This window comes from Ochotona curzoniae, unplaced genomic scaffold (genome assembly GCF_017591425.1).
Source record: "Ochotona curzoniae isolate NIBS_2020 unplaced genomic scaffold, NIBS_Ocur_1.0 contig_523, whole genome shotgun sequence".
Taxonomy (NCBI): domain Eukaryota; kingdom Metazoa; phylum Chordata; class Mammalia; order Lagomorpha; family Ochotonidae; genus Ochotona; species Ochotona curzoniae.
Genome location: NW_024466459.1, coordinates 11,827,472 through 11,951,400, shown reverse-complemented (window position 1 = coordinate 11,951,400; position 123,929 = coordinate 11,827,472). Strand labels below are relative to the sequence as shown.

Genomic DNA, 123,929 nt, shown 5'->3' with positions numbered 1-123,929 from the left:
GTGCCCACGTCAGCCCCGCCTGCTGCCCTTCTGCCCTCCCCATCCTCCAGGGGACTTCCCGGCCTGTGGTGACATTCCACGGACCGCCTGCACTGGCCTGACCACGGTTTCTGATGATGCACTTGAACCGGCTGCTACTACCAGCCGTCAGAGGCTTTCCATCTGCTGGTTTATTCGTTATCTATTTGCTTATTTAGAGCCGTGCTTCTGGGGCTTGGGTGTCTTTGCCAGAGCAGAAAGCAGATGCTTCACTAGCCAGTCCCCTACCCCACCCCGCCTGCTGACTCCAACACCTCCTTCTCTCTCAGGCTCCCCAGGGGTCAGCTCTGTGTTTTGTTTCCTGATATCTGATCCCTGAACCCACAACCAAGACTGCAACAAAAACCCGCCCTCCCTCCAGGCCGAGTCCCCTGCCCCTAGACCCCCGTTCCCAGCCCCCTGCCGCCGGCCACCAACGCCTCTTTCCCCACATTGGTTCAGTCTTGAGCCCAAGGTGCCCATGGGTCGGACACAAGCTGCCCAGGACAAGACAGCTACTGGGCAAGCAGGCAGCTGGAGTCCTGGGTAAACAGAGACACTTTCTCCCCCAGTGCCAGGATACACCGGGTGTCCGATACGGAGTGCATTTGCAGCTGGACTGCGTGCCACCCCTATGTCTCATGTTTGCTTTCTGGCTCGTGTGTTTATATCTATCTGTAAGGCAGACAAGGCAGACGCAGAGATCTTTGTCCATGGCAGCCAGGGCCATGATAGGCAAAGCCAGGAGGAGCTCACTCCAGATCTTCCATGCTGAGTGGTGGGACTCAAGCTTGAGCCACCAGCACTACCTCGCAGGCTGCATGCTAGCAGAAAGCTGTGACAGAAGCAGAACCGGGACTCAGACCCAGGCCCCCACGTTCAGGACACAGTATGCTCACGGCTCTGCCCTTACTTGCACCCCAACCCTGCACTGTGCAGGGGGGCCGGGAACTGGAGCATGAGTGCCGGAAGCAGCCAACACGCCACCTCCTGGGTTTTGGGCAACACACGTGACCCAGCTTGAAGACGCAGTTTATCTCACATTTGCCAGCCAGGTTTTAGTCCATGAGTTTTTGTTAATTAAAATTTTGAAATCTTTGTTAATAAAGAAAAAAAAGTTGTGTCCTAGCAGAGGGCCTGTGGAGGTAAAAGGCAGTCACAGGCACCTCTGGCGGTTAGAGTTAGGAATCCGTAACCTGTCCTAAACTTACAGTCAGAGACCAAAGAGCCGCCTCCTCCTGGAAGCCTCCACCTGCCCTGTACCTCAGGTGATGGGCCTGGCTCCACATGGCACAGATCAGAAGGCAGGGCCTCCCCGCTCCTGCCTCCCCTCTCTGTCAGCCCTCAGACCCCTATTGAGCTCCTCTTTCAGCACGCCTGACTCACAGACACCAGAGCCAGCCAGAGCAGTGTCCCACAGCACTGCCAGCTCACCCAGCACTGCACAGTGGGGTTTCCTGACTGCCCGTGCCCCTGGGCCCTCCATGCTGTCCGCCTGGCCCACCCAGTCCTGCCTGTCCCGAAGGCTCAGTGCTTGGCGTTCTCTTGGTGCTGGCAGCGCCCCCAGCCTCTCGATGGCCTGTGGACTGTCTTGGAAAGGTGACTATCCCTCCCCATCTGGTCACTTCCTCCAGCCTCCTCAGGATCACGGGTTTCCAGGGTCTCAGGACCTTGGCCCAGCCCCAGCCACTCTGCACCTACCATGAATGACCTGTGGCCTGTGCACTCCTGGGGCTAACCCAACAGGCCCCCCTCAGACCCACGTCCATGTCGCTGTCTCCTGGCCACCATGGCCAGAGGCCTTCCTAGGTCATTGCAGCCGGAATAAAGAACATGTGCGAATACCATCCTTGGCGACTTTCCCCAAGACAGCACTACTCCGGCCACAAGTTCAAGGCCCACTTTCAAAAAGCTGGCGCTTCACTAAACAGAAGCGGGGAGGAGGCAGCATGGCAGACTGGCACAAAGGGAATGCTCGCTCCGTATGGCCCCTAAGGAAGCACAGAAATGAAAAGTCACCAATAATCCCCCCAACACTGCAGCGGGTGGCACCGTGGGCGGCTTCCTCCAGTCCGTGAGCGCAGCTGGGGCCACATGCTCCACACGCTTGGTGTCTTCCCTTTTTTCACAACACGCTTTGCTTTTCTCACTTCCCCTCCAGCGTTTGTAAACATCAGCATGTGTCTTGGCCTACACGGTCATTTCACAGGAGGCTGTCTCGACTGCGGACTCAGGTCTGTGGAAGCTCCAGTGCACTGAAGGTGTAGGCTTTCCTTCCTTGCCTTCCTGCCAAACACGCACGCACACACAGAAACACAGACGCACACACATGCACACACGCTGCCACACATATGCACACATACACTTGCATACATGCACATACACACAGAGAGAGCGGCATCTGGCATCCATGATCACTCATCAATACCTATAACCGCTGGAAACAGGCCGGAGGAATCCAAGACTTAATCTAGTCTCCCACATGGGTGACAGGGACCCAGGAGCCATCGCCTATTGCTCACCAGGAGGGGCCTCGGCAGGAAGCTGGGATCCGAAGCAGAGCCAGGACTTGAACTGCGGGATGTGGGCACCTCAGCAGCATTGCAACTGCTGTGCCCAGAATGCCTGCCCCTAAGATGTACTTCTTTTAAAAATGGGTCAGGGGGTTGGTATGGCGACACAGATGGTTGAACCACTGCATGCACATTGGCATTCCTGATGAGCCAGCTCCCTACTGAGGGCCTGGGAGAGCAGCAGGGGTGGCCCCAGTGCTCCTAGTCACCTGTGGGAGACCCAGGCAGAGTGGCCACCTGTGGGAGACCCAGGCAGAGTTCTGGCCTCCTGGCTCTTGGCTTAGCTCAGCTAGGCAAAGCAGCCACTTAGGAAGTGAACCAGCAAATGAAAGATCCTTCTTGGGGCCAGCACCGTGGTGTAGCTTCTATCTGCAGCTCCAGCATCCCCACGTCCCGGCTGCTCCACTCTGCACTCTAGCTCCCTGCTTGTGGCCTGGGAAAGCAGTGGAGATTGGCTCAAGTCCTTGGGACCTGCACCCACATCCTGGCGTCTGATTAGCTAAGCTCCAGCTGCTATGGCCATTGGGATAGTGAACCAATGGATGGAGGATCTCTCCTCTCTCTGTAACTGCCTTTCAAACAAAAGTAAGTCCTTAACAATTTTTTTTCTGTAATATAATTTTTTTTTAAATCTTAACTTCTTTTTTTTTTAAAGATTTATTTTTATTATTTTTTCATTGGAAAGGCGGATATACAGAGAGGAGAGACAGAGAGGAAGATCTTCCGTCCGATGATTCACTCCCCAAGTGAGCGCAACAATTTTTTTTTAAAGATCTCTCTCTCCCTGTAGCTCTGCCTTTCAAGTAAGTATTTCTTTAAATAATAAGTAAGTAAATAGCAATGGGTTCTGGCTGGAGACCAGACAGCTGCCATGCTGACACAGGCCTCCTCAGGCTCCCTCCTGTCACCCTCCCCAGGAAGCACGGGGCCTGGTGGGTATTTTCACCATGTCCGACTTCACCTGAGGTTCGGTCTCCCTGGAGACAGCCTCACTGCAGGAGTATGCTAGCCTCCTGAGATGCTCTTTAGGGAACAAGGCCCTGCTGTCTCCTGCGGGGCCTGACGGACAGCTGTCACCCGTGGGCTGTGATGACAGCTCCTTCTCTGAGCTACAGCCCAGGACAATCAATGGCGTTCTGATGGGGCGAGGTCATCACTGCATTCTCCCCTTCACTTTCTCAACCTCCCTCGGTGCTGGCCACAGGCCTCCACGGGTACGGAGCGTATGTCTGTAAAACCCTCAAAATTCCCACAGGGCCCCCTGCTGGGCTCAGAGGAATGTGGACATGTCTGGGAGGGCAAGGGCCAACAGGTGCATGCCAGAGAGCCGGGTGAGTCCAGGGGTGACCCCCGAAGGGTTGCAAGTCAATAGGTTCTGTTCACTCCTGGTGGACAGGGGTAAGAAGACTGGAGACTGTCCGGAATGCAAAGGCCCCTGAGGCACTGCACACTGCGTCACTGACAGACCTTCTCCATCATTCTGCGTTTTCCTGAACCCGCTGGTCTACCTGTGCCAGGCTCCAGAATCAGCCCCTGTCCTCCACAAGAATCTTCAACCTGAGACAGCGCCATGGCTCAACTAAGCCAATCCTCCACCTCCAAGCATCACCTTCCCCTATGGGCACCAGTTCATGTCCTGGCAGCTCCACTTCCCATCCAGCTCCCTGCCCGTGGGCCTGGGAAAGCAGCCGAGGACGGCCCAAAGCCTCGGGACCCTGCACCCACACGGGAAACCTAGAGGAAGTTCCTGGCTCCTGGCTTCAAAGTGGCTCAGCTCTGGCTTTGCGGCCACTTGGCAAATAAACCAGTGGATGCAACATCTTTCCATCTCTTCTTCTCTCTATAAATCTGCCTTTCCAATATAAACAAATAAACAAATTATAAATAAATAAAAAGAATGAAATGTAGGAACGTAAACAAGCTGGGATCGCAGTTATGGAAGAGTGGGGGTGGGGACCCAGGTGGAAGGGAGCCAGGAACGCCTGGAACGGAAGGCCGTTCGAACACCTGGCATGTTTTCACTTAGTACCCGCTACATGCCACACGCTGGGCACACAGCCATGAGCCAGCTCCAACGCAACGCACTGTACAGGTCCCACAGTGGCCACAAGCCACCCCCACCTGGGACCCAGCAAGCAAGTGGGTGCAGTGCTCCATGCCCCACAACATGGGGTCAGGAAGGCAGGCAATATCCAGACTGGAAGTGGCTTGAGGCTCCCTTGTGTGGTTTTTGATAACAAACAAAACAAAAGAAAAATAAATAAATAAAAGTGACACGGGGCCCAGAAAGCATGCAAATTCCAGCAAGGCCTGACTGTGGACTTGGTCTCTCACGTCTCGGAACCTGCCCGAGCGCCACTTTGAGCCCGGCGACTCCACACATTAGGCGCCGAGTTGGCAGCAGACGTGTTTAAGGTCAGACTGGGGCTGTGTCAGGTGCACCAAGGGGGCCTCAAGTGCAGAATACAGCGAGCTCTTGTCCAGGGTCTGGTGCTCCCGCGTGCTGTGACGTCTCTACTCACCAGCATGGCAATCAACTGTAAAAACCAGAAATAACCAACAACATCGCGCTGGAGGCAGCTGCATGCGCAGTCTGACTCTTGTTTTTCCTTTTTTAAAGACTTGTTTATGTGAAAGGCCGGGCTGCAGAAAAGGGGAGAGAGAATGAGCCATCCACTGGTTCACTCCCCAGATGGTTAAGCCAGGTGGAAGCCAGCAGCTAGGAGGTTCTTCGGGGTCTCCCACGTGGGTGCCCAGGTGCATTGCAGGCCGCTGGATCAGAAGTGGAGAAGGTGGGGCTCTAACCAGGATCCATATGTGATGCTGGTGCTGAAGGCAGTGGCTTAGCCAGCTGTGCCATAGCACCGGCCCCAGATGCACTAACAGAGGGAAGACCCAGCTGGATTCAAGGTCATGTAAAAACAAACAGAACTCTCGTTTGAGGCGACCACACACTCAGCAAGGCCACCCGTGGCTCGTTCAGAGATGTACCACATGCAGGAAAACAGCAGATCAGTTCCAGACACAGACCTGCGACTAGCGTGATGTGGTTCTGGGCAGTAAAAAACGGAGGGGACAAACGGAGGGGCCAGTGTGGTGCCACAGGCAGCGGCTGCCAGGAGGAGCAGCAGAGGAGGGACGGACCAGACACGGTGCTGTCTTACATTCAAGACGCACTCCCACAGGCACACATGGACTCCGTGCGAGCTTGGCAGGCGGGGCATCAGAGAGGGACAAGACTCTAAGGATTGCTCACGGTGGCAACTCCACCACAGAGCTGGCACTGGGACCCAGACAGGGGTGATTCCAGGGTTTGCAGTTACAAATTCAACATCAAGCACGGACACCAAAGAACCATGGCTCGTTTTGCAAACAAACAAAGCCATCAAAATAAGCCAGGGTCTGTGTGCTCAGGAGCGCCCACCCCGTGCCTCTGAGGGTCGCAGGCAGTGTGCGCCCTTGGGGCCTGCTGAGCAGGGAGGGGACGCGCGCAGCTCCCGGGAGCCCGGGAGGGGGACACGCGTGACTCCGTCACCCGCAGCCGTTTGTCTCAAAAGCTCACTTGCGGTGAAGCGTGGCATCATCGCCCCAGCCTGGGGGGCCTCGTAGACTGCAGCTCCACCAAGGGCCGTGCAGACCGGGGAAGCCGTGGTTTCCTAACCACCCATAGCGCCAAGGGTGACTCCTGGAGCCGCACTTGCCCGATCCCCGCACCCCCTTCCCCGAACGGCAATGAGAAGAGCGGGACGCGGGGAGGGAGAGCCCGGTCCGCAGGACGGGGATGAGGAAGGGGGCTGTACTCCGGGGAGATGCCTCCTCGGCGTGGGTGGGGGACGCATCGCAGTGAGCCCCGTAGGCTGCCGGTGAGCGGGATGCTCCGGGCTGGGGTCAGGGTGGGCATGAGTGTGCACAGCCCGGGCCGGATACAGCGCGCCAAGCCCAGGCTCCGACGTCCGAGCGCTGGCGCGGCCGCGCTGAGCAACAGCCTGCACGCACAACGCCCGCAGACGGTGTCCCCGTCCGGCAGAGGAGCCCGCACCCTGCGGCGCTCCCCAAGCCGACTGCAGAGCTACCCGCACGGGAGGGCATTAAAGGGGAGCGGGGGCGTGGTCAGACCGGGGCGAGCCAATGAGAGCCTGAGGAGGCCCGCGGCGGGGGGCGGCGCTCTGCAGCCGAGCGCCCATTGGCCCGGCGCGGCGTGCGTCACGCGCCAGGGGCAGGCCGACTTCCTGTTGGCGGCCTCCGCGGGGCGGGGCCGGGGCCGCGAGCGCCGCGTCTGGCTGGCGCGGGGGGAGGGGGCTTCTTGTCAGTTAGAGCCACAAGATGGCCGCGGGGGCAGCTCCGCGCCTCAGCGCGCCGGGCCCGGGAGCCGCCGCCGGCCGCTCGGCCGCGCAGCCCTGAGCGCCGCCCGGGCCGCCGCGCCGCGTCGTGCCGGGGCCGTCCGCGCGCCCGCCGGGCCCCCGCCGCCGCCGCGGGCCCCGCCGAGCCGGGGCAGCCGGAGGGAGCCGAGCGGCCCCGCGAGCCGCCGGAGCCGGAGCAGCCGCGTCCCGCGGGCGCGAGCAGCAGCAGCAGCCGGAGGAGGAGCAGGAGCAGCGGGAGGAGGGCCGCGGCCGGGCCGCGCCGGGAGCTGAGCGGGCGCCCGCGAGGCCGCCGCCGGGGACGGAGCCCAGGTGAGCGCGGCCCTTTGTTCGGCGGCGCCGAGGGGCTGCGGGTGTGCGCCTCGGACCCGCGTCGGCGGGGCGCGGGGCGCGCGGGGTGACCCGAGCCGGCCGGGCGAGCCCCCCGCGGGCGCCCGTCCGCGCCTCTGCCCGGTGGGGTGACGGCGGGCCCCGGGCGCCCGTTATGTGCGTGCGGGCTGGGACTCGGGGACCCGCTCTAATTGGGTTTGCCGCACACCCTGGGCCCTCCGCCAGGTGAAGCCTCCATTTGGCGGGGTTCTGCTGGGTGATTTCTAAAGCGTCAACCGCAAGATTCGGGGACTCAAAATGGTGCTCGGTTGCGTGGACGTGCCGCTCGAGCCCCGCGTCTCGGCGCAGCGCGCGCCCCGCATCCGCCGCAGGGCCGGCCCCGGCTTTTGTGCGGTGCCGAGGGCCGCGGGGGGCGGCTTGCAGTGCGGGGTGCGCGGCGGGAGGAGGGGGACGCTGGCAGTCGCGCGCACCGCCGCCAGGCTCCCGCCCGGTCCTGCGGGAAGAGAATGAATGACAACACGGAGCTGGGCTGGTGGAGGGCACCTTGCGGGGCAGCGGGCACGGCCCCTTGGCTGGGGAAAGCGAGGCTTTTAAATGGCTCCCTGTCTGAATGATGCTTGCAAGAAAGTGGTCTTGTTGATGCTTAGAGAACGAGCCGGACGCTGAAAGGCGTCTTACCACGTTTGTGTTATTGTGAGAATAAAGATTCCTAAAGTCGGGGCTCAGAAACCGGCCATGCATACAATGCAGCACGTTCGTATACACACACAGGCTGCATTTAATCGTAAAGATCTGACGCTTAGAATCGCGGTGTCTGCTCTCCGTGTCCGACAGCTGTGCTGTCGAGGTGTAGAGTTGGGGCGCAGTGAGGACGGGGCGCAGTGAGGACGGGGCGGGCGGCTTCCTCAGCCAAGTCCGTTTTGTGTTGTGGCATTTGCATACTGGGAAGTGTCGACTTAGCTTTTCCTTTTTACAATGTTTATTTTCTCAAGTGCCATACAGAGTAACACTTTAACAAAGATTATTTTGTAGCAGGTTTATACTTAGTCTGCTCGGGAATTCTGGAGTAAACAGTGTGGGTTATAAGCGGAAAATGGGATGAACTGTTTCATTTTCTGCTTGGTGACTTACAGAAAGCTTCAGTTGAGTGGAGAGTGCGTGAAACTGAGCCACACTGTCGCCCGCCACCAGCACCTTTTTGTTAAACAGCCTCTTTACAGAGATAAGCGTGTTTGCCAAGTGCTGTCATCTGGCCCACTTCCACCGGGCAGGCTGGCAGAGGGCAGGGCGGATGGCAGCCCTCCTCCTTGGGAGAGAACTTTGCACACGGGAAAGCGAGGGAAGGTGCAGTTGCTGCAGCGCTTTCTGAGGAGAGGCTTGCTGGTTGTGCCCTGCCAACCCTGTGCTGGGGCAGGGGTCCCCTTGCTAGGCCCTCCCAAGGGACAAGGGCAAGGGTCGTTTATGTTATCATCCATTATTGGATCTGAGTGTCTGTGGTGACACAGGAACCCCCTACTAGCCCAACATCTGGAGGTTGAAGAGTTGTTGGAAAGACATGGTGGGTCCTGTGTGTCCTTCCGCGCAGGGAGCAGTGCAGGCTTGCAGGCTTGGGTTTTAGACAGCTCTTGGGGGTTATCGCCCAGAAGTTCTACCTGGGAATTACTTGTGAATTCTAACTGATCCACAAATCAGAAATAGCGTGTGAGGCACAGAAGGTCTGGTGGTAGAGCAAATGGAAATGACCTGCCAGGCAACTGAAGCCGGTGGGAAACACCTGCAGTGCAGCAAGGAGACGGGGCAGATCTGTGGGCATCCTGGGGGGGCTGCGGGGGCAGCAGGCCGAGCGTCGAGGGGACGGGGCAGATCTGTGGGCATCCCATGTGGTGGGCTGTGGGGGCAGCAGGCCGAGCATCGAGGGGACGGGCAGATCTGTGGGCATCTTGGGGGGGCTGCGGGGGCAGCAGGCCGAGCGTTGAGGGGACGGGCAGATCTGTGGGCATCCCAGGCAGCAGAGGGTGGGCTGCAGGGGCAGCAGGCTGAGCGTGGCCGGGCTAAGGAAGTAGAGAAAAGCTGGCTAACTCTGTGTTTTCTTTGCCTGTTTGCAGGTGGTGTTGGCTCTATGTGAGTCTGGGGTCCTAGGGATCCCCTCCAGCTAGATGGCGGGCACTTGCCCCCTGGGAGCAGAGCAGGACAGGGCTTTGCAAGGAACATGGTGCGGGGCCCTGGATTCTAGGGCAAGTGGCAGGATTCCAGCTGCTCAAGGCCACTGATGGCTGGGTTTTATTTATTTAAAGTGTCATTTTCTGAGAAGAGAGAGCCGCATGTCAAATGAGAACTGGCTAGTGTTGTTTTTTTCCTGGTAAATTTTCTAACTGTGTGCTCAGCTGGCCTGACTATCTACCTGTGCAATTGTGAGCCTACTGTCCTGTATGCAGTAACAGATGAGCGTTCTTTAAACAGGTCTTAGTAAAGAGAACCCCTTTTAGGACTTTTAGCTGCTACCCCACTTTTCAGGAATGTAGTTGTCAGAAGTAACTGTGAGGCTTCAGTATAGTGCTGCGTGTGTGTGCGTGTGCGTGCGCGCACTGGCTTACCCTGCTAACCGAGCAATGTGTAAGTCTCCTCAGGAGAACACGCTTGTGTGTGTAGACCCTGCATTTGAATTGCAAGCTTGTTTATACGTAGAGTGTGGTTTTTTTTTTCTTTAATTCTGCAACTGCAGTTTTGCAGAGTTTACACGTTAAAATCCCAATAAAAATCTGTAGCCCCTTGTGCATTTAGGGGTCTTCCTGGAAATGACTCATTGACCTTGGATGTTCTCCAAATGAAGAAGCTGGTGCAGCGATGCCAAGCCGTTTGTAGGGCCGCAGTCGGCCTCTGAGTCAGGGTGGAGCCAGTAGGGCTGGGCCGCCTGGGCAGCCAGCCCCGAGACGTCACTGCTGTGGCCCGGGGAGTTGTTCCTGCTCCGCAGAGCCCACCCCGCACAGCCACCAGTGGCCAGGGCTTTTCGAAGAGAGTGTGGGGCCGGGATTTCCCAAAAGGTGGTCATGATTAAGGGTGGGCAAGAAGGTAGCCGCCTAACTGTGTGCCTCTTGTAGGCCAGGAGACCTGACGTCGTGTCCACCTCCCACACCCTCCTTATTGGCCTCTTTGTGGCCACACTTCCCCCCCACCCCGGGAAGCAGTTTGCCTGCCCCCGGCCCCTCGTGGCCATGGCCAGGGAGTTCACTGCAGCAGAAACACGGCACGGCTCACTGTGAACACTTGTTCCACAAGAATGTGAAAGTGAAACCCGGTGTGCGAGGATGCCGGCCCGCTGCGGTGGCGAGCAGCAGGCACTTTCGGTGGCCAGTGGCGGTGTGTAGCTGGCCAGGCACTCCCTGGGGACCCTTCGCAGAACAGGTTCCTGGGGTGTCTGTTCTCTTGATGGGAGCACCCTGTGGATTGCTCTAGGGCCTGTCCTCTAGTCCCCCCAGCCAGGCTGCCCTGTGACATGACCCGCTCTGCCAAGTGCACAGGCGGCGGGGCCTGCTGGGAGGGTGTGCTTGCTGCGTGTGCCTGCCTAGCTTACTTAGAGTAACGCGTCTCACAGCTAAGACCACAGACTGGATTTGAGCTTGGCAAAGGTATTGTTTACTTTTTATTCCCAAAGATGATTTCTTTCTAATTACTCTTTGATAAGCAGGGAAGACTTGCTTATCAGGTAAGTTAAAATAGCAGCTGGGAATTAAAGGAAGATCTGAAATTGGGAAAGGGCCGCGGCACAGCGTGTTGCCTTCCCTGTGTCCCTGCCGTGAGAGGCTGTGGGAGCGTGCCAGCCGTGTCTGCTCACAGCGCAGATGCTGAGTGATGCTGAGGGGCGCAGGTGTGGAGGTCGCAGGCTTAGCAGGCTCGGCTCTTCGGGAGGCTGTGGGCCAGAGCGCTGAAAGGCACAGAGGAAAGACGTCTTCCACCCATGGGCTCACTCCCTTGGGCCAGTCCAAAGCCAGGAACCAGAATCTTCTGGCTCTCCCATGTGGGTTCAGGGGCCCAAGCATTTGCTACTGTTGCTGCTCTTCCAGGCACATGAGCAGGGGGCTGGGAAGGAAGGAGGGCCACTGGGGTTCGGATTGGTGCCAGCGTTGCAAGTGCTTGCTTCATTTGCTGTGGCCCAGCACCAGCTCCAGGACTGGTAATGGGGGCGGTGCGGCTGGTATTTTAATTAATTTATTTGTTTATTATAAAGGTTTATTGATTCTTATTTTTATTGTAAATTTAGATTTACAGAAGGAAGGAGAGACAGGAAGATCTTCTATTCGCTGGTTCACTTCCCAAGTGGCTGCAAAAAATTCCTGGCTGGATCTGAGCCTGTCCGGAGCCAGGAGCCTCTTCCAGGTCTCCCACACAGGTGCAGGGTCCCAAGGCTTTGAGCCGTCCTCTACTGCTTTCCCAGGCCACAGGCAGGGAGCTGGATGGGAAGTGGAGCTGTCGGGATTAGAACCAGCGCCCATATGGTATCCCGGCGAGTTCAAGGCGAGGACTTTAGCTGCTAGGCCACGCCGCTAGGCCCAAAAGATTTGTTTTTTTTTTTTTATTTGAAAGTCGGAGAGACAGAGATAGAGGGAGATCTTCCACCTGCTGGCTTACTCCCCAAATGGCTGGAACAGCCAGAGCTGAGCGAATCTAAAGCCAGCAGTTTCTTCTGGGTCACCCATGTGGGTGCAAGTCCCAAGGACTTGAGCCATTCTCTGCTGCTCACCCCAGTCCACAAGCAGGGAGCTGGATCAGAAGTGAAGCAGCTGGGACACAGACCAGCAGCCGTATGACATGCTGGTGCTGCAGAGGCTTAGCGTGCTCCAACACGGTTCTGGATCCCCCTTTCCCCTTCTGAGGTCTCATGTAAGAATGCTGAATGCTCAGACAAGTCTAGCACAAGAAACATGTTTATCTTTATTTGTGCGGTATCTCCCAAATGTACGTGACCGGCAGGTATTCTTATTCCCTGTTCGTTGAGTAGAACAGGATTAGGGGGAGGGTCCATGAGCTTGCGATGGCTCCTGCAAGCTGAGAGCATCTGCTTGGGTGGGAGGAACCTCCATACTCTAAGGAGATGGATGGGCAAGCCATGTTGGGGGAACATTCCGGAAAGTGCCTAACCCTGTGGCTGGGCTCAACGTGCTGATCAAGTAAATGAACGGAGGCCTCGCTGTGGATAGAGGCCTAGTTTTTTGTGTTGACAGTAAGGCTTCAGGATAGGCTGTCTCAGGCAGATCCTCAGTTCTTTTGGCTGTTAGGAGCTGTCGATTGTGGGTAGAAATTGGTCATTGTTGAGAGGTGTGACGGGAATGTGGCCGTGTACGTAATACCTAAGCTGACACAAGCTTGAACAAGCACAGTGGCAGAGTGGGAGAACTGGACAGATGTTAGGAAGAGCAAATACTGAATGGTCAGTGTGGGCTGCTGGAAGGCCTGGCCCGAAGATTAGGCGGAGGGAATGTCGTGTTCCTCCCAGAAAGTGCCTTAAATGCAGCTGTGGGTACATTCTACCAGCATCGCACAATTGGAGCGCCAATCTAAGGGCCAGCTGCTCTGCTGCCAGCTCACCTTCCTGCTGACGCGCCCAGGAAGGCCACAGGAGATGCCCAAGCACTTGGCTCCCTGCTACTCATGGGAGACCTGGGTGGAGTTCTGGGCTCCTGGCTTCAGCCATGTGGGAAGTAGACCCGTAGATGGAAATCTTCTTTCTTCTCACTCTCCCTTTCAAATAAATAAATGTTTTTGAATCTGCATAAAAACTAAAGTCAGAATCTCCGATAATGGCCCTGCATGATGGCCAGCTAGCTAAATCCTCCCCTTGCATGCTTTGGGATCCTGTATGGACACCTGTGTGTGTACTCCCCATCCAGCTCTCTGCTTGTGGCCTGGGAAGCAGTAGAGGGCGACCTAAGTCCTTGGGACCCTGCACCCATGTGGGAGACCTGGAAGAAGCTCCTGGCTGCAGATCAGCTGAGCACCAACCATTGCAGCCATTTGGGAAGTGAACCAGCAGGTAGAAGGCTTTTCTCTCATTCTCCTTCTCTCTGTAGATCTGATCTGCCTTTTCCAATAAAAATAAATAGTTCTTTTAAAAAATCATCCAATTAAATACATACAGCTTGGCATGCAAAGGTGGCACGTGAGGCAGGTGTTCTGGGACAGCAGTGTGACAGCCTGAAGCCAGGTGTGTAATGAACCGTGTAATAATAGAGTCTGACTGCTAATTACGGTGAATACTCTCAGTGAAATCATTGTCTTAATACAGCTGACTGCCCATACAGAACACACTTTGTAGAACACCCTGAACCTGTTGCTCAGTCTGTGGGTGTGGGTATTGACTAAATAGTAAAGCTGCATTGGTTGTGTTGATGTTACCAGGACTTTTTCAAGGGTAAATGAACTTAATAGCTATCTTAAACTGAACAGTAGATTCTTTTTTAGAGAAAAGGATTAAAGTCGCGGTTCTTCTCCCTACCATGGAACGAGTGTTTTCCAGTCTCTGCCTGCCGCCTGTGTGCTGGCGCCCACTTGTTGAGCGTCGCTGTGCATTGAATCTCACCTGTTCATCCTAGTCCCTGACAGATGAGTTCTTTGCAGAAAACCTGCGTTATAGGGGGAAGAGTGGGGTGTGGTGGGTTAGCCCTCTGCTTGGGGTGCCTGCCTTGGACATCAGAGGACTGGCTACAGCCCCACGCTGTCTGCTTCTGATCCAGTTTCCTGCTGGTGTGCCTGGGAAGGAAGGGAGACATGCTGGTTCCGTTCCTGAGCACTTGGTGCCACACGGCAGACCCCGGTGAGGCGCTGCCTTCACCCTGACTTGCCCTTGGCTGTTGCAGACCTGAGGGAAGTGAACCAGCAATGTGTCTCCCTGTGCCCCTGCCCATGTCCATCACTCTGCCTTCCAGATAGATGTTTTTTTGAAAAACTATGATTGCTTATTAGATTTGAATTACTTGTTAGTAGGGCTATTAACATGTTCATCTTTGTAATCCCTATGATAGGTTTAGTATGTACAGGTACTAAGGTGAATGTTCAGTTCTGCTCTGACTCGCGTGTTTCAGAGAGCTTGCTTCCCCGAATGGCCCTGGAAGGCTGAGCAAGGCTGAGCGCTGCAGTGACTGCCCGGCGTGCAGGCCGCACCTGCAGATGCACTGGGAGGGGAGAGGGAGTCCCTGCTTGCGTGGCTGTGGGCTGCTTGCCCTGAGTGTCTCTGTGGGAATGTCCAGCTGTGTCCTGGGGGAACCTGGGTTACCATGTGAATCATGAAAAATTAATGGCTGGTATTTCTTATGATTGTTTTTAAGTCTGATAGATAAATTATAAAATAATTCCTGGTGCCTGGCACAGTAGCCTAGTGGCTAAAGTCCTCATCTTGCACACGCTAGGATCCCATATGGGCTCCACTTCTAATCCTCACATCCTGCTTCCCATCCAGCTCCCTGCTTTTGGCCTGGGAAAGCAGCAGAGGATGGCCCAGGGACTTGGGCCCCTGCACCCGTGCTCGAATGCCCAAAGGAAGCTCCTGGCTCTCGGCGTTGAACTCATCCAGCTCGAGCCATTGGGGCCGTATGGGGAGCAAAGTAGCAGATGGAAGATCTCTGTCTCTCACTAACTCTGCCTTTCAAATAAAATAAAAATAAATATACCTTGAGAAAGAGACAGGCAGTGAAAGATCTGTCTGCTGGTTCAGTCCCCAAATACTGGCTTGAGAAAAGCTGAAGCTCAGCCAGGCCATAGGCAGGACAGGCCCTCAGTGCGGGGACCTGTGTGTGGCCGGCAGGAGCCGCTGCCCGTACCGCGGGGCGCCACGGGGAGCCAGCACCCCACGCCGGGGCTGAGCCACTGCACGAGTGCCCAGCCTCGCTTGTATTTGAGAAACCTAGCCAACATTGTGGCTTCTTTCCTTTTTAGCTGGTTCAGGAGTACAGCTTAGAATTGTGTTTGTAAGAGCATCTGATTTCATAGATTGCTTTTTTTTTCTGCTAGAATAGGGTTTTTTGAGCATTATTTGAAATTAATGTTACCAAAAACTAAGCCCATTTAAAGGGATTGTAGTTTTAATCCAACTTATAAAAAATGAGAAGTTATTCCGTCTGACAAGTCACTCCCCAAGTGAGCGCAACGGCCGATGCTATGCCAATCTGAAGCCAGGAGCCTCTTCCGGGTCTCCCACACGGGTGCAGGGTCCCAAGGCTTTGGGCCGTCCTCTGCTGCTTTCCCAGGCCACAGGCAGGGAGCTGGAAGGGAAGTGGGGCTGCTGGGATAGAACCGGCGCCCATATGGGATCCCGGGCGTGCAAGGCGAGGACTTTAACCACTTGCGCCACCGCGCCGGGCCCTGGGAAGTTATTCTTATGAGAGTCTGTGTCACCCTGACTAGATTGCTTTGTCAATGGGCCGAGCTGGAATAAGCGGCTTTTGATGCATAATAGCAGTGTGAGTAGGTGACAGCTCCTACCTGCTCAGCTGCTTCTTCATTCTCAGACCTCACTTGGCAGCAGTTCCCCTCGCTTGACCCGTTTTCTTCTGCACTGTGTCATTCCCGAAGTGGGTGGAAACAGAGTGAGCCCTTGAACACTTGATTTGCAAAAAGCATGTGTGGGAAATTGACTTATTAAAAGATGTTTGTTTTGATGGAGAAAACATTTTTAAGTACCCTTGTATATATTTTGTTTCATTATCTAGTTAGAGAAGTAATAAATTTGATTCTTTACCTGATTTTTTTTTAATGTAAGATCAATTCATTTACTTACAAGAGAAAGCAAGATCTTTCTACTGACTCGCTCCCCAAATGCGCACACAGCAGGGTCGGGCCATCCTGAAGCCAGGAGCTCTGCCGAGGTGACAAAATGCCAAGTCCTCAGGCCGTCATCCGCTGTCCCGTAGGCCTGTTTGCTGGAAGCTGGGTTGGAGACGTTCAGTAGCCGGGACTTGAACTAGACCTTGTGACAAGGTGCATGGGCCCTCGTAGGTTCCCATGTCCTCAAGGTACAGAATGTGTGGAAGCAGCAAGGCTCTCCCACCCTGCCCCGCTTCTCTGCTTCAGGGTTAAGGGTATGGAAAGGTTAGATAGCTGAGATTGGTATAGAAGCATATGGATATAGGAAAGGCAGAACCGGGGGGGGGGGCGAGACTAGAATTCTTGTTTAAATAACATGAGCAGGTTAATGAATAATGTTACAGATAATTGTGCTAGTGCTGTGCCATAGTGGGTTAAGTTGCTACCCACAAGGCCAGCATCCCGTATCGGTGTCTGTGTCCCGACTGTTCCGTTTCCAATTCAGCTCTCTGATGTGTCTAGGGAAGCAGCAGGGTGATGCACGCGCTCAGGAGGTCCGGGTGTGGCTGCTGACCTGGCCGAGCGCTGGCCACTGCAGCCTGCTGGGGATGGACAACTGCCCTGTCTCTCAGATAAACCTCACCCCAAAACACTGTGATAATTTCAGTAAGCATACATTGCCTGACTTCTGTAACCTGTCCTTCAGTGGTCTCATTCAGTTACGACTTGAGATGCCGTCAGAGGATCCGGCGTCTTGACACGGGGTACAGCTGCTACTTCGGGGGCCAGCGCCCCATATCCAATTTCTGTTCCTGACCTAGCTTTCTGATAAGGTGCACCCTGGAGGCAGAAAGTGAAGGTCAAGTATTGAGGTCCCTTCTCTCCATATTGGGGATACCCACACGTAGTTCCTGGCTCCTGGCTGCAGCCTGACCCAGACCCAACTATTTGGGAACTCAGTTTTTCCTCTTTCCTCCCCTCCTTCCCTCCCACCTTAAGGTCACACACAGTGTTGTTTCAAACAAATAAAAGTGATTCAAGATGTTGTTTACATACACTGAAGATGCCTACGTTTGCTGCAGGCCGTCTGGACCCCGCTGCCTGCTGCGGGCCTTCAAGGGGCTGTATGCACTCGTGGAAAGACACGTCCTGGGCTGGGCAGTAGCGTGGCCATCTGCCATGAGTGATTCCGGTCAGGGCCAGCATCTCCCTAGGTGCATGTCCCCCAAATCAGAGAAGGATTTGCAAGTGACCTGCAGAGCAGGGCGGAGCTCCCGAGGGCAACTGGACAATAATCTGAGCTGCATTAGGAAGCAGAGCTTATGAGCATTCATGCAGTGTAGCTGAGTTGGACTAGAGAGATGTACCACAGTCACTCAGCTGAGCGGCCACCTCATGAATCCAGAACTGAAGGACTAAGCCTGTGTGGGACAAGGGAAGGTGCAGGCAGAAGATGAGTGAGACAAAAGGAAGTCACAGCTGACCAAAACCGGGACCAGAAGATCTGCCCACTGATCTTAAGTCAGTGCCATCGGCATCATGCCAGCAAATTTTAGATGAATTATACTTCTTAAAAATAGATTACCAAAACTTATCCCAGAAGAATAGAAAATTTGTATAGACATATTGTTATTTATTATTTTTATTTGAAAGGCAAATTTGCAGAGAAGAGACAGAGAATAAGAGATCTGTCTGCTGGTTCACTCCCCAAATGACCAGGAGCCAGGATTTCTTGTGGGTCTCCCATGTGTTTGGGGTCCCGAGGACTTGAGCCATCTTCCACTGCTTTCCCAGTTCATATGTGAGGAGCTGGATTGGAAGTGGAGCAGCTGGGACACTGTCACTGCGGGCAGAGGATTAACCTGTTGCGACACTGCACGGGCCAAAAGGGAAGGTTAGTTTTCGTTGGTGAATCCTGTCAGAGCAAGCCCTCGCACAGTGATGTCAGAGGTGGGAACACTGCGCAGCTGCTGTGTGAGGCCGGCGTCATCAAGCCAAGGTGACACGAGACCGAAACCTGTGGTCCAGTGTCCCTTAGGAATAGACACATGTCTTCCAAGGGACGTGTGGGAGGGGATTTGTAGCAGAGCAGGCAGAATTCATCCTGGAACATTCTAGAATCAGACAGTGTGGCACAGAGGTTAAGCTGCCGTTTCCCACATCAGAGTTCTGGCTGAGTCCAAACTGTTGTACTGACCCAGCGCTGGCCGAGGTGCCTGGGCAAGCGGTGAGTGGCGACCCGCGTGAGCAGAGCCATGCCGTCCATAGGGCGGACCGGCGCAGGCCACCTGACTCCTGAATCTAGCCTGGCCCACACCCAGCTGCTTTGACAATATGGAAAGTGAACCAGCATCTGGAAGATTCTGTCTCTCTGTCTTTCAGATAAATAAATATTTTTTAAAAAATAAAATCAGTTAAGTTTAAGTATACTACAGTAATAGAATGAAGAACAAAGCCACATTGTTGAGGACAGTACTGTGGCTTAGCACACTAAGCCTCTGCCTGCAGTGCCAGTGTCCCAGGTGGGGGCTGCCGCACTTCCCATCCAGCTCCCTGCTTGTGGCCTGGGCAGACAGCAGAGGACAGTCCAGAGCCTTGGCATCCTGCAGCCACATGTGTGTCTCAGAAGAGGCTCCTGGCTTTAAATTGGCCCAGCTCTGGCTGTTCTGGTCATTTGGGGAGTGAACCAATGGATGGAAGATCTTTCTTGCTGTCTCTCTTTCTCTCTGTAAATCTATTTCAAGTAAAAATAAATACATCTTTAAAAAATATGCTCATCTCAGGCCCGGCGCGGTGGCGCAAGTGGTTAAGGTCCTTGCCTTGCATGCCCGGGATCCCATGTGGGCGCCGGTTCTAATCCCGGCAGCCCCGCTTCCCTTCCAGCTCCCTGCCTGTGGCCTGGGAAAGCAGATGAGGACAGCCCAAAGCTTTGGGACCCTGCACCCGCGTGGGAGACCCGGAAGAGGCTCCTGGCTTCGGATCGGCATAGCATCGGCCGTTGCGCTCACTTGGGGAGTGACTTGTCGGACGGAAGATCTTCCTCTGTCTCTCCTCTCTGTATATCCGCCTTTCCAATAAAAACATAATAAAAATAAATCTTTAAAAAAAATATGCTCATCTCAGTAAAGGCAAGGGAAGCAAAGTCAGCGCATTCAAGTTGTGTTCAGTGTTGTACCGAAGATGCTGGTCAGTGCGGTCAGCAGAGAACGTCCTTCAGGTTTCTGGATTGGGAAGGATGAATGACACGATCCTCTAGAAGAAAACCACAAGAAATCTTCACCAAAAAAGTTACCAGAGCTAGTGGGCAAGTTCAGTGATGTCGCAAGATACAAGACCAGTGTTCAAACTCTGTCTGGTGGGGTGATGCTGGGATGCAGCAGGGTCAGCCACTGCTCAGCAAGCCCACGCTGCTGCCACGCTTCAGCCAGCTTCCTGCTGAGACCCCCAGGAGGTGGTGGGCACGGCCCCAGTGCGTGGACTGCCACCCACGGGATGCCTGGCTGTTGCAGCACTGGAGAGAGTGAACCAGCAGGTGGAAGATTTTCCCCTCTCTCTTCCTCTCTCTCTAATTCTGCCTTTCAAAAAAATAAATATTGGGGAAAAAAAAAAGGGTAGTTGGAAGGATGCCAGGCTCAGAAGCTGCTGGGGGTCGTAGGTGTGCTGCTGTGCACATGCTCTGAGGGACAGTGGGCGCTCTGCGTGGTAACACTGCCGAGCGTATTACAATGTAGATACTTACTGAACATTTCCGTCTTTTATTAATATTATTTGTAGTTTTAAAAAAGCAGATTTACTTGTTTTTATTGGAAAGACAGATTTACAGAGAGTGAGAGGTCTTGCATCTGCTGGTTCACTCCCCAACTGGCTGCCATGGCCGGAGCTGAGCTGATCTGAAGCCAGGAGCCAGGAGTCTCTTCCAGGTCACCCACATGAGTACAGGATCCCAAGACCTCGGGCCATGCTCCGCTGCTTTCCCGGTCCACAAGCAGGGACCTGGGTAGGAAGCGGAGCAGCTGGCTCATGAACCAGTGCTCAGAGGGAATGCTGACACCACAAGGCAGGGGATTAGCCTGTTGAACCACAGCAGCCCCTTATTTTGGGTTTCTAATGCAGTGTGGAGTCAAAATGGCTGGCCTAGCAACAGGAGTGCTAGCTACCCAGCACCCACTTTCATCCTGCGTCTCTGCTGTATTCTGCAGAATCAGTCTTCAGGGATTTTAACTATTTACAATTCACTGTTCTATGGAATCCACAGAAGAGAAACCGGAGCCCAGAGCACCCTGGCTTCAAGCTTGGGTCCCAAACCCACACAAATGGGCAAGTGTGTAAAACAGATTAGTCAGACCTGTCAAAGAAAGGCAAGCTAAAGAAACCAGGATTGAAAAAAACAGCGAGGGCCCGGCGGCATGGCCTAGCAGCTAAAATCCTCAGCTTGAACACGCCGGGATCCCACATGGACACCGATTCTAATCCCAGCAACTTCACTTCCCATCCAGCTCCCTGTTTGTGGCCTGGGAAAGCAGTCAAGGATGGCCCAAGGCCTTGGGACCCTGCACCCATGTGGGAGACCCGGAAGAGGTTCCTGGCTCCCGACTTCGGATCGGCATAGCATCGGCCATTGCGCTCACATGGAGAGTGAATCATCTGACAGAAGATCTTCCTCTCTGTCTCTCCTCCTGTCTGTGTATCTGACTTTGTAATAAAAATAAGTAAAATCTTAAAAAAAAAAAAAAAAACCAACAACAACAGCGAGTTGCCAAAACTGGAATCTGCTAAGCAGGCCAAGAAAATAAATCTCCCTCTGAAGGAAGTGCGGACACTTGAGGGGTGACAGCAGTGAGGACTTGAACATGCACAGCCCGGTGAGAGGTGTCCTTGCGTCTGCGTGAAGGGACATCTGTCTAGGTGCTCGGTGAGTGACCCCGGAGCAGCTCTGCAGCATCAGGGTGGTGAGCGGCTCCCTGGGGCTGGGCTGGGAGCGTGCCCAGTGGGAGGCTGGGCAGGGCAGCAGAAGGGGAAAAGAAGAAACACTTAAAGCAGGTAATGGGAAATCCTCCCTTACTGTCTTCCCGTAGGACAGACCTGGCAGGAATTTGGCGCAGTGGTTAAGGCGCTGGTTGGGGTCCCTGCAGCCATAGCCCCGTGCCTGGGTGCAGGTCCCCACTGCACTCCGGGGCGCCCTGGCATGCAGCAGGCGGTGGCTGCAGTGACTCGGAGATCACTGCGTACCAGATCTCTCTCTGCCTCAGCATCTTTCAGATAACATTCACTTTTACCCAGCATTTGCAACTGACAGGGTGTGTAGGCTGATGGAGGCAGCAGACTGGACTGGACTGTGTACACTCACGCACTCACGGAGTCATGTCTGGGATCACCTTAGATGAAGTTTCTTTTTTTGTTTAGTTTTCAATCTTTTGTTCATGTCTGGGGAAATGGGGAGAGGGACGACCCCAGCAGCCTACCCACATCCCAGCCCTTGGAGGGGGTCAGGCACCGCTATCCCAAGGTCTCTTATGTGGAGCATATTCTGTGGGCGCTGTAAAGTGGTTTTCCCAGTTCTGAAATGCTGTTGACTTTGTTGCTCCAAGGATGAGGAGATCCTGCTGAGGTCCATGGGCTCACAGTACCCTTAGAGTCAAGTCGCCCGGATAGTCAAAGCTTGGCTGGACAAGCTGTCCAGTTTGTCCAGCACCCCTTGGTACTAGGTGTCCTCCGCAGGCCTCAGTGAACTGGATGTCATGTCCCCCAAGCTCATCCGGCAATGCAGTCCACTGCGCAGGCTTAAAAAACCAAGGCAACCCAGTCCTGACTTACGCACTCCACATCGGACCACAGATCCTGTGACTTCCCTCATAGATGGAGTTTTGAGGCCAGTGGTCCAGACCCTGTTTGTTGGCATGCCCACATCTGTACTTCATATGCCTTAAAAAAAATAGCAACTATATTGGCACACTGGTATACTTAACACAGATTTGGCGTTAACCAGGCCCAGAATGCCCACCAGCTATTAGTTGCTCTTCTCCCGGCGGTTTAACACTGGTCTAGGTACAGTCAGCCTACAGAGTTGCCTACAGCTGGGGTACAGATGAAGCTTCTTTGGGGATCCCCCTCCCCCACTGAATCGCTGGACTCAGAACTCCAAGCATGGAGAGAATTGCAGTTCCATGGTCTGACTGTGGAGTGCCTGTGTCAGAGCTCGCCTCCTCAGTGGCTCAGACGGAGCAGTGGACAGCATATCCAGATGCACATGGAGGATGTGGCAGTCCGGTGGAGCCTGCAGAGGACACCTGGTAATGACAGAGGACGGAGGACAGAACAAATCAATCAACTCCCCCAGCCAAGAGTTGGCAGTGAATACCTGGGCAGACAGAGACCCTAAGGTGGACTATGTCAACCAGTGGGACCTGGAGAGAGTTCATCGTGATGGGAGTGACAAGATTGCATCGATTCAGAATTGCTGAGCTATCAAAACCACTTGAGTGAGACCGTCAGAGCATGCCCCACGGGACGCTGGGCTGGCTGGGAGGCTGCCTGTGGCTTCTCCCTTTTTCTCTCCCCTCCTCCCAGATACAGGAAGGAAGAAAAAGAACGTGAAAACAATGCTTTCATCCACTTTCCTCTAGCCTTGACCCTTCACACACTAATCAGATGTGTAAAAATATCAGAAATGAAATTTATACAATTAAAAATACAATGGAAAAATGAAAAAAATTAAGTACTTTTAAGTTTTATGTGAAAGATATAGTGAGAGAGGGGGTAGAGGAAGATGTGAAGCTAGTTCACTCCCCAAATGCCTTTGGTGGCCAGGGCCGCGCCAAGCCGAAGCCTGGAGCCCGGAAATGCATCTGAGTCTGCCATGGTAAGACAGAGACCTGGGCCAGTGCAGTGGCTCAAGTGGCTAATCCTCCACCTCCAAGTCAACATCCCGTATGGGTTCCGGTTTGTGTCCTGTCTTCTCCACTTACCATGCAGTTCCCTGCCTGTGCCCTGGGAAAAGCAGAGGAAGATGGCCCAAGTTCTCGGGGCCCTGCGCACATGTGACACCGGGAGAAAGCTGGTTTCTGGTTTAGTATTGAATCAGATCGGCCCAGCTCCAGCAGTCGCAGCCATTGGGGAGTAAAATCAGTGGCTAGAGGGTCTTTCTCCATCTCTCCTCTCTGTAAATCTGCCTTTCCAATAAAAATAAATTAACGGAAAAAAAAGGGCGCGGACCCGGGTGCTTGAACTGCCCACTACTACTTCCCTGGTGTGCGTGGTGCGAGGCAGAGGTGGGCTGAGCCCGAGCTCTGTCAGAAGGGCTGTCCCTGGGCCCGGCGCGGTGGCGCAAGTGGTTAAAGGTCCTCGCCTTGCACGCCCGGGATCCCATATGGGCGCCGGTTCTAATCCCGGCAGCCCCGCTTCCCTTCCAGCTGCCTGCCTGTGGCCCGGGAAAGCAGTCGAGGACGGCCCAAGGCTTTGGGAACGTGCACCCGCGTGGGAGACCCGGAAGAGGCTCCTGGCTTCGGATCGGCATAGTATCGGCCCGTTGCGCTCACTTGGGGAGTGAATCATCGGACGGAAGATCTTCCTCTCTGTCTCTCCTCTCTGTATATCCGCCTTTCCAATGAAAAAATAATAAAAATAAATCTTTAAAAAAAAAAAAAGAAGGGCTGTCCCGACAGGATGTTGCCCACCGTGCAGCAGCACTTGGGGGCTTTTACATTTAAAATTAATGTCACTTAAGCCTTTCCTTTCTTGGAGCAAAATTGGTTGATTTGAAAAATGCAGGTAAGCATTGGAGTTACAAGAGCTGGGGACTTGATGGGCACATTTCCACAGCAAAGGTGGGAGAAGGCGTGACACTGTCTTGTTTTTATTAAAAATAAATAAATAAAAAGGAGATTATTTGTTTGAAAGGCAGAGTAACAGGAGGGAGAAAAAGAGACTGACAGACAGACCTGTCATAAGGTCTTCCGCTGCTGGTTTACTCCCCACGTGACCGGGAAACCAGCGCCGAGGACGCCGTCTCGGCCTGACAGACAGACCTGTCATAAGGTCTTCCAGCTGCTGGTTTACTCCCCACGTGACCACAGCAGCCAGGGCTGCACCGGGAAACCAGCGCTGAGGACGCCGTCTCGGCCTGGCCCCTGGTCGGGCGCCTGGTCGGGAGCTGGAGTCACAGCTGTGCAGTTGGTTCTTACACCGCTGCTGGATGCTGGAGGAGCAGGTGGGCCTGAGCCCACTGCGTAATCATTCCGCCCTGAGTATCATCCTTAAACCTAGATGTTTTTTCTTAAAGATTTATTTATTTTTATTGCAAAGTCAGATATACAGAGAGGAGGAGAGAGAGAGAGAGAGGAAGAATCCTTCATCTGATAATTCGCTACCCAAGTGAGTGCCATGGCCAGTGCTGCACTGATTGAAAAAATGGAGCCAGAAACTTCCTCCAGGTCTCCCACACGGGTGCAGGGTCCCAAGGCTTTGGGCCGTCCTTGACTGCTTTCCCAGACCACACACAGGAAGCTGGATGGGAAGCGTGGCCGCCGGGATAGAACCGGCACCCATATGGGATCCCAGTGAGTTCAACGCCACTAGGCTACCATGCCAGGCCCAACAATTTGACAATTAAATAAGAACCACCACTGTTCACTTGTAGCAGTTATTTATAAAATAAAGGATATTCTCCCACAAAGAAGTAATGAGGATACCTTTGAAGACAGGCCTGTGGGATGAGGAAATGTGTTACTGAGAAATGCACCTCCATCCTTCCTTTCCATCACATCGACAAGCGGCAGTGTGAGGGGCCCCGGGGCCTGCGTGGCTCAGCCTTAGCCTGCTCCTGCTGGCCGGTGACCCGGCCGTTTCCCTCTGAGCTGCTGCTCGGTTGGCAGAAGTAAATGATAATGCTGGCCTCGCAGGCTCGCAGCGAGGATGACACCAGCAAGGGGGTGCGCCGCTCGCATCAGTGTCCCCTCATTCAGCAGATGTGCAGCTGATTGCTTGGTGATTAATTGCATTATCGTTTGTTCATTGTGGTAATTTCTAAGCAGTGATTCAAGTGTAGAGAGCGTTTTAACCTGTTGTAGAGTATTTGTAGCAATTGCTTTGATATGGTTTGTGGTGGGTCACAGGGTCACAGGACTGCTTTACCCTGAAGACGGCCGTAAATGCTGCTACATTACATTTTGATAGCATTTGAATTTGTTTTTTTGGGTTTCTTTTGACATTTCAATTATTAGTTTATATATAACTGGTTTCTGTACACCTTAAAATGGTTATAGATTACTATTCAGCTGTCTCATGTCTATGTTAATTTTAGTATTTAGCAGTTTATAGCGTTGAAGCGTGATTTTGCTGAACCTGGCTATTTTACGGGTAGTCTAACTCTATAACTCTAACAAGACATGTGTCAACAGTTTAGGTGAACAGTTTTAGGAGGGGTGTGCAGAGAAATCTTCAACAGCCCAGTGAGGAGTAGCTAATCTTTGTGTCCCACCCAGTGAGTTACCAGTGCATCCCCGCTGACCGTTTCCTGTCTGTTTCTAAGCTTTCCTTGTTGTTCTCTGTTTATTCTAGTTTTTTTTTTTTTTTGGTTTATTTGTTTATTTGTTAGTTTATTTTGAGGGGTTTCCGGAGCGATCCTGATGGTCATTGCCAGAGAGGGTGGGGACCCAAAGTCGGAACCAGGCAAGGACCAGAGAAAGCTCCCCTCCCTAGTCCCGAAGGAAGTTTACTGTTCTTCTGTTTCTGCGGACCGCTCGGTGCTCGTGGTTTTCGTTCCGATGACCTTGGATCCTGCAAGGCCGGGCTTCTTCCATCCCATGTGGGAGATCCAAATGGGGGTGGGTGACCTCAGAGCTTCTGGCCTCCAAAGGCGCTCCAGTTCCCCGTGGTCTCCTTGGCAGTTGGGATGTAGTCCTCGGTGCTAGTACTGATAGTCCTTGGTGAGGATCCGGGAGTCTTCAGGGTTGGGATACAAGCCTCCGCCTGTCCACCTGCTCCACTCTGGGTCCGCCTGCTCCACTCTGGGTCCCGCCCCCCCGCAATAGCAGTTGAGTTTGTGTTCTGGGACGTGTGCTGACGTGGTCCGGCCGAGCAGCGCAGGGAGCACGCTTCGCATGCCTGTGACTCTGTCCTGGGGGTTCCGTGCACTCTGCATCGCGGCGGGCAGTTTGGACTCCGCGGGGCTGTGTATTCAGAAAGACCAGGTGCCTGAGAAATGGAGCTGTTTAGTCACTTTCTGTGTAAAGTTTTTTCTCCCTTTCATTTTAAACCTATATTAAAGAGAGAAAAAATAGTAGCTTCCATGTTTCTACTTGGCATACAAATTGTAGGAGTGTTCCAGAGCAGGTGTTTCCAACAGGACCCAACGTGCTTAGGTTGCTGTGTGCTTTCCTGGCATGGAGCACGGACTCCTGGAGGACAGTCATGTGATGGGTCTTTGCCTCTTTCCTAATTGACTTCAATGTGGAGAACTCAGCGGGAGTGCTTGGCTGACCGACTTCCACTGAGAGCAGCTCGCCAGAGCTTGGTGGGGTTGGAGTCATGCAGAAAATACCAGTGGGACAACATCCCCTGCAGTCCCGCCAGCAGGTTTGCTGCATCTCCAGAGGAGGTGGGAGAGGATTTCACCCCTCCTCTCCCACCTCTCACAGCCAGAAAAACCAGGAACTCCCGAGGGGGCGGCAGGGGCCAGAGCACTTGGGCCAGCGTCTGCTTTTCCAGGCGCATCAGCAGGATCGGAAATGGAGCAGCGGGGACTCAGGCTGGCGCCCATGTGGGGTGCTGATGTCAGAAGTGGCTTACCCATCAGGCTGGGCTGGGATCCTGTTACAGAGTCACGGGTTCCTCTGAGAGAAAACCTAGCAGAACAAGAAAGACATTTTAGTTAGAAAAATGCATCTCCAAAAAGCTGCTCCTTTTCAAACTTTTGTTCCTTTTATATTATATAAAAGAGGGATAATGATGCAGTGCATGAAGGTAGCACAAACCAAAGCAATGATAGTCTGGGGCCCAGCGCGGTGACCTAGCAGTTAAGTCCTTGCCTTAAGACGCTGGGATCCCATATGGGCATTGGTTCTAATCCTAGCAGCCCCACTTCCCGTCCAGCTCCCTGCTTGTGGCCTGGGAAAGCAGTCGAGGATGGCCCAAAGCCTTGGGACCCTGCACCCGCATGGGAGACCCAGAAGAAGCTCCTGGCTCCTGGCTCCGGATTGGCACAGCATTGGCTGCTGGCAGACACTTGGGGAGTGACTCATCGGACGGAAGATATTTCTGTTTCTCCTCCTCTCTGTATATATCTGACTTTGCAGTAAAAATAAATAAAATCTTTTTTAAAAAAGTGATAGTCTGTTGAAACTAGCTGAGTGAGGGTTGTGCTTGAAGCTCTGTTCACTGCCAGCACTGTGCTAGATCAAGGACAGTAAGGCGCAGGGTACTGCCATTGCTACCGAAAGGCACTCCAGCCCTGCTGCAGAGAAGGAATGTGCAGGTGCCTGAGACATCAGACCCTGCCAGGCCTGAGCAAGGCAGCAAGAGTGCCACAGGAGCCCGCGGGGGGCACTGCCCGCACCTGCACTGTGGCCACGGCGCTGCAGGAAGAGCTGTGTCAAACTGAGGCTGTGGTCACCAAAGTGAGCTCAGGGCTGATCCCCGGAAAATGGCCCCAACATCTCCTTCCCCTGGGAGCTCCTCCCTCCCTCCCCCTCCCTCCTCCTCCCTCCTTCCCCCTCCCTCCTTCCCCCTCCCTCCTCCTCCCTCCTTCCCCCTCCCTCCTTCCCCCTCCCTCCTCCTCCCTCCTTCCCCCTCCCTCCTCCTCCCTCCCTCCCTCCCCGCTCCCTCCTCCTCCCCCTCCCTCCCCCTCCCTCCCTCCTTCCCCCTCCCTCCTCCTCCCTCCCCCTCCCTCCTTCCTTCCCCCTCCCTCCCCCTCCCTCCTCCTCCCTCCCCCTCCCTCCCTCCTTCCCCCTCCCCTTCCCTCCCTCCCCCTCCCTCCTTCCCCCTCCCTCCTCCCTCCCTCCTTCCCCCTCCCTCCTCCCCCTCCCTCCCTCCTTCCCCCTCCCTCCTCCCCCTCCCTCCTCCTCCCTCCCTCCTCCTCCCTTCCCCTCCCTCCTCCTCCCTCTCTCTTTTCCTCTCTCTCCCTCTCTCCCTCCCTCCCTCCCTCTCTCCCTCCCTCCCTTCCCCTCTCCCTCACTCTCCCCTCCCCCTCCTTCCCTCCCTCCCTCTCTTTCCCTCCCTCCTCCTCCCTCTCCCTCCCTCTTTCTTCCTCTCTCTCTTCCTCTCTCTCCCTCCCCCTCGTTCTCCCTCCCTCTCTCCCTCCCTCCCTCTCTTTCCCTCCCTCTCCCACTCCCTTCCCTCTCCCTCTCTCCCCCTCCCTCCCTCTCTCTCTCCCCCTCCCTCCCTCCCCCTCCCTCCTCCCTCTCCCTCCCTCTTTCTCCCTCTCTCTCTTCCTCTCTCTCCCTCCCCCTCGTTCTCCCTCCCTCCCTCTCCCTTCCCCCTCCTTTTCCCTCTCCTTTCCCTCCTTTGGCTGCTTTCCCAGGCCACAAGCAGGGAGTTGGGTGGGAAATGGAGCAGTCAGACATGAACCTGTATCCGTATGGGATCCCAGCGCTTGCAAGGTGAGGATTTAGCCATTGAGCCCTAACCCAAAGCCTTGGGACCCTGCACTGGCTCTTGGCTTTGGGTCAGTACAGCACCGGCCGTTGTGGTCACTTGGGAAGTGAATCGTGGGATGGAAGATCTTCCTCCCTGTCTCTCCTCTCTGAATATCTGACTTTGCAATAAAAATAAATAAATCTTTTTAAAAAATGGGGGTGGGCAGGAGAAAACTGAACTTCATAAGAATAATTATTTCAACCTAGTTTCCAAAAACAGTCTTTGAAAATGCTCTAAGCTAAGTATTTGAAAAGCTGGATGGAGCTGGCGGTGGACTGGGCAGCCCTGTGCTTAGACACTCGTTCTCTGGTTGAGTCTTTTTTTTTTTAAGATGTATTTATGTTTATTGCAGAGTCAGATCTCTGCCTCCCTCGGCCTGTGCAGCGCCCCCCGTGCCTGGCTGAGCTCCCGTGTCCTTCCAAGGGCTGTTGCTCTCTCAGTGGTGGCCAGCATTCATTGGGGCTGAGTGTTTCAGTTCTATTTTGTGGCACTTGACCCTGAAAATAAATGACAGTTTGTGAGTTTTCAAGAAAGTTTCTGATTCCTTGGCCTCAGAGATGCTCAGGTGCATAGGTCTGGATACAGGTGCCACCTGCTCAGGCAGCTGGGTTGGCTCTGGATTCTCAGAGCAGCCTCGAGCTCTGTGTGCAGGGTGCACACCCAGGAGTGGGTGCCGGCGGCCAGAGTGCTGCCCACTGCCCGCTGGCCTGAATCCTGCCGTTTCATGCAGTTACTTGTTGCCTTGAAGTATCCCTGCAGTGAGCCTGTGGTGGGTAGAGATGGATCCAGCCCTGTGGAGGCGGAGCTGGGCATCCCACCGCGCCCCGGCCTGCGTCCTGTGTGACCTGGGAGCGTGGTGAGGTAATTCCAGCTCTCACTGCACAGGAACGTGGCATTGGGACTGTTGCAGACACGGGAGCAGCTCCCAGCTGAGGCATCAGGGGCTGCTCTGGAGCGTCCTGGCCTTTTGGGGATCCCCCTCATCTCTGTGTGACTCCAGGCCAGTTTCACTTTCCGCGTGGCTCTTCACAAACTGAAATTGCATGTACTCTCCCCTGAACTGTGAACTCTTCATGACCTTGGCCCCGGTGTCTGTATACCTAACGCCAGTCTGGCCTACTGTGGACAGTTATTAATAAGTCATTGATGAGTAAATAACAAACGGGCTCTCCCAGGAAGGAGCCCTGCTCCCGAGCCCGGGGTTCGGAGCCTCCGCCTCGGCCACCCTCTCTTCTCTTCCTGCCCTTGCTGGTCTCTGACCCAGCCCTCTGTGTTGCTGTCTGAGGTTCCTGGTTCCAAGCCTTCACCTGAACTCCCAGACGGGGCACCTTCCGCCAGCTCCTGGCCGTTTCCGCTCGCAGGCTGCTCATACTCACCGTGCCTGGCTCCGGCGTTCGTCCCTGCGCCCCAGGACTTGCTAGTGAGGCCTCCCTCTTCCTCGGCCTGCACCCCACTTGCCACTTGATTGCTTTAGCTCCTTCTGCATGCTGCAGCCCTGCTTTCCCTCCCCCAGTCATCGTCACTCCCCTAGCCCCGCCTGTCTGTTGGGAGGCAGAGAGCCTCCTGGTCGGATCCACCCTCGTCCTCTTCTCCCCCGCTCCCCACATGGGCTCCACAGCGATTTTGTAGAAACACAAATATGGCTTTTAGGGTTTTTAGCCAAAGTCCTGTAGCTACTTCTTGCTGCCTCACGGTAAGGATGTGCCAGGTCTGTCGTCCCGACTTGATGTAGCCCTGTCGTCAACTTGTCACCTGCTGGTCCCGCCTTTCCTCTGTGGGGTGTCTGTGCCAGGCCCTGGTTGCCTCGGCCCGTCCTTTGGAGCTCGGCTTGCTTCCTCAGGGCCTTCACCTGTAATTAATGGGTTGTGTGGGGAGTGCTGTGTCTTTCCTATAGAATTATTATCCTTTTAATTTATGAAGGGTTAGCCATGGCTTCAGTATTTATGAGGGTACTTCAAGACATTTATGGGAAAGTGAAATTAAAGATGAGCATTTTTTGTGAAGAGAAAGTTTTGAAATCCAAGCATAGTTTTTTTGGTAACATGCACAAATTTTTGAATACCATTCAGATTGCATGGATTTCAAAAAATTTTGCACCAAAATAGCATTTCTTGTAATTCCATTTCCTGTGAACTTGAAACATTCATATGTTTGTATTATCATCATAAAATGGTCTTACAGGGCCCGGCATGGTAGCCTACCAGCTAAAGTCTCTGCCTTGCACATGCTGGGATCCGACATGGACACTGGTTCTAATCCCGGCAGCTCCACTTCCCATCTAGCTCCCTACTTGTGGCCTGGGAGAGCAGTGGAGGACGGCCCAGAGCCTTAGGACCCTCCACCTGCCTGGGAGACCTGAAAGAGGCTCCTGGCTTTGGATTAGCACAGCTGTGGCCATTATGGCCACTTGGGGAGTAAATTAACGGACGGAAGTTCTTCCTCTCTGTATATTTGACTTTCAATAAAAATAAAATCTTTTTTTTAATGGCCTAATAGCATCTATTAAAATTCAGTTGGGGTGGGGGTATGTGCAGGCACTGTGGCACGGTGAGCTGAGCTACCACTGGCATGCCGCTTCCTGTACGAGAGGGCCTGCTTCAAGGCTTAGCTGCTCCGCTTCCGGCCCGGCTTCCTGCTCCTGCACTAGGGAAGCAGCAGGTGGTAGCCCAGTGCCTGGAATTCTGTCACCTACACGGAAGACCTGTCCCCCGGGCCCAGCCTCCGCCGCTGTGGGTGTCTGGGGAGGGAAGCAGCAGGTGAAAGGCGAGTCTGCACCCTGCTCTCCTTCCCCTGCCTGTGCCTTCCGCCCTCCGTGCTGCCCTCTGCCCGCGGCATCCTGCCATCTCAGACTTGTTGCTTAAGGAGCTCTCTGTGTTTCCTTCATCCTAACAAGGACTTTCCCATTTTTAATGTCTCCAAAATTGACATTCGTTGTGCAGTCAGTGGAGCTTTTGTGTCAGAGTTGAATTGCAGCATTTCTTTTCCCGGTGCTGCACAAGGTGCCGGTGTGTTTGGTACCTGAAGTCCAGCAGGAGGCTCACTGTGCTGGCCTGCCTTGTGTGGGTGTACTGAGGGGTCGCCCTGGCTAAGAGAGGACCAGGCTCTCTGGCCTGTCGTGCTCAGATGTGAGGGTGTGGGTGCGCCTGATTGTTTTAGAAAAGTCACACCGTGTTTTTATCTTCGCGTGGAAGTTGTCGGGGTGGGCACGGGGCCACAGATTGCTCTTCACCCTCTCCTCCTGCTGGGAGTTCTCTGTGAGTGGACCTGGACGTTTTCCTCAGCCGTCCTGTGTCTGGCTGTGGGTACAGACTGATTAGTTGGCTGTGAGCAGAGGTAATATTTAAAGCTTCAGGTCATGAACCGAAAAGGAAATGAAGACAAATTTCTGGCCTGGTGACTAAGCCCGTGGTTCAGAATGTTCGTTCTGCAGCTGTGTGTCTGTGTTCGGGCTCTCCTTCCTGCAGGTGCCTGGGAGGCAGGCAGCGGGCACTGGCCAAGCTGTGGGTGCCTGCTGCTCGTGTGGGAGGCCTGGAGTCCTGGACTCCGCCTGCAGCCTTCAGCCTCCAGCTCGCCGCTGCAGGCGGCTGGGGAGAGAGCCACGTGATGGGGCACTCTCCTCAAGCTGGTTCTCCTTCCTCCTCCTCTGTCACTCCCTTTCAAGTAAGCACAATTCTCAACATAGAACTTCATAAGTTTTTTTTTTTTAAACTAATTTTCATTTTCATTCCTCAATGAGTAAAAAGAACTTGGGTCCTTAAGTGAACCCTGGGGACAAGGCACCGCCAAGGACCGCCCCGGGAGAGGCGCGCTGAGGACGCTGTACCCTGGGTGCCCCGTTTTCTAATCAGCAATTCAGTTTCAAGAATAAGATCGTCTGCTGCCTTCCCAGGCCACAGGCAGGGAGCTAGCTGGATGGGAAGTAGGGCGGCCGGGACACGAACTGGTGCCCCTGTGGGATCCTGGCATGTGCAAGGCAAAGATTTAGCTGCCGAGCCATCACACCAGGCCTCAGCAAGGGCGTTTTGAAGAGACCTTGGTCATCACATTCAGAGACTGCCTTTACTTGCTGTCTAGTACCTTGTTCGTCTTCCCAAAACCTGCAACCTCAAGCTGGCTGCTGGCCTGGCATTTTTTCTGTTGGAACTTCATTTTTCTTTGGTTTAAACAAAATCATCAACAACCTCCATGCTTAAGATGGAGTCCCCTTGGCTCTCCAAAGCGTTCTGTCAGGAGGCTGCAAGAACAGGTCTAGTGAAGCCCGTCGTTGCCGAGACTTGTGGGCCTGGACGCAGCCCACCCAGGGCACGCTCCTGGCACGGGGTACACCCCAACCCTGACTCTGGAAAAGGACGTCAGATTGTAGCTTGGCTCTCGGTATGCAGTATTCCATTCCTGCACTGGTTCTGTTGAGTCTTTGGAAGAGATACTCCAGACTTAGTGTTTTTAGAAGGAGTCTGGGGTAGGTGATGCGGCCCTGCGGTTAAGTTCCTGCTTAGATTGCCCACGTTCAGTGAGAGTCCCTGGGTCAGATACTGGCTCCTCTGCCTGCTGCCCGGCTTCCTGCACACCCGGGACGCCTTGTCACCGTGTGAGATGCAGCGGGTGGCTCCTTGGTTCAGCTGGCCCAGCCCTGGCTCTGACGACCACGCGGGAGTGAGCCTGAGCATAGATCATTCTCTCTCTGCCTTTAAAACAAAATGAGAAAATGAAACTTTGGAGAAGACGCCAGGTCGTTAACTCTGAGAGTCACAGGAAATGCTCTTTGCGATTGGTGCCTGGACACGGTGTCAGGCCCACAGTCCGTGTGGCCTACACGCTGGACAGCAGGGAAGTTCCTGTAGGACGGAGATCCCAGGCAGGGGCTTGAGGGGTGCAGCTGGGGAGAGCGGGGTGCTGAGAGCTATGACGTCACAGCGCACGCCGGCGCTCCTCTAGAGTCTGTCTGAATTTGGCATGGGCTTGAAAATAAAATAGAAAATTAAGTTTTGTTCCTTAATTTATATTTTCTTCCTCATTTCTGAAGTACTTTCATATTTTAGATTTTATAGGACAGGTCAACAAACCTCAGTTTCTACATTTTCCCTGTAAAAAATATAATTGGTAAAATATTTTTATTTTCTATTATTTATTATCTTCTATTATGGAAACGTTTTAGATAAATACTTGACTCCTTTATCAGCTTCATTGCTCTAATACATACTTTTTAAAAAGATTTATTTAAAAGATAGAGTGATAGGAGTGAGTGAATCATGTGCTGGGTCTCTCCCCAGATACAACAGCCAGGGCTCGGCAGCCCGAGCGGGAGCCAGGAGCTCCAGCCGGCTCCCCCGTGTGGGCAGCAAGGCCCAGCTCCTGGGGACCGTGGCCTGCTGCGGCCTCCCCTGTGCCTTAGCACAAGGAAGCCGGGTGGCAGGTGGAGGGACGTGATGGTGTGGGTTGCAGGCCTCCCACTGCGCAGTGTTGCCCCGCCCAGCCCTGGGCTCGAGGAGCGAGCGGATGGTGGTGTCCTCTTTTTGTGTTTGCCTTGCCTTTGTGCAGATTGTCACCAAGCTGTTTCTGCCCGGCTCTTGTACGCTCCCCTGTTCTCCCAAATCAGAATGCAGCTTTGAGCACAAGTTGGCTTGTGGCTGCTGGCGCCGAGTCCGTGCACTTGTAGCACCGTTAGCCCCCAGAATTGCTGCGTCTTCGGCAACAAGTCCCCAGGGAGCTGTGCAGTGGGTCCTCCCCTGAGAGCCGCCCTGGCCCCACTCCCTCATCGTGCTGGCAAGGTGACTGGCACTGGCACCCCGTCCTTTCAAGATCATGAAGGAAAGCAGTTTCAGGTTGCACTAATCTTCTGTGAGTTGCGGGCACAGCGCTCTTGTGAGGTGGGTGGCTTGCAGAGGCTCCGTCGTGTTTGGTATCTGGGGGCTGTCAGAATCGGCTCGTGAATTTGTACTTGGTGGTGTTCACTCATTGAAGGGTGTGGAGCCATTTGGGTATTTATATCATCATTTGAGGGCCATACAAAATGATCAGCTTAAAAATTGGGCTCCTGCAGATTTATTGGATTTTGAATCCCAGCCTATAGTTGCCTAGGCAGGGTCAGACCAAATGTGCCGCTGATTCATTGGCATAGTATAACCCTCAGGCAGACAACTCCCCTCCTGGCAGCTCAACTATGAATTGTATTTGTTTTTGGTAACAGTATTAAAAAGTTTTCATTGATTTTTTTGAAGGATTTATTTATTTTTATTGCAAAGGCAGATATACAGAGAGAACAGACAGAGAGGAAGATCTTCCATCCGATGATTCACTCCCAAAGTGACTGCAACAGCCGTTGCTGTGCTGATCCAAAGCCAGGAGCCAGGAACTTCCTCCCATGCGTGTGCAGGGTCCCAAGGCTTTGGGCTGTCCTCAACTGCTTCCCCAGACCAAAAGCAGGAGCTGGATGGGAAGTGAAGCTGCCCGGATTCGAACTGGTGCCCATATGGCATCCTGGTGCGTTCAAGGCAAGGCCCTTTAGCCACTAGGCCACGCCGCTGGGGACCAAAAGTTTTCATTTTGCTGGCAGGTTTGAAATAGGCTCTATTTTACACAGGAGAGAGACCATGCAGTTATGTGAACAGTGAGAGCTTGGTGGGCATGTGGCACTGCCAGTAGGATGCCACTTGAAATGCCTGCATCCCCTGGCAGGCAGCAGATGATGGGTCCAGCACCCAGCTGCAGCTGGCCCAGCCCTGGCTAGCAGTAGATCTCAGCACCATGAACAAAATGTTAAGTGCATAAACAAGTTTTAAAGATTGTTGACTGCCACAAGGACTCAGAATAATAAGGAATTGGCTAGAGAGAGGGAAAGAGAACTTGAGAGATGATAGCCAGAGCGAATATGAGGAGCACTGCTGTCCAGGGCGCAGAGGCCAGTGGGAGGCCACCAAGGGAAAGGCCCTGGCCTCGCTGCAGGGCTCACAGCTGGGGACGTAGAGAGGTTGATTGATGCTGTGTAGAGAGAATTTGGTGGAAACCTCTTCCCTGTGGCAAAGGCAGTTACCCCAGGGCCACGTGCTCAGGCCCACCTGGAGCATCCAGAGCCAGGAAGCAAGACACTTGGACAAGCTGGACAAGCTGTGGGCTGTCGAGGAGAACTTGTTAGAGGCCACAGATGGGTTTTCACAGAGTGGGGCGCCAAGAGGCGCTAGGTGCCTCAGCAGCACGGCTCCCCGCCTGCAGAGGTGTGAGGAGTTGGAAGGAGACACTCCTTGCAGCCAGCACGCTGGCCTCGGGCCGTGCTGAAGGACATCTTGATGGTGGCTCAGCACCCCGCAGTGTGTGTGCTAGAGTGTGTCGGCAAGGACAACCGTGCCAGACGCTAGCTGGAAACGCTGTCTTTGGAGGCATGTTTACCTTGTGCTGATACGTTGGCCGGGAGAAGGCGGGTGCAGCAGCAAGCTCACAGCCACAGCAGAGTGCTTGTTCAGGTCCTCCACCACTTCCTGACCGCGCACATCAGGAGCAGTGGCCCTGCCGTCCACGGGGGAAGGGAGGCTCAGAGGCAGTGATTGGCTCTTGCCTTTGGCTGGTCCAGCCCAAACTGTGTGTGTGTGTATGTGTGTGTCTGCCCTTCAAATTAAAATGAGCTCAAATAATTTTAGATGAAAGAGTTATACTCGGGGTAGAACATAGCAGGCTAAACATTTGTCTGCAGCACTGCCATCCAGTGTGGATGTTGGTCCCTGTCCCAGCTGCTCCACTTCTGATCCAGCTCCCTGCTAATGGTCTAGGAAAGCAGAGGATGACCCAAGGCTTGGGGACCTAAACGTAGCATAGGAGACCTGGAGGAAGCTCCTGGCTTCTGGCTTTAGATCGGGTCTGCTCCAGCCATTGTGGACATTTGGGGAGTGAACCAGTGGATGGAAGAGCTCTCTTTGTCTCTCTTCCTCTAACCCTGCCTTTCAAATAAAAATAAAATAAATGTTTAAAAATTAAAAACTATACTGGTAATAAGTATATTACTATAATTACACTAAGGTAACTTTGTGGTAATAAAAATACTTAATTAAACCCAATTAGTTTTAAAACAGATTATCTTTACTTAGTATGTGTCAATTAAGGATGTTGATAAAGCTATGTTGATCAGAATTCTTTGGGTACAGGCAGTGGGCGTAGCTGTGTAATTTGGGTGGCAGGCATGGCAAGTGAGAGAGTGACAACAGTGGAGGAGATGCTGGGGAGCGAGGACAGGTCCGCAGGGGCTGAGGCAGCAGATGCGCTGGGGCGGCTTTGGAGGTGCACAGCCAGTGCCAGGCACCTGTTGCAGCTGGGTGCCACTTGAGTGCAGAGCTTCACTTTCAGAGAGCGTATGGCTGGGTATGGGCTCACAGTCAGCCCTGGCCTAGCCTGGGGGCAGGCTGTGGAGGGGTCCCACTGTGGGCTGACTTGTTTCTGAATTTGTGGGCCCCCGCTCCAGGAGGCTGAGGCCTCATCTGCACCCTTAGCCTCCATCTAGGTGTTGGCTGCATGTTCTGGCTCTCTCTGACCAACTGGATGATGGCTTTGGTGATGTCCAGCCCTCTTGGTCTGTTGGCTTCATGTCCAGTGTCAACTCTGAGTTCAGCCCTGTCTGTGGTGGCCCTTTGTTAGCCACAGAATGCATCCCCAGTGCCACTGTCCCAGAAAATCCCTGGGCTGGGAGGGAGAGGGGCAGGGGCTGCTGACAGGCTGGTGACCAGGAGGGCCGGGTGGTGCAGACTGAGCAGCCTGCCCTGCACAGAGGCCAAGTGCAAGATAACGCAGTGTCGAGAACCACTGTTGACATGGAGTGGGCCTGCCTGTGCCAGTGGCTGGACAACGAGCTGGGCCTGGGATGTGAGTGGTTGGTAAAGCATTGGTATGCCAGTTCAAATCTTGGCTACGCCATTTCGATCCAGCTCCCTGCTATTGTGCCTGGGAAAGCAGCGGAAGTTGTCCCATGTGCTTGGTACCCTGTACACACGTGGGAGACCCAGGCGAAGCTCCTGGCCCCCAGCTTTGGGGTGGCCCAGCCCAGGCCACCTGAAGAGTGGGCCACTGGGTGGAAGATACATATTGCTCCCTGTAGTTCTGACATTCAAATAAATAAATAAAATCTTAGGGAAAAGAAGTCTGGCAAACTCAGACTGAGACCATTCCTGACCAAAGGATTGTCGCTTGTTCTGTTTTGGTTTTTGTTTCGTTTTGTTTTATTTTTTAGCACAAACATGAAAATCAGGCCCAGGTTCCCTTGAAATGCGCTGAGGCCAATCCCTCTTGTGCTGTCTCCTCAGCCGACGGCAGTGTTTGACCACCCTTGCAGAATGCAGTGCAGCCATGGGCAGCCCCGCAGCCAGCAGTGCCAGGCTCAGGGAGGAGCCCAGGCAGGCCCAGAGCTGCACTGCTGGGGCGGCGGTGTGAGAGTGAAAGTGTGGTGCAGGTCTCAGAGCCGCGCCTGATGCAGGCACGTGCAGCTCGGAGCGGAGCCCCAAATGGTGAAGGTCCGTGGGGCTCCCCCGGGCCCTCCTCCCTGTGCACCCTGGCCCACTCCCACTGCTGAGTTTACTCTTGCAGTCCGGCTGTGTTTATTTTTCAGTTTGTGTGTTTGTACGCATGTTGTTCTTTGTTTTGGGGGTGTTTATTGTGGCAAATCAGTGGGAAAGAGAGGTGTTAGGGGATTTCGGCCATCCTGGCCAGCACCCAAGCTTAGGTCATGACCTGGGTTGCTTAGTGGCTGAGGGCAGTGTCCAGTTACCGTCACAGTGTCTGGCTCAGGAAGCTGGATGGAGTCCTCGGGAGGCCAGGTCTGGGTTTGCCCGGGAGGCAGTTGGAGAATCTAGCTGCAGGGAGTCGGCCTCGTGACAGCTGCATCTTCCCAAGGAGGAGGTTCTAAAGCCAGTCTGCCAGAAAGAAGTCTTAAAAAAAAAAAAGAAAGAAAAGAAAAAAAGAAAAGGATTTGTTTGAAGAGTTAAAGGAAGGGTCTAGAGTGCTAACTCAGTAACTAAATCCTCACATTGAAAGTGCCAGGATCCTATATGGGACCCGGTTTGTGCCCCCTCCAGATCCCTGCTTGTGGCCCGGGAACGCAGTCGAGGACGGCCCATTGCAGCCGCTTGGGGAGGGAACCAGCAGACAAAAGACCTTTGTCTCTGTCTTTCCTCTCTGCACATCTGCCTTTCCAATACTTTTTTTGTTTTTTAAATAAAATCTTGAGGAGGGGGTTGGGGCACAGAGACAAATCTTGCCATGCAGGGCTAAGCTGAGGTCAGAAACCAGGAACTTCGAGGCTCCAACACTGGGTCATCTCCCACTGCTTTCCACAGCCCGTTAGCATGGGGCTGAATCTCAAATGGAGCAGCCAGGATATGAACCAGCGCTCAAAGGGGCTGCTGGCAAGGAGGCTTAAGGGAGTGGCATGCATCTTTGCCCTCTTGTAAAGGATGGAAGTCGCTGACCACTTGCACTCAAAAGCGAGTAGCCAGGGTGTGTGTCCGCAGGCTTTGTAGTACCTCAGCCGTCCGACCTTCCTCAACCCGTTTTCTCTCAGGGTGGCAGGATCACACTCCTGCCTCCTGGGGTCTACACCCGCAGGCAGCTGGACTCAGAACTGGAACCAGGAGTCCAACCCAGGCACTGCTGTAGGAGACCTGGGCATTCTGCGTGGCTTCTTAGCTGCTAGGCCAAATGCCTGCCCCACCGTCCTGGTTTTTAAAAGATAGATGTCTAAGTAGTCTCATAGCAAGCAGAGGTTCTACGAGCTGTTCAGGAAGCTGCTAACAGGTGTTGACCTAATGAGAGAACCCATGCACACGGGAAAAGGAGTGGCCTGACTTTTGACTGTGGTCTTTTGTATGTGATTCCCGCCCCCCCCTTGAATGTATTTAATTTGACTAGATGTTAATTTCTTAAATTTATTTATGACAAACAACAACAAATTTTGCTGAGGCTTTGTGCATCCTGTGAACTCCTCTTGCCTCCACGCTGGTCTGGCCCAGTGGGCATGAAGCCGGAGCTGGGATGCAAGGGTGATCCCCAGAAGCAGTGGGCAGGCAAGCTCCCCAAGAAGGCTTAGGGGGAAGAGCACCCCAGGGCTCACCTTGGGACTCCCCATTGGCATTCCTCACACCACACAGCCAGCCAAGCCTGTGCACTTGCAGGGAAGTGGGGGTGTCTTAGCACATCAGGCCCAGAAAGAGAGGACCACAGGGGAGAGGGATGGAGCCGGGGTTCACGGACCATGTCTGAGCTACAAGGTTGCTGAGAGACCCGCTGTGCTGGGCCCATCAGTAGGTGGTCTCACACCCACCTGCTGACAGAAACAATAGGAGGACTCCCTCCTCCTACAGTGTCCCTCCATGGAGAAAGTTCCATGCCGTGCCCACTTTTCAAACATACTAAAAGGTGCTGTGGCCATATCACAGCACATGCTGAAGGGTGAATCTGGAGCTTCCAGGGGTAACCAGCTAACTGACATCCCACACAAGCCACCAACTCCTTAGCGACTCTCGAGCCCTGGCGTGTGGCAGCTGAGTGCTGCCTTGTGTCGGTCCCAGAGGCTCTCTGCAGCAGCCCACGCTCGGTAGGAATGTTATCAATGAGCGCGTGAGTGCAGTGTGCATAAGCGTCCCCTCCACGGTTGGAACCTAGACCTCCACGATAACCTTAATGGGCACCTGGTGCCCCCAGGACAGCAGTGGGCAGCGGAGTTGTGGCACGTTGGTGTGCGACAGATGTGCGCTGAATGGCTGAGGCAGCTGAGCCAGCAGAGCAGTAGGTGCCCAGGCTGCTGTCGTGTGGGGTCAGCATCCGTGTCCAGGACACCCTCACAGTGTCCTCTGATGCCAGACGCCAAGTGCCTGCACCAGCCAGTGGGCTTTGTTGTTTGGTTTTAAAGGACACCTAGGGCAGGCATCTGGCACGTCGGACCTCTGAGATGCCGCTTGGGACACCTGTCAGAGTGCTGGGCTTGAGTCCCAAGTCCACCCCTGAGACGGCTCAGCTTGGAGCCCTGGCCCCACGTGGGAGAGCCGGCTGGAGCTCAGGCCACTGTGGGCCTGCAGCAGTGACCCAGCGGGTGGAAGAGCTCTCGTGTCTCGGTCTTCCTACCTTTCAAATAAGAATGAAAATTAGAAAATAGATACCATGCTGACACCTTCTCTCTGGATCTACTAGGGAGAAGGACCAAGAGACACAAGAAGAGGGACATTTGATGGAAGAAAAGAGAAAGAGAAAGCAGGAAGAAAAGAAGAAGAAGGAAGGTGCTCAGAAAAAGGTTTGCTGCCCCCGCCCCTGCCCCGGGTTACCCACTGCCCCGGGTTACCCACTGCCCCGGGTTACCCACTGCCCCGGGTTACCCACTGCCCCAGGATCCCCCCGCCCCGCTGCCCTGGAGTCTCCCCCGCCCCGCTGCCCTGGAGTCTCCCCTGCCCCGGGTTACCCACTGCCCCAGGATCCCCCCGCCCCCTGCCCTGCAGTCTCCCCCGCCCCTGCCCTGGAGTCTCCCCCGCCCCTGCCCTGGAGTCTCCCCTGCCCCACTGCCCTGGAGTCTCCCCTGCCCCCCTGCCCCTCAAAGCCCCCGCCCCAGGATCCCCCTGCCCCACTGCCCTGGGGTCCTCCCTGCCCCCCCGACCCCCTGCCCCAGGATCCTCACTGTCCCCCTGCCCTGGGGTCCTCCCTGCCCCCCCCCCCGACCCCCTGCCCCAGGATCCCCACTGTCCGCCTGCCCTGGGGTCCTTCCTGCACCCCTGACCCACTGCCCCTGCCCCAGGATCCCCCTGCTCCCTGCCCTGGAGTCTCCACTGCCCCCCTGACCCTCAAAGCCCCCGCCCCAGGATCCCCCTGCTCCCTGCCCTGGGGTCCTCCCTGCCCCCCCTGACCCCCTGCCCCAGGATCCCCACTGTCCGCCTGCCCTGGGATCCTCCCTGCCCCCCTGATCCCCTGCCCCAGGATCCCCACTGTCCACCTGCCCTGGGGTCCTCCCTGCCCCCCTGATCCCCTGCCCCAGGATCCCCACTGTCCCCCTGCCCTGGGGTCCTCCCTGCACCCCTGACCCCCTGCCCCAGGATCCCCCTGCTCCCTGCCCTGGGGTCCTCCCTGCCCCCCCTGCCCCCCTGCCCCAGGATCCCCACTGTCCGCCTGCCCTGGGGTCCTCCCTGCCCCCCTGATCCCCTGCCCCAGGATCCCCACTGTCCCCCTGCCCTGGGGTCCTCCCTGCACCCCTGACCCCCTGCCCCAGGATCCCCCTGCTCCCTGCCCTGGGGTCCTCCCTGCCCCCCCTGCCCCCCTGCCCCAGGATCCCCACTGTCCCCCTGCCCTGGGGTCCTTCCTGCACCCCTGACCCACTGCCCCTGCCCCAGGATCCCCACTGTCCCCCTGCCCTGGGGTCCTCCCTGCCCCCCCCGACCCCCTGCCCCAGGATCCCCACTGTCCGCCTGCCCTGGGGTCCTCCCTGCACCCCTGATCCCCTGCCCCAGGATCCCCACTGTCCCCCTGCCCTGGGGTCCTTCCTGCACCCCTGACCCACTGCCCCAGGATCCCCACTGTCCTCCTGCCCCAGGATCCCCCTGCTTCCTGCCCTGGGGTCCTCCCTGACCCCCTGCCCTGGGGTCCTCCTTGCACCCCTGACCCACTGCCCCTGCCCCATGGTCCCCCTGCCCTGGGGTCCCCAGGGGCCTCCTGTCCTGATAGCCAGGGGAGGGTATTCACGGGTCACCCTCAGCTGAGGCCTGTGTGTCTGCCCGGAAGGCTACACATAATTTTTGCAGCTGTGATCAATGCTTTTGTGCAGACTCAACCTTACAGGCAGGCTTGGATTTTATAGCATTTAAAATAGATGAAATTAATGTATTTTATATTTGATTTAGACTACACCACTGAAATGAACTTGCAAGTAGAATTTTTTTGTCATTAGATTGTTATTGCATGTAATCAGTAGCATATAAACAATTATATATCCTCCAGTAACAAATTAAATGGGCAAAAAAATTCTTTTTAAAATTTGCAATGTTAGAAGTTTGCTTTATGAATGTTTATAGCTGCATGTGCTCCACGCGTCATTCCTAAGGAATGTGTGATTTTTTTTTCAGGCTGCTGATCCAAAAACCAAAGGTGAGTCTGTTGGGCTGGCAGGGTTGGGTACCTGTGATGGTGGCAGCAAATTCACTGATGAGGGTGGCTGTATTTCTTAGTTGATAACTAAAAACAAGGAACTTAATATTGTCTTTGTATCTATTTTCTGTTATTCATCGTGAAAACCTTCATTTACCGCTGGTTTTACATTAGTGTCTCGTTGGCATTGTTAATCTAAAAATCCTTGAAGAGTGCTGTATTAGCTTTCTGAACAATGCTTTTCAATTTCATTTCCACCAAACAAGGTGGCCCGTTTGAATAAAAACAACCAAAAGATACTGAATGTTTTTTAAAGCTTCTAGTTTCTCATGCCAAATAGTCTTAACAGAGGGGAGTTAGACTCTGCCTCCTTGCTCGGCTTACTGCATGTGGGGGTTTTCCCTGTGTCCCGCATTTATTACGTGTGCAAGGCTTTCCTCCTGTCCCCCCCCCCCCCCCCGTCCAGGGTTGGCTAACTGTCTTAGTGGGTGCTGTCATCGTTTGTCCTGCTGGCTTTGGCATCCCTACCCTGTGCTGGTTCTGAATGGGCCACCGGAAGCCACACTGCCAGCCCTTCATCTCACTCTGACCCCGTGGGGGCCCAGTGAGAGAGCACCCGCTCTCTTGAGTGGGTTGAACTGGGACCTGTTATTGAACTTCCCAAGGCTCAAGTGGCTCATTTAAAGAGAAGTAACGGCTGGCTTCCACATCCTAAAGTGTTGTCTAGACTGAATAGATGCTGTTATCGCTTGGTAAAATGAAATGTAAAAAGCAAAAAACTAAGCGAGTTTGTGAGGAAGAAGGCCCATCAGCTGACCCCACTTCTTGCTCACTGCGGCCTGGCAGTCGGTGGCACTACTGCTGTGTGCACACCCCGCAGGGGCTGCGCCAGCCCCCGGGGCACCACCGCCAGCCCTCTGCTGCTGTCTGGCTCTTGGTAGCTCTCAGAGTCAAGCCCGTATGTATCTGAAGTTTTTATGATTTGATTCAGTGGCAGCTATATTCTATCACTGTATTTTTCTCCTCAAATGAAAAATTACTTATCGTGTAGTAATCATGAGTTGCTTTCTCCTGGCTCTTTACACAGTTTGTGTTTGTTTTTGAGTGGCTGAAAGAGACAGCTCCCACCTTCTGGTTCAGTCTCCACGTGGCCCCAGTGCTCCTAGGCTGGGCCAGGGACCAGCACCACGCGTCCCTGTGCCCGGCAGGAGCCAGGCATTCCGCTGTGGGTTGAGGGCATCTTGAGCTAGACCAGACACCTGCCCTGATCTCTGCCCTGGTCAGAATGAGTAACTCAGAGGGCTGACGGCCATCGCAGCAGGAGAGTGGTTCGAGGCCTAGCTTGGCACGCTTGAAACTGGGCAGGTAAGAAGGCCAGGGGCAGATGAGGCCCTGCCTTGTTCTCACCCAGGCTTGAACAGGGGAGATGCCGTGTTGGCATGATAGGGAAGCAGATCCAGAGCCAGGTGTCGTGTGGGATTTTTTTAAACACCTAGCCAATGTCTGGGCTCCAAGATAAATTTGTCTGTTAACTCAATTTTTCCATGGTGTGACTACTAGGATGGCTGCTGGCAGGTCGGGGGAGGGGAGGGCAATTACATGATGATAGCATGAGGTGCAGGAACCACAAGCAGAATGGGAGCTAGAGGAAGGCCCAGGGCAGTGCCAGGGTGACCAGAGCGTGGTGAGGCCAGGGTAGCAGGCGGGCAGAGGAAGAGCAGCCTTTGCAGACACTGGACGGTGGAGGGTGCAGGGTGGCATTCTTCAGAACCAGCCAGTCACAGAGCTGGGGCAGAGGGGGCAGCCAGTAAGGGAGGCAGGGAGCGGAAGCTGAAGCCTGGCTGGGGGCCTGCCCGCCATGCAGGGCCCGAGCTGGGGCAGGTTCCCCTTGCTAACTGACAGTGAAGCAAGGGTTTAGAAGTCTGCTTGAACCTGGCTGTTTCTCTGGACACTGCAGTGGCTGGATTTGGGCTCCCTCTTCTGGCAGTTTGTATACAGGATTCTGTACAGTTGTGGGAAAATATTCCAGGATTCTTGTGTTTCACAATTTTCTTTTATTGACACACACACGGAGAGATGTATTACAGAAGGCAACATGTGCATGTCTGAGGACAGCACTTAGGACAGACAGGCTCGGGAAGGATTGAGGGGACCCAGAGCCACACGCTGCGTAGACCCGCGTAGACCCGCGCAGCACCCAGCTCCTGCGGAAGGGGTGGTTCCGAGCAGCTGTGCCTGCTGGGAGCGTCGCAGAACAGCCAGGACACGCTCCTTCTCTGTGTCGCTCTGAGCCAGCCTGCTGTGGGAGAAGCACTCGCAAGTGTCTGCCTCCGGGCCGTGTAGTGCATCTGCTTCAAGTAGAAGGCAGGACTGAAGCCCAGTGACCTCTCGACGAGATGGTCCTTCCTTAACTGCGGCTGCCTGGACTGGCATGTTGCACAAAGCACTAGGATGAACGTGACCCCTGCACGGTGCCGCTGCCAAGCAGTGGGAGGCCGTGAGTTTGTGCCCGTTGGGAACGGAGCACCTAATGTTGGCACAGTGCTGCATCACAGAGGCCAGCGGCTCGGGGAGTGGAGGCCATGGCTTGGTGTCCCTGTGGCACTGCTGACGCCGCCGGCGGGTCCTCCTCGCCCAGAGCTGCCCTTAGGGCCGCCGTGCGCCGCGGTGTCCGTCACTGCTGAGGTTGTAGGAGAGACCAAAGTGTAGGAAAACCTCAGTGGAATCGCTGATTTGGGAAATGATGCCAGGGTTTCTTTTTTGTCATACGGTAGCAGATTCTGGATCTTCAGGTTCAGAGTGTGAACTCACGGGTCGGCGTGTTGTTTAGGACTGGTTTTTCTTTTTTCATTCTTCAGTGTTGTAGTTTTGTGCTTTCTCATATAGAAACTGTTTCTTCAGTTCTGAAGTGCCACGTGTGTAGGAAAACGGGCGCCAGCACAGTCCCTCACCACACGGGTGGCGTCTGACGCAGGCGTGTGGTGGCCGCCACCCCCGGCTGGCCATCCTCCACCTGGCTGGCAGCAGCTCCCTCAGCCACCAGCTGCCAGCTATGGCCTCCTCTTTCGGATCAGCAGGATGTGCTCCCCACGAGCCCCTCTGAGAACCCCCACAACTCAAGGGACAGCTGCGTTTACTTGTGTGCACTAAAACCTTTTTTAGAAAAAGGGAGTATTTCTTTTTTTATCTTAAAGATTTATTCATTTTTTAAAGATTTGTTTTCTTTGTATTGGAAACTCAGATATACAGAGAGGAGGAGAGACAGAGAGGAAGATCTTCCGTCCGATGATTCACTCCCAAAGTGACTGCAATAGTTGGTGCTGTGCCGATCCGAAGCCAGGAGCCCAACGCCTCTTCCAGGTCTCCCACGTGGGTGCAGGGTCCCAAGGCTTTGGGCCGTCCTCGACTGCTGTCCCAGACCGCAAGCAGGGAGCTGGATGGGGAAGCAGAGCCACCTGGACTAGAACCGGCGCCCACGTGGGATCCTGGTGCGTTCAAGGAGAGGACTTAAGCCATTAGGCCACGCCAGGTCCAGGGATATTTCTCCATATGAAAGGCAGACGAGACAGAGCCCTTTGGCTCTGGGGGCTTCTGGGTGAGTGGGTGGAAGATCCCATTACTGCATCTGAGATAGTGGGGAAGTTGGCCTTGAAGGGTGGGCTTGCACGGTGCGAGCGAGGAATGATGACAGCGAGGCGTTAGAGACGGCGTTGGGAGCAGCTAGCTGCAAGGCTCTGGCCTGGCGAGATGGCCAGTGAGGCCAGACGGAGGTGGACACTGCTGGGAACCTGGGGCGACAGACCCAATGGAGGTGTCAATTTGAGAGGCCTCCAAGTGCCCGTGGGGGTGATGAACCTCGCCTGCCTGTTGTCAGCGCCCAGGATTTTAGAAAAGTGCTGGGAGTGATTTTGCATCTGGCTGGCTGGCCCAGTTAGAACTATACCATTTGAACATTTTACCTGAAAACAGGAAATAAAATTGTTTGAAAAGACTTGCTTTCAAATTTCTACTAGAAAGAACTTCTGCCTTTTTACCAGCAGATGTCGCCCTTATTTTAAAAATACATTATTAGGGGCCCAGCGCGATGGCACAGTGGTTAAGGTCCTTGCCTTGCACGCCCGGGATCCCATATGGACACTGGTTCTAATCCCGGCAGCCCCGCTTCCCATCCAGCTCCCTGCCTGTGGCCTGGGAAAGCAGTCGAGGACGGCCCAAAGCTTTGGGACCCTGCACCCGTGTGGGAGACCCGGAAGAGGCTCCTGGCTTCGGACTGGCATAGCATCGGCCGTTGCGCTCACTTGGGGAGTGAATCATTGGACGGAAGATCTTCGTCTCTGTCTCTCCTCTCTGTATATCCGCCTTTCCAATAAAAATAAAATAAATCTTAAAAAAAATACATTATTAGGTGGCAAGTAACAAGAATTTCCAGTTTGTTGAAAGGTTTGTGTTGTTAGCTGTGGAGTGACTCAGTGGCTGCCCTTTTCCTCAAGAAAACAAAGGGTCTGTTGGTAATCCATAAGCAACATCCTGCTGATGTCCTGTGCTGCGTGACACCCTGGGTTCCAGGAAGAGACCATCTCACCATCAGCCCAGGACAGTGTCAGAATGACTCGATGTCCCAGCTGTTGGAAAGGGTCTGAGTTTGGAGCTGATGAAAGTTGACCACTAATCAAAATTTGCCCATTTGACTTACCCAGATTACAGGAAGAGAGATAAGTTTGGGGGATCTCCACTTATTAGGGACTATTTAAGGTGGCTGTTAGTGTCCAAGTTTTTTTTTTTTTTAAGATTTATTTTTTTATTGGAAAGGCGGATATACAGAGAGGAGAGACAGAGAGGAAGATCTTCCATCCAATGATTCACTCCCCAAGTGAGCGCAACGGCCGATGCTATGCCGATCCGAAGCCAGGAGCCTCTTCCGGGTCTCCCACGCGGTGCAGGGTCCCAAAGCTTTGGGCTGTCCTCCACTGCTTTCCTGGGCCACAGGCAGGGAGTTGGAAGGGAAGCGTGGCCGCCGGGATTAGAACCGGTGTCCATATGGGATCCCGGGCGTGCAAGGCAAGGACCTTAACTTCTGTGCCACCGCGCTGGACCCATGATTTAAAAAGTAGTTGTTTAAACCAGAGAAAGTTGTTCACTGTGTCATGTAGGAGACCTGGAAGTCAAGTTGGCAGCTCCGTGTTCCTGGTCCCTGCTGTGCCTGCTTCACTGAGGGAGGGGGCCTTCTCTTCAATGCAGGGGGAGCTCCCGAGCACCCCGGGACAGGGCTGGGCCCGCCGGACGCACTGTGGCTGTGTGACAGCTCTGGGGTCCTGGGGCTCTGTCAGAGCACTCACCGGTCACCCTCTCCTGTCTGAGCTAGCACGCTGCACGGGGTGTGGAGCACAGGGTAAGGGGAGCCTGGGCCTGCTGTGCGCCACAGCTGTTCCACCTTGGACCTTTATGGGGACATAATTGATGAGAGTATCATGATTCTGAGAAACCAGCTCAAAGTTTTCTCTTTGAAGAAGATACTAGAATCTCTAAGCTAGGCTCCAACCCGCAGAAAAACTGTGCAAGTCCCAAACGTGAGACACGCGTGTCCTACTGCAGTCTAGCCAGCGGGAGCGGGGAGCACGTGGCAAGGCACTGCTGGGAGAGCCACGGCCACATCAGTGAGGCCGAGCGACCCCGCTTCCTGCGAGGCAGCAAGTGACAGCAGAGGTGCTGCTGGGAGAGCCCCGTGGGAGACCTGTCAGGTGGGCCGCTGCCGTCCAGCTGCTCCACGCTGGGAGGTGCTTCCGGGCTGCTGTGGGCCTCTGACCATCTGCGGAGTCGAGCAGATGACTCCTCCAGAGCAGCTGTGGGGGCCGAGCTGTGACCCCGAGAGCCCTCCGTGCTGCACCCTCCGTGCGCGCCTGTGCGTCCCTGGCCTGCTGGCACCACCTCGGCTTCGCAGCCCGTGTTCTCAAAGAAGGCGCTGGTTCCACCTGGGCACAAGACGGGGAGCAGACCGTTCAAGCAGCCATTGATCATTTTTGTTTCTTTCCCAGAAGAAAGCAGTGCCGACGCAAGGCTTGAGCTAGTTAGGAAGTCTGCCTTGCCGGCCTGACGTTGCCGCTGGTTTCCGTTCGCCGGTGAAAGCTGACCGATGCCCTGAATGCCGGGGCAGACCCTGCAGACTGCGGACGCCATGGCGGCCCCTCCACACTTCCTCCCTCGGGTTTTTCCCTCCATCCTTTAGTTCTCATTCCTTCGCTGCCCTGCTCGGGCTCCTGAGCAACTCGGCGACCTGAGCCGGAACGCTCAGGGTACTGCAGCCCCATGCAGGAGCGAGGCAGCCAGGAGCGGGGCAGGACCCAAGGGTGCAGACTGTGTCCCGAGGGACAGGCTGCAGGCAGAGGCCCTGAGAGCGTCGCGGGGCCCTGGAGCTGGCAGGATGTGTCCAGTGTCACGTGCAGAAGAGCGACACGGAAGTAGGGGCAGCTCACTTCGTGCGTGGCTTTTACTCAGCGTTGAGACCAAAGACATTGGCGTGTTAAATGGAAACGAAATCCTAAAAAAGGTTCCATGGAATATTCTGGATAGCAGTGGCTGCTGTCAGGATGGAAGGGACGAAATTCTTGCAGTGGACACATAGGCTCGCGGGGTCACTGTTCGGGGTCCTTTCATGCGTGGGTGTGGGTTGCCGAGGGGTGGAATTCTGGCGGGTGGTCACCCCTGTGCTGGTACAGCCACCTGACAGCCCTGGCCCTTCTCCCAGGACTTGTGCGTCGCCGCTGCTGCCTTCGCTGCTGACCCCTCGTCCCCTCCACACACACACCACCCCGACCCCACCGCACCCCACCAGCACTGCGTCTTTCTCAGTCAGCTAATAGACACTCGCTCAGAATTACAGTGGAAATCTGTGCGAACTCACGTGGCCTCGCTTTATGCACGCGGCGCGCACCTGGCCACGGGGTGGCCTGGCCGGCAGCAAAGGCCTGGCCTCCAGAGAGTGCGGGCTTGAGCAGGCCCTCAGCTGATTCTTCTCTTTTGGTTTTGAAATTCCTCCTGTCAGACAGACCTGTCGTTTGCTGGTTCACTCCCCAAAAGCCTGCAGCGGCTGGGACTGGCCTAAGAGCGAGCCTGGACCCCAGAGTCCAGTCCCACGTGGGTGCCGGGGACCCCAGAACCCAAGCCGTCCGGCTGCCTGCCAGAGCTGAGACTCAGACCCCGGGACTCGGGGGGCAGCCCCCCGCCCCGGAAATGATATATATGTATATAGCCACGGCTGAAGACTGAGCAACCACGGCCTCACCCCCTGCAGAAGGTCCCCAAGCCCTGTGGGCCCACAGCCTAGCGTCCAACTTTAATTCCGGAGCATTGGGCTGTCACTTCCATGTCTCAGTTTTGTTTTGTTTTCCTTGGTTTGGATCGGATTTTAAGGCGGTGTTACTCAGTTTTAGGTTCTTTTGCCTTTTGTTCCTTTTAGTGCCAGAACCTACTAAGACCTGTTCGAGCCAGCCCCAGCCTGCCAGTACCAGTAGCAGTACTTGCACCAGCACCATCTGCAGCAGCAGCAATGGCAAACGCGCAGCAGCCAGCAGCCAGCAGCCAGCTGCCTCACGCTACCTGCCTCGCGAGGTGCCTCCACGCTTCCGCCAGCAAGAACAGAAGCAGCTCTTAAAGAGGGGTCAGCCGCTGCCCACAGGGACTCTGACCGGCGTGAGCCCTGCCCAGGGTGCCGGGCCTGCAGGAGCCAGCTCGCCTCCCCTCCCTGGAGCCAGCACACAGCCACCTCCCAGTCACCTCCCAGCAGGTAAAACCGTCGGGAGTGGGACCTGGGGTCGGCCTTTCAACAGAAATGCGTACTTGCTGTGTGCCTTTAGTGGAGGTTTTAAGGTGTAGTTGAGGTGTCTTCTTTTTATATCATTTTGTATGTACGTGCAATCTTCAAGAAGTTCATGGGAATGTGTTCGTGGAAAAGTTCATGCACAAATTCAGACTAACTTGCACCCACTTATCTGTGCACTCCATGTTCCGGGAGCTTTAAGTAATGCCTCATATTTGTGGCTGGCACCCCGCCCCCGACTGTTCCTCTGCCCACAGGCCCCTCTGGCGACAGGAGACTGGTCGTGAGCCCCTCCCTCTGTGTCTCGTGCGTGTTGACGCCGGCTTTGCCACGAGTACCACAGGCTGCTGGGAGCGCTCTCCGGGCGCTGGGGAGGCCACAGCTGTGTTCTGTTGCCCTAGCCCCGCATGGGGGGCATGCAGAGGGGTGCAGCTTGGCCTCTGCTCCCCTGGCAGAGCCAGTGCCCACGATGCAGAGGGCTCTGCGCCACCAGCTGCCATTCCAGCCCCACGACGTCGTGCTGGGGCCTTCTGGGACTTGGCCTGCCACTGTTTCAGGGAACTGGGGGAGATAGACATTTACTTCTCTGTTATTTTGTGAAGTCCTTCTGTTTTAAGTAATTTAGCAACGTACTAAATTTGGAATGGGGGCCATGGTTGCTAAAGGCTATGACATTTAGCTGTGTCATTCAGGGTGGAAGTTTCAGGGCTTGGGGTGAGAGGACACGGTCCCTAGCAGTGTGTCTTCCAGCCGTCTTGACTTTGATCTGCTGGGTAGACTCAGGGTGACCAAGTGCTGGGTCACAGGTTAGAGCACAGGTTTAGCACAGCACCCCCGTGTCAGGTCCTGCCCTGCTGCTGACCAGCTCCCTGCCCACGCGCCTGGGAAGGCAGGCGGCCCAAGTCCCAGTCCTGGCCACCTGTCTAGGGACCTGGATTGAACTGTTGCAGCCGCTCAGTGAGTAGCCGGAAAATGGAAGAGCTCTTTATCCCTGTCTGCCATTCTACCTTTCAAATAAATCCTTTTTTTAAAAAAAGAAAGAGAAACAGATTGATCAGTCTTCTTTCCATTGGTTTACTCTTTTTTTTTTAAAGATTTATTTTTATTATTATTATTATTTTTTTTATTGGAAAGGCGGATATACAGAGAGGAGAGACAGAGAGGAAGATCTTCCATCTGATGATTCACTCCCCAAGTGAGCACGACGGCCGATGCTATGCCGATCCGAAGCCAGGAGCCTCTTCCGGGTCTCCCACGCGGTGCAGGGTCCCAAAGCTTTGGGCCGTCCTCGACTGCTTTCCCGGGCCACAGGCAGGAAGCTGGATGGGAAGCGTGGCCGCCAGGATAGAACCAGCGCCCATATGGGATCCCGGGCGTGCAAGGCGAGGACCTTAACCACTGTGCCACCGCGCTGGACCCCATTGGTTTACTCTTCAACAGCTGAAACTGGCATGATCTGAAGCCAGGAGCCAAGAGCCCTGGTTCAAATTGGTGCCCATATGAGATCCTGGCATGTGCACTGCACCAGGCCCCAGGGGAATCTTAAGAAAGATTTTGTACTCAGACCTGAATGGCTTTGGTGTGCTAAAGTGATGATTTTTGAAAAGTAGAGCTGCTGTGTGCCTCCTCTTGCCAGCTGCCGCTGGTTGATGGTGTCGCCGCAAGCTCTGCTGGCCTCTGGCCGTGGAGCCACCTCTCTGACCGAGGGGCAGCAGCCAAGGAGATGATGCAGTCACATTAGGTTTGGAAGTAATATTCTTTAATAAGGTACTTGTCCCCAGTGTGGTAGCCTAGCAGCTAAATTCCTTGCCTTGCACACGCTAAAATCCCGTATGGGTGCCAGTTCTAATCCCGGCAGCTCTACTTCCTTCCAACTCCCTGCTTGTGGCCTGGGAGAGCAGTTGAGGACGGCCCAAAGCCTTGGGACCCTGTACCCACATGGGAAACCTGGAGGAGGCTCCTGGCTCCTAGCTTTGGATCGGCACAGCTCTGGCCGTTGCGGTCACTTGGAGAGCGAATCATGGGATGAAAGCTCTTCCTCTCTGTCTCTCCTTCTCTGTATATATCTGACTGCAATAAATAAAGAAATAAATCTTAAAAAAAAATAAGGTACTTATCTCTGTAAATATAACCTTCCTAAGAAAACATTCCTAGCTTAGAGCCCTTTTAGAACAGCTGGTGGAACTCTGGCGGGTGGTCACCCCACCCGGCTCTGCTTTCTGTGCTTTTCCTCGGGCCCCTGTGCTGGTGTAGCCGCCTGGCAGCTCTGGCTCTTCTCCGTGTGGTGAATTAGAACATCTGGGAAATTTGGTCATTCTAAGTGCAGCATAAGGGATTCTGGGTCTGGCTTCCGCGCCAGCTCTCACATCTTTGTCCTTGCAGCCGGAGTAGTCTCTGCGTAGCCCGTTGCCCTCAGGGCCACTTCCTGCCACCATGCATCCGCCTGGATGGCGAGGCCCTCCACAGCCTACTGCCTCCTTAAGCCTCCTCTGGAGTGTGCTGCACTCAGTGCCACGTCTCTGCCAGGTCCTGCATGCCCGTGATTGCCCTTCATGCATACACCCCCTGTGCAAGCACCTCCAGGTGTCCCCACTGCATTGTCCCTGCGCACTGCTCACTGGCTAGCCTGCCTGCCTTTGTTTTTTTATTTTGGTTTTGGTTTTTGTTGGTGTTTTAAGATTCATTTATTTATTCTTTTTTTTTTAAAGATTTATTTTTATTATTTTTTCATTGGAAAGGCGGATATACAGAGAGCAGAGACAGAGAGGAAGATCTTCTGTCCGATGATTCACTCCCCAAGTGAGCGCAACGGGCCGATACTATGCCGATCCGAAGCCAGGAGCCTCTTCTGGGTCTCCCATGCGGGTGCAGGGTCCCAAAGCTTTGGGCCGTCCTCGACTGCTCTCCCGGGCCACAGGCAGGGAGCTGGATGGGAAGTGGGGCCTCCGGGATAAGAACCGGCGCCCATATGGGATCCCGGGCGTGCAAGGCAAGGACCTTTAACCACTTGCGCCACCGTGCCGGGCCCCATTTATTTATTCTTATTGGAAAGTCAGGTATACAGAGAGGAAGATCTTCTGTCCATTGATTCACTTTCCAGGAAGCAGAAGGGAAGCGGGGCAGCCAGGACACCAACCAGCGCCCATGTGGAATCCCAGCATGTGCAAGGCGAGGTCTTTAGCCACTAGACTACTGTGCCGGGCTCTAGTTTTTTTGTTGTTGTTTTTTTGTTGTTGTTGTTTTTAGTTCCTAAGAGTCTCACTTCTTGCCTAAATTGGAAATGTCCCATGATGCAAGTGCCTTAGCTTTCCGTGGTCTGACTGGTGTAGCAGAGCAGGAGGGGTGCTCGCAGTTGGGAGTCAGACATGCTGGAAAGGCCAGTGAGCAAAGGAGCGTGTCAGGTGACAGACGAGCGTCGAGCGCCACGTCGAGAGCTTCAGATGAGCTGAGCTGTGAGGAGCACGGGAGAGCGTCCCACGGGCTGTGGCCTGCGTGGTTCAGTGGCTGAGGGAGCAGATGGGAGAAGGCAGAAGACGAGGCTGGAGGAGCTGGCTGTTAGGGTTGCAAAGCAGCAGCTGTCACGAGCAGGAGAGCCCATGACGGTCATGGCGCCCCGGGAGGTGCACTTTCTACCCTGCCCCTGCAAGCTGTGGTGGGGCCTGGGGCTGCGTGAGCACAGGTTTCTCTTTGTTTTAAAGAGTGACGAGCTGTCAAATGCAGCTGCAGTTGTCTGAGAGTTCAGCAGTGTGCTCCCGGGCAGGAATGCACGTGGGCCTGGGGCTCTCCCACGGGCGGCATGCCAGGGCCGGGACAGCGAGAAGGACACGCCTGTGAAGGGAAGGACCATCCCGTCTCGGAGGGCGAGAACGTAAAGCTTTGTTCAAGATCTTAACGAAAACCCACCGAGAGGCCAGAGTTACAACGTGCACCACCAGAGTTGGTGCCAAGAATACCAGATGATCCAGTAGGCAGAGGGACCGTCCCTAGCAAGCCAGGAGGGGTGGGGACATGGGCATCCTGAGAGCGGTCTGTGGGCAGGGAAGCGACCAAGGAAACCACAATGAGGTACCACTTCCCCAAACTTTGCAATTTTAACGATTCTGAATGCCCTCTGGCATAGCAGCCCTGGAGCTACTGGTCAGGTGCTTTCAGCCTGTGAGTTCAGGCACTACCGCACATCCCCGCCCCTGGACCCCAGGGCCGCCGCAGACAGCACCCCCCCCCACAGGGCCGGGCCCGCCCGCTGGGTCACACACCAGCCCTGCCACAGTCACTCCTGAAAGCCTGAAGCCAGCTTGGCTGTTGGACGTACAAGGCGCTTCAGGACCTTTTGGTAATTGGCATCAGAGGATTCGGGGTGGGAGTCAGCATAGTGACGCACCTGGTTAAGCTGCTGCTTGGGAAGCCCACACCCCATACTGAAATTCCAATGTTATCTAATTTGCTTTCTCTTTTTTAATTGGAGACGTAGAAGGAAGGAGAGAAATATCTTCCATGTGCAGGTTTCCAGAAAACTACAATGGCTGATGCTGAGCTAATCTGAAACCAGGAGCCAGGAGCTTCTTCTGGGTCTCCCTCGTGGGTACAGGGTCCCAAGGTCGCTCGACTGCTTTCCCAGGCCACAGGCAGGGAACTGGATGGGAAGTCGAATAGCTGGAACATGAACCAGTGTCCATATGGCGCCTGCAGGTGGAGGATAGCCAGTTGAGCCATCATACCTGTCCCTGCTTTGCTCTAGTGACCTCCCTGCTAATGTGCCTGGAATGCAGCAGGTGGTGGCCTGAGTCCGTGGGTCTTTGCTGCTTGTGTAAGAGACCCGCTGGACTTGCAGAGTTCCTGTCTGCCAGCTTTGGGCGGATCCAGCCCTGGCTGTTGGGTGTGTTTAGGGAGTGACTCAGCAGATGGAAGAAACACCCTCTCTGCCACTTTGACTTTCAAATCAATGTTTAGAAACAAACAACTCGGTGGTTTCAGCTCTTGGTCTAGTTTTCCCAGGTGCTGTGGAACTACAGGAGCTTTCTCTGGGCGCAGGCCCAAGGACGTGGGCATTCTCTGCTGCCTTCCCAGGCACACTGGCAGCAGGTGGATGGGAAGAGGAGCAGCCAGGATTCAAATTGGCATCACATGGATGCCAGCACTGCAGGCGGGAGCTTCAGGTGCTGCGCCACAGCACTGACCTCTCGGGAACAGTCACAGGCCTACTCCGCTTTCCTCCTCCCATGCCTGCATCCCGTGGCGTGGCGCTTCCGAGGAGGGGCCACGACGGTGATGTAGACTCCTCCTCCATCCCGCCAGACCCAGCCGTGCCTCGTGGGGTCTCTCCGGGGTTCCCGCGTCACATTAGTTGTGGCTCTGTGAAGGGCCTTCCTTGGTTGGCAGCATTGCTGAAGTCACCATTTGCACCATTTTCTGAGATAACTAAGACTGCTAACACATCAATGCAAAAGGAAATCCTGAATATTTCAAGGTCTAACAATGCACTATTGAAGTAAAACTCAGTCAAATTTAAGGCAAAAATGACACCTTTTTGTAATGGGCTGCCAATGAAAAATGAGGAAGTTTTCTAGCATCCAGCTGATACTCTCATTACTAGTGTGTGTCTGCTCTCTGGATGTGTGACTGTCTTGAATGTAACATGCCTTCCAGAAAATACAAACTCTCAAGTAAGTGTGCCAACAGCAGGCCCAGAAACATCCCTGCAGGGCAAGGGGCCCCTCCAGCTGCAGAGGGGTGGAGGGGGGCATGGGCAGGGGGCAGCCTGGTGGAGGACTTGGCTCCCTTTCCCAGCACTGAAAGTGGCCAGTGGGAAAGGGCCTCCCAGCCCTGGTCTTGGAATCCCTAAGGACTGTGGATGGCAAGCAAGCCCTGCTGGAAGGCTGAGGCGCTGTGGGCGTGACTGCTGGTCGGAGGGGAGCCCCTGGACCGCTTGGTGGGCAGTGCGCCTGCGTTGCTCAGTGCCATTAGGCACGGATTCACTTGACCTTGTTATTTTCAGACTTTTGTTTTCAAATCTGCAGAATAATTCAAGCTCAGAAATCTTGAGTGCATTTATCTTTCCAAAGACAGGGTATTGTTTTGGTGGCTGCTTTGTGGGCTCCTAAAGAAGAGTGTTTGCTACTTAGATCCTCTAGATAGAGGCAGGGAAGCAATTAAAAGTTGGACGCTTGCCAGTTTACATGTGTGGCTCATTTAGAATATTCCAGCTAGTGTTGACATGCCGCCAGTGTTTGGGGGTTGTTTAAGAAAAGAGAAGTGGGTCTTAAATGCAACACTTGGTGTGGAGGCAGGCTGGAGGGACGTGGAGGCAGGCTGGAGGGGCGAGGAGGCAGGCTGGAGGGGCGAGGAGGCAGGCTGGAGGGGCATGGAGGGACATAGAGGCAGGCTGGAGGGACGTGGAGGCAGGCTGGAGGGGCGTGGAGGCAGGCTGGAGGGGCAAGGAGGCAGGCTGGAGGGACGTGGAGGCAGGCTGCCCTGTTGTCAACTGGTTTTAAAATGCCTGAGGAGAGTGGTTGTGCTGATTGTGGCTGAGTCCTGAAAGGAGAATGTGACAAGGAAGAGAATGTAGGGAAAGGCAAGATGGGTTTAGTGTCAGCTGCAGTTACATCATCAAAGCTTTGTCAGCCCTCCGTAGGCGCCTCCACTGCTGGTGGAGGGGATGAATCAGATACTTCCTGGACTGGTAGGGCGTCACCCAGTCCTTCCGCAGGGGACCCGGGCACAGGCTGGCCACTGGAGCGTCCTGGCAGCTCTACTGGAAGCAGCTCTCTGAGACCCAGCGGACACGTTGGAGCGGGTGTGGGGCAAGCCTGGCTGCAGGGACACAGTCACAGGGGCAGCTGTGCATTCAGGGTGGCACCTTCTGCAGGCACTCAGCGCAGCCGCTGGGAGAGCAGACCGAGGCGGCTGTGGAAGGATGCTCCAGCCAGCTCCAGCCAGCTCCAGCCAGCTCCAGCCAGCTCCAGCCCGTGTGGGAGCACGGGCTCCTGGCCGCAGCTCAGCTGGGATAAAATGGTGTCTTGGCAGAGAGCAGCTTGCCAAGGAACGGCCAGCAGGCAGTTGGGGCCAGCCGTGCTCTGGTAGCATCGCCCAGAGCCACCTCCCACCCCAAGCTCTGGGCCCGCCTGCTGCCCCCCACCCCGTTTCTCATTTTCCTGTCTTAACCTTGAGGAAGTGGTCTCATCTTGTGGCGGTCCTGTGGTGACTGGTTCCCGGAGGCCCTGGATTGGCTCTGCTTGCCCAGCAGTACCTCACATCGGCAGCAGTGAGCAGGGCTCTGGGCACCAGGAGGCCCACAGCAGTCATGGGTTCCACACCAAGTCAATGCAGCAGGCAGGTGTTGGCGCTTTGAAGCCAGAAACAGGTGTGAGGTGTGTCCTGCCCTCCAGCACAAGCAGCCAGGAGGTCTGGGCAGCGGGTGGCCGGCCGCGGGCAGCAGCGCGTTGGCTGGTGGGCGAAGTGTGATGTATGTTGCATGACATGGACTTGATTCTTGTGCATGTGCCTGCCGGCTGGGCGCCCAGGAGACTGCTGCGTGAATCTCGTCCCCATTTCCTTATCTGTTCAATCTGATACCTAATTAAAGCTCTGGGAAGCTCCTTGTTAAAGACTTCGCTTGGAAACATTCTGTCTTTATAGTGTTATGTTTTGCAATTTAAAAACAAAAAAGAATGCTTTTCTCCTTCAACCACACTATTCTAGAATCCTTTTTAATATAATCACTTAAGTAGATTGTTTTAGAGACATCTTTAGGGTGTGTAAACCATTTAAACAGAAGAGGAGGGGGTTTACTACTCCACAGGAATGTTGGCGCTCCTTTCCATGAGGAGACTTTTCTAGGAGAAAGTCTTCGCTGGCGGAGCAGTAGTGTGGGTGTGGCGAGAGGGCACTAGCTTTCGCTCTCAGCATGTTGGGCCTCGGCCCGTCGCGGGGTCCTTCCGAGTGGCCCTGCTCCTGCCGCAGAGTGACGTGACGAGGTTCTGGTCCAGGGCGCCGTGGCTCTGCCAAGCCACAAGGAGATGGCGCCCTCAGCGTCGGCTGGCGTGCTGTCTGTCGGGTGATGGGTTTGCTAGTCCTGGACAGGACCAGAGAACTCAGAGCTGTCCCTTCTCGGGATTTTCATTTGTTTTTTGTTTTTTGTTTTTAAGATTTATTTACTCATTGGAAAATCAGACATACAGAGAGGAGGAGAGACAGAAAGGAAGATCTTCCATCCAATGATTCACTCCCCAAGTGACCACAACGGCCGATGCTGTGCCGCTCCAAAGCCAGGATCCAGGAACTTCTTCCGGGTCTCCCACACGGGTACAGGGTCCCAAAGCTTTGGGCCGTCCTCCACTGCTTTCCCAGGCCACAAGCAGGGAGCTGGATGGGAAGTAGAGCTGCCAGGATTAGAACCAGCGTCCATACGGGACCCCGGCGCGTTCAAGGCGAGGACCTTAGCCACTAGGCCACACCGCCGGGCCCTTGGGTTTTGTTTTTAAAGGATGTATTTATTTTTATTTCACAGGCAAAGTTACAGAGAGAGAGCGCATGCTTCCATCTGCTGGTTTACTTCCTCAATGGCCGTAGCAGCCAGCACTGGGCCAGGCCAAAGCCAGGCACCAAAAGCTGCTTCTGGGTCTCCCACATGGGTGGCAGGGCCAAGCCCTGGGCTGTCCTTCTGTGTCTTCCCAGGTCCATTGGCAGGAGCTGGATCACAGATGGAGTTGCTGGGAGTCAAACCGGCGCCCAGTTATAGGCCCATTAGCCTATAACACAACCTATACCCTAGTCTTTTAATTATTTTCATTTTGTTGTAAAGGAAGAAAGAAAGAATCAGAGGTCACCCATCTGCTGGTTCGCTCCGCAAACACTGGGGCTGATCCGGGCCAAAGCCAGAAGCCCTGAATTCCGTACAGGTCTCCCACGGGGGTAGCAGGGAGCGAGGACCTGAGCCATTGCCTGCCACCTTCCAGGAAGCTGGCACTGCTAGCGGCTCAGGCTTGTGCCCGTGTAGGGGGGGATGTCACTCCTACACTGCTCCTAGAAGTTAGTCATGTCACTTTTTTTTTTTTTTTTACATACTTCAGTTTTTTGGACCAGGATTTGTGAATGGGTAATACAGTCAACACACTTTGGTTTTGAAAGTCATTCAGGGGTCCGGCGGCGTGGCCTAGCAGCTAAGGTCCTCGCCTTGAAGGTGCCGGGATCCCATATGGGCGCCGGTTCTAATCCCGGCAGCTCCACTTCCCATCCAGCTCCCTGCTTGTGGCCTGGGAAAGCAGTGGAGGATGACCCAAAGCCTTGGGACCCTGCACCCGTGTGGGAGACCCAGAAGAGGTTCCTGGTTCCTTGCTTTGGAGCGGCATAGCATCGGCCGTTGTGGTCACTTGGGGAGTGAATCATTGGACGGAAGATCTTCCTTTCTGTCTCTCCTCCTCTCTGTATATCTGACTTTCCAATAAATAAATAAATCTTAAAAAAAAAAAAGCCATTCCAGGGGCCAGCACTTGGCGAATAAGCTAAGCCTGTGCCTACAGCTCTGGCATATCATAGAGGGGCCAGTTCTTATCCCAGCTGCTCCACTTCCTGTCCAGCTCCCTGCTAACATACCTGGGACAGCAGCTGAAGGGGGCTAGCGCTGGGACCACGTGGGAGGCTTGGCTAGGGTTCTTGACTCCGGTCAGCCCAGCTCAGGTGCAGCCATTATGGCCATATCGGGGGGCTGAGCCAGAAGTGGGCCGCCTCCTCCTCTTCTACCACTTTGCCTTCCAGAGCAATAAAGTGAATCTTTTAAAAAATGAAAACAAAACTTGGAAAGAAAAAACTGATGGAACACAATAAAAACAAAGCAAGGAAAAGCAGCCCACGGGAAGAGCCGAGGCCAGCTGTGTCCTTTGTCCCCACCTCAGCGCGGGGGGCTGCAGCACAGGGCCTGAGCTGGTCCCATAGTCGGGCCCGCTGACCGTGCGGCTCCTGGGCGCACCCGCAGGAACCTGCAGGGGAGGACGTGTCACCACGAGTGGCACGTGGCCAAGCGCGGTGTGGGAGCCCAAGGCAGAAAGAGCTGCTGCTTTATTGAGAAGGCGTCAGAGCTGTGAGAAAGTCAAGGCGTCACAACGAAGCCCGAGTCACAGGCTAGAGCAGGGAGCAATTTTTACCAGTCATCCAAAAATTTGCTTTTGTTTTTGTTTTTTAGTTTTATATTTGAAAGGCAGAGAAAAAGAAAACTCCATCTTAGCTTCATTTCACTTAAAGGGATGTTGGTTTTTTGTTTAGTGTTTTTCTTTAAGATGTATTTTATTTACTTGAAAGGCAGTGTTACACAAAGAGGCAGAGACAGAGCAGTCTTCCAACCACTGCTTCACTCCCCAGTGGCTGTCCTGGCCGGAGCTGGGAGGCCCAACACCAGGAGCCAGGAGCTGCTTTTGGGTCTGCACGTGGGAACAGGAGCCCAAGCACCTGAACGTTCTCTGCTTTTCCGTTAGCAAGGAGCTGGATCGGAGCGCGACAGCCAGGACTGGGAGCCTGCGCGCGTATGGGATGCAGATGCCGCTGGCAGCAGCTGATCCAACTACACCACAGTAACAGCTCCAAAGGAGAGTTTTCGTTACCCATGAGTAAAATTTTCTTGGTGAAATAAACTTGAAGAGAACATCGTGATAAAAGGATTGCAAAGAAAATATATTATCATTTATCCATATATCTTAAAGGAACTCCACTAAGAGTTTTACTTTTGTTATTATACTTTTACTTTGGTTTTGAAGTCTCCTGAAACATTTATTGGAATGTCAGGTTTGACTGTTGTGTTAAAAGTAGCCAGGTAATTAGAGCGGGCTGAGATCAGGTGCCCACCGGGGAGTGTACTCATCGAAGGGGTCCTGGTGGACGGCTGCCAGGCGCAGAGGGAGACAGGTGTACAGGGCTTCCCAGCTCTAAGCAGAGGCCACCGCATCCTTAGCGAGCCGCGGTGAGGCCGGCAGAGGGCTGGGAGAGGAGAAGCCATTTGCAGGTAGGAGCCATGCCCTGCTGCACAGGTGGCTCTGCGGTGCCAGCCAGGGCCTCGCTGCGGAAGGAGCCGTCCTTGGCAGTGCTGTGCTCAGGGTGTGGAGGAGAGAGCCCACAGAGCCCAGGCTCCCTGGGCACCTCGGGGCCAGCCCGGGCCAAGCTGCATGGCAGGAGGTGTCCAGCCAGTATAGCTGCTTGACTTTAATGCCTTCCACATGCCAGGAGGCCACATGGCTCTCTTCCAGGAAGCTAGGAGGAAGGCGCAGTGGTAAGAATTAGTACAATTTCAAAAACATCAACTTGCAAACCAGGAGCTGTTAAGAAGACGATTTTTTCCTTTAATTTTTTTTTTAATGTTTGCCATTCCAAAATGAAAGTGTGAGCTGAAGAGCTTCCTGGAAGACCAGTTGGCAGGCGGCGCGTTGATGCATCTGATGTTGGGTTTTGTTTTGTCTCTTGTAGATCTCCGTGGATCGGCAGAGCGTTATGATAAGCCCCAGTGGGGAGAGCCGCCTGCTCCCAGGAGCGAAGCCAGCCGCGGCTGGGATCAAGTGAGCCCGGAGAGGCCTGACGAGGAGGCGTGGCCTTCCGGCCCAGGGCCCGAATCCCAGGCACCCTCGGAATGCCCCGCAGACACTGACTCTGCCTGCAGCTGCGGCTCGGAAGGCAGCAGCATGGCTGCAGCCAGCGCTCCGGGCAACTTCCCTGCACACAGCAAGAAGGCCAGCAGCAGCACCAGCACCCATGGCGCACTTGTCCAAAGCCCTGCCAACCCGAATGCCCTCAGCACAGGGGGCGCCGGTGGCAGTGGCGGTGCTTCCAGAGGGTGGGGCATAACCACAGGCTCCGGCTCTGGCCTCACTCACTGCTCTGGCGCTGCTGCGGATGGGAAGATGGACAACATGATTGGAGATGGGAGAAGTCAGAATTGCTGGAGCGCTTCCAACTCCACTGCTGGCATCAGTCTCAACCTTAATCCTAATGCCAACCCTGCTGCCTGGCCTGTGCTCGGACATGAGGGAACTGTGGTGACAGGTAGCCCCGCCAGTGTTTGCAGTCCAGTCAGTGCCATAGGTCAGAACATGGGCAACCCAAATGGGCACCCACCGGGCACCTCAGGTGCTTGGGGCAGCGTGCTGCCGCAGGAGAGCACACAACCACAGCCGTCCACATCCCAGACCGTGTCCTTGAGCACACAGAACCTTCACACTGACGGACCAAACAACACTAACCCCATGAACTCCTCACCAAACACTGGCAATGCAGTGCAGACCAACGGACTGCCCAACTGGGGCATGGCTGTGGGCATGGGGGCCATCATCCCGCCCCACCTTCAAGGCCTGCCTGGTGCTAACGGATCATCCCTTTCTCAAGTCAGTGGAGGTGAAGGAATGAGCAGTTCTGTGTGGGGATTGTCCCCAGGAAACCCCGCCACAGGAAGTAACAATTCCGGGTTCAGTCAGGGGAATGGAGACACTGTGAACTCAGCACTCAGTGCTAAACAGAATGGATCCAGCAGTGCTGTGCACAAGGAAGCAGGTGGGGGGGGCGCCTGGGGCTCAGGCCCTCCCGCTGGTCCTGGAGCACTGGCCTGGGGAAGGGGCAGTGGCAACATGCACGCAGGGACGTGGGGCCACCCCAGTCGGAACACCTCTAACGGTGCAGGTGGGGAATGGGGGAAGACCCCAAACCAGCATTCCAGCAGTGACGTCAATGGGAAAGGAGCCACAGGGTGGGAGAGTCCTGGTGTGGCCAGCCAGACTCCTGCCATGCAGCCTGGCAGTGAACACGTGACCTCATGGGCCAAAGCTGCACCTTCTGGAACCACAGCAAGCGAAGGCAGCAGTGATGGTTCCAGCAGTCACAATGAAGGAGGCACTGGGAGGGAAGGAGCAGAAAGCCGGAAGCGAGACAAAGGGCTCCTGGACCAGGGACACATCCCGCTGCCAAGGAGCGACCTGGACCCCAGAGTGCTGTGCAACACTGGCTGGGGCCAGACTCCCGTCAGGCAGAACACTGCCTGGGACTTGGAAGAATCCCCGAGGGCCGAGAGGAGAAGGGACGACGGGACGGAGGCCTGGGGCTGCGCAGCCACTCCGCCCTCCAACTCAGGGGGCAGGAGCGATGGGTCCAGCGTGAAAAGTACAAATACCTCTTCAGTATCGGGGTGGGTCAGCTCACCCCCTGCTGCTGTGCCAGCAAACGCAGGCTGGGGCGACAACCACGGCAAAGCGGCCCGTGGCCCAGGCACCTGGGGGGACGCAGTGAACTCTGCTGCTGCCAAGAGTGGCCACACTTGGAGTGGGGTCGCTGGTCAGGAGGACCGATCCCCCACCTGGGGGGAACCTCCAAAACCCAGATCCCAGAACTGGGGAGATGGACAAAGAGCAAACCCCAGCTGGAGCGCAGGGGCAGGAGACTGGGCCGACTCTGCGTCTGTGCTGAGCCACATGGCGGAAGGGAAGAAGAACGCGTCTGGATGGGATGCTGAGAGCAGCAGGTCAGGGTCTGGGTGGGGTGATAGCTCGAGGTGTGGAGCCGGTGGCTGGGGCACAAATGCAAAGGTGAATCCAGGTACAAACTGGGGGGAATCTCTCAAACCTGCCCCCCAGCAGAACTGGGCTACCAAGCCGCAGGACAACAGCATGAGCAGCTGGGGGGGAGCTGCTTCCGTGAAGCAGACAGGGGCAGGGTGGCTGGGGGGGCCCGTGCCGGTGAAGCAGAAGGACAGTGGGGAGGCCACCGGCTGGGAGGAGCCCTCGCCTCCGTCCATCCGACGCAAAATGGAAATTGATGACGGTACCTCAGCTTGGGGGGACCCAAGCAGCTACAACAACAAAGCTGTCAACATGTGGGACAGGAATAACCCGGTGACCCAGAGCAGCGCCACCGCCACCACCCACAGGGGCGGGACACCACCGCCGCACCAGGCCAGCTCGCAGCTGAACCGGTCGCCATTGCTTGGGCCAGGTATGGAAGGGAGTTTGTGTCTCATTGTATGTGCTTAGATATGTGGGTGTTTTCATAGCCAATAGCATTACAAGAATCTGGATGCCCTTCAGCCCTGAGGAATGTGGCAAGAGTGTGGCATAAGCCGTCGCTCTGTCCTGGAAAGGTGTAGTCAGCCCTGCGAGTGGAACACAGCCTCTGACCACTCGGCGCCTTCCAGGAGGTGAGCGACAGGAGGATCTGCTCTGGCATGACGGTGCTGAGGGGTGCTCCCCACGCCCCCAGTTTCCTTGTTGGCTGTAGCTGATGATATACACCCCCCGATAGTTTGATGTGTTTCTAGAAGCATTTTTGATGTTACTTTGTGTATTCATGGCTGTCATTTTGGTGGTTCTGTTCCCTAACATTCAGTGGCGTGCTTAAGTGCTTTTGGCAGTTGTACGGTTAACAGACTGATGTTTGTGGTCACCGCTGGTGGCTAATATTGGCAGTTGCCGTCATGTGTTCACCTGGCCCTGTCTTGTGCAGAGTCCCAAACCTGCTGAAGAAACATTCTGTTAAGGGGAGTCTGGGACCCTCACGCTAGCTACTTAGGAACTTTGTCATTTCCTTAGTGGCTATGCCAGCAAGTGCCAGCGCTGGCTTCTGGTAGAATCGCCCAGGACGTTGGTCATGCAGGAAGGGGTACAGTGTCAGTCCTGGCACTTCTGGGTTAACTGTCCAGGAGTGAGACCCCATGGGCTAGGAGGGTTCAAGTCCCACGGCTGTTTCTGGTGTGTGGTTAACACTGAAATAAAGCAATTTTTTTGTAAGAAGCAAATGGCATTATGCAGATCATGTTTTGAGTTGTATGGTGGAAGGAGGTCAAGACCCTTCCTGGCGGGGGCCCCTGGGGGCTTCAGCTGGGCAGAGTAGCACAGCACTGTCCAGGAGAGGTGCAGATGCAGTGGGGCAGGCTCCAAGTTCCTCCCATGGCCCTGCAGTTTCGTTTCGTTTTTAAAAGATTTGTTTATTTTTATTGGAAAGGCAGATATACAGAGAGGAGGAGACAGGAAGATCCGTCCGATGATTCACTCCCCAAGCAGCCGCGATGGTTGTAGCTGAGCCAATCTGAGACCAGGAGCCTCTTCTGGGGGTCCCATGTGGGTGCAGGGTCCCAAGGCTTTGGGCCGTCTTTAACTGCCTTCCCAGGCCACAGGCAGGAAGCTGGATGGGAAGCAGGGCTGCCGGGATTAGAACAGGTTCCCATACAGGGTCCTGGTGCATTCAAGGCGAGGACTTTAGCCGCGAGGCTATCGCGCCAGGCTTGGCCCTGGCCCTGCAGCTTTGAGTGGAGTGGCATGAGCACACGAGGCCTCCCCAACGCCAGGCAGAGACTTGAGGGGCGGAGGGACCAGCACAGGCACCGTCACATTTGGAATCTCCCACATGTCTGCCAAGATGCCTCGTAAAGGCCTAAATACCTTTCCTTCCCAATTTGAATATGGTCTCCATGTCCCATGCGCCTGTTCTCCAGGAAATGCCACTGGTTCCTGCAGCCATTCTTGATGCTGTTGGAGAAAGCTGTGGCCTACGGGCCTTGTATCCAGTGCCCACGTCACTGCCATGCAGACGGGGCTGGTAGAGCAGCGGCCTCCCTCCCCCAAGCCCGTCCTCACAGTGATGTGCCCTGCTGGCCATCAGCTTGCTGAGCCCACCACCTGTTGCCTTGCTTGTTTCAAGTTGACCTTAGAGTGGAGAGTCGGCCCCACTCTTTGAGGCCATTGTCGCCCCCTCAGCACTGTTCCTGTGAGGCCTTGCTCCTTTGTCCCAGGCGTGTAACTGCATCCCTGGGGGTTTCCAAAAGGCCCCCAACACATCTGCCTGAGGCCTTATTCTCTGAGGAGCCCGTGGTTATGCCTATCGGGTGTAGGCCATCCCTGCATGTTAGGAACATGCCAGGGCTGAGCATCCACCCTCCACAGCCACCCGTGTGGTCATCTCATATGGGCAGTCCAGCTGCCGGGAGTCACCGCAGCCATTGCTCAGAGGTGGCAGAGGGTGCTGCTGAGCTGTGTCATGTGTAGAGGTTTTGATTTTAAAAACCTGTTGTGACCAAATGCTTTAACAGGAATGGCCTAGAAGGGCTCCTTGGGAAGCTGAGCCCTCTTCCTCCAGGCTAGCTCCATGAGGGCAGGAGGAACCCAGCATGCTTGGAGCTCGCAGTGGTGGGTGGCCTCAACAGGAAACTGCCAGAGAGAAGGGCCAGGACAAAGTGGGAGGGGTGTTGTAGGTCCTGTGGACCACTGTGGAGTCTGGGAATCCACTGAGCAATGGCAAGCAGTGACTGCATGGAGAAGAGTGGCCAGCAGCCCTCCACGCGCCCTCTGTGAGCCATGGAGAGGGCTGGGGCAGTGGCAGCCTGAAGTGCACAGGGAGGGGGTAATTTCACTGGTCGTTTGGATGTGGGAGTCAAGATGGTAGGTCTTTGCCGGGGGCAGGTGAGCGCCGTTGATGGGAGCTCCCCTTGGGCCCACACTGCAGGGAGTCCTATGGAGACAGCAGGAGGTGTTGGTGTGGAGGGCTGAGGCCATGGGAGAGTGGCTGATGGGCAGAGATGTTGGAGATGGTAGTTTAAAGCAAGTAGAGGGCCCATGCCAGTGCCCAGGCAGGCCAGGCTGGCAGGGCCAGAGAGTAGGGCAGCTCCTGTGGGGCTTCATGGTCCCTGGGAGGCTGGCGTCGGTGACCTGAAGGGGCCTGGGCCGAGCAAACCGGAGGGATGGAGCAGCGTGCGTCATGAGTACAGCGTGAGAACATGGACTCCCTGTGTGTGGAGCTCGCAGGGACGTGCGGGGAGCAAGCACTGTGAGCCCCCACCTGGGGAGGCCAGCCGCTCGGGAACTGGAAGTGTGCATGGTGGCCGTGCCAGAGGCAGTCATGCTGGGACGGAGCATGCCCAGGGCATCAGGGTGCCAGAGACTGGCAACGGAGGGCTGCTGGAATACAGCTTCCGGTCACTGCCGCATGAAAACCACCCCCTGCAAAGGCTGGACCTGTGCCCAGAGGCTGCCCCCTCCGGGATCCTGTGTGGACCTTGGGTGTGTCTGTGAGCTTCAGGATCACTCCACCAAAGGCCCTGGCTGCCGCTGTGCCTGGTGAGCCTGTGTTCCGTGTGTGCAAGCCGGCTACTTTGTGTGAGCTTGCCTCCTGCTGGACGGTCTGACACAGTGCAGTCGTGTGGGAGCAGTCAGCTGGCGAGCCGCACGAGAGCCTGTGCTCACTACCCTCCCCGGCACTGGGGCTGCAGTAGGAGAGACCTTCCATGTGCTGGCTTTCCCAGAGCTGAACCAAGCAGGAGCCAGGTGCCCCTGCCCTCCCGTGCGAACCACCCTCCACCGCATTCCCACGTGCCACGCAGGGGGATGAGTAGAGTGGAGCAGCTAAGGCATGAACCTGTGCCCATGTGGGATGCTGGTGCTTGCGGGCAGAGGTTCAGCCTGTTGAGCCACTGCTCTGCTTTTAAGTACTTGAATTTTATAAAGTGCTTATGGGAATTAAGCAATAACAGAAAAATAACTGCTGTGCAAATAGAGGGACTGGCGAGGTGCAGTGAGAGAGGCCAGTGGCGTCAAACTGAATACAGCTGTCACCATTCTAGAGACAGGATAGAAAAGGTATGGACTGCCCAGTAGCCCCTCCTGGCTCGTGCGGTGAGCGTCCTGCTGCAGGGCCCCGTGCCAGGCATGGCGTCCTCTGTGGTGTGTGCTCTGGCCTGCTGTGACCAAAGGCGACCACTTGGTGACCAGCTGCCTGAGCCTCAGCTTACAGATGAGGCGGGAGGCACTAACTGAGCTGTGTGTACCGGGGAGCACTTGGCCTGCTGGCCTCCTTCTGTACTGCATCCAAGCACCGGCTGGAGCCCCGTGAGTGTGCTGGTGGTTCCCCTGCTACAAACCAGACCCAGGAACTACCACGTAGAGTTTAGAGCCCACTGACCCCGTCACCAGGGGTGTGCAGTGTTTTCCCAGCTTCCAGTTGTCTAAAACCTCAGCTTTCCAGATACTTAGCAGTGTCGCAGCGAGAATTCTTCAGGTCAGGAGGGCAGAGCGCTCGACTAGGGGCTGTTAAGTCTCCACTGACATCGATGGAAGACTGCCAGGTGGAGGTGCTGGCCTGGCAGCTCCCGGGAAAGCACTGTGCGGCTTGGGGTGTGGCTGCGAGAGATGTTGCAGGGACCAGCGGAACGTGAACCTGTGGGGTCAGGCGACCAGGCCTGCCGTGGTCACCACTGTGCCCATTCACGCCGTCTTTCCAGGGGTGATCTCAGCAAAGTAGTTAAAGAGGCAAAGATGGGAGAGAACTACGCTAACCCCCCACTGCAGCTAGGTCTTAGGTGGGCCACATGTGAGCAGCCCCCCGGCTGTGAACGCTGTCTCCCCCCGTGGAGTCCCTCGTGAAGGATGCTGGCCGTGGCCGCCTGGTGGGGATCCTGAGACCTTGCCCTGCGGGTGTCCCGAGAACCTGCTCGTAGCTGACTTCTAGGAAAGCAAGAATACACACTCGCCCACCTGGGTAAGGGCGGCCTAGTTTAGTTGCAAGGGCCTACACCAGTCTCCCCAAGAGAAGAATATTTGTAGGTGTTTAACCAGGGCAGTGCTCGCGCCCTGCCTGCCTGTTGGTACAGCTCTCCAGCGCAGGGCAGCTCTGGACCGCCTTTTCAGTCTCCTTCCATGTAACTAGTCAGTGACAGCACCAGTCTCCAGCTGCCATCCGAGAGGCTCACCAGGCTGTCCTTGCCCTGCCTGCCTGTGACATCTGGATCTCATGTTGTAGGAGTGAGAGCCAAGTTCACCCTTGGGAATTAGGACTTGATGAAGCCTTCCCTGTGAGATGGGCTTGAGCGTAGCTGGGGAAGTGGCAGCCGTGCTTGCTCCTGGACCCCTCTCTGCCGCAGACTATACTGTGTGGGCGGTCCCCCTGCTATCCACTGCTGATGGCCGTGGGTCCCTGGCTGTGTGCTGTCCACTGCTGATGGCCGTGGGTCCCTGCCTGTGTGCTGTCCACTGCTGACGGCCGTGGTGTCTTTGCCTGTGTGCTGTCCACTGCTGACGGCCGTGGGTCCCTGGCTGTGTGCTGTCCACTGCTGACGGCCGTGGGTCCCTGGCTGTGTGCTGTCCACTGCTGACGGCCGTGGGTCCCTGCCTGTGTGCTGTCCACTGCTGACGGCCATGGCGTCCCTGCCTGTGTGCTGTCCACTGCTGATGGCCGTGGGTCCCTGCCTGTGTGCTGTCCACTGCTGACGGCCGTGGTGTCTTTGCCTGTGTGCTGTCCACTGCTGACGGCCATGGCGTCCCTGGCTGTGTGCTGTCCACTGCTGACGGCCGTGGGTCCCTGGCTGTGTGCTGTCCACTGCTGACGGCCATGGCGTCCCTGGCTGTGTGCTGTCCACTGCTGACGGCCGTGGGTCCCTGGCTGTGGGCGGTCCACTGCTGACGGCCATGGCGTCCCTGCCTGTGTGCTGTCCACTGCTGACGGCCGTGGGTCCCTGGCTGTGTGCTGTCCACTGCTGACGGCCATGGCGTCCCTGCCTGTGTGCTGTCCACTGCTGACGGCCGTGGGTCCCTGCCTGTGTGCTGTCCACTGCTGACGGCCGTGGGTCCCTGCCTGTGTGCTGTCCACTGCTGACAGCCGTGGGTCCCTGCCTGTGTGCTGTCCACTGCTGACGGCCGTGGGTCCCTGCCCATGGGGTCCTGACCGTGGTGTCTTTGCCCATAGCGTCCCTGCTGTGGGAGCAGCAGGCACCTGGCCACTCTGCAGTTTTATGCCAACCTTTGCTGATCTTTGCTGACTCTCCACTTGGGTCAACATCTGAGGAAGCTATTTTTACTTTTTTGAAAAATCAAACATTGCTGCTTAAGACTTCTTTCTCTTATACTTTCTCAATTACATATTCGTTTTTTTACATATCTAGTTTTATTGAAACTACAATTTTTTCTCCAGTCTTATTTAACATTTTATTTCAGAATGATTTTTTTTTAAGATTGATTTACTTTTATTACAAAGTCAGATTTACAGAGAGGAGGAGAGACAGAGAGGAAGATCTTCCATCCGATGATTCACTCCCCAAGTGACCGCAACGGCCAGTGCTGCGCCAATCCAAAGCCAGGAGCCAGGAACCTCTTCTGGGTCTCCCACGCGGGTGCAGGGTCCCAAGGCTTTGGGCCGTCCTCGACTGCTTTCCCAGGCCACAAGCAGGGAGCAGGATGGGAAGTGTAGTAGCCAGGACAAGAACCAGTGCTATATGGATCCCAGGCGTTCAGGGCGAGGACTTTAGCCACTAGACTGCCATGCTGAGCCTCCAGTATCAGTGTTTTAAATGTCCTTCCTCATCAAGCCCAACCTTACAGGAGTTTCTATTAGGAACGGGAAGGCTGCAAGTTTGCTGCTCCAGCAGAAGGCTCTGAGAGCGGGGGTGACACTGGCCTGTAGTGGGGTCACCGTCCGCGCACCGAGAGTGAGGTGTGGGGCGTGGCGTTCAGCACCCCTGCCAGGCCCACGGCACACAGGGCGTGCATACTGACAGTAATGTGAGTTTGTTGGTCTTTTTTTTTTACCGCCCCCTCCCCATAGAGTGTCCCCATATTATTACTGTAGTATAGTTCTTCATAAAAAGGCATATGTGCATCACTGCGGGCATGGACAATGGCAGAGTCCAGCATCCTATTGTCAAGACACAGTAAACAGTTTCATTGTAAGTCCATCTTTGATCTGGAAGTGGAAATGCATCCTGCATTGTATCTTCACATCTGGATATGACAGTCTCCATCACACAGTTACTACACATCCCCTTAAATGAAAAGCCACAATACAAAATCAACAACAGCAAGAAAAACAGAAATTTACAATCCATGAAATTAAATAACACGCTACTGGATATGATAGTCTATCACACAGTTACTGTATATCCCCTTAAAAGAAAAACCACAAAACAAAATCAACAAGAGGAAGAAAAGAAGAAATTGAAAACGCCATGACGTTAAATAACGTGCTACTGAATGACTAATGTGTCGCTGAAGAAATGTGAAAGAAAATCAAGAACCTTCTTGCAAATGCTGCTGCTGTGTGATCTGTGAGTCAGTGAAGAATTCAATGAGAAAGTGTTTTGAGATGAGATAGTTTCTTTGTTGGTGAGATATGTCTCCTTAAGGCAACAAATAAATGGGTTTTTTGTTTTTAATCCAGTCTACTAATCTGTGACATTTCCTTGATGAACTTAAACCGTTGACACTCAGGGTTCCTATGAATAAGTGGTACTTTGATCCTGTCATTGTAGCAATGGGTTGTTCACTGATTTATTCTTATGTTGTTATTTACTGGGACGTTCTTCACCTTTCCTTTTGGTTTTGCTGGGTGCTAGTCCTCTGTCAAGAGACCATCTTTATCATTTGTAGAGCAGGTTTGGAAGAGGCATAATCTTTCAGCTTTCTTTTACTGTGGAAGAATTTTATTTTATTTTCAAAGACAAAGGAAAGTTAGCTGGGTATGTTATCCTGGGCCAACAGTTATTTGCTTTTAGAATCTCGAACGTGTCACTCCATTCTCTTCTGGCCTGTAGAGTTTCCTGTGAGAGGTTTCATGTGAATTTAATTGGCATTCCTTTATATGTCAGTTGGTTTTTTCACGTGCACATTTAAGGATCTTTTCAGTATGTTCAGCTGAGGAGAGCTTGATTGTCTTGTGTCGTGACGAAAATCACTTTTTGTCAACCTGTTGGGAGTTCTGTGCCTCTCCTGATGATGTTTCCCAATTCTTTCTCTAGATTAGAAAAAATTTCCCTTATTATTTCATTGAATATATTCTTTCTTTTTTATTCTATAAGGATTTGGTTTTTTTTATTACAAAGTCAGATATACAGAGAGGAAGAGAGACAGAGAGGAAGATCCTCCATCCCATGATTCACTCCCCAAGTGATAGCAACGGCCGGTGCTGTGCCGATCCGAAGCCAGGAGCCAGGAACTTCCTCCAGGACTCCCACACAGGTGCAGGATCCCAAAGCATTGGGCTGTCCTTGACTGCTTTCCCAGGCCACAAGCAGGGAGCTGGATGGGAAGTGGAGCTGCCAGGATTAGAACCTGTGCCCACATGGGATCCCGGCGCATTCAAGGTGAGGACTTTAGCCGCTAGGCCATCATGCCAGACCCTGAATATATTTTTAATCCCAGCTTCTCTTTCTGCACCTTATGGGACTCCCATAACACTTATATTTGGTCTTTTAAAATTGTTTTTCAATTCTTGAATGCTTGTTTTGGAAGCTCTGCTTCCAGCTTTTTGTTTGTTCCCTCCTGGTGACAGGAAATATCTTCTAATTTGAAATTCTTTCTTTTGCTTCCTCCATTCTATTTTGGAGACTCACCACTGTACTTTTAATTTGCTCTACTGTATTCTTCATTTCTGATATGTCAGCTTTCATTTGATTCATTCCTGTGTGACATATTCCTTGAATTCCTTGAATGCCTGCTTTACATGCTTCTCATGGTTCATAAGAAGCTTTACAACGGGCCAGCGTGATAGCATAGTGATTAAAACCCTCACCTTGAACGCACCGGGATCCCATATGGGCACCGGTTCTAATCCCGGTAGCCCTGCTTCCCATCCAGCTCCCTGCTTGTGACCTGGGAAAGCAGTGGAGGACGGCCCAAAGCCCGGGGACCCTGCACCCACGTGGGAGACCCGGAAGAGCTTCTGGCTCCTGGTTTTGGACTGGCTCAGCGCCAGCCTTTGCAGTCACTTGGGAAGTGAAACATCGGACGGAAGATATTCCTCTCTGTCTCTCCTCTCTGTATGTCTGCCTTTCCGATAAAAATAAATAAATCTTTTTTTAAAAAAAAAAAGCTTTGGGCCCGGCGGCGTGGCGCAAGTGGTTAAAGTCCTCGCCTTGCACGCCCGGGATCCCATATGGGCGCCGGTTCTAATCCCGGCAGCCCCGCTTCCCTTCCAGCTCCCTGCCTGTGGCCCGGGAAGGCAGTCGAGGACGGCCCAAAGCTTTGGGAACGTGCACCCGCGTGGGAGACCCGGAAGAGGCTCCTGGCTTCGGATCGGCATAGTATCGGCCCGTTGCGCTCACTTGGGGAGTGAATCATCGGACGGAAGACCTTCCTCTCTGTCTCTCCTCTCTGTATATCTGCCTTTCCAATGAAAAAATAATAAAAATAAATCTTTAAAAAAAAAAAAAAAAAAAAAAAGCTTTACAGTAAGCTTTTGAATTCTGTGTCCCCCATTTTCTTGTTGTATTCCTCAGTTAACTCTGAGGTTGGCAAAGTTTTGCTCCTTTGCGGGGGAGTGTTCAGTAATATTCATTGTGCCTGTGTCTGTTCTTTAGCTCTTGGTCATTGTACTTCTGCTTAGCAGATTCTTCTCCTTGGGGCAGGTTTCTGAGCTGTGTCACCTACAGGTCTGCAATTCGATTTTACTTAGTGTCGTTGGTACACGGCTCTTTGTGTCAGTCAGTCACTTGTGCTAATCCCTCCAGCAAGTTCCAGGTCTGGGTTCTTGTGTGGTAGACTTCCAGCAAGGTCTCCATAGCCCCGGCTTCTGGCTCACCAGTCTCCATCTGCTGTGATACCGTGCTGAGGCTGCACCGTTGTCTGTACAACCTTTCTCCCGCTTCCAGTTGGAGCAGTTCCCAGGATTAGGGAGACCCCAGGTGTCCTTTATAATTAGATTGTTGGTGATGCTGATCTTGCTGGAACCTGTTGGCTATTAGGTCTGAGGGCCACGTGGACCTGTTTTGACCCGTACAGTGCCATATTTGGTATTGTTTTTTCTGTGGGACACTCAGTGAGTTCATTCCCAGCTCAGCACATGTGCAGCTCACTGTTGCCCCTGCAGTTGTAAATTCTTTGCCACACTGTACAAATTGGTGCCTGATGTGCCACTACCAGCGTTCTTGCTCTGCTGGCCGTCAGGTCTGAGGGCCACTCAGACCGATCCTGGGTGGAACCTAAAGGACACCGCAGTGTTGCAGCTTGCTGAGTCAGACATGAGTTCCCTGCCAGCTCAGCTATGCTCAGTCCTTCCCCTTGCCTTCTCCTCCTTGAACAAAGTGGCACCCAGTACAGCTCTAGGGGGCTGACTGGGCTGTGAAATCCACCCTGTTCCCACAGCACCCATCAGGGACCTGCAGCTCTGTCTGCTCCTGGTCGGATCAAACAGATGAGCAGGACAGGCAGTTCTTTGAGGTTACCTTCTGAGCTCCTGGTGTACTCTCCTTCCGGCTGTGCTGCTGGTGGAGTTCAGATCGCCGTTCGCTTGATGCTGCTGGAGTTTTGGTCACTACCACACTGTGTCTGCTGCCTTCCTGGGGGTGTGCCCTCTCTGCTTCCGCTGGCGGATGTCTCTGTTTAAACGTGTCTACCCTATTCCACCATCTTGATTCTCCACAATGATTTCATTGTTTTAAATCCATGAGAGTCTTGCCTGAGATCAACCTAAGATGGAAATAGTGTTTTTGTGATTCTTCAGTAAATAAATGTTCTTGTATTTACTTCTGAGATTTTGAAAGATGGCATTTCAAAATGCTTTGCCTTCTGCCTAGCAGCACCTGTAGAATTCCTGCTGTTTCAAAAAAAACTAGGGCTCTAGTGGCTAAATCCTCACTCTACACACGCCGGGACCCCTGTGGGCGCTGGTTCATGTCCCAGCTGCTCCACTTCCCGTCCAGCTCCCTGCTTGTGGTCCGGGAAAGCAGTGGAGGACGGCCCAGGGACTTGGGACCCTGCACCCACGTGGGAGACCCGGAAGAAGCTCCTGGCTCCTGACTTGAGATCGACACAGCTCTGGCCAGTGTGGCTGCTTGGGGAATGAGTCAGCAGAGGAAGGTCTTCTTCCCTGTCTGTCCCCTCTGTGTATCTGACTTTCTAATGAAAAAAAAAATGTTTTAATCTTTTAAAAACAGAACAATTAGATGCTGAGTCAGTCAGGGTTGGGTGGCAGCCGATCTGGTGGTCCGCATGACTTGGGGATGCCCGTGTCCCATTTGCCAGCTCCATGCCCTGAGCCGGTGGGCCCCGCCCCTCCCTGGCCGGCTGGGGAGTGCAGCAGTGACCGCGGCACGCCTGCTCAGCTTTCCGCCCTCACGACTCACTGTCTCAAATAAATAAATCCTATTTAAAAGTGTTTTCAAGACTTTTTGTTTTGAAAAGCAGTTAGGGCTCTGGCCCAAGAGCTCGATTGGCCAATACTCGTCTGACCAGCTCCCTGTCCTGGCCCAGGAAAGCAGAGCCCTTGCTACCTGAAGCTGTGCGGGAGACCAGAGGAGCCTCCTGCTCCTGGCTTCTGATTGGCTCAGTTCTGCCTGTCGCAGTCATGTGGGGCGTGAGCCAGCAGATAGATAGCAGATCTCTCTCTCCGTCTCTTTTTATTATTATTTATTATTGGAATGGCACATTTACAGAAAGAAGGAGAGACAGAAAGAAAAATCTTCCGTCCATTGATTCACTTCCCAAATGGGCGCCAGGTCTCCCACACACGGGTGCAGGGTCCCAAGGCTTTGGGCCGTCCTCCACTGCTTTCCCAGGCCACAGGCAGGGAGCTGGAGGGGAAGTGGAGCCGCCGGGATTAGAACCTGTGCTCATATAGGATGCTGGCGCTGCAGGAGGAGAAATAGCCAGTAGAGCAACGGCCCTGGTCCTGAAATCTGAATGAATTTATGCATTTGTTTTAGGTTTTATTACCAGACATCCTAACATAGGTTGTCCTGAAACTGGAACCTGAGTGACTTCCGCTGTCTGTTTCTCCTCTTGTGTCCCTGCTGCCTTCTCAGTTTCCTCAGGCTGGGCAGAGGTGCCCAACATCCACTCCAAGGCTGACAGCTCCTGGGCCGAGCCGCCCTCCCCCTCGGCCCTGGTGGACAACGGCACAGCAGCGTGGGGGAAGCCCCCGAGCAGCAGCGGGTGGGGAGAGCTCCCGGCCGAGCCGGCAGTGACCTTCGGAAGAGCCAGTGCAGCGACTGCTGCCCCAGCCCTGTGCAAACCAGGTGAGCGTGACCTCTGCAGTGCCCGGCAGTCACCTCTAGAGGGCGCCTCTTTTTTTGAAAAGGCATATATACAGAGAGGAGGCGAGACAGAGGAAGATTTTCCACCCATTCACTGAGCCATCTGGAGCCAGGAGCCTTTTCCAGGTCTCCTATATGGGTGCAGGGTCCCAAGTCCCTGGGCCGTCCTCAACTGTTTTCCCAGGCCACAAGCAGGGAGCTGGTTGGGAAGCGGGGCCACCAGGATTAGAACCGGTGCCCACATGGGATCCCAGCACGTGCAAGGCAAGGATTTTAGTTGCTAGGCTATTGCTCCAGACCCCACTTGTTGAATTTTTTAAATTAAGTTTAGGATACTTTTCCTCCTCCACATTGAGGCTTCGGTCCTGTCTTCGCAAAAGGAAGGTAATTCAAAAAGTTCTTGAAAAAGAACTGAAGATAGGTGGAGGCGCGCATTTGACCCCACATCGCCTCCCAAACCAAAGCGCCTGGGTTCGGTCCTTCCTGCTGCTGAGGGCAGAGTGGTGACTGCATGCTGTTCCTGTCCCCATCCTCAGGAGACCTGGGTGCAGTTCCTGCTCTCAGCCTGGCAGCGGGCTGCCGGGGTCCTCACCGTGCCCCTCCGCCCCACCTGGCTTCCTCCCTTCCCCTCCAGCCTCACAAATACATACATTTTTAAAATTTTTTAAACAAAGGGTTTTGGGGGAGTACATGAACATTTTGAGTCATGCATAATTTTTTCATCATGTGAGTTTTCCAAGAACTTGTTGAAGACTGCTTGTAATTTCAAGTATTTCAGAATCCGAAGTCTGAAACACTTAGAGTCCTGGGCATTCCAGCCGCGTGCTCAGCGTGTGGGTGCTGTTGGACTTCTGCCGCTGGCGTGGGCGGCTAGCATACGTTTCCTCTGAGTTTAAAATTGTGAAAGTCAGTGACCGTGTCACCCTTCATGGCGGCTCCGGGCCGTGTCCCTCCCGGAGGTCGTGTCCAATGTCGCCCTTCATGGCGGCTCCGGGCCGTGTCACCCGTGGTGGCCTGACACCCTGAGTCTGCTTCTGTCTCCAAGCAGTCTCCACTCTGGGTGCCCGCCTCTCATGCCTGTGTGTTCTTTGCTAATGTGTAGTGAGGTAACCCATTCGCACCACTTAATGTTCAGGGTCCAGGGACAGGTGCTTGCCAAGAGACTAAGGTGCCCAGGCCCTGACTCTCGCTTCCTGCTGCTGTGAGCCCTGGGAGGCCCTACTGTGCACGGGGAGACCCGGCGTGAGCTCCTGACCGCGGCCGGCCCAGCCCCGGCCACACCACAACAGGCATCTGGGGAGTGAGCCGGCCCTGGCCACAGCAGGCGTCTGGGGAGTGAGCCGGCCTATGGGGACTCACTTTTTCACTCTTTCTGTCTTCCTCTGAAGTAAATTTTTTGAAATATTGGTATTCCAGTTATATTTCCCATGCCTCAGATTCGCATTCACTGTGTTTGCAGCTTCCAAATCTATGCAAGAGGGCTGGGGCAGCGGTGGGGACGACGTCCAGCTCGGCGGCCAGTGGGAAGACGAAGAGGGAGACATGTGGGACAACGCTGCCTCCCAGGAGAGCGCCTCCTCCAGCAGCTCCTGGGGCGGCGCCTCCAAAAAAGGACTGCAGAAGGTACGCCTGGCACCCAGAGACGCACCCCAAACCCACACGCCGTGTGTGACGGAGCCAGGGCCTGCGGGTCCTCGAGTGCTCTGGGTCCCTCCGGGGCTCCGTGTGCTCGGCCTGCGTCCCTGAGGACAGCAGCCTGTCTCCCTAGACCATTCCCACGGCAGGGCGAGCGAGCGAGGCCTCTACCAAGGCCTGCATTGGTAAAAATTGCTCCCTCAGAGACCCTGTTGATGCTAATGTGATGGGTTTTACACAGAATCAACAAATCATTTTAGTGGTTCTCTGTTTTAACGTGTTTCACCTGTTGACAGACACAACCCATAAACAGGGTCCTTGATCTGCAAGAGGGGCCTGGGGTCCCGAGTGCAAAGTGTGAGAACCGCAGAGGTGACCTGAAGTAACCTCAGTCAAAGGGACAGTTTCCTGGGAGGCTGCAGACGAAGATAATTACAGAAGGACCAGCCGGGAGAGTGAAGGGCAAAGTACCCAAGTGTGAGATTGTAGCCACCACAGTTAGAGGATGTAAAGGCCAGAATGTGGTAGATTTCCATAAATCAATATGGAAAGTGTGCGTCCAGCAAACTGCCAGCATGGGGGGCAGCAGGAAGCCAGCCTGAGCCTCCCAGGCAAGCCTGGCAACACCCAGAGAAAAGGGCACCCAGAAGGTGACCTGCGGGTGGAAGGCGGTCAGGATAGCTCCGCAGGGCCAGGCCTCCTCCCCGTGGCCAGGCCTCCTCCCCGTGGCCAGGCCTCCTCCCCGTGGCCAGGCCTCCTCCCCGTGGCCAGGCCCTGCAAGGGCGTTCCTCGGCAGCCCATCCCCAATCTCCCTGCTGCTGTCGCGGACTCCAGCCCCCTTGCTCCACATCAACATTTTCCTCATTCAGTTATGCTGTCACCAGGAATGGTGACAATTAGCAGGACTCTTTTGTAGAAAACATCTCCTGTGTTTTGTCATTTTTTTAGAGAAGTTGTAAGAAGGCAGAAATCATGTAATTTTAGTGTCCTTCTTAAAGGGCCCTGCTCGTCTGATTCTGAGACAGGCTGCATCCCGGTGCTGATGGGGGCTGAGCTCGGGCCCTGCTCTTGTTCACTCCATCATTGACCCGGCCAGCCTCATGGTGCAGACGCTCGGAGTCCCCACCCTTTGCTGTAGTCTCCCATTTCTGGATGGCATCCGCAGGCGCCTGACTCGGGGTGCCCTGCCCGCACTCTGTTCCAGGGCGTGAAGACGTCTGCCAAGCAGGACGAGGCCTGGATCATGAGCCGGCTGATTAAACAACTCACCGACGTGGGCTTCCCGGTGAGTGCCCGCCTCGCTGCCCTGTGTGCCCTGCCACCCTGGCAGCTGGCGTCAGGCCTCATTGTCTGTCAAGTGGTGTAAGCGAAGGAATGGTGTCATTTTTAATTTCCATTTATAAACTGAAAGAAAGCATCATTTATGCAGCAGATTGGTCAGTGCTGCACTCGGTGCAACAACTAGGACCTTATGTCCAGAGCTAGCCCCTGGCCGGACGTGCTCAGACCGACCCTGCCCTTCCTTCCTGGCGTGGGCAGTTGAGATCGTGGGCTGTCCACACCATTCCTTTGTCAGATCAGACAGCAAGCGTCTTCGTGTTGGCTGGGTGGTCCTCACGTGCGCTCTTTGATTCCATGTGTAAGTTGACCTCAGTAGGCGTACAAGGCCAGTGTGGCCTGTGCAGGAGTGTGGGGCCCTCCTGGGCACTGGCAAGCACCAGAGGCCTTCAGCAAGGCACCCCTGCTGGCCGTGTGGGAGGATGATGCGCCCCAGGCGGTGCGGGCATGCCTCGCGGGCCGCCCTGCTCCCTGACTCTGCAGGCTAGTCTAGGAGTTAGCGGTTTTCAGGTGTTCAGCACAAGTCATTTGCAGAGTCAACGTGGTGCATCTACTCCAAGGGTCTTCTTTACAAGCCGCTTCTCTCCAGCCTCAGCCGTGGAAGAAAGCGTTTCTGGTTTCCCCTGCTGAAGACAACCATGGCTCTCTGGCTCGGTAGCGATGGGCTGTTGGTGGGCGTGTCCTTCTGTTAGCCACATCCTAGTGAAATCTCTCTTCCCACCCAGAGAGAGCCAGCCGAGGAGGCCTTGAAGAGTAACAATATGAATCTGGACCAGGCCATGAGTAAGTAAGATGCATGCGGAGCGTGCACCTGTGCCCAGGTAACCTTCCGCAAAGCTCACCTGCCGAGGGTGGTGGTCACGAGTCGGCACTGCATGCTGTGAGCGCACAGAGCAGGTGCCATGCCGGGAAGGGCATCCTGGGGGCCAAGCACCCAGTGCCAAATTGGAGCCTGATTGCTTTTGTGGGACTAATTTTGAATTTTGTTTCCATTTTTGTCCAGTAAGTCAACAGGCAGATGGATTTCTGCCATCTGTGCTGGAAAGAAAGTAGTGAGCTCTTGCACAGAGCTGGCAAGGTCACACCCAACCCTGGCCAACCCCAGTCCACAGCCTGGTGCCTACCCCCGGGGGCACTCGCGCTGGGCCGGTGCAGCTTAGCTCTTGGCATGTGTGAGGTTGCCTGGAAACAGGCCCCAGTTCCAGGGTTGCGTTCAGTCATGGTGGCAAGCTGCAAATGGAGCCAACAGTGCGGCCTCCCCGTCATCCCGGTGACCGTGTCTGATAGGTCATTGCCGAGGCTGAGCACTTGGCCTGTGAGCCAGGCTCCTGGGATGGCAGAGTGCCGCCTGGGCCCTGGGAGCTGAGTCGGCGTTGGCAGCCAGTGACCACCTGACTCGCCTCGTTGGACACTCACTCCTTACAAGTAATGATGACTTCTCTTTAGCTTAAAAAAACAGTGAGCTTGACAGAGTTTAACACTTTCCTGGCCATGGCCAGCATGCCTGTAAGCTTTTCAGCTTTCCTACTGCTGGAAGTACATGTTTCTAATCCACCATCATTGTCTGGATCCTCAGATGGAGCCCTCTGCTTCCTACAGAAGTGCTAGTCACCCCAGGCAGCCTGGCTGTGCCGAAGAGCCCTCCTCTCGGTGTGGGTGCCCCATGCTGTCCACCCAGCAGCCTGGGCTCGCAGCCCCCAGCACGGTGACTGGGGCCCGGAAAAGTAGCTCACACATATGTTTGCCCCGTAAAAAGATAGTACTTCAGCTCTAAGTTGGGGTACAATTATTTTTTTTATTAAAATTTATTTATTTGTATTGCAAAATCAGATATACGGAGAGGAGGAGAGACAGAAAGGAAGATCTTCCATCCAATGATTCTTTCCCCAAGTGACCACAACAGTCCGTGCTGCACCGATCCGAAGCCAGGAGCCAGGAACTTCCTCCAGGTCTCCCACACGGGTGCAGAGTCCCAAGGCCTTGGGCCGTCCTCGACTGCTTTCCCAGGCCACAAGCAGGGAGCTGGATGGGAAGTGGGGCTGCTGGGATTAGAACCAATGCCCATATGGGATCCTGGCATGTGCAAGGCGAGGACTTCAGCCACTAGGCTACTGCGCTGGGCCCAGGGGTACAATTCTAAACCCTCAAGTCAGCAACAAAAAGCCTAGGGCACTAAGTGGTGCATAAAAGGGGCGCTTGTGATCTGACCCCAGAGACAAATCCTCATCCTACCTCATCCTGAGCTGGGCACACGTGCCAGGGACTCAGGTCTGCATTGTCTGCACCATGCTGCAGCAGTCCCCTCAGACAGCCACAGGAGCCCTGCACTCATGGCTTAGGAGTCCTAGTAAGTTCTGGTGAGTCGGCAAGTACACCGATGCCTGATCCTTGAATAATCAGAAGGGGGATGAGGTTGAAGCGTAGCGTGTTAAGTAGCTTGCAACTCCAACATCTTGCATCAGAGCGCCTGGTTGAGTCCTGGCTGCTCTGTACTTCCAATCCAGCTTCCTGCAAACGCACCTGGGAAACAGCCAATAATAGTTCACATGCTTAAGCCCCCTGCTGCCCACATAGGAGGCCCGGACGAAGCTGCTGGCTCCTGGCTTTGGCCTGACCCAGCTGTGGTGGTTGGCAGCCTTTTGGGCAGGGAGCCAGCCGATGGAAGACACCTGTGCCCCTCATCTCTGTCACCTTGCCTTGCAAATAAACAAATCTCAAATAATAATAATAATAATGAGGATAGACTGTAGAATAACAAGCGTGTGCTAAAGCGTAGGCTGCAGGGCTGGGCCTGTGCTTAGCCTGGCATGGAGACAGCCGCGCTGCTCATCACAACACCCAGCTCCAGCTCAGCTCCAGCTCAGCTCCAGCTCAGCTCCAGCTCTCTACTCCTGCTCCTGCCCAGGCAGCCGTGGGGGCTCAGGGGATTGAGTCACTGACATCCATGTGGGAGGCCTGGATAGTTCCTGCTGCCAGCTTTGACCTGACCCTGTCCTGTCCTTTTTGGACATTTGAGGAATGCACCAGCAGATGGGAGCGGTCTTGCTCTGACTGTCTCTGGAATAAATCCCTATGCTTTTTTTTTTTTTTTTGCATATGGATGCAGACTGCAAGAGCAGGGAGACCCCTGCAGGGGCTGGAGTGAGAGTGTGAGGTGACGCAAGTTAGAGCAAGTGGAGCCGGTCCTGGCACCCAGACCCCCAGCACCCGGAGGACCAGCGGCCTGTTCTGCAGTCCCCCGCCACATCCTTGGAAGGCACTGGGCTGTGCAAAGTGCCCCGGGCTGGAGAGGAGAAAGGCGCTGCTGTGCTTGCAGGAACCAGCCAGGACTAGGGCATAAGGCCAGCGTGCCAGGACGAGCAGGGCCAGGCCGGAGCCCGGCTGGGGGCGGGAACAGCCCCCTCTCTAGAGCCCGGGCAGCCGGCGCCCATCGTGACACGCCCAGCCTGGTCTCTGCTCAGTCCTGTTTGCTTTTGCTGTGCGCAGGCGCTCTCCTGGAAAAGAAGGTGGATGTGGACAAGCGTGGCCTGGGAGTGACTGACTACAATGGCATGGTCCCCAAAGCCCTTGGCTGCCGCCCACCCATCTCCAAAGAGTCTTCCATGGACCGCCCCACCTTTCTGGACAAGGTGGGCATTGACGAGTCTGAGACTCAGTTGGTATGAAACCAAGTGTTTCTCCTGTTTGCTCTGTCCTTGGTGCAAGTCAGATAGAAAGCTTGTGGAATTAGAGTATTCCAGTGACTCGCTCGCACCTGCTCAGGACGGGTGACACATTTCCTGTAACATTCCGAGAAAGGCAAATACTGACATGGACACTGGCTTTGATTTTATCATGTGAGCTTGGCCAACGGGAAAGGGGCCACCAGATTTCTATTTATGTCTCATTTTTAAGTTGCAATTCTCTCGTTTGGAAATGATGTGTCATGTGTTTAATCTTGGAGAGAGGGATTGAAAGTGGTGGGGTTGGGCCCTGTCAAACTGGCTTTTGCCTGTCAGTCCCACCAGCGTCTACTGCAGTGTGGGAAAGCTCCCTGGGTGTAAAACGGGCAGCCCCGGCCAGCCCCTCCACGGCACCCCACGGCCCACCGCAGGAGGGACTGCTGAAGCTTGACAGAAAAACCGAAGAGCGAGCAGGTTGGCAGTGAATGTGACAGGCCCACAGGGCACAGCAGTGGCCCCGTTGTCGATGGGCCTGCATTGTCTCTGGGCGTAGGCCCCTACCATACCCTGGACCTGAGGCTGCATTTGCGTGGGCCCAGGAATGACCCGTCAGTCCTCCCCTGAAATGCCAGCAGGACTTGGCATCCTGTGCTTGTTTACAATGTGGCAGCCTGGCTGACTGCTGCTCTCCAGCGTGGGGAGGGAACACACCACAGGCTGGTGGTTGTGCCAGGCGAGACACATGAGCAAAAGGCCTGGGCTCGCGTACATCGTGGGCCCTCAATACGGAGCAGGTAGTAAGCCTCTCCGGGGGAGCCTGCCTGCTGGGCAGTGGTGGCGGAGGGCGATGTGTCTGCCCTCTGTCCCTGCTTCTCCCAGGCAGGCAGGGGAGGAGGCGTGCTGGGAGCTCGTCCGTGCGTTTGTGAACACTGTTTTTCATGAAAGCAGGATCCTAATCCTGTTTCTCTTTTTCTTTTTGCCCGTGTTCTCCGTTCCTTTATCATCCACACTTTCGATCTTTTTGTTTTTTTTATCCACGCAGCTCACCCTCCCTCTTCCCACTCAGGAAGGCGGCCTCGTGGAAGAGCCCACGACCTCACCATTTTTGCCTTCCCCCAGCCTGAAGCTTCCCCTCGCAAACAGTGCACTCCCCGGTCAGGCCCTGGGTGGGGTCGCCTCAGGGCTGGGCATGCAAAACTTGAACTCTGCTAGACAGGTAAGGCTGCTGGGAAAGAACAGGCTGGTCTTTGTGCACCTGCTGTGTCAAGCATGTGCTAGAAACCTGAATCTTATATTTGTTTGTTGTCATGACGGAGTCAGATGCATAGAGGTAGTTAGAACACAGGGAGGGTCTCCCTGCAGACGACAGGCGGGGGCGAGGAGCTGCCGAGTCACTGGGCTTGACGTTGAACCCCACAACATGGCGTGACGTGAGGTGACGTGACAACGGGCCTGACTTGCACCATCGCTGTCCGCTTCTTCTTGATTCTGTCCACGGGTGTCCAGCGTGAGCTAACACACAGACGGCAGCTTTCCCGGCTGTGGAAGGTCCCTTCCGGCGCATTTTCTCGAGGCTGAAGTTGGCACTGCAGTGTTGAGGGCCACGGCAGTCCGTTCCCTGGGGCTATTGTCCTCCACTGTGCTCGTCCACTCACACGCTCCAGGGGTGGGGGCCGCAGGGCCTTGCAGAAGGCTCCGCCCGAGGATGGCGGGCTTCCCTTTGTCACACAGAATCGCATGGAGCGGAAGCAGCCCAGCCTTGGCACTGGCAGCTGCTGGGGTCCTGCGCTGCTGCGTGCCACCCTGTGGCTCTGAGCACAGCCGAGCTTTAGAACTGCTGCTGGGGAAGCACTATGGTATTCTGCAGTCACAGGACTGGCAGGCAGTGTCATGTGGCTGCTGTAATTAAGACCAGGCATGCAGCGTGGCCTGGGTCCCTGTCATCTGTGGCCAGCTAACTGGCCGATGGTAGCAGCAAGTCAAATGGACGTTGTGCTTGCGTTTAGGAAAGCTCCTGTGAGTCCTGTTTGTGTAACATCAACCCCATGCCCCGCAGATTCCGAGTGGCAGTCTGGGTGTGTTTGGCAACAGCGGAGCAGCACAAACCAGGACCATGCCGCAGCCGCCGGTGCCACCTCTGAATTCCTCCCAGCCCAATCTCCGTGCTCAAGTGCCTCAGTTTCTATCCCCTCAGGTGAGCCCGCTGCGTATGCACCGTGTGTCTGAGCTCCCTGGTAAAGTGAGACCCAAGCTAGCCCACCAAGAGGAGGCCTGCCAAACGATATCCTTGCCTGTGCCTTTGCCCCAAGAGTAGGAAGCGGGCATCCTGCTTCCGTCTCTCTCAGAGCCTCAGCTCCCGTCAAGGTAGCCCTTGGGTGGGGATATACCCAGCCCACCGCTCCCAAGGATGCTTTGCTTTCATGCTGGGAGCCCAGTGGCTGCTGTGGCTGCTGTGGAAGAGTGGCAGGCTCGAAGCAGCAGGCCATGGCCTTGGGTGGAGCCACGTGATGCACAGCTGCAAGCACCATTAGGTCACATCTGTCCCCAGAGACAATTCAGCTAAGGAAAAAGGTGTGGCTATTTTGTATGCCTTACAGCCTACTGCCGATGTGGTCGTGATATGATTTACTCGTAGAATGTTCCATCATTGCAGGTTATTGACCAATTTCTTGGTCATAGCATGGCAGTCCTCCCTCGTCAGATGGGGCTTCCTGTGACCTGGGCTGCCTTGGCTCCCCTTGAGTGTGCTTGGGAGGGTGGGGCATGCTGACCCATCAGTCTACTGTCACTCGTGGACCTTGAGTCAAACTTCAGTGTGCTAAAGGAGTGTGTCCTAGTGTGTCTGGGCCACCTCAGGCTGGTGACAGCGGACCTGGGGAGGCCCTGCCCCTCACCGCATGGAAGCTTCCCCACCCTCCTTCGGCAGGGCCTTGCTCTCAGGTGATCTAATTACCTCCAGCCCCTTAGCGCCTCCACATCAGCGCGTGGAGCTCAGACAGTCATTACAGAGCATGGGAGACAGTGCTGACATGGGGAGGGGCGTGGGGCGCTTCAGGGAGCTTGCCAGGTATCGTTAGGGCTCTGATAGGCTGAGGCCAGTGTAGTGCGCTGAGCTGAGGCAGCTGGACACTGGCCGGGTGGCGGGTGGGCAAGTGGCGGGTGAAGTAGCACTGCAGCACAGAGGAAGCAGTGCAGACAGAAGGCCAGGGCAGCGAGGAGACAGCCCTGCCTTCGCCGCCCCTACCCCTGCAGCCTCAGCGAGGAAGGCACAGGGCTGGGAGACCCCTCCCACAGGTCCCCTGGGACTGCACAGGCCACCTCACAGGAGAGGCAGGGACAGAGCATTCAGCAGTCTCCCAGACTCACCGGGCTGTCCCCTCGGCAGTCATGTGCATGCCACATTGCTACGCCACATTTAATTTAAATGAGTGTATATATTGGGCCGACCAGCTGAGTCGCCCAAGACCCCAACGTCCCATCTCAGAGTGCCTGAGCTCAAGTCAGGACTCTGTCCGAGGTCTGGCTTCCCTGGGAGGAGCAGGCTGCAGTGGGGACGGAGCCCCCAGTTCCTGCTTCAGCCTGGCCCAGGGTCACCTGTTGCAGGCATTTGGGAATGGAACCAGTGATGGAAGATCAATTGACTGATCTCTCTCTGCCTTTCAACTAAACAAAATAAACAGTTGAAAATGTATTTTTTAGAAAATTGTTTATCTGCCATAATAGGAAAGTCAACATTTTGTAATATGCAGTAAAGAACTATGGTTGAAAGAAGAGTCAAGCTACGTCCCACCCAAGGCCATCATGCACACTCCCATTGTGGAGGTGCAAGGCACACTTGGGGAGGTGCTGGGACGGCCAACACCCATCCCCGTTTGGTACAGAGCAGTGGATCCCAGTGGGAGGAGGGTCCCAGTCAGGGTCCAGCTGGGGAACCTGGAGCTGTGGTGCCAGGAGAGCCACCACTACATCCAGGCTGAAATGATGCTCCAAGCAGGTGTCCCTGAGCACAGAGACCCACAAGGAAGACACACCCTGCCCCATCGGCGTGCAGCTCACCCTGGGGTGACAAATTTCCTGTACCCATTTTGGCAGCATGTGAAATTCACTTATGGAGAGGAGGAGTGAGTGGCCCTGTATAACTTGGCGCTTGAATCTCTCTGAGGTCCTCACCCTCTTTCCTTCCTGTTCCCTCCTCCCGCCCCCTTGCTGTTCTCTTTCTGTTTGCATTAGCTAATAATTAAAATGTCCATACATTTGTTAAAGATCTGTTTTAGTTATTATGTAGTTTTATGTAGTTGAAAGATGGAGAAACACCAAGAGGTCTTGCACCCTGATTCACCTGCAGGTGGCTGCAGCGGCCAGGGCTGGCCAGGCCAAGGCAGGAGCTCAGAGCTTCTTCTGCATCTCTCAGTGGGCCATGCGCTTGGGCCATCTCCCTCTGCTTTCCCAGGTGCAGTAGCATGGAGCTGTGTCAGAAGTGGAGCAGTATGGAATGCCAGGGTCACATGCAGTCACAGCACCAGCCGATACATTCTCTAATGTCCCTTCAAGTTCCCCGTGAGACAGATGCTGCCTGCGAGGCCTTGGTCATCTGCACCCAGGGGAGTGCTCGCAATGCCGTGACTGATGATGTATTTTGTGCTGAACAGGTTCAAGCACAGCTTTTACAGTTTGCAGCAAAAAACATTGGTCTCAACCCTGCACTATTGACCTCGCCAGTTAACCCTCAGCATATGACGATGTTGAACCAGCTCTATCAGCTGCAGCTGGTGAGTGGGCGGAGCCAGGGTGGGCACAGCGTGGGCTGCCAGCTTGTGTTCCTCCCTGCTGGAGGGTTGCGGGATGCGTGCAGGGAGCTCTTACTGACTGAGCGTCTGACTGCTGTTGTGTTGAGCCAGTTCCTCCCATGTGCAACAGACAGAACAGTCATGGAGTGACCGTCTTGCCAGGGTGGGTCAGGGAGGAAAGCGGGACAGACACAGCGCAGTTCTAGAAGGGACTACTGTGAGGTGAAGCTTTAGGACCTAGAACCTCCGAGAAAGCAAACCGGTGGCGCCTCCTGACTCCTGGGAGCTTCGCCTTAGCACAGCTTTGAGTTTTCATTTTCCAACCATCTTAATGCTTTTGCCCTAAAACTTGCCCCACGGTATCACCCTGTACGTGCTGACTTTGTGTGCACTAAGGGTCAAGTCCAGGGTTTCCTTGTTTGCTGCGGGGAAGACTCCTTCAGCCCGCTGCAGCTCTAGCCTGTCAGCTTCCCCACCAAACCACCAGGGCCCGTGGAGGAAGCCCGTGTGGACGCACAGGTGCCCTGAGGCGGAGCTTGGCTACTTGAGAGAGGCTTCAGGCATGTCCGCCAACTGCGCGCGCTCACTTCCTGGTGGGCAGCAGGGAGGATGGGAGAAAGGACCTGTCCTGGAGACACTTGCATGTTCTCGCATTCACACAGACCACGGGATGCTAGACGCGAGAGGGCCTCTTTATCCTGACAGTGCTGTTGGGCCTCACAGCACGGGGATGCCCCCGACCAGGAAGGAGAGGAAGCCAGACCCCCACCTGGGTTCAGAGCTGCTCCTGAGGGGAGTGTCGCTGGCAGCCCCGGCTGGCGTGGCTGGCATGGCCGCGTCCTCATGCCACACACAGCCTGCTGACATTGCTTGAGGAGAGCATCGGTCCAGACACGGTCACTTCTGCTGACCTCTGCTGGGAACATTAAAATGTGGGTTATGTTTGTAGTCTGGCTTTAAGACAGTATATTCGGGTCTCGAAAGTTTATTCAGAGAAGGGGGTGTCATCCCTGTCTCCGTGCCCTCTCCAGCAGAGTGTAAGACCCACGAGAGTCCGTGGAGATGAAGGGTATCCTTGCTCCGGGAGCTGCAGGGTGACGAGGCGTTCCTAACAGTCTCCACCGTGGTGTCAGTCTTCGCTGTGCTCGGGAGCAGCGGCAGGTGCTGAGCCCGCACTCCACCACCCGCCTGGGTGCCGCACCACTCCCGCAGGCCCCCTGGGCACAGGTTCACGTGACAGTGACCGAGACCCGGTCACTTGGCCTCCTGAGCGGCCAGCCGGCCTGCTGCTGCCTTTGCCACACTGTGGTCCATGCTGGACAGAAACTTTCGTTGTCGGGTTCTGATGAGTCAAGCAGAATGTTGACCTCTTGTTAACTGACAGATATTTGCTCACAAACTTCATTACCAGCTCTCAACTGAGGAATGGACTTTGTAGAAATTTTGGCTCTGAGAAATTGTTGCTAAGATGTGTATTCCTTTAAAAATGTTCAGTGTACCCATAGTATGCTTAGGCACATTGCACTTAGGAAACAAAAAATGCTGGTCAGTTTCTCCTATTTTCTGATATCAGGAGGTGGAGCCACATGTGGATGGATGGCTTTGCTGCCGTGCTCACCTTGCACTGTTGTCTTGATGTCGACAGGCGTACCAGCGTTTACAAATCCAGCAGCAGATGCTACAAGCCCAGCGCAACGTTTCCGGGCCCCTGAGACAGCAGGAGCAGCAGGTAGGCCCGCCGAGTCAGTCATCAAGCATCGCACTCCCTGGTCCGGGTCCCTCTGGGCTCTGTGCACGGGCCTAGGGGCGCAGCAGCGGGCTAAGGGCCGACTTTGTGGACAACACACACTGTCCCTTCCTGGGCCTGAGCGTGTGTCTCACCCGCAGGTGGCACGCACAATCAATAACCTGCAGCAGCAGATCCAGCAGCACCAGCGCCAGCTGGCCCAGGCCCTGCTCGTGAAGCCACCGCCTGCGCCACCGCCGCCCCTGTCTCTGCACCCCTCTGCAGGCAAGCCGGCCACGGACAGCTTCCCCCCTCACCCCCCGGCTCCTGGCCTCCCCGACCTGCAGACCAAAGAGCAGCAGTCTTCGCCCCACTCCTTCGCTCCTTACCCGCTCGGTGAGTCTCCTTGGACCTCCGTGGTATCCCCAGTCACCAGGGCACCTAGAGAGGGCACCGGCCAGGCCTCTATGGACACTCTGGCTGGCGGGGCACGTTGGAGATGCAGCCCCGCGAGGCTTCCCATGGGGACAGCACTGGCCGCTGTCTGCAGGGCAGACCGTAAATGCCAGCCCTGCGCAGTCCGCTCCGCATGCCGCCCCCTCGCTGACTCTGGGCATCATCACACTGCTGTCTTCTAGCATCAGGCGCCAAGCAGAGCTTGCCGGGGTTCTGCCAGCAGCAAGCTCAGCCGCCCCGGAGTCAGGCACTTTCCTTAGAGAGAGCACAAGAAATCTGTCCTTGAAAGGCAGGGCCTTGGGGCCAGAGAGCAGGGGAGTGTCCTCCACCCACTGCTTTGCTCCACATACGCGTGCAGGCAGAGCCAGGAGCCGGGAGCTCCCTCTGGCTCTCCCCACTGGATGTCGGGGCTCGCAGCCACTGGGCCATTCCCAGCTGCACTGGCAAGGAGCTGGTTGCAAGCAAAACACCCCAAACTCTAGCTTGGATACATGATGTCGGTGTCCCCCGTGGTGGCTTAACTCACTGAGCCATACTGTCAGCCGGTAGATCAGGCACTTCTTAAAAATCAATACTTGGACAGGGACTGATGTTGTGGCATGGCAGATAAAGCTGCTCCCTGCAACACTGGCATCCCATGTAGGCACCGGTTCAAGTCCCAGCTGCTCTACTTCCAACCCAGCTCCCTGCTAGGTCTGGGAAAGTGGCAGAGGATGCCACAAACCCTTGAGCCCCTGCACACATGTAGGAGACCTGGATAAAGCACCTGACTGTTGCAGCATTTGGGGAAGGAACCAGTTGATGGACGATCTCTCTCTGTCTCTTACTGTCCCTCTCTGCCTTCCAAATTACAAAAAAAGTGTTACTCATACAGCTCATTTTTTTTAAAGATTTATTTTTATTATGTTTTTATTGGAAGGGCAGATATACAGAGAGGAGAGACAGAGAGGAAGATCTTCCGTCCGATGAGTCACTCCCCAAGTGAGCGCAACGGCCAATGCTATGCCGATCCGAAGCCAGGAGCCTCTTCCGGGTCTCCCACGCGGGTGCAGGGTCCCAAAACTTTGGGCCGTCCTCGACTGCTTTCCCGGGCCACAGGCAGGGAGCTGGAAGGGAAGCGGGGCTGCCGGGATAGAACCGGCGCCTATATGGGATCCCGGGCTTGCAAGGCGAGGACTTAACCACTTGTGCCACTGCGCCTGGCCCCATACAGCTCATTTTTAAGTATTTATTTGAAGCAGGTACATCTGGTGGTTCACTGTCCAGATGGCCACAGTGGCCAGAGCTGGGCCAGGATGGAGCCAGGACCTTATTCAGGGTCTCCCACATGGGTCGCAGGGGCCCTCTGTGGCTGCTGCTTTTCCTAGGCCATTAACAGGAAGTTGGACTGGTGGTAGTAGAATAACCAGGACTTGAACCAGTGCCCATTTGGATTACCAGCATTACAGGTGACACCTTAAGGAGCTATGCCACAATGCCAGCCCCTCAAGCAACTTTAGAGAATAGGATGTGGTTTGTATAAACCAGATCCAGCCTTGCACATCGCCTGTCTGCCTTGGGGAGTACAGGGCCCCTAGTTCAGAGAAGCAGACAGGCAGGATTCGGCTCCTTACCAAAGACACTGAGGAGGACGGAGCCCAGGAGCTGTGGGCACTGGCTCCACTCAGATGCACAGCCGGCAGTGTCACAGGAGACACCAGCGCCCCATCCTCAGGGCCTGGGTGTTAGTCCCAGCTCCACTTCCCATCTGATTCCCTGCCAAGTGTGTCCCATGAGGCAGCAGCAGATGGTTCAAGAAGCTACGTCCCTGCCACCACCATGAGAAACCCAGAAGGAGGAGGTTTTTGCTTGGGGATTTTTGTTTTGTTTTTAATTATTTCAGAGGCAGAGTTACAGAGAGAGGGGAAGCCTTCATTTACTGACTCTCCCCTAATAGTCACAGTAGCCAGGCGGGGCAGGCGAGCCAGGAGCCAGATCATTAGGCCTGCTGCATGGTTGCCAGGGCACTCAGCAGGCAACTGTGTCCAAGGCACAGCCTCCGGGACTCCAGCCCAGACTCATGAGGGTGCTAGTGGCACAGGTGGCAGCTTAAACCTCTGCGCCAGTGCTGGCTCTGGGGTGATTTCTTGGCTTCTGGTTTTGGTCTGCCCTGGCCCAACCCTGGCCTTCGCAGGCATCCGCGAACTGAACCATTGCATGAGAAGTGTCTGCTTCTCTTCTTTCTCATTTTCTTAAAAAAAAGAAAAAGTTGAAGTTCAAGTGTTTGGCCAAAAATGCAGACTGAGGCGGGTTCCCAGGGGAGCTGTGGAGTGAGACCCCAGCAGAGGAGAGGCCCGACCTAACAATAGCATCTCCATCTCCAGCTGGACTGAATCCAAACATGAATGCCAGCAGCATGGACATGGCCAGCGGCTTGTCGGTGAAGGACCCAGCTCAGTCCCAGTCACGCCTCCCCCAGTGGACACACCCCAGCTCGATGGATAACTTGACCAGTGCTGCCTCTCTGGATCAGAGCCCTAGCAAACATGGTACGGCCTGGCCTGCAGGGCTCGCTGCTGGCCGCAGCTGCTTCCCGGTGCGCCATCTCATTGCACGGCACCCCCACTCCATGCCCTGCCAAGAATTCAGTGCCTACTGCTGAATGCCCGAGTCCTCCATTCCATCCCGTCCTGAGGTCTCAGCCAGGCAGAGAGCAGACTTGCTGAACCTCAGCCCCCTGGTCATAGCCAGCACCCCAGAAGCAGTGGGAGGCGGCACGGCGCAGACTTCGATGCCCAAGGCCCAGCCTGTGGGCTCTGTGGTCGTGTCTGCCCCGTCCTCAAGAACAGGCCAGAGTCAAAGCATATGGGAAAGAAAGATCCTCAGAAAATGAGAAAACACAAATAGAAAGCCACGTGTTTGGGAGGAAGAAAGAAAAACAGCACGGGGAGCAAGCTCTTTGTCAAACACTCCATTTCTCATTTCCTGGTAGCACCAACAGCCAAAGAGATGCGTAAGAGACAGAGTTCTCTGTGATAGAGGTGTTGAAAGCTTAGTCTTTGTCGTGGTTAGTTCTGTGAGAAAGCCATCACGTGACGGCTCAGCTTTCCCCGCCACTGTGGGGGTGGTCTAGCTGCTGTGACCCAGTGCCCGTTGCTTCTTGGGGCTCAGCGTGAGAGCTACCCACACGGATAAGCTCCTCCTTCATGCGCAGTTCCCCACCCCTCCAGGGCTTCCTGACCCTTCCAGGAGAAGCTGTGGGCTCACTGCCTCCCGGAGGACCTGGGAGGGCAGGCTCTACTGTCCACAGCTCAGCCCTCACTGGGTCCCCTGTGCTGTCGTCCCCACAGGTGCTATGCCTGGGGGTCTCAGCATTGGACCTCCAGGCAAGTCCTCCATGGATGACTCTTACGGCCGGTACGATCTCCTCCCCGACAGCGAGTCACCAGCCAGTCCGCCTGTAGCTGTGCCCCACAGCTGGTCACGTGCCAAACCCGACAGCGAAAAGATCTCCAATGGCTCCAACATCAGCTGGCCCCCAGGTAAGGCCCTCAGCTGACACCTCGTATGGCATGGGAGGAGCCAGGGCCTGCAGGAAGCCTGCAGCCCACAATGCTGGGCTTCCATGGCAGGGCACATGTCAGAACACATGTGGCTGGCTTCAGTGTGGCCCCACAGCCTCTTTGTCCAGGATAAAGGGCGGAAGTGTGGCTGGGTGCCAGGGCATCAATCCTGAGACCCCAGTGAGTTCATGAGCCGTGACCTGGAGCAACCACTGCATTGCCAGACTCTGGAAACCTCCACAGACCAGTGCGGGAGGCCGTGCGTGGATGCTCTCATGCCAGGTGCTTGTTTTGGTTCCTGCAACAGAATTCCACCCTGGGGTCCCATGGAAAGGACTTCAGAACATTGACCCCGAAAACGACCCTGACGTCACTCCCGGCAGCGTCCCCAGCGGGCCGACCATCAACACCACCATCCAGGACGTCAACCGCTACCTCCTCAAGAGCGGAGGTGGGCACAGGCCGCAGTGCTGGTGGGCAGGGGCTGTGCCACAGCGCATGTGCTGCAGCTGAGGGCTCTGGGTTTGTCTCACTTAGGGTGGTCCTGGTTTGTGGGAGGGCGAGGGTCACCCTGCATTTCTGTGTTTATCTTACCTGTGGCCCTCAGCCCTGGCACTGTGGGACCTGCAGAGGTGCGTGCTGCACCGGGGCGGCCGTGGGCCCGGGCACCGCCGGCCATGCTCATGGGCATTTGGCTCTACAGGGCCCTCCCCACCGTCCTCCCAGAATGCCACGCTGCCTTCCTCGAGTGCCTGGCCGCTCAGTGCCTCCGGCTACAGCAGCTCCTTGAGCAGCCTCGCGTCGGCACCTAGTGCCCCAGGTACGCCACAGCCCCGTGCCATGCAGGGCACGTTCTCCATCCGCACCCAGAGCTGGACAGGCCCAGCTTGCCCTGAGCCGGGAGGCCTGGGTATGACAGGCAGGCGCCACTGTGTGTCCTCACAGCTGCCCCGGAGGTCGTGAAGAGCACGTGGTTGCATCATTGGTGGGCCTGGGTGGAGCTGCCTCCTTCTTTTCTGCCCCACACCTGTCCCCAGGCTGCAGAATGAGGGGTACGCAAGGCTTAAAGATGCTGGCAGCAGTGCATGCTGGGAAACCGTGGCAGCCCGTAATGTTAACTCCCAGCACCGAGTGTGGCCACGCCTGCTGTGCTTTGACTGAGGTCACGTTTGCAGGAGACGTTTTTTCAGATAAGAATTTTCTTTGTACTTAGAGGGAAATTAAGAGTTGTGTATCATACAAGTCGGGGAGGGGAGTAGGCGAGAAGTGGTTGGCCAGTGGCTGGGACACCAGTTAGCGCCTTCACGTCTCGTGTCTGGGGCCCTGGCTCCGCTCCCTGGCCCCGGCCCCTGCCCGTGCACACTGTTTGAAGCAGCGGGGACGGCATGAGGGGTGAGTACCTGCTACTCACTTGGAGACTGGGCTGAAGCTCCTGGCTCCCGTGTTGGGCCGAGCCCAGCTCCTGGAGTCCCTGACCATGGCAGACCTCTGCAGAGCGGGTCAGCGCAGAGGGGTGTGCTCCATGCTCTCCTCCCCTGCCTCCCTCCCTCTCCCTGCCCATTAAACAGACTTTTAACATTTAAGAATAGTCGCACACAGGCAGTGTAGCAGATTCGTAAGGAGTGAGGCTCAGAGAGAGGGGCGTTTGTAGGTCGTTGGTCTTCACAGAGTGATTGGCAAAGTCAAGCCTCTTCTGCTAAAGGAAAACAAGAACCCTGAACAGTTTTTACTCCTCCTCATGTTTTCAGAGGTCAGCACAGTAACCTAGTAGCTAAAGTCCTCGCTTTGCACACTCTGGGATCCTGTGTGGATGTAAGTTCGCATTTCAGCAGCCCCGCTTCCCAACCAGCTCCCTGCTTGTGGCCTGGGAAAGCAGTCGAAAACAGAACAAAGCTTTGGGACCCTGCACCCGTGTGGGAGACCTGGAAGAGGTTCCTGGTTCCTGGCTTCAGATCAGCACAGCACTGGCCGTTGTGCTCACTTGGGGAGTGAATCATAGGACGGAAGATCTTCCTCTCTGTGTCTCCTCCTCTCTGTATATCCGCCTTTCCAAGACATAAAATAAATATTTTTTAAAGATCTATTATTTGGCTTACTTGAAAGGTAGTTAAGTAAGAAGGGGTGGACGGGGGGAGGGACGGAGGGAGAGGTCTTCCTGTGACCCCCCGGCAGCCAAGTCGGGCTAGAGCCAGGGCCTTCTTGGTCTCCCACATGGGTGCACTTGGACCATCTTGCTGGGTGCCAGGCAGGGAGTTGGATCGGAAGGGAGCAGCCAGTACTTAAACCAGTGACCATCAGAATGCCAGTACTGCAGGCTGCAGCTTAAGCAGCTATGCCACAGTTCTGGTCCCGGAAGGTCCCGGAAGGTCCCAGAAGCCATGCATTAGGAAAACAAAATCTCCACTGCCAGCAGGAGCCTGCTTCCCAAGCTGCCCTTACTAGGGTGCCTGGTTCAAGTCCCGGCTGTTCTTGGCTTGCAGTCCAGCTCCCTGCCGAAGTGCCTGGGAAGGCAGTGGGTGATTGCCCGAGAACCTGGGTGGAGGTCCTGGCTCTGCCTCGTGTGCAGCCTGCCATTGAGCACCTGGCGGGTAAGCCACCAGCGGCAGTTCTGTCTTTCTCTTCCAAATTGTAAGTGGTCCTTTTTTTTTTTTTTCAAAGATTTATTTTTATTACAAAGTCAGATATACAGAGAGGAGGAGAGACAGAGAGGAACATCTTCCATATGATGATTCACTCCCCAAATGAGCGCTACAAACGTTTCTTTGCCGATTCGAAGTCAGGAACCAGGAGCCTCCTCCGGGTCTCCCACACGGGTGCAGGGTCCCAAGGCTTTGGGCCGTCCTCGACTGCTTTCCCAGGCCACAGGCAGGGAGCTGGATGGGAAGTGGAACTGCCGGGATTATAACCAGCGCCCATATGGGATCCCAGAGTGTGCAAAGCAAGGACTTCAGCCACTAGGCTACCTCGCTGGGCCCGTAAGTGGTCTTAAAAATCATCTCTACATCAAAGGCAGTGGTGCTTGCTTTTCTACTCAGCAGCATCTAGTCTGAGGTGAGCACTGCCCGTTAGGGGGCGCTCTCAGTCCCTGCCATCGAGCCTGGAGGGCCTGGCATGCCCTGTGAGCAGCAGTCTCCACAATATGGCAGGAGGGAAGGCTAGCCGCACACAGGGCAGAGCTCCCTGCTGCTCGCCTCCTGCCTCCGAGACTGGTGGTCCCTGCCTGTGCCCACCTAGCCCTGCCATGTGCACAATGCGGTATCTACAGGCACGCCTCTCAGGGCACAGCTGGCAGCACTGGAGAAGGGGTGCAGGTGGGGAGGGCGGCCGTGTGCAGACACGGCTCTGGGAGAGACAGTGTTTCCTGGGGTGCATGTGGCCCCGTCAGCTGTGTTGGTAAGCTGGCCTTATCCAAGTCTTGGCAATGTGCACGGCTGTAAGTGCAGGCCGGGGCTCGCTTCCAGCAGCTCTCCCGGTGTCGCTGTCCTTCCGGGCTCTGCCCGTCGTGTCGGGCCGCTGACTGCTGTGCTGCCTCAGGAATGCATGGGCCCCGTTTCTCTGCTCCCCCAGGTAAGCTGTCGGACATGAAATCGACGTGGTCCTCCAGCCCGGCCTCCCACACACAAGCCTCCCTGTCTCACGAGCTGTGGAAGGTGCCCAGGAACCCCGCGGCACCCACGAGGCCGCCGCCCGGCTTAGCCAACCCCAAGCCTTCCTCCACGTGGGGCGCCAGCCCCCTGGGCTGGAGCAGCTCCTACTCCTCGGGTAAGCCCTGCTTCTCTGGTCCGTGCAGGGGCTGCCGTGCTCGTCGCTTCGTCCCCGTGCTCGTCCCTGGAGCCGGGAGGGCTTAGCAGGTGGCCGGGCCACACAGGCATGCTCAGGCCAGAGGGCCGGCAGCCCACCCACAGGGAGCACAGGTCCCCAGACCCACTTGTTAGGTTTGTCTCTCTGCCAGAACGCAAGGGCATTCAGGGCCCAAACCAGACACACTGTCCCAAGTCCTGGAACACACAGCCCTTGGCCCTGGAGGCTGTCCCCCGGTGCCGGCACCCATGCCTTGTGGACATTTCACAGCAAAGATTGAAGGGCAGCTTCGAGGCATCAGGCCCTCAACAAGCCGCGGCCAGCCGCGCGAAGGGCCCGAGGCGGGCGGGCGGGCAGGGGCAACGGGCAGACCCCCTGGAGGCTGCCTTGGCCTCCCTGCAATATCCACAGGGACACACAGGTGCAGCAGGAGGCCTTCCCGGAGGTGTCCGTGGCTCCCCGCAACGCACAGGGGTCCACAGGCTCCCGAGCCCAGGGTGAACAGGCGGGGACTCTGTCTGGGACTGTGCCAGCTCTTGTGCTGCAGCAGAGCCTGTGCTGCCGGCCACCCGCGGGCAGAGGACAGTCTAGCCACCACAGCCTTGTGACTTGAGCTCTGCCCGGGCCTCTGTCACACAGGTTCTGCTTGGAGCACTGACACCTCAGGAAGAACAAGCAGCTGGCTCGTCCTCCGGAACCTCACACCACAGGTACTGGCACCGGCGGGCGGGGAGGGGAGCGCCTGCCAGCCCTCGATGCAGATGAGGCTGCCTGCGGTGCTCACATCAGAAGGTGATGGCAGTGAAGGGGGCCTGGTGGCCAGGAGCCCTGAGCCCCAGGTCCCGACTGAGGCAGAGTACACCTTTGTAAATCCTGTCCACCCAAGAGTGAGTCAGCCAGCCGTCGCCCTCTGGGTCCTGGGGCCTCGCATGCCCAGGTTTGCACTGTGGAAGAGGGCTGAGCCGTGGCGAGCTTCTCCCGCCGCCTCTGATCTCTTTGCTCCCAGAAAAGCCAAGATTTGGGTCCCAGCCCTGGCCTTAGGCTCTGCGCAGCAAGCGAGCCGGCTGACGTGGCCCCTGCTTCCCCACAGATCGATGGTTCTACTTTGCGGACGCTGTGTTTGCAGCACGGGCCTCTTGCCACCTTCCACCTGAACCTGACCCAGGGCAACGCCGTGGTCCGTTACAGCTCCAAGGAGGAAGCCGCCAAGGCCCAGAAGTCCTTGCACATGTACGTTTTCTCTCTGCCGGCCTGCCCTAACCGCATCTGCATGGCTGCTGCCTTAACCCAGGGAGACCAAGTTCCCAGGCTGGGGTGCCTGGCCTCATGGCCTCGTACAGTCAAGACAGGGTCACCCCTTCACCTCTGGGACCCCGACTCCACAGCGAGGCAGTCTGAGGGGTGGGGCCAGGGCAGGTCAGCTCGTAATGTGAGTCTTAGGTTGTGAGCTTGATCTGTGCTGGGCCGTGTGCTGCGTCTGGCGCTCGAGGCCGCAGCTGGCCCATCCTGCTTTCTGGCGACGTGCCGCGGGCCTGTGGGTCAGCTACTCCTGGTCTTAGACCAGGTGGGCAGCCACCCAACGCTAAATGACGCCCGAGTTGAGCGGTGCATTGTGTGCTGGGTGCCCGTGCCCCTGGGCTGGAGCCCCTGCTTCCGTGTAATGCACATCCCCGGGGGGAGGGAGCACGGGTGTGTGGGAGCGTGGGTCCCTGTCACCCACGTGCAGGGCCAGTAGGAGTTGCAGGTCTCTGGCGTCTGCCGAGCCTTGGCTGGTGGGCGCCGCTGGAGAGTGACCTGCTTGCTGGGAGATTTGAGTCTCTCTCGCTGATAACGTGCCCTGCACACCAGCATGCTACAGCTGCTCAGGGTCCAAAGAGGCGAGATTGCTGTGGTCGGTTTGGAACTGGCCAGGGCAGGCACACCCAGGCCCCATCTGAGCGTGCTGGTGCAGTGCTGGGTCACACGGTCCCGGGGAGCCACTCAGGTCTGTCTCGCTGCCACAGGTGTGTCCTAGGAAACACTACCATCTTGGCAGAGTTTGCTGGCGAAGAAGAAGTGAACCGCTTCCTAGCCCAAGGCCAAGCACTACCGCCCACCTCCAGCTGGCAGCCGAGCGGCGGGGCGGGCCAGCCACGGCTGGGCGCCTCCGGCAGCTCCCACGGCCTCGTGCGCGGTGACGCCGCCCACTGGAGCGCTGCTTGCCTGGGCAGCAAGGGCAGCAGTGAGCTGCTGTGGGGAGGGGCACCCCAGTACTCCAGCAGCCTCTGGGGGCCCCCCAGCACCGATGACAGCAGGGTGGTCGGCAGCCCCACGCCGCTGAGCACCCTGCTGCCCGGGGACCTGCTCAGCGGGGAGTCCATGTGAGCCGCGGCCTGGCGGCCCTCTGTACCTCTGTCCAGGACTGAAGACAGACCCGCACGCAGCCTGTGAACTGTTCCCGCAGCGCGGGCCGGGTCGGCGTCACTGCGAACCACAGGATGTTCCTCATAGCTTTTTATTTTGTATTGTCTTATGTTTGTATGGTGTGTTGTCATTTGATTTTTAAGTGTAAAAGCTGCTTAGACTAGTTCTATCATGAAGGGCACTTTTCAAACTGTGGGCTACGGGGAGGACTAAGCCTGTCTAAGTGAGCCTGGGACGATTGTGCACATACCAGGCGGGCAGGCCGGCGGGCAGGCAGGCCGGCGGGCAGGCAGGCCTGCGGGCACAGCCACCGCCCCCGCTCCCAGCCCCGGCCCGGCCCGCCTATGCACTTGGCCCCTGTTGCATTACTTTTTCATGTCATTTTTTTTTTATCCCAAAAAAAATATTTTTTAAAAGTTAAAAAAAAAAAAGACATATCAAACATGCAAATACTTGAATCCAACAGGCCAATAATGAAATGTGAACACTTTGTAAATCTAATTGTAACTTCCAGGTCGCCATCAGTACACAAGCAGGCTCTAGGAAGACTTCCGAGTCCACAGGCTACGCGTGGGTGCGTGTGTGAGTGTGAGTGTGTGAGGACGAGACGGGGTGTCCCGTGTCAGTATATGCTTTGTTTTGGCGTCGGTCGCACGTTTGTTACTATTATCGCTTCTGACTTTGCACTGAGTGTCCCTGCCCGCTCTGCAGCGAACCGTACACCTTGAAGAGAATTCCCAGGACAGGGCTGGCGACAATTCACGTGTAAATGTTTACTCAAGGACGGTGTTGTTCCCAGTACAGTGTGTGTCTCTGGAGAGATGCGACGTCTACCTACCTTTCGCAGCTTTTCCTGTGGACTGATGCACCGTTTCCATGTGGAATAGAGAAGCTTGCTGACCAGTGGCCATGGATCCTCGCCACACGTGGGTGGCTCCACACAAGGAGCTCCGCCAGCACTGGCCGTGGGTTGGGACTGCTTTCGGGGGAGCCCGTGTTTGGGCCCCCACCTGTTTACAGACTTTTTTTTTTCTCCTTCAGACTTTAAACTTTAAAAAAAATTTTAAAGGAATAAAAATAAAAGACTTGGGTCCTAAAGAGCCCTCCTTTGGAACGCGTTACTTGAGAGCAGTGGGACCGGAAGGCATTGTCCCCTGGGTCGCCGTGTCGCAGACTCCGTCGGTCCTTGGGGTCCCTCGTGGGGCGCTCGGGCACAGAGGGCCCGTCTGGCACATGGTGGACGCGCTCAGGAAAGCCAGGGCCTCCCGGCAGCTCCGCACCATCTCATGTATTTTTAAACCCAACTCCTAGCACTGAAGATGTTACTTAAAAAAAAATTAAGAAAAAAAGAGAAAAAAAAAAAGGCAAGGAAAATACCTTAAATCTAATGTGTAGCAGTACATATTTACCAAATAATGGACTCAAAGACACAGATGTTTGAAGAGTGCTTTATATATTAAAAATTGCTTTATGTTTTAAAATGATCAATGTTTTGTTTTGCACGGAAGACAGACAATGGAGAAACACACCCTGTGTGTGGTGGAGGAACCCTGCTGCCGCCTCGGGGAGAAGCCCAGGTGTGGCCTTTGTGTTAATTCGCTTTTCAGTGGTTCCATCCAGAGTTGTGCGGGATTGTACACCAACAGGAGCCGGTTCTCTAGAGGACCTGCACTGCAGAAGGCGGGCTCGGACTCTCCAGGTTGCTGGGCTGAGCTCCGCTGGCCACCGCACCCTGCCGGAGCACACCCGGACTCCAGCTCACGCTGGGCCGCACACTCGTGCTTTCCTGGGGCTGGAGGTGGCAGACCTGCCTGGGGTGCCGCAGGGTTTGCTGTGGGTTGGTTCGGGGGACCTTTCATAGTCCTTACGGTGTCTGAGGTTGGCAAGCGCATGGCCCTTCATGTTCTGGGCCAGTGCATGCACCATGGGACCCAACTCAATGGCACTTTTCTGGACATCCACGTGGACACAGTCTGGTTTCCCAGGGGCAGCCCTTGGCTCGGCCACAGGTGCCCATGCACGGTTGGCCGTCTGGAAGCGGCTGTGGCGACACGGAGGCAGAAATGGCTCTGATAGCACCAGCGGCCAGGTGTGGGCACTCCCCACACAGGACTTCCAGGCCTCCCCACATCTGCTCGCCTCCCTGAGGCAGGGAAAGGACCCGCTCTCGGGCACCTGGAGGTGGTGGCCAGGTGGCCAGGAGCCAGATTCTTGCTGTGAGGGTGTCATGGGCCACATGAAGGAAGCAAGGGCAGGAGCCAGCACCAGGGAAAAGCCGGGGGTCCAGAAGTTCCTTCCCCGACCCGGAGCTGGCAGCCCCCAGGGGACCCCCCACCCAGGGGTGGGGTCCCTGTTCCTGACTGGCTGACTGCACTAACACTGGGGGTCCATCAGGATGACCTGGTAGACGCGAAATCCCATAGCCGGCCACAGCCCCATCTGGAGCCCAGGGCTGTCCTAGCACAGATTTTTTTTTTTAAAGGACTACTCATTTCTTGGAAACACATATAGTTAATCCACTGGTTGACTCACTGGCTGGATGCTAACTGCAACCGGGGCCCAGCCAGGAGGGCCCAGGTGTGCCATGCAGCAACAAGGGCCCAGACAGGCCCAGGATTGGTTAGGAAGGCTTGTGGCCCAGGACAGCTGCCGTACATAGGAGCATCCCACGGCTTTGGCCTTCCAAGGGGGCAGAGTCTGTGATCATGGACCCAGGTGGGCCCTCGCCTCTCCTACCCCATCTCCCTCTAACCCACCAGCCCCTCAGCATGGCCAGACTGTGACCCTAGGCAGGGGCCCGGGGCACTTGACACACCAAGCCCTGCCCTTTGGGGCAACTCAGACACCACCTTGGGCCGGCAGCAGACAGCCTGTGCCTGGGGCCCCTCCGGGCTGGCCAACATCGCCTTCACAAGCCCCACCAGCAGAGGGCGCTCTCAGCTCCCCAGCTGTGGCTCCTACAGGTTAAGTCTGGGAGTGCGGAGCCGCAGGAATGTGTGGGCTGTGGGCACAGCAGGCCCTGGTGAGGCACACAGACTCACGAGACAGGCTCATTAGAAAAGCCCATTTAAGAAGAAAAAACAGTCCCAGGCAGGGTCGAGTCCCTGGGGTGCCCACCCCTGGGCTCCAGGCTGCAGTTGGCAGGGCTGGCAGGGCTGGCAGTCACTTGACCAGCCTGGTGGGCTGAGAACACCTGGGTGCTGAGGGTGCCTATGAGACACTAGCCATTCCAGCAGGCGTGGCCCGGGCGACAGGCAGTGGCCCGGGCGACACAGGCTCCTCGGCTCCAGCGGCCCTGTGGGAGAGGGCAGTCAGCAAGATGCCCATCCGCTCCCTCAGGCCTGCCAACGCCAAGGCTGAAGTGGGAGACAGACCATGGGGTTGGGGAAGGGGCTGTGAGCCACGGAGCCTTCGTCACTGCACGGAGCTCAGGGGTTCCTAACCTGCTCAGGACAACAGGCTGGGAGCCCCGCAGGGTCTCCACAGGGGCAGGGGGGCCCCAGTCCCCAAGGCCAGTTAGGGGCCTGCCGTGTATCTGTCCAAGGGACCTCTGCTCGTCCCCACCTGGCCACGGCGCCCCCCGGTCCACCCCACAGTGGCAGGGATCAGGCCCCAGCCCAGCCTCCTTTTGGGCCGCCCGCCACGGGGTCACAGCGCAGCGGCCCTGGAGAAGGGCCCTGCCCCAGTGTTCCCCACAGGGACCCGGCCACTGTGAAGGCCGGAGGGAGATGCTGAGCAGCAGGGACAGGAAGTAGTGACCCTGAGGGAAGACGCCCAGCCAGGCCTGCCCTGTGGGGACTCATGGTCAGAGGGCACGGCTCAAGGTACCAAGGGACAAGGCCAGGCAATGCTGGCTTCCCCGTCCCCCCCGCCCCAGCGGCCCATACACCCAGAGGCAGAGGGCAAGGGGACTGCAAGCACCCCGCCCAGAGGCCCCCTGGGGCAGCCGCGTCGCCCGCCCTGCCCTGGACGCCCTCACAGGCCCTCACCTCCTCTCCTTCTTCTCGTAGATGGAATGGAGCTTGTTGATCAAGAAGATTTTGTCCTCCCCCTCCTAGACAGGCCAGAACACAGGGTGAGGGAGAAAGTGGCTGTGCTACAGGCTGTCCAGGGCCAGCCCCAGGCCAGCTGCATGCAAAGCCCTGCAAGGCGCCCTGCGTGCTCTCACGAGCAGCCCAGAAGCCAGAGGAAAAACCAGCAAACCAGGACAAGCCCCAGGAAGCAGACGCATCCGTGGATCTAAGCTTCCTAGTGACCAAGGTGCAGAGGGAAACCCGTCCAGCAATACGGCAAGATTAAAACTGATCACAGCACACGGCGACAGCTGAGCCCGATGGGGGCCGCAGCGCACGGCCGGGGCGAGCCCAACCGGGGCCATAAGGAGCCCAGACCAACAAGCTCACGGCTGCCCGCCGTCCACTCAGGCACCACCTCCAACACACTCACTCAGCCCCATCCTACTCTTCCAGGCCAGCAATGGCGTCCCTGTCTCCCCCTGTAAGACCCTGAGCTCTCTGCCACCTCCCCAGCTCAGGCAAGCTCAGCCCCTAGCGCCCTCTCAAGCTTGAACCCCACTGAGGACGCAGGCACCCTTGGGGCCACTTCTGGGCTGAGGAAGGACCTAGCATGGGGCCCAGCGCGCACAACGGGGCAGCCCCTCGCCAGCGTCAGGAAGGACAGCGCTGTCAGCAGGCAGACTGACTCCAAGACACGAGGGGGTGCGGGCACAGTGGGCGAAGCCACCACTTGGAACGCCAACATCTGTTACCAAAGCCCCCATTCATGTCCCAGCTGCTCCACTTCCCACCCAGCTCCCTGCTCACGGCCTGGGAGGGCAGCTGAAGTGGACCCGACCCGAGGGCTTAGGCCCCTGCACCCCCAAGGGAAGACCTGACCGGCCTCGGACACACTGTCTATCTGAGGAGTAAGGCAGATGAAAGCTGCCTCCTCCAGCTCTGCCACGGCCCACGAGGCAGGCCCCACCCTGTGTCCTCTGGGGTGCTGCCCGGGACACGTAAGGCCACATCACGCAGCTCTCAGGATGCAGGCAACAGCAGGCCTCAGACCGGAGGACACAGGACACTGGCCTGCAGTGCACACAGCAGCCAATCCCAGCACCGACACCTCCAGGCAGCCAGGCGTCACGCAGCCAGGAGCCACGCAGCCAGGAGCCTGCTTCCCAAAGATCCTGCTTGGCCACCAAGGCCTGAGGGCAGCCCAGGCACTGGCCCCTACCAGAATATAAAACCCACCCACAGTCAGCAGCACCCAGTCTCCCACCTGGAGCTACCCCCCAGTGGGGTCTCCCCAGCCTGTGAGGTGGGGGCGTATGCGGGGCCCTGGGTAACAAACTGGCCTGCAGGCCCACCCCCACTTGTGCAGGACACACTCACGTTGAAGATCTGCTCCTTGAGGAGACAGATGACCTTGCGCTGGCCCTTCACCACCTGGATGTTGAGGTAGATGACCGCCCTGTGGAGAAAGGTGGGGAGCTGGCAGCCACATGGCCAGGCCCCGCCCACCCGCTTCAGGCCACACCCACCGGGGGCTAACCCCACCCACTCCCAGCCACACCCACCGGAGGCTAACCCCTCCCACTCCCGGCCACACCCACCGGAGGCTAACCCCTCCCACTCCCGGCCACACCCACCGGAGGCTAACCCCACCCACTCCCGGCCACACCCACCGGAGGCTAACCCCACCCACTCCCGGCCACACCCACCGGAGGCTAACCCCACCCACTCCCAGCCACACCCACCGGAGGCTAACCCCTCCCACTCCTGGCCACACCCACCGGAGGCTAACCCCACCCACTCCCGGCCACACCCACCGGAGGCCCCGCCCCCGACTCACAGCAGCAGGGCGGACAGCAGGAAGAGGAAGGAGGTATTCTCCACCAGGTAGCGATGCGCCCAGGGCAGCCAGGACACCCCCGGGCCTGCGCGCTCCAGGTGATGCACCCACACTGTGCCCGCCTCATACATGCTGGCCAGGGTGCGGAAGGGACCGCACGTGCCGGAAGGCCTCACCCTGTGGGCACAGGGATCCTAGGCAAAGGCCTGTCCCTGGGGCGAGGCGGCCCCTCCCACCCGGCCAAGGCCCCGCCAGTGCCCACTCACTGCCAGACGGCATAGCACAGGAAGATGGCGGCGCCCAGGAAGGACGGGAAGCAGAGCAACGTGCAGAAGACGGTGTTCATGCGACACGCCAGCCACGGCCGCCGCGGCGCCTGGCAGTTGGCCAGGAGGCTGGCCTGGGGACACAGAGGCCACGCTGTGCCCCAACCCTGCACCCCCACGGGGTCCTCCCTGCCCCCTGCCCGGCCGGGGGCCTGCCACAGCCGAGCACAGGGCAGGCCAGGCGGCCCAGGAGCACAGGGACAGTGTGGGGAGAAGCAGCTGCTGAGCTGGATCGCACTGCGGGTCTACAGGGGGCCTGAGGATCCCCTGCCCAGCCCCCACCTTACAGCAGCATCCCCAGCACAGCTCGGGGTGCAGGACCTCCACTCTCAACCCTGTGAACACCCCCAGGAGGGGTGGGACACAGGGCTGGCAGCAGTGCAGGCAGCCACCACTGGGCTGCCCCCGGGACAGCCCCCGGGACAGCCGTGCCCAGGCCACCTTACCTTCTTGACGTAAAAGAGGAGTAGCAACTTCAGGACCTGCACGGCAGGAAGGAGTGGCGAGAAGAGAACCCCCAGCCTGAAGGGGGGGACTGCAGTCAGAGCTGGGGTCCCAGGACAGCCTGGGTCGGTTGGTGACTGTCAGCAGCCTGAGGCCCTGGGCAGGGGTGCGACCCCAGGGGAAGAGGTGCAAACCAAGGGCCCCTCACCAGATCAGAGTCTGCCCATAGATCAGGTCCAGAACGTTCCGTGCAATGTCAAACTCGGGCTTCCTGCGGCTGAGCCTCTTCTCAGAGATGAGCCTGGAGGGGCCAAGCCATGTCCAGCCACTCCACGCCACCTCCGGGAGGGGTGAGGTGTCCACAGATGGGAGCAAGCGGCCCTGGTGTCCAGCCATGCCCCCAGGCCCGGTCACCATGGCAGCAGACACCCGCCCTCCCCAGGCCAGTGGCTAGCACAGGTCAACACGGGTTAGCAAGGGCAGTCCCGGCCGGGGAACCCCCACCTCTGCCTAACTAGCTTCATCTCCCTGAGACGCTCCCCAGTCTCAATGTGTAGGACCAACATCAGACATCACATTGCTTTGAGACGTCTTAACTCATCCTTTTTTGGGAAAAACAAGTGGGGGGAAGCCCCGAGACGCTGGCTCCCGTGAGGAGGTGGCAAAGACAGAGGTCCCAGCAACGGACTCCTCCCACCAGTGCCCACAGCGGCTGGGACCAGGCTCAGGCCGAGTCCCCCAGGAGGGTGACAGCAGCCCAACCCCCAGAGCCACCACGGGCTGCCCTCCTCACCACAGATCAGCACGGAGCTAGAGCTGGGTGCCAAACCCCGGCACTGTCACATGGGAAACGGGCGCCATCACCCAGCCCCCATCTATAATGTCATGAAAACATTCTTGGACTCTCTCCTCTGACCCTTCGCTCCCTGTAGGGAATCACAGCTGGCAGTGGGCACTGGGCATCCTGGCTCAGACTCCACCATATGGGCCACTATTACAGTATAGTGCATTGAACCACCACCTACAAAGCCAACATCCTGTATGGATGCTGCTGCAAGTCCCAGCTGCTGCACTTCCCATCAAGCTCCCTGCTAATGGCCTGGGAAAGCAGCAGAGGACGGCCCAAGTGCTTGGGGTCCTGCACCCATGTGGGGGCCCAGAAGTTTCTGACTCCTGGCTTCTGCCTGTCTCAGCTCTGGCCATGGTGACTATCTGGGGAGGGAACCACAGTTTGGGAAGTCCTGGCCTCGAGTCCAGCTGTACTTCCATTTCCGGCCTCCTGCTGACGCGCACCCTGGGATGGCTCAGGTGCCAGGTCCCCGCCACCCACGTGGGAGACCAGGCCATGGCAGGGGGCAGTCTCTGCTGCAGCCGGCCTTTGGGGAGCAAACAAGCAGATGGAAAATCGCGCTTTCAATCATGTTTTTTAAAAGACCGAAATTACAGCTCACACCTCATTCAGACACCTGCTTCCCTTCCACTCTAAAATCAGGGCACAGCCTGTCCCCTGGCAGCTTTCTCAGCATACCGGGCCGTGACAGGCAGAGGTGTGGGCTGGCATCGCAGGGCAGGCCCTGCTGGTCTGAGAGGATCCCGCCACCCCAACGGCGTGCAGGTGCCCAGTGACCCCAGTGTGAGGGCTGCCCGCCCAGGGCCATCCTCACCTCCACACCAGCTCCCCGAGCAGCGAGTCCAGCAGCGTGAAGGCCAGGTCCGTGACTATGAACCGGTACAACTCCTGACCCACGAAGTTCTCCCAGCAGCGGCCCTGCAGGGTCGGCACGCGGCGGCCCAGCCAGTGGTAACAGAGGATGCCCAGAACGGTCATCTTCAGGATCAGGTTCCTGGGCAGGGGGAGGGGGTCAGGGGAGCTGAGGGCCAGCCCCAGAGAGCCCCGCCCACCTGCCCGCCCTCCCGCCCGCCCCTCACCTGCAGACAGCCACATACACCTCCAGCAGCGGGGAGTCCAGGCGCTCCAGGGCGGCCAGGCCGCGGAACAGGTAGGAAGCACCGAGGTTGAGGAGAGAGACCACCAGGGGCAGTGCCAGCAGGGCCACTTCCTGGTCTTCAGCCACCCAGGTCTGCCAGGGCAAGATCAAGGGGCCTCATGGCAGGGGGCCTCAGGCTGGGGACAGGTGCACGGACGGATAGCCACGAGACACAGCCCACCCCAGCACCTCGAGTTCCAACCACAACAGGAAGTGGGGAAGAGATACAGGTGATGGGAGAGAAGTGAAACCCAACAGGAGAAGGAAGAGGAGGGTGAGAGCCAGAGCGAAGGCGGGGCCAGGCTAACCCCAGCTCTGCATGGGGACCCCCAGAATTCTGGCCATGTCAAGGGTGAGGCCTGACCCTCACGTGGACCATGACCCATGCCTGCATGGGGGCCTCACCTGGGCCTCCGAGAAGACCAGCACAGCCACGCAGCAGCCCAGCGTGGCTCCGAGGCACAGCAGCCACACGAGCCCCAGCACACAGGTACGCCGCAGCTTCCCGCACGTGCTCCGCGGACTCTGCCGCAGCTGCCACTCGGCCAGCAGCTCCTGCGGGGGCGGCGTGCGTTCCACATCACCAGCCAGCGGCCACACTGGCAGGGGCAGCCGGACTGACCCAGGTAGGCAGGGTGGAGCCCGGGGCCCAGGGCCGGCCCTGCAGCCTCACAGCCTGCTCACCGACCCCCGAGACGGTGCCTGGGGGTCACCCGTCACGTGGACAGTGCCCAGGGGTGCCCACCTTGAGCCGCGTGCGGAGGGTGTCGTGTTGCAGGCGGGAGGCCCGCCGCTGGGTCACCTTGTGGTCCCAGGAGCAGAAGACGGTGAGTGCATGCACGCCGGAGGTGCTGCCCACGCGGTAGCTCTCCCCGAAGGAGCGGGACATGCTGAGGGCAGGCGGAGGAGGCAACGTGGCTGAGCGGCAGCGCAGGGCCTGGGCAGTCACCCCCCCGGAGGCGCGCCGGGCTGGGCTCGCCCAGCAGACACCAGGACCCACCCCTTCTCCCCGCCCACCCTGTGCCACCCCCAGAGCAGCCAATTCCCTCTATGTGCTCCACCAACACCTAACACTGGGGCCGGCCTCAAGTCCTTCCCGCTCACTCCCCGGGCACAGCTCCTCCAGGGTGGGCACCACGCTGACCAAGCAAGCACAGGACAGACGCACCACAGATGGGCACAAGGCTGGACAGTGGGCACATGAGTAGGTGGGTGGGGGAATGGAGGGGATGAATGAATGGATAGATGGGTGGGTGGGATGGATGGCATGGTAGGTGGGTGGGTTGAACGGATGGAAATGTGGGTGGATGGACTGGTTGAAGGGCGGGTGGGCAGCTGTGTGAGTTAAGGTGTGAGTGGACAGATGGACAGTAGACTGACAGCTTGATGGGTGGACAGCTGCTCAGGTGGGTAGGGGATGGGTGAGCAGTTACACAGGTGCCAGCATGCATGAGCAGGCAGATGGGCAGGTATAAAAGGGGAGGAGAAAGACGAGCAGGTGGGCACGTGAGTGGACGGCAGACAGCTAAGCGCACGGTGGCTGACGCGGGTCCTCACCTGTACACCAGGGTGATACAGGTCACAAAGAAAGCAGCACCCATGGTGAAGAGGTAAGCCAGGGGCATGTTGTAGGGCAGGCTGCCAGCGCGGGGGGCACACTGGCCCGCGTCCCCGGGGGCCTCGCACGGCTGGTTCAGGGTGGCATTGCTGTAGTAGCCATAGTACATGAGCGTGTGCGTGAAGCGGCCCTGGAGGGGAGGACAGGTCAGGGCCCTGCTCCTCTCCCAGCCTTGGCCCGCCCCAGACAGGACGCGACCGCGGCAGGGCTGGGGGAGGAGCCCCCCGCCCGGGGCTTGTGGGGTGAGGCAGTGGTGGGGGGCGGGAGCCCAGGCCGGCCCCGGGGTGCCCTCACCCCACCCGTGAGCAGCTCCAGGCCAGTGAAGGTGCTGGTGGCGGCAGGTGGCGGCGGGAAGGCAGCCTGCACGCCCACCAGGAGGCCCAGCAGCAGCGGCAGCAGCAGCAGGTTCAGGCCCAGCAGCGTCTTGAGGAACAGGAAGTAGCAGAGCACGCTGGAGCCAAACTGGCCGCCGATCTGCTTCAGCGCGTCGCGCCAGGGCACCAGGGCCTGCAGGCCCGCGAGCAGCGCCAGCCCCAGGCTGTGCCAGGCCTGCAGGGACAGGGAAAGCCCTGAGGCCTGGCCAGGGCCCCCCCCACGGCCTCTCCGGGCGCGGCTGGTGGGCGGCGGGGGCTCCTACCAGGATGAAGGAGTCCCCGAGCTGGCCGCAGCAGGCCGAGATCCCAGTGCGACCTCGCCGGCCCCTGGGCGCCCGGCTCTTCTCTCTGCGCACAGGAGCGCCCGTCAGTGCCCGAGCCCTGGTGGGGCCTCCCCCAGCCCAGGCAGGGGGCAGCACCCAGTGGGCACTCACCGCAGGCTGCGCTTCTCAGCCAGGCTCAGTGGCATGCCCCGCAGCAGCTGGTCCCGCTGGGTACCTGACAGGCCCTGCAGCTCCTGCACCAGCAGGCTCCGCTTCTCTGCTGGGCAGAAAGGGGGCCTGTCAGGGGGACACGCACCCTCCCTGTCCCCACAGCCATGGCCAGGGACCCAGACCTCGGCCCCAGCACCTGCCCCACCTCCCCTCCCACCACATCCTAGGCGGTGAGCAGCAGCCAGGGGCGGGTAATGCTTCAAGTCCATTCTACAGGTGACAAGAGACCCTGTGGGACCAGCGCTGTGGCATAGCAGGTGAAGCTGCCAACTACGACAGCAGCATCCCACAGAGGCACAGGTTTGAATCCCAGCTGCTCCACTTCCCTTCCAGCAGAGGCCAGGCCATGTGTCGCGTGCCTACACCCACACGGGAGACCCAACTCCTGGCTCTGGCCTGGCCCAGCCCCGGCTGCTGTGGTCATTCAGGGAGTAGTAACCCAGCAGACAAATCTTTCTCATTCAAGAAGAGACCCATTGGCACGGCACACGCCTTAGCTGCTAACGAGCCCATGGCCCAGGAGGAGGGCCGGGGGCAGCTCCTGACTCTTCCCCCTCACCCCGAGAGGCAGCAGTGGCACCTCAAGCAGCTGGCTTCTGCCACCATGCCGGACACCTGGCCTGAGTGCCCGCTCTGACCCTGGCCCGGGCGCAGCCATCGCAAGCACGTGGGCAGAGCCAGCAAGGTGCGAGCACGCTACCTCTGCCTGCCTCTGAAATGAATTTCTAAAATACGTAAATAAAATAACAGCGCAGGAGCCAGTGTCATGGTAGGACAAGTTAAGCCACAGCCTGCAGTGCCAGAATTCCACACGGACGCTGGTTCGAACCCCGGCCGCTCCACTTGTGACCCAGTCCGTGCTAGCATGCCTGAGGAGCAGCAGAGGACGGCCCACGTCCTGGGCTCCCGCACCCGCGTGGGACACCCAGAAGACGCTCCTGGCTTCGGTCTGGCCCAGCTGCGCCACTGCGGCCACTTGGGATGGAAGATCTCTCTCCCCTCTAACTCTGCCTTCCAAATAAATTAACTAAATCTTCATCAAAACTCCCCCATACAAAAACAAAGATGAGCTACAGCTCCCCGACAGCCCAGCGAGCAGAGGAAACGGTGACGCCAGGGCGTCCCGAAGCCCACGCCTTCCTGCCTGCCTGTCACACACGCCTTGGGGCTGGGGGCTGAGCAAAGCAGAGGAAGTGGGGCAGGACGCGAGACGCTGCCTGATGTGAGGCAGAGGCAGAGGGACCAGACAGGGCCCCTGGTGCCCCTCACAACAGCACTGCACTCCACCAGCCCCCACCACAGCCAGGAGCAGGCAGCCTCAGAGTCGGTCCCTCCTCCACCTCAGCCTGGCCCTCCTCCCTCAGCCTGGCCCTCCTCCACCTCGGCCTGGCCCTCCTCCACCTCAGCCTGTCCCTCCTCCACCTCAGCCTGTCCCTCCTCCACCTCAGCCTGGCCCTCCTCCACCTCGGCCTGGCCCTCCTCCACCTCAGCCTGTCCCTCCTCCACCTCAGCCTGTCCCTCCTCCACCTCAGCCTGGCCCTCCTCCACCTCAGCCTGTCCCTCCTCCACCTCAGCCTGGCCCTCCTCCACCTCAGCCTGTCCCTCCTCCCTCAGCCTGGCCCTCCTCCCACTGCAGCCTGTCCCTCCTCCACCTCAGCCTGGCCCTCCTCCCTCAGCCTGGCCCTCCTCCCACTGCAGCCTGGCCCTCCTCCACCTCGGCCTGGCCCTCCTCCCTCAGCCTGGCCCTCCTCCACCTCAGCCTGGCCCTCCTCCCTCAGCCTGGCCCTCCTCCACCTCAGCCTGGCCCTCCTCCCTCAGCCTGGCCCTCCTCCCTCGGCCTGTCCCTCCTCCCACCTCGGCCTGTCCCTCCTCCCACCTCGGCCTGTCCATCCACTGCTTCTGCTCAAATGCCACTTCTTCCAGGAAGCGTCCCTGGATCTCTCTGCCATGCCCCTTCCCACAGCTGCCCCTATCGGAGCCTTCACCACGTGCTTATCTGCCATCCTGTTGAGGCTCTGACCACAGACCAGCCCGGGCACCCCAAGTCCCTAAGCCACCTGCTTGTGAGGGATGATGGAACCCCCAAAGTGCCTCACCCCACGCAAGCGGGGGCTCCTCCTGGCCACGTCCGCAATTCCACCGTGCCCTCCCCAGGCTCAGCCACTGTCACTCACCCTCCTCCTCCTGGGCCGACGAGTCCACCTCCAGGTCACGCAGGCGGAGGCTGGGCCGGGCCGAGGGGACCAGGTCCCCGAGCAGGGGTCGGCTGCTCCCACGCCGCCAGCGCCGCTGGGCCGTGCGGTTGTAGTACTGGGAGATGATGGCGCCTCGGCTGCGGCCTAGGACGGCAGCTGGGCAGGGCCAGGCAGGGCCAGGCCTCCCTCACCCCTGGCATGTCCTTCCCAGAAGCCTCGGGCTGGCCAACGAGGCCCACCCAGGGCAGCCAGCACAGGGCACCCCGAGGCCCCGCTGAGAGCCCAGCGCGAGGCCACAGCAGCACTCACCGATGGTCCGACTGGGCATGCTGGCCAGGATCTGCAGAGTGGCCGTGCTGTGCACCACAGGCCCCTCGGGCCCCAGCAAGTTCTGGGAACCACTGCCTACAAGCGAAGCAGGGGGATGCGGCTGGCTGGAGTTCCCAGGGAGGCCTGGGGGGCGCCCCCCAGCCCCCAGGCCCCGCTCACCTGCAGCTGTGGCCGCCGCCTGCCTTTCCTGCAGCTCCAGGCCCTCCTGGGCCGCGCGCAGGCTCTGCTCCTGGATGAGCCGATGGAAGGAGTCATGCACCTCGCTCTCATCGCAGGGGCTGGGATCCAGGCTGCGGGGGCGGGGCAGGCATGAGGCTCCAGGCCTGCTGCCCCCTCACCAGCCCCAAGACAGTACTCACTCTGCATTCTCGACCTCGGCAGGAACATCCAGCACAAAGGGCAGTGGCTGGGCCATGCTGGCTCAGACGCTCAGCAGGCCTAGGGCCGATCCGAGCCTGCGCGGGGCCTCCTGCCTGCCATCTGCGGTCAACACCCAGGGAACCTAGGGGCAAGAAGAGGGCTCTAACAGGAAGGAAGGAGGAGGCGCCATGGCCCCACGGCCACCTCCCGGGAGCCAGCAGCAGCCTGAGACTTGAGGAAAGGGCGGGGCACCTCTCAGGGTCACAACACGCCTGACCTTGCCCTGCCCATCCGGTGACCCGTTGACCCCGCAGCCCTTACTCCAGCAGGAAGTCCCAGAGGAACCCACCCCCAGCCGCAGCCCACCCGGTCCCCTCCCGCGGACACGCAGGGCTGCTTCCTCGCTGGCGTTCCCTGACCCCAAGGCCAGCTGGGGCAGCACAGCTCCGCTGACACAGGCCCCTTTGTCCCTGGTCTGCTGCCCCAGCGGGAGGCGGGGCTGGGGACAGCACCGGCCCCGGGGAACTCCCTGCAGCGCCAACCCGCGCTCAGCCCAAGCCGGCCGGAAAGCAGCCTGGGGGCGGTCCCAGACCCAACTCAGCCAGCGGAAAGAGCCCCCGCAGCTGGCACCCCCTTCTCCCGCGGGGACACGAGGCGCCCAGAGCCTGAGGCTGGGGGACGGCAGCTCACCCGGGGTCCCGGTCCCCGCCCCGAGCCCGGAGCGCACCATTCCGGAGCCCTGGGCCCGGTGGGGAGGTCCGGGGCCGCGGGGTCTCGGGAACTCCCACTTGGGCCAGCAGCGCGACCCCCCGGGAGCAGACGCCACCCAGGAAGAGCCCTCCCCAGCCTCGGAGCCCAGAGGGGTGGGCAGCAGCTCCGGGCCCCGGCCGCCCTCGCTCCGCCAGCCCCGCGCCCGCGCGCCCCTTCCCCGGCGCGCACCTCCGCCTGCGCCCGGCCGCCCCTTCCCGGCGCGCACCTCCGCCTGCGCCCGGCCGCCCCTTCCCGGCGCTGGGGCTGGCCTTCCCGCGCCCCGCTCGGCCCTCCGTGTCCGCCGCCGCGAGGCCGGAAGAGCTTGGGCGGAGACGCTGCCGCCGAGCGGCCTCATGGGCAGGAGAGGAGCCGCCGGGCGGGCAGGCCCAGAGCGCCACCCCCAGTGCCCGCGCTGCCCATCCGGTCGGGTATCCCGGCGCTCACCTGGGAGGCTCGCCGGCGAGCGGCTCACCTGTGCCCCCTACCTAAGTGGCCACCGGGAACTGTGGGGTGGGCCCCGCAAGTGGAAAGGGGGGCGCCCTGCGATGCGCGTGGGAGCGGCCCTGGCCCCCACGTGACCCTCCCCGCCCGGGGCGCACCTGCCCCTCCTCCAGGCCACGCGCGATCGCGCCTCTCCCTGCAGCCCGCGCAGGCCCCTGCCTGGTGTGGGGTAGGGGTGGGCAGTGTCTGCACCTGTACTGGGCGTTTCCCAAAGCGTCCCCTCCGGTTCCCCAACACCGGGGACCCCTGGCTCCCGCCGGTTCCCCAACACCGGGGACCCCTGGCTCCTGCCATCCACACATAAACACCACACATCCACCACATCCACCCACACCACCCCACTCCCGACACACACACTCCACCCCTTTGTTACCCCATCCTGGCGGTGGCCGGGTGGGGTCACTGCGGCTAAACCAGCGAGACTCCCCCTCACGTGCTCTGCCTTCTGGCCAGGCCGGGCCAGGGCAAACGGAACCCCTCTCCGAGAGCCAGAATGCGCCCCGACACCCTAACTTCACAGAGCCCGCGAGGGGAACTGCCAGCCTGAGCGAAGCCTTGCTCCCCGCAGGGCCTCCCAGAGCAGCCTGCCTTCCAAGGAGCTCCCACCTCCCCTCCAAGCCACTGGAAGAGGGAGAAGCTGCGGGCGAAGGCAGGACCCCCATGAACCCCTGCCCCAAGACTCGGGGCCTTCCTTGGGAAAGCGCGAACCGAGCGGATTCCAGAGCGCTGGCGAGCACCAAGAGGCGCCCAGGGCTGCAGCACACGCCCCCGGCCTACTGCGGGCACCTGCACACTCTTGGGGGTGGCCTGCGGAGGGCAGATAAGGGGACCCGCCAGTGTCGGGCGGGCTCGGGGCCAGGAAGGGGCGGGCCGAGGGCGCGCGGGAGCAGCCCCAACAGCACCGAGGCTGGGGGCTCCGAGCTGGGAGCCGCCACCGCGTGGCCGCGACCCCCGTCGTCGGACCTTGGAGCCCGCGCTTCCCACCTGCGCCCCGCGCCCCGCGCCCCGCGCCCCTGGCCACAGGAAGTGCCGCCGGGGCCTCGGTGGGGAGCAGAGGAAACTGCGAGGCGGGGGCAGGAAGGAGGGAGAGAGGAGAGGCTTGGGGAGCTAGGGTTCCTGTCTGCTGACCCCTCCGCTCGGCTGCCTGGCCGCCCAGCCAGGCCTGGCGGGAGCCGCTGCGGGGAGGAGGTGTCCCCGGGAAGGTGAGCTGGCTGCCCCGGGCGGTGGGCAGGAGGCTGGTGAGGGCGGGCCTGGAGGCGGGGAGGGTCTCCTCCATCTGTCCTCTCAGTGGGCTCCTCTGAACCCTCAGGGGAGAGAAGCAAGGCGGGAAGGGTCCGGGCCGGGAGCTGTCCAGTTGGCCCCAGGGCAGGGTGGCCTGGGAGGCTGAGGGCACAGCAGGCCTCGCTTTATGGAGACCCACCTTGCAGACGGGCAGACTGACGCCCAGGACCTGCGTCTCTGTGAGAGACTGAACGCAGCCCCGGAAGCCGACAGGAGCTCTCTTAGCTTCTGGCCGAGCGTGGCCAATCCCCGACCTCACAGCCGGTCTCCCCACACTGACAGCGTGATGCTGTGGTCAGAATCGGAGCCCGAGCCGGCCGCGGAGGCACTGTGGGAGCAGGAGGTGGTGCGCCTGTGCACGTCGCGGGTGCCCCTGCGACTGCTCCCCTACGCCATGGTGGACAAGCGCCTCATCCGGTGGGTGTCAGCCCCGCCAGGGTGGGAGCCGCCCGCCGCGCGAGGGCCCGGGACGGGAGCGTGGCGCGGGAGGACTCAGGGGCGCCCTCACCACCCCGTGCCAGGCAGCTGCGGGAGCCCGAGGGGGCGAAGACCTCGCGCTGGCAGCGGTGGCGGCGCGGGCAGCGGTTGGCGGTGCGGCGCTTGCGGGAGGCAGCGCGGCGTCTGGCCCGTGGCTTTGGGCTCTGGGAGGGGTCGCTCTACGAGATCGGAGGTAAGGGCCACTGCCCGCCCGCTCCAAGCCGCCCCTTTTGCAGCAGAGACAGGTGCATCCCTGGCGGGCGGTCAGAGGCCCTGCGGGTGCAGGTGCAGGGCAGCGCGGGCCAGGCGGGTCAGTCCCGCCCCGCGCTGCGCTTCTCACTCCAGGCGGCCTCTTCCTTCCCACCCGCAGGCCTCTTTGGTACCGGCATCCAGGCCTACTTCACCTTCCTCCGCTTCCTGCTGCTCCTCAACCTGCTGACCTTGCTCCTCACAGCCAGCTTCGTGCTGCTGCCCTTGGCCTGGCTGCCCCCGCCGGACCCGGGTCCCACCCCGAACCTGAGTGAGTGTGGGTAGAGACAGGAGGAACGGCTCCCAGATCTTCCCCCTCCCCACCATGGTCCCCATGGCCTGCCTCTGTCCCAGAGGGGCCCCCACTTCTGCCCAGGCTTCCCAGGGAGGGGGCTGTGTCTTAGGAACCCTTCCCCCTCCGTCCACAGCCCTCCAGTGTCCCAGCCACCCCCAGCACCACACCACCATGCCCCAGTTCCACAATCTCTTTTGGAATGTGTTAACCGGCAGGGTGAGTGGGATGTGTCCTGGCCGTGGTGCAGCAAATTCCAGCCCCGGAAGACCCTACCCCTGCAAGTGCATTTGGGCCCCTAGGGGGTGGTCTCCCAAGACGGGTCCCTAGGGAGTCCTGTGCCTAGCTTGGGACCGTTGGTCAGGCTCCCATGGCCCTGGGAGTATGGGCGGGATGTGAGGGACCAGAGTGGCTGGGCCTCCTCCTCCTCAGAGCTGTGTGACCCTGAGCCACTTACACAGCCTCTCTGGTCCTCTGCGAACTGGGGACGGATGCAACCTATATGCCGGGGCAGCGGGGACAGCGTTGTGTCCGTCCCTGCTCAGTCAAATCTGCCGCCCTCCCAGGCCTTCAACAACACCTATCTCTTCTACGGCGCCTACCGTGCAGGCCCCGAGAAGCAATCGCCCTACAGCGTCCGCCTGGCCTACCTCCTCACCCCACTGGCCAGCCTGCTGCTCTGCTTCTGCGGGGCCCTGCAGCGGTGAGCCCTGAGCCCTCAGATGGCACCCCTCGCTCCCCGCCCCTGTGGCACCAACGTGCCCGTCTCCCCTGGGCTGCCGCCGGCCATCCTGCCCCCCAAGAGCCAGGGCCTGGCGGAAGCTGAGGCAGAGGCGCCCCTCCCAGCGCCCTGGTTTCCCGCCCCCCAGAATGGTGAAGGGACTGCCCCGGAAGCCCCTGCTGACCCGGGACTACAGGGCGCCTCTCAGCGCCAAGGTCTTCTCTGCTTGGGACTTCTGTATCCACGTGCAGGAAGCCGCCATCATCAAGAAACACGAGATCAGCAACGAGTTCAAGGTGCGGTCCGCCCCTCCCTGGGGGTCCCGCCAGGGTAAGCCAGCCCTGAGGAGGGTCCCATCTTTCCTGCAGGTGGAACTGGAGGAGGGCCAACGCTTCCTGCAGGTGCAGCAGCAGTCACGGGCTCAGAGGGCCTGCCAGCTACTCACCCACCTGCGTGTCAACCTCCTCTTCGGGCTCCTGGTGGTCGGGGCCATAAGTGCCATCTTCTGGGCCACCAAGTACTCGCAGGACCACAAGGAGGTGCCAGGCTGAGTCAGGGGCATTTATTTAATCCCGAGGAGGGGAGGAGGGCAAGCGCTCTTTGCACGTGAGAGACCGACTGTGGGCAGGCTGGCCAGCAGCAGGCGGCCTCTGTGCCAGCGCCTCGCTCAGTCCTGGGGCTCCCGCCACCCCACCACCTCCTCTTCCTGCAGGAGCCCCTGTTTGTGCTGCTGCAGTACCTGCCCCCCGGGGTCATAGCTCTGGTCAACTTCCTGGGGCCCCAGCTGTTTGTGTTCCTGGTACAGCTGGAGAACTACCCCCCCAACACCGAGGTCAACCTCACGCTCATCTGGTGAGCATACCCGGGCTCGAGGTGGGAGGCCCCCTCGCTCAGCACCGCACCCCAGGACACACAGCCTCTGGGCCCTACCGCCAGTGTGGACTGTGCCCTGACCGCTCCGAGGGGCCAGAGCACATGCAGGAAACCCAGGAAGTGGGCACCCACACAGCCCTTACCGCGACAGTCCCCCACCCCAAGACTCATGAAGTCTGGACTGTCTCTGGGACCCATTCAACAGATGAGCAAACTGAGGCTCCTTGAGTGAGGGGCTCCATCCAGATTCAGGCTGAGTGCCTGAGGGGTACAAGTTCCACTGCAGGCTTCCTGCAGCCCCCAGGCTCTGCCATGTCCTGCCTCCCCCTCCTAGCCCCTCTCCCATCCCACCTGCCAGCCCCTGCATGCCCCAGCCAGCTCCTCTGCCCCCTCCTGCCACCTCCCACCATGTGGCCCATCGGTGGTGTCAGCAGGCCCGAGCAGGCAGCGACAGGCCGAGTTTCCCATTGAGACACAGGACCCTTTGCCATGAGTCCGTGGAGACGGCCTGCAGCCAAGCCTGCGGCCAGGCGTGCCTGACCCCGGCCCCGCCCGCAGGTGCGTGGTGCTGAAGCTGGCCAGCCTGGGGATGTTCTCCTTCTCGCTGGGCCAGACCATGCTGTGTGTGGGCGGAAACAGGACGAGCTGTGAGTCCTACGGCTACAACGCCTGCGACTACCAGGTGCCTGGGGCCCGGCCCTCCCGCCCCCTGCAGAACCCTGGCCCCCAGTCCCACCTGGCCGGGAAGCTGTGCGGGCGGACACACTGCCGCGTGCCTCTAGGGGGCGCCCCGCCCCCTTCTGCGTCCTGCAGGCCGTGGGCCTGGCTGGACCTGGCCTGCCCTGGTGGCACCAAGGGCAGGACCTGTCTCCAGGAGGGCTCCTCGCTGCGTTGGGGGAGGGACCCATTTCAGTGTCATCTGCCCAGCCCTGTCCATCTCCGGTGATGAGGTGGACGCGGGCAGGGCGGGCAGGGCAGTCCCGGAATGGCCGCAGGACCTCTCTGCTCTGCAGTGCTGGGAGAACTCGGTGGGCGAGGAGCTGTACAAGCTGAGCCTCTTTAACTTCCTCCTGACCGTGGCCTTCGCCTTCCTGGTCAGCCTGCCCCGGAGGTGAGCCGTCTGCGCAGGTGTGGCCACTCCTACGAGCGGGGGATTTGGCCGCGGCCTCCACGTATGCCCCCTGCCCCATGCTCCTCCAGGCTGCTGGTGGAGCGCTTCTCAGGCCGGTTCTGGTCGTGGCTGGACCGGGAGGAGTTCCTGGTGCCCAAGAACGTGCTGGACATCGTGGCGGGGCAGACAGTCACCTGGCTGGGCCTCTTCTACTGCCCCCTGCTGCCACTGCTCAACTCGGCCTTCATCTTCCTCACCTTCTACATCAAGAAGGTGCCGTTGCTGGCTCGGGCAGTGTGGGCACCTGCCGCTGCCACGTGCACGCACACAGCATGCACAGCGCCAGCCACGCGGCCTGCCGGGCGCTGACGGGCCCATCTCTCACTGCCTTCCCCCAGTACACGCTCCTGAGGAACTCCAGGGCCCCACGGCGCCTCTTCCGAGCCTCCAGTTCCACCTTCTTCTTCCAGCTGGTGCTGCTGCTGGGCCTGCTGCTGGCCGCAGCGCCCCTGATCTACGTGGTTGGCAGGTGAGAAGTGGGGTGGCAGGGCTGGCAGGGCACCCTGTGTGGCAGTGGAGTCAACAGGGGCAGGGCTGGCAGGGCTGGTGGGGCAGGCTGCGGGGTGTCGGCAGGGCTAGCAGAGGCAGCCTGCATGGTGCTGGAGCTGAGAGGGGCAGGCTGTGGGGTGGCACGGCTGGTGGGGAAGCCTGCGTGGCAGTGGAGCTGACGGGCAGGGTGGCAGGGCTGGCAGGGGCAGGCTGTGGGGGATGGCGGGGTTGGTGGGGCAGGCTGTGGGGCAGCAGGGCTGGTGGGGCTGGCACGGGCAGGCTGCAGGGTGGCGGGGGCAGCCCCTACAGATGCTGATCACCCTTCCCGCCATCTCTGCACAGCACCCACTCCTCCCTGGACTGTGGCCTCTTTGCCAACTATTCAGCCCCCTGGCAGGTGGTCCCCGAGCTGGTGGCCCTCCGGCTCCCGCCGCTGGGCCAGCGTGCCCTGCACTACCTCAGCTCCCACGCTTTCGGCTTCCCCCTGCTCATCCTGCTCAGGTGAGTCAGGGCTCCCACCGAGGGCAGGGCACGGGGCGGGAGGGGGTGCAGGCCCAGACGCCCCCAGCCAGCACGGCCCCCGAGGCAGGCGGCCTGGGGTGCGCAGGGAGGCAACCTGCAAAGGAGCCACAGCTGCCTGACCGCCCCCGTCTGTCGCCAGCCTCGTGCTGACCGTGTGCGTGTCCCAGTCGCAGGCCAATGCCAAGGCCATTCATGAGCTCCGGAAGCAGCTGGTCTGGGTAAGGGGGCGGGGCCTTGGGCCGACGGGGCGGGGCCACGGGCTGACGGGGCGGGGCATCGGGCCGATGGGCGGGGCTCAGCAGGTTGCCGCCTCTACCGCCACCTGGTGGACGCAGGCGACCCCAGCCACCGGCGCTCGCTCCCTCAGCAGGTGCAGGAGAAGTGGCACCTGGTGCAGGACCTGTCGCGCCTGCTGCCCGAGCAGGGCCCGGAGTCCCCTCTCTCCAGAGCCTCGCGCCCACACTCCTTCTGCCCTGGATTTCCGTGCCCAGGCTCTCCCGGTCCCAGGTCCCCGGGACCGGAACCGACACACAGATTCCGCCTCCCCAGCGGCAGGGAGCTGTAGCGACAACCTTCGTCCTGCCATGGCTGGCCTTGGCAGCCTCGCACGCCGTGCCCTGGTGACCCCCGCCCGTCGGGCACCCTGGGTCTGGGGCACGAACCCTCAGGGACAGTGGGAGAAACAGGGCAGTGCGTGATCTGCATTCTTACCTCATTCCTTCAGTGTTTTACGAATGTGTACTAAATGCATCTTGGCTTATTTGAACGGTCTATGAAGGCAGCTTCTACTATGCTCTTATTGACGCGCTTGCAAGTTGTCAGAATGTGAAGACTTCGGGCTGGCTGGTCACGCCGTGGGTGCGGCTGCCGCCTGCCTGCTTCATTCCTGGCTGCTCAGCTTCCCACCCAGACCCCTGCTAGTGCTCCTGGGAAAACAGCAGAGCACGGCCCAAGTGCTGGGGCCCCTGCCACCAGCGTGAGACCCAGGTGAAGCTCCTGGCTCCCGGCTGTGGCGTGGCCCAGGCCTGACCACTGTGACCATCTGGGGAACGAACCAGCAGATGGGACATCTTTCTCTCCTCTAACTCTGCCTTTCAAAAAAATTTTTTTAAAGATTTTATTTATTTTTTTATTACAAAGTCATATATACAGAGAGGAGGAGAGACAGAGAGGAAGATCTTCCGTCTGATGATTCACTCCCCAAGTGACCGCAACGGCCAGAGCTGAGTTGATCTGAAGGCAGGATCCAGGAGCCTCCTCCAGGTCTCCCACGCAGGTGCAGGGTCCCAAGGCTCTGGGCCGTCCTCGACTGCTTTCCCAGGCCACGGGCAGGGAGCTGGAAGGGAAGTGGAGCTGCCGGGATTAGAACCGGTGCCCATATGGGATCCCGGCACATTCAAGGCGAGGACTTCAGCTGCAAGGCCACCGTGCTGGGCTCTCAAAAATATTTAAATCTTAAAAAAATCAGAAAAATCCCAGTTCTGTCACGGGGCCATGTGGATACCCAGTCAGGTGCCACAATGCCAGGCTCCAGCCTTATACCCGGGGGCTGCAGCCCACTTCCGGTGGTCCTGAGCCCGCCTCAGCGTCACATGAGCCCACAGCCCAGCAGCGCACACTGGGGGCTGTGAATGGCAGAGCTTGTTCTGGGGCCTGCGAGGGAACAAAGGGCTCCTTGTGCCGCCCGTGGAGGAAGCTGGAGGGAGGCAGGCACAGGCGCAGTCCCCAGTAGCCCCTTCCAGCCACTATGGCCCCCGCCCGGCAGGATCAGTGCCACCTGGCAGCGGCTTAGAAACACAGGTTGCCTAGCCTGGTGTTAGAGGGTAGTGGACTTGGCGTCCACCAGCACGGCCAGCTTCCGGTCCTGCAGTGCAGGTTCCAGCTGTTCCAGGTCGGATCCAGCTGCCTGCTGGTGCACCTGGGGAAGTGGCAGAAGACGGCCCAGGGACCAGGGCTCTTGCGCCCACACGGGACACCCTGAAAGACGCTCCTCGCGTGGGCCTCACCTGGCTCCATCTGTTGTGACTGCTGGGCAAGATCTCTCTCTCTTACAAATAAATTTTTTTTTTAAAGAGTAAAAGCAATGCAAATTGCTGGCCTCATCCTCCTGATAATCCCCAGATAATCCGGGCGTTTGCTCAGCCTTCCTGTGAGGGGACTGCGGGCAGACAGGCTCCCACGTGCCACCGCCTCACACCCCCGAGAGCCCTGAGCGGCAAGCCAGCGTCCACCACGGAGGAGACGGGTCTGCAGGGTGGAGGACGGGCCTGGCACCCAGGACACTTGTGAGAAGCAAGCCCGTGGAGGAGGCGCCGGGGAAATGGCCTCTTCGGCTTTCCACCTGCCCGTGCCAAGCCCTTCCCGCTGCCCAGACACTGCCTGGAGACTCCTGTGGGGAAGGGGTGCCCTCCTCCCCTCCCACCAGCAGGAACAACAGATTGGGCTGGGAACCCAACAGAAGCTGATCCTGCCTGCAATGGGAGATGGGGCAGGGAAGGGAGGAAGGGACAGCTCTGCCCCCAGGGTGCCCAGTCAGGACCTTGGAGTGAAGACTGGCTGGAGGCGGGTGGGGACCACCAGCGGCCCCACATACCTGCTCCCCTGCATGCACAGCCACCCCCAGGTCCCACAGGCCACAGTGGGTCTCTGAGAATGGCCTGCAGGAGGTCCCAGGGCCGGCACTGCAACTGACCGTG

The 123,929-nt window shown here is 57.3% G+C and overlaps 3 protein-coding genes across 16 annotated transcripts; 2 read left to right on the top strand and 1 right to left on the bottom strand.

Annotated features, from left to right (window-relative positions):
- The first annotated feature begins 40,898 nt into the window (after positions 1–40,898).
- Positions 40,899–100,188, top strand: TNRC6C (trinucleotide repeat containing adaptor 6C). 6 transcript variants are annotated; one of them, XM_040989865.1, is made up of 21 exons: positions 40,899–40,961; positions 42,775–42,796; positions 50,250–50,576; positions 62,058–64,565; positions 76,345–76,557; positions 78,035–78,198; positions 79,415–79,495; positions 80,274–80,331; positions 83,035–83,177; positions 84,253–84,426; positions 85,267–85,404; positions 87,860–87,979; positions 89,643–89,726; positions 89,885–90,119; positions 92,543–92,707; positions 93,509–93,700; positions 94,029–94,172; positions 97,289–97,483; positions 98,162–98,232; positions 98,613–98,752; positions 99,526–100,188. In XM_040989865.1, exons 1-21 carry the CDS (start codon positions 40,899–40,901, stop codon positions 99,884–99,886), a joined length of 5,598 nt encoding a protein of 1,865 aa, XP_040845799.1. In that variant the 3' UTR covers positions 99,887–100,188. The 6 variants fall into 6 exon arrangements, with proteins under 6 accessions (XP_040845799.1, XP_040845804.1, XP_040845801.1 ...); XM_040989870.1 differs by lacking the exons at positions 40,899–40,961; positions 42,775–42,796 and adding an exon at positions 94,425–94,541 and having other exon boundaries at positions 50,129–50,576; XM_040989867.1 differs by lacking the exons at positions 40,899–40,961; positions 42,775–42,796; positions 50,250–50,576 and adding an exon at positions 94,425–94,541 and having other exon boundaries at positions 61,871–64,565; positions 84,277–84,426.
- A 1,173-nt stretch (positions 100,189–101,361) lies between these two features.
- TMC6 (transmembrane channel like 6) lies at positions 101,362–115,216 on the bottom strand. 6 transcript variants are annotated; one of them, XM_040989858.1, is made up of 20 exons: positions 115,102–115,216; positions 113,907–114,049; positions 113,707–113,837; positions 113,527–113,622; positions 113,197–113,361; positions 110,963–111,071; positions 110,792–110,876; positions 110,449–110,703; positions 110,094–110,284; positions 109,282–109,426; positions 108,942–109,091; positions 108,478–108,629; positions 108,213–108,392; positions 106,757–106,849; positions 106,551–106,626; positions 106,045–106,178; positions 105,779–105,955; positions 105,319–105,397; positions 103,915–103,979; positions 101,362–103,220 (listed from the first exon to the last, which is right to left on the bottom strand). In XM_040989858.1, the coding sequence occupies exons 2-20, from the start codon at positions 113,960–113,962 to the stop codon at positions 103,136–103,138; spliced, it is 2,424 nt and encodes an 807-aa protein (XP_040845792.1). In that variant the 5' UTR covers positions 113,963–114,049; positions 115,102–115,216; the 3' UTR covers positions 101,362–103,135. The 6 variants fall into 6 exon arrangements, with proteins under 6 accessions (XP_040845792.1, XP_040845796.1, XP_040845795.1 ...); XM_040989862.1 differs by having other exon boundaries at positions 108,496–108,629; XM_040989861.1 differs by having other exon boundaries at positions 108,478–108,624; positions 108,931–109,091; positions 110,963–111,068.
- Positions 115,217–116,070: 854 nt separating this feature from the next.
- Positions 116,071–122,006, top strand: TMC8 (transmembrane channel like 8). Of its 4 annotated transcripts, XM_040989857.1 has the most exons (16): positions 116,282–116,360; positions 116,586–116,856; positions 116,961–117,109; positions 117,287–117,436; positions 117,594–117,676; positions 118,024–118,160; positions 118,327–118,474; positions 118,547–118,717; positions 118,891–119,030; positions 119,610–119,733; positions 120,065–120,162; positions 120,252–120,435; positions 120,561–120,691; positions 121,054–121,212; positions 121,373–121,451; positions 121,601–122,006. In XM_040989857.1, the coding sequence occupies exons 2-16, from the start codon at positions 116,726–116,728 to the stop codon at positions 121,796–121,798; spliced, it is 2,082 nt and encodes a 693-aa protein (XP_040845791.1). In that variant the 5' UTR covers positions 116,282–116,360; positions 116,586–116,725; the 3' UTR covers positions 121,799–122,006. The 4 variants fall into 4 exon arrangements, with proteins under 4 accessions (XP_040845790.1, XP_040845789.1, XP_040845787.1 ...); XM_040989856.1 differs by having other exon boundaries at positions 116,071–116,856; positions 120,633–120,691; XM_040989855.1 differs by having other exon boundaries at positions 116,072–116,856; positions 121,604–122,006.
- The last annotated feature ends 1,923 nt before the right edge of the window (positions 122,007–123,929 follow it).

Coding starts and splice junctions, on each gene's coding strand:
- TMC6 (XM_040989861.1), bottom strand. CDS start 113,962: ATGGCCCAGCCACTGCCCTTTGTGCTGGATGTTCCTGCCGAGGTCGAG. Junction 113,362..113,526: donor CATGCCCAGTCGGACCATCG/GTGAGTGCTGCT, acceptor CTGCCGTCCTAG/GCCGCAGCCGAGGCGCCATC. Junction 109,092..109,281: donor CCCTCCGCACGCGGCTCAAG/GTGGGCACCCCT, acceptor CCGCCCCCGCAG/GAGCTGCTGGCCGAGTGGCA.
- TMC8 (XM_040989853.1), top strand. CDS start 116,567: ATGGAGACCCACCTTGCAGACGGGCAGACTGACGCCCAGGACCTGCGT. Junction 117,677..118,023: donor GGAATGTGTTAACCGGCAGG/GTGAGTGGGATG, acceptor CCGCCCTCCCAG/GCCTTCAACAACACCTATCT. Junction 118,718..118,890: donor ACTCGCAGGACCACAAGGAG/GTGCCAGGCTGA, acceptor CTCTTCCTGCAG/GAGCCCCTGTTTGTGCTGCT.
- TNRC6C (XM_040989865.1), top strand. CDS start 40,899: ATGGAAGAAAAGAGAAAGAGAAAGCAGGAAGAAAAGAAGAAGAAGGAA. Junction 40,962..42,774: donor AGGAAGGTGCTCAGAAAAAG/GTTTGCTGCCCC, acceptor TTTTTTTTTCAG/GCTGCTGATCCAAAAACCAA. Junction 98,233..98,612: donor TCCGGAACCTCACACCACAG/GTACTGGCACCG, acceptor GCTTCCCCACAG/ATCGATGGTTCTACTTTGCG.